Source organism: Perca fluviatilis, chromosome 2 (genome assembly GCF_010015445.1).
Source record: "Perca fluviatilis chromosome 2, GENO_Pfluv_1.0, whole genome shotgun sequence".
Taxonomy (NCBI): domain Eukaryota; kingdom Metazoa; phylum Chordata; class Actinopteri; order Perciformes; family Percidae; genus Perca; species Perca fluviatilis.
In genome coordinates this window covers 28,951,650-29,095,778 of record NC_053113.1, presented here as the reverse complement: position 1 = coordinate 29,095,778, position 144,129 = coordinate 28,951,650, and the positions used below count along the sequence as shown (strand labels likewise).

General features: G+C 38.8%; 5 protein-coding genes across 10 annotated transcripts in view; 2 read left to right on the top strand and 3 right to left on the bottom strand.

The window, feature by feature from the left end:
• The window catches only part of LOC120551002 (cGMP-inhibited 3',5'-cyclic phosphodiesterase A-like), a 54,297-nt gene extending 43,484 nt beyond the window's left edge, over window positions 1-10,813 (top strand). For all 3 annotated transcript variants that reach the window (XM_039788098.1, XM_039788089.1, XM_039788107.1), the window contains 9 exons: window positions 1-179; window positions 978-1,115; window positions 1,463-1,574; window positions 2,436-2,543; window positions 2,911-3,110; window positions 3,345-3,548; window positions 3,801-3,962; window positions 7,490-7,757; window positions 8,737-10,813. The exon at window positions 1-179 is cut by the window's left edge and continues 18 nt beyond it. In XM_039788098.1, the coding sequence (XP_039644032.1) occupies window positions 1-179; window positions 978-1,115; window positions 1,463-1,574; window positions 2,436-2,543; window positions 2,911-3,110; window positions 3,345-3,548; window positions 3,801-3,962; window positions 7,490-7,757; window positions 8,737-9,047 (1,682 nt within the window). In that variant the 3' untranslated portion in view covers window positions 9,048-10,813. The remainder of the gene's footprint in view (window positions 180-977; window positions 1,116-1,462; window positions 1,575-2,435; window positions 2,544-2,910; window positions 3,111-3,344; window positions 3,549-3,800; window positions 3,963-7,489; window positions 7,758-8,736) is intronic.
• An 11,846-nt stretch (window positions 10,814-22,659) lies between these two features.
• Window positions 22,660-69,966, top strand: LOC120550711 (solute carrier organic anion transporter family member 1C1-like). Of its 2 annotated transcripts, XM_039787423.1 has the most exons (15): window positions 22,660-23,118; window positions 31,170-31,342; window positions 40,386-40,527; window positions 44,277-44,409; window positions 44,961-45,082; window positions 45,155-45,301; window positions 46,416-46,514; window positions 50,505-50,738; window positions 51,596-51,760; window positions 52,522-52,717; window positions 53,078-53,243; window positions 53,842-54,014; window positions 57,332-57,396; window positions 67,489-67,606; window positions 68,290-69,966. In XM_039787423.1, the coding sequence occupies exons 2-15, from the start codon at window positions 31,247-31,249 to the stop codon at window positions 68,504-68,506; spliced, it is 2,073 nt and encodes a 690-aa protein (XP_039643357.1). In that variant the 5' UTR covers window positions 22,660-23,118; window positions 31,170-31,246; the 3' UTR covers window positions 68,507-69,966. The 2 variants fall into 2 exon arrangements, with proteins under 2 accessions (XP_039643357.1, XP_039643368.1); XM_039787434.1 differs by lacking the exons at window positions 22,660-23,118; window positions 40,386-40,527 and having other exon boundaries at window positions 31,212-31,342.
• Window positions 69,967-70,927: 961 nt separating this feature from the next.
• Window positions 70,928-80,812, bottom strand: LOC120549858 (tRNA-dihydrouridine(20a/20b) synthase [NAD(P)+]-like). 2 transcript variants are annotated; one of them, XM_039787046.1, is made up of 13 exons: window positions 80,460-80,810; window positions 80,171-80,292; window positions 79,871-79,988; window positions 79,065-79,187; window positions 78,503-78,733; window positions 76,665-76,674; window positions 75,450-75,541; window positions 75,136-75,236; window positions 74,332-74,479; window positions 74,107-74,242; window positions 73,565-73,667; window positions 72,287-72,387; window positions 70,928-71,944 (listed from the first exon to the last, which is right to left on the bottom strand). In XM_039787046.1, the coding sequence occupies exons 1-13, from the start codon at window positions 80,582-80,584 to the stop codon at window positions 71,909-71,911; spliced, it is 1,446 nt and encodes a 481-aa protein (XP_039642980.1). In that variant the 5' UTR covers window positions 80,585-80,810; the 3' UTR covers window positions 70,928-71,908. The 2 variants fall into 2 exon arrangements, with proteins under 2 accessions (XP_039642980.1, XP_039642972.1); XM_039787038.1 differs by lacking the exons at window positions 70,928-71,944; window positions 72,287-72,387; window positions 73,565-73,667; ... (3 more) ...; window positions 75,450-75,541; window positions 76,665-76,674 and adding an exon at window positions 78,030-78,375 and having other exon boundaries at window positions 78,507-78,733; window positions 80,460-80,812.
• A 1,970-nt stretch (window positions 80,813-82,782) lies between these two features.
• On the bottom strand, window positions 82,783-86,560 carry rflnb (refilin B). The gene is made up of 3 exons (XM_039791671.1): window positions 85,952-86,560; window positions 85,345-85,439; window positions 82,783-84,255 (listed from the first exon to the last, which is right to left on the bottom strand). Exons 1-3 carry the CDS (start codon window positions 86,147-86,149, stop codon window positions 83,937-83,939), a joined length of 612 nt encoding a protein of 203 aa, XP_039647605.1. The 5' UTR covers window positions 86,150-86,560; the 3' UTR covers window positions 82,783-83,936.
• Window positions 86,561-87,400: 840 nt separating this feature from the next.
• On the bottom strand, window positions 87,401-118,524 carry vps53 (VPS53 subunit of GARP complex). Of its 2 annotated transcripts, none has more exons than XM_039782722.1 (22): window positions 118,370-118,524; window positions 117,775-117,855; window positions 116,141-116,190; window positions 115,979-116,045; window positions 109,059-109,145; window positions 108,714-108,829; window positions 108,087-108,206; window positions 104,610-104,688; window positions 104,364-104,507; window positions 104,104-104,246; window positions 102,659-102,800; window positions 101,432-101,530; window positions 100,410-100,504; window positions 98,993-99,235; window positions 97,055-97,202; window positions 96,621-96,703; window positions 96,437-96,515; window positions 95,739-95,887; window positions 95,537-95,606; window positions 95,281-95,418; window positions 89,949-90,053; window positions 87,401-88,754 (listed from the first exon to the last, which is right to left on the bottom strand). In XM_039782722.1, exons 1-22 carry the CDS (start codon window positions 118,454-118,456, stop codon window positions 88,587-88,589), a joined length of 2,493 nt encoding a protein of 830 aa, XP_039638656.1. In that variant the 5' UTR covers window positions 118,457-118,524; the 3' UTR covers window positions 87,401-88,586. The 2 variants fall into 2 exon arrangements, with proteins under 2 accessions (XP_039638656.1, XP_039638665.1); XM_039782731.1 differs by having other exon boundaries at window positions 101,432-101,527.
• Window positions 118,525-144,129: the final 25,605 nt, after the last annotated feature.

Sequence of the window (144,129 nt, the reverse complement as noted above, 5' to 3'; positions counted from 1 at the left end):
CTTCAGACTATGACAGCACCTACGACAGCACCTATGAGACCAACCACAGTGACAGCAGCGACTTTGCACAGAATGAAGAAGAGGGAGAGGGAGGCAAGAAGCTGCCTGAAGCAAGGGAAGGTTGCAGGGAGTATCTGGCACAGGGCATTGTTCTTCACCCACTCCTGCCATCACCAGAGGTAGGCTATCAGAGAGGCTTAATTTGGTATTGGCGGAACAAAAGGTCATCTTTTATGTGCTTTAAGGTTCTTCAATTCACTCCAAAGACAATAAGAAGATGAGAAGAATAAAGATGGATAATTTCTTTCAATGAGGTTTAATTTTTTACAATGATTTTACCATTATTTGCTGTCATGAGTTAGACTATGTGCAGTGCCCATTCAAAACCTTCCTGTTCCTAATTGGAATCGGTATCGCTGTTTGTCGCTTTCTTGAGAACCGCTCATCCAAAAAACTTCACACTCGACACTGCACTTCCTTGGTTCCTGAGCAATGCACCTAGCAATGCTAAAGTATTCTCATCATTTGCTAACAGCTAGCTATTTGGGACCAGGCTACTGTAGTGAGCAATGCAGAGTGAGCTGTACCCAGCATGCCCTTTGGTGGTGTAACAGTTAATAGGGGCCCTCTCCCAATACACTACACAATGTGTAACACACTATTAATAAATATGTCCAGTAGATGCTGCTTGTACTCGACACTGCACTTTCTTGGGTCCTCGGCAATACACCCGCCAAATGTGAAGTCAGATGAATGGTTGTAGAGAAAATCGAAAGATAGAGAGACAGAGACAGACATTTTAGTTAGATATACTGCTCTATAAACAACGTAATTTATTTTATTGTATATATAGGGAGAACTGCGAAATTTGCCTGTCGATCAAAACTGTGGTGACTGAAAAGTTATTTTACTGTATTTGCAAGTACTTATCTGTATCTTTCTGACCTCTCCTCTGTTCCCCTACTTTTACCTGACAGGACAAGCCAATCTTGGCGGTGGAGCCTCTGGTGATGCCAGCACTGGAGCCTTTGATGAGTCAACTCAACAACTGGAACTTTCCCATTTTCAGTCTGGTGGAGAAGACCCATGGCAAGACAGGCTGCATCCTCAGTCAGGTAAACACTTATTAGTGAAGAAATGTTGAAAACTCATCTGACATTTATTTAATGAAAACACATCAATACTGATTCAATTAAAAGGAACTCGTATTGACGGAAATGTTCACATGTATGTAATCAGCAGCTTAATGTGGGAGTGATGTTAGCTATCAGTGCAGGCAGTTGGAAGAATTAGCATTTTAGGCTTACAACTACAACAACAACAACAACAACAACAACACTAGAATATGAAAGCAAAAATCTGTGATACATGCAGTGTGAGTGTATGACAAGTGACTTTACCCAACTATGCATCTGAACCTCTCCAAAGATTCGCAGTATGATTCTCTTGTGTTATATCCCAGGTTTCCTATAAGCTCTTTGAGGACACGGGTCTATTTGAGACCTTCAGAATTCCTGTGCAAGAGTTCATGAACTACTTCCATGCTTTGGAGAACGGATACAGGGTCATCCCTTGTAAGTAGAAGATCTCCATGTTTATTAAATTGTTCAAGTGAATTATTGATATCCATCATTACCTTTATCTGCCACAAGAGGGATGTATCACATCGTCCTAGTAATAAAACACTACTGACAGGCCTACTTTCTGCTTCAGTAATTTATGGCATGCTCTTATTGTTCACAGTTGGCAGGGCTATCAAGTTTCCTCTTGGTGATTGATATCAGAAGATAATCATATCTAATTAACTACAGTGTTTATGTCAATTCATATGGAAACTGAAGATGTCAGGAAACATCTGAATCTCTTAAAATGATTTTGCAGCATCTAAAATCCTTACGTTTCTTAAAGGAATTTGAATGACAGTATGTGACAGAAGTAAGAACACTTAGTAGTAGTGTTTTTGATACATGATCTGTACATTTTAAAATATATATGTCTAAAGTTTCATACTGTAGTTTTTGTCACCAGTTTTAGCACAATGTCAGGGGGACACACTACTCTAATGTCTGGACTGCTCTCCCGCAGACAGATGAGATAACAAGTGAACAGCCTCTTGTCTTGTACATTTACTGTAACTGAATACATTGCCTAGTCCTGTGCCAGATGTCAAAATAGGAGCATTGTCTCTTCTCCATGTTGTGTTGAATATATGACAACATGGAACTTTCCTATAAAATAGACCTATGTTAAAAGGCAGAAGACCATTATTCAGCAATGTACAAATTTCTTGTCTGAACGAGGCTTTAGTGATTGTTGTTTTTCTTCAGTTTAATGGTGTTACGCTTCAGAATGTTTAAAACTGCTCCAGCTGGGATTTCATCACATCTTACTCCCCTCTACTGGTGTGAATTAGCATTGTATTTTACTCTCCCCAGATCACAACCGGATCCATGCCACTGACGTGCTACATGCTGTTTGGTACCTCACCACTCAACCTGTACCAGGCCTGCCCACCCTGCTGACTGAGAATGGGATACACACCGGTAAGGACGTTTAAAGGTGCACTATGAGTTCCTGCATGGTTTCAGCGCGATTTCATTTTTGTCTCAAATCGTAGGCATCTCTCCTTGATCCGCTAGCTGCCTGCCCCCTGAATACACTGTGAAAAAGCCCGGACTCGGGTGATTGGCTGGAACGGGGTTTGTTGTATTTTGGTGCACAGCCTGTGCCTCTATTGTTTGTTTGACGTTTACGACCCCTTTGTTGTCTCCCGAGTCCGGGCTTTTTCACTGTGTATTCAGGGGGCAGGCAGCTAGCGGATCAAGGAGAGATGCCTACGATTTGAGACAAAAATGAAATTTTTCACTATCAGTGACTGGGACGTGAGCTGTGTTTTCTTTTCGCCTGTAGACTCAGAGAATGGCATCACGCCTGGCGCAACAGGCTTCCTGATGTCCAAGATGAACTCTGTGATGGAGGATAGCTATGGCTCCCTGGCTGGCCTTATTCCCGGCCTGGAGCTCATGGCGCTGTATGTAGCTGCTGCCATGCATGACTATGACCATCCTGGAAGAACCAACGCCTTTCTAGTAGCTACCAGTGCACCACAGGTAAAGGCCTAAGTGCGGCTGCGTGCAGCATATACAATGTGTGCTAATTGGAACACCAAAAAAACAATACAACAACCTAGGGGGAATATGCAACAAAAAACACTATTTATAATTCTCCACAGCTCAAAACAATTTGAAATTACCACAGTGTAAGTGAAAACCAACAACCCAAAGACCAATAAGCTCAACCAGGATCTTACAAATTTACTTTCTCCTGTTGGTCTTCCACTGTAGGCTCTTCTGTACAATGACCGCTCAGTCTTGGAAAATCACCATGCAGCTTCAGCGTGGAACCTCTTCATGTCTCGACCTGAGTATAACTTCCTGGCTAACCTTGAACATGTGGAGTTCAAACGCTTCCGCTTCCTCGTCATCGAAGCAATCCTAGCCACCGACCTCAAAAAGCACTTTGACTTCCTTGCAGAGTTTAATGCTAAGGTAAAAATCTGTGAAATGAACTGTAAAACAAAAAAGGTACCATCCATCATCCAGCTGCAATTATTGTTGTCATTGGTTATCTTTTCTCAGCCCCAGCTTAAATAATCTCTTCAATTCCTGTAATAAAAATGGTCTTTTCCTCCCTCTCCCAGATTGTCCTAAACAGAAGCTGACAACCAATCAGTGGGGAAAAATGTATAATCTATAACTGTGTTCTTTTTCACACAAACCTTCCTATGCACATTTCCCCAGGTGGGTGATGAAGGGGTGTCCGGTATTGATTGGACCAATGAAAACGACCGATTGCTGGTGTGCCAGATGTGCATCAAGCTGGCTGATGTCAATGGACCACTGAAGTGTAAAGAGCTGCACCTGCAGTGGACAGAAGGGATCGTCAACGAGTTCTACGAACAAGTAACGTTATGCTCATAAATCTCCTTCAAAATCTCACTTTCAAAATGATTAGCATTTATTAACATTAGCATCTCAACATAGATAAATGGAAACCAAGTACAGTAAGTGCTGAATAATATTATAAGAAAAATGTGCAAAAACTGTTGCTGACAAAAAATATTAAAGTGTAAAAAAACTGAACAGAAAATAGAAATATACAGACAGAAATACAGAAATATACAGAAATGTACACACAAGCATACAAAATAATGTTGTATTACTGTATATTACATTACATTACGTACATTACATCCACTTGACAGTTAAATAACAATATATTTCTTAAGTTTGCTAATATTAGCTAACATTAATAGCCACCATAAGCTATTGGTCATACCAGAACAAGTAATGCTGTAGCTGCAAAAACCCTAAGTGTACTGAATTAAAAAGGACATGTTTTATTTTCTATGAATTTAACTTTTCATTTGTAAGAGAAAAATGTGTCATATCATCTTTCAAAAAGTTACATAGTCTAAAGCCACTAAACACTTAAAAGTTGTTTAAAAAAAAACATCTTTAGGTATTATTTTAAAAGACTTAACAGTCATGAACTCAACTAATCTGCCTCATCAGGACTGTGTGTGTGTGGTTTGATCAGATTTGATTGACAGTGACCAAACAACCCACAAACTGTCATGATATTCTAAAAAATGTATTAAAATGCTAATAAGCATAAAGATGCAATTGTAATGTTCAACTGCATAACAGCACCTCTGCAGGTGATAGTGATATTTTTTCCTGCTCAAGCACCCTTCAACAACTGGATGTTCCCTCTGAACAGATATGGAAATGTAAAAAAAAAAATCTTGCCTACTAGCTCATGAATTTGTTAGAGACTACTGTAGATGGACGCCTGGCAACAAATCCTGCTCTTAACTAAAATGCCTCTGATTGGTCAGTTCAGCTAGTGCTGAGCAAGTCGATGAAGATAATTTCTGATTAGCCGGAGAGATAACCCTGCCTAGCAACGACATGTTGTTAGTAGAATAGCACTAATTTGAGACTTTTGAGCCCTAATTGAAGCTTTTTGAGGCGGTGCATCAATGAAAGCAAAGGTGGAAAGATTTCCCACTGGTATTCACTATCAGCATTTATTTTATTTATTTAGTCTTTTTTTTAATGAAGGGAACTTGTGTACCAAGGATATTTAAACATTGTGTAGCAGCTAAAAACCTAATCACAGCTGTGCTGATTACTGAGGAAAACCTCCCCCCTCTGATCTGTGTCTGTTTAGCATTCTCCTCTCAAACCTTGTGTTAGATTCTCAAAACAGCTTTGAGAAATATGTATGCCCTTTGAGCGGGAGCATTGGGAGAAGGGAAGGGAAGGGGGGCGGGGCAGGGGGGAGACGGATGACCTATATGAGTCATCAACAGCGTTCATTCACAGTCGCACAGAGGAAGATCGCAGGGATGGAACTGACACACACACACACACACACACACACACACACACACGCACACACACACACACACACACACACAAACACAATCCCTCATATTAATTTACATTATGTTCTGCAAGGCAGCACTTTAATATTCAACCATTGGCCATTTGTGGTTATGATAAACAATTCCCTTTCCTCTCCCCTCTTACTATACATATACACACACACACCTATCACATGAACCACTAATGCAGTGCATATACAGTAGGTTTCAGGTTGCCATAGCAATGGGAGCCCTTGCCCCTCTGTCCTCCTGCTGAATTGCCTTAAAAGCCCTGTCATTAGAAAACAAACACAAAAGCTCAACACATGACTGTCACAGTATATAAAAGTACAACATAAGCTATATCACATCAGATATGGCAGCATAAACCACAGCCACACCATGGCCATGTTTATTATCAAGAAATGTGAAAATAATGGAACATATCCCTAAATGAAAAGATTCCTCTGTCGGGACAAATACTGTTGAGAAAATCAATTCATACTTATCCATTTTTTATTTATTTTCTATGGGGAACAATGCATTTTGCTGGAACATGCAGTGAACTGGTGTGTTTTGAAGGTTACTGTAGATATATCTTCTTGTGTGAAGATGAACAGGGCCACCAAGAATGCAATCAGCAGAATAAATCCAAAAATAAGATTCCACTGCCAGATTGATAGTCTGTCTTTGTGGGCACAAAACAGGAAAATGGAAAAGGAATGAATGACGAATACCGCAAGGACGAGGAAGGAACAGCATGGCTTCACTTTGGCTCGTCTTTATCCGGCCTGCATTTACAGCAGAACCATTGATGTGAAATAGCTTGTTTGCCTATTTTGATGCATTTTAAATCTGATTAAAATTGAGTTTTGTGCATGTGAGCTACCGTTACTGAGATTTAAATTAGGATACCCTCAGCAACAAGGAACAAACTGGTTAAATGTCCAAAAAAGACAATCAAAGTTGTTTCATTTCTTTGCGGTTAATGTTGTGAAATGGGAAAATGAGCTAGTGAAAACTTGAAAAGTCCCATCGGTGTGGGCATGATATGTGCATGTAATATTTTGGATAATTACTTTAAGCCCCACAGCTGAGTATGGTCAATTATAATTCACATGGTTGTGGGAATATAGTGTAAAGTGTACTAGGCTCCATTGTCATGTCAGAAGATGAAACAATATTTTAATTTTTTTGTGCTCTGCACTTACCGTTGTTTATTATGTCATCCGTGTTTAGTTTCAGCACAGCAGCACCTAGGTGTTGTCTGTGTGCCAGGCACTGTGGATTTGATGCGTTCCGTGACTATTTTTCTCTCTGCGACCTGCAGAAACAGCAGCCTCTCTGTGCGCTCTGTGTTCCTCTGATTTACAAATTAAGCCCTGCTTGGTACCTTGTGGGACCTTGTGACAGTCTTATTTATATGGTCGATACCTACAGATGAACCATTGTTTGAATAGATGTTTTTCTATTTGTAGTCTTCTTGACCTACTTACCGAGAGGTAGTGTGTCTGGGACTTTCTGTGCTTGCCAGTGGATCTGTTTAGCTGTACAGAATATCTGAATTTATAAACAGCTTGAGTGGTGTAGGGTTTACCTAGATGTGAAAGCCTGAGAAAGGATCAAAATGTTAAATATCAGTATATTTGGTTTATAATTTACAGTCATTTATATTAATGTAGTGCTTTTATAAAGTTACAAATTAAACAATAACTGCAATCAGAAATACACACAAAAAAAGCAGAAAGAAACATTCATTTACCAAAAAAAGGGAAAAACCACAAAATGGCCATGGTGCAACAACAAAGCCAGAACACACACATGAAATATTCACAAAAAAGCCTGTCAATAATCTTTTTTTTAATTAATTCAGTTGCATATGATTTATGCTTTTTGAAGGTAATTATGCCATATGTTTTATTTTGTAAATGGTACTTTGAATATGCAGTCCAGTAACAAAGTAAACAGGAAGGACTATTTTTCAATGCACGTATCAGGTCTGCAGTGGGTAAAACTAATGTTTTCTCTGTTTTCTTTGCCTTGTCTGTTCCCTTCTAGGGTGATGAAGAAGCAAGCCTGGGCCTTCCCATCAGCCCGTTCATGGACCGCTCCGCTCCACAGCTGGCTAAACTCCAGGAGTCGTTCATCACTCACATTGTGGGACCTCTGTGCTCCTCCTACAACTCTGCTGCTCTTATGCCGGGACGCTGGGTTGACCTGGCTGAGGGAGAGACAGAGCCAGAGGAGGCGAAGGAGGGACAAGATACAGAAGCGGAAGAGGAGGATACGATGGATGAGGATGCATCAACAGGTTCTGGCACCTCCCGTATGTCAACCTCTTAATAATTAATGTTGCAGAAAATATCTCACAGTTACAGTCTGTCTTTGTCATTTTTTAAATAGAAATACATTAATTTGCTTTTTTCCTGAGGTATCGATGAAAAGATTTACACAACTCATATCTGTCTGTGATAATATGAAGCAGAAACCAGGAGACGCTTAGCTAAGCTTAGCATAGCGTAATGACTGGAAACAGGAAACGGCTAGCCTAGTTTGGCATTAAGGCCGTTTTACAGTTGTGCGGAGGCTCCATGCAGAACTCTCGCCGTAGCCTATGTAAGTGGCCTGATGTTTATACTTGTGCGCTGGTGTGTGCGTCGAGCCGGCGTGTGTGTGTGTGGGGAGTGGGTGATAGAGCGAGGGAGAAGTGAGAGAGTGATGGCGATTAGCTTCGGAGCGAGTACCGACTCTAGAGTCATAGTGAGAGAAACAAAGTGTCTCCCCTGTTCTTTCTGACCACGGTGGGAAATCTGGAGCAGGAAAAGTTAACCCTCTCCTTGATTTCACGTTGTTTATGGAGAAGGAGAACCAGGAAATGAGCCGGGGGAAATGCAACGCTTACCAAGCCACGGCCGAGAGACGTGCGTCGCTGCGACGTGTAGTTACATTTTTCAAGAGGTGCGCATCAGGCTACGGGTCTAGGGGTCTGCGGGGGTTTGTGGGGCTACGCCATCGATGTTACGCTATAAACTATAAAATGGCCTTTAGATTAATGAGATTTAAGGGCTTCAGAGGTGCTGCTGGTGGATTTTTTAAACTTTGGACAGAGTCAAATTTGCTGTTTCACCTTGTTTACACTCTTGATGCTAAGCTATAATAACCATCTCCTGGCTGTAGCTTCATATTTTAATGTACAGACATTATAGTGTATCAGTTCATCATCTTTTATCTAACTCTTGGCAAGAAAGCAAGGTCATTGCCAACCTTCCCAGGATTGTGTCTAACTGTTGACTTGTATCTGACAGAGCGACAAGAAACCAAAAGGGTGAGCAGGAGGAAAGTATTTTGCCAGATAACACAGCATATTCTGGAAAACCATGACATGTGGAAAAGAGTCATCGCTGCGGAAGCCCAGGAGGAAGCTCGGAAAGAGGACTGCATCAGCAGCCCCACTGATCCAATCACAGCCATTCATGAGGAAGAGGAGGAACAAGCAAGCAAAGAGGAAGAGTCGACTGAATGCCTTGATGAAAGGGAAGAGGTGCCGGCTTTAGAGGAAGAAGAAATGCTTCCACAATCAGAGACTTCAGGGGGAAAAGAGGAGGAACCAGAGTGATATTATGAACTTTGACCTCCTCTTAAAACCAGGAATCTGAAAGTTGTCTAAAATGTTTTGTTTCTTTCCTAACTAAACTCTTGATATGGTAGCCAGCACATCACTTCGACACAACACTGTAGAAGATGTTTTGGGTAATATGTGCCTAACAAAAACTGGATTTGAGGAGAGGAATGATGCATGCCCAGTTCATCTGACGAGGGGAGAGATGTGAGATGAGCAAAAGAGGAAGTGACTGAGGAGTAGAAGACGAAAGAGAAAATGATTGGAACTGTACTTGTTTTTGCTGTAGTGTTTGTTTTAGTTTGGATCTGCTGCCCTGCCCTCACCCAGGCTGCCCATCCTGCACTACGGGCCAACCACGCTGATTCACAGATTCACTCCACCAGTGAGTAATACACTGTCACGAGCCTCCTCCATCCCCCAACCTTCTTATTGCTCCCGTTCTATCCGCACACTGTGGAGCCACCCAGCTTGTTGAGGATGTGCAACAAGTCCCTTTTCCTTGAAGACAATGGGATGAAAGCCAGGGAAAAAGCTGTGTCCACTGAGGCTTAGCCGTGTGGATTTCAGAGGGAGACGGAAAAATAGGCCAGTTGTAGTACATTGTGTATACAGACGTACACACACACACACACACACACACACACACACACACACACACACACACAATCCTACTGTAGAAACACATTCCATACTCAGATAGGAAGTTTCACAAAGAACCCTGTTGCTCTAAAAGCTTTATTCTCGCTCAAGGAAAAACATACAAAACAAGGTTTTGTTCTTTTAAAACAATGTTTGTCCGCATGTTTTCTCCCATTCTTTTGTTACTCAAAGTCAGCCTAGCATACCCACACGTTTCCAGGCCACACAACTCAGGAAGGCAAAAACCCGTAGAGAAAAAGAAACAAAAAGGACTTGCAGTTTCCTTGTCGTTTAACTTGCGAATGCTTTAAGATTTTCTTTCTCTGCTGTTTGCGATGATTTACTGATGTCCACTGAGACATGTGGTTTCCTTTGCGAATCACAAAAGAACCACAAGGGAAACAAGGTTATTGATCACATTATACTGTATATCACAATTCTATTTAATTTGTCTGATCTCTCAGTGGCAGCCTCCCATTGGACCCTATGACCCAAATCACATTCAGACTAACTTACAAGACACAAAACTAGCTAATAAGGTAATGTGTTTTGTTAAGAAAATATAATTTCCACAGGTTATGCCACTTCCCAACTTGTTTTCTTTACAGAAATGTACTCAGTAATGGCTGAGCATGTTTGAATTAGTGAATTAATAATTAATTATTTATTTTTTGGAATATCTTGTATAGCTTGGTATGTAGGCCAAATGTTTCAGAAAGTAAAGTAATCCAGTAAGCCATAGTGGCCCAGGCCAGAGCTGACTCACAGCTCCTAATCACCCAACAGGATTTGCGTCAATAAAATAATTCACTCCCTGGGGAGCCTATTGCCATCCAGGGGGTGCTGTGTACCCACAAGACACTATCTGCAAGTCTCGATCAGACCCAAATTATTAATTAGTTACTTGTTGCACAAAAGACAAAGAAAGTAATGTGGGACAAATAACATTGCCCATTTCTCATCCATGGTTAACCACGTTTACTTTAAAAAAAAAAAAAACAGGGGGTTCATTTATTAAGTTCATCAAAATAAAAGTGCAGGCCTCATACTGTCAGGGTTTTCTTTACCTACACTGAGGAAATCCAAATATTTTGTATTATGTAAAAAAAAAAAAAAAAAAGGCAGAATGAGAGATGTAAGAATTTTAAACGATACAGACAAAAGCTGTCATTGTGGATGATGTCTGAGTTCTGCATGGTTTCCTTTTAAAGTGCTCATATTATGCTTTTGGGCATTTTCCCTTTCCTTTATTGGTTATATATCTTTTTTGTGCATGTAATAGGCTTCCAAAGTGAAAAAGCCCAAAGTCCACGGCTTACCATTTCCAACAGAAAACACTGTTCACAAACTGCTCCAAACAGCTCTATTGTAGTCCAGCCTTTACTTCCGTGACGAACGTGCGTCACTTTGTAACACGTTATAATGCTCACCTAGCTGCTAGCATGGCATGCCCTCATACTCTGCTTCTGATTAGCTAGCAGTGCTTACCTAGGTACTGCGCATGTGCGACTCCCGACGAAGATGGAACAGAATTGAGATGCCTCACTCTGTGCTAAAAAAGAGAGCTCAACACACAGGGTGAAAAGAGGAGCTGCAACAATGTGCAATACAACAAAAATATGGTGTTTTTTGAAAATTAAACCATGTAAACCTATTCTGATATAACCTCTAAATACAATTATGAACTTGAAAATGAGCATAATATGAGCACTTTAAAGTAGCATATGTTGGCCAAAAGTGCAATAGAGTAAGAGGAAGTTCTATTGAAATCTGATTATAGGTCAGCAGACCTCTGGATTTCTTTCTCCACTTAGCAGTCTATAATGATGACATAACGCATGGCTTCACAAGTTGTGTCTGTGCTCTCCTTTGATGTCCTCAGAGACTCCGACTGGTGGAGATGAAAATGAAGTTGATGTGAACAAGGAGAACAGCCTTAGTAATGAGACTTCATAATGAAAGAGGAAGGAGGAGAGGGAGAAGCATTTTAGCCTCTTGTAGCAGCTTATGAAGGGTCAGGGGGAGGGGGTGGGGGGGTCTCAGATCCTTTTCACATTTCAGTAGATTACTCTAGATGTAACTCTTTGAAGATGAGCCAATTTGGTCAGATGAGCTACATCTCCAAGTTTGCAAAATGTATTACAGGGATATGGGATGCTGTGTATTTGATTTGACATCGGAAAAGTAACAGGGGCACTCAGGGGATTCAGGTCCAGTGATTTAAGTTGTGTGTCTTTACCAACAGATCTGTAGCAAGTACTTAGTGTCAAAATTGCAATGTAAACAAAGGCAAATTTGAATACAATTGAAAGACATTCATGGATTTTGACAGCACTTTTTGGACAAGCTGCCTGACTTGAGGCTGGCTTAAAAGTCGAGGTGGACTAGGATAGGGAGTGTGTGGTTATATCTGCAGTGGCACTAGTTGTCAGAGGCATTTAAGCAGCATTGATCTGTAATTTTGATCTAGCACGTAGGTCATTTGCAACATTGCAGTTGTGAAATCCCTCAATGATTAGCTAGTTGCACACAAGACAACACAAATGCCCAGGAGTACTGGGATTTGGTAAGTCACCATAAACCTTCAGAAACAAAATAGCTGACAATTTGAAGCCATGCATGTTGCGAGTGGCTGGTGACTTCCTGTCTGATCACTACAGAGGGAAACTGTTTTAAAATTGAAACAACAATCAATATATCATAACATAGAAATGGAAATTAACTAAGGTTACAAAAGACTTAATGCAACCAGTTCAACAAGTTCGTTTGCACACATTGGCTAAGTTTTTACTGGTTGAAGTTGTCCTACTGTGACCCAATTTCCTAACTCAATTAGAGTTTTGCTAACGTTAATACTGTCTAAATCCTCAACTGTATCCATTGCACTGTTATCAAAATGCCGATTGTGCACAGGAGGGCTAAACATTATGCCCTTGACTGCTTATTCCCTGTACTTACAAAAGGGTGCATTGGTTGAACTTGTTTTTACTGCTATAAAAAAGAAAGCCTGTGCTAATTAAAGCCTGAGCTTATTGTTCATGTTTCAGATCCAGTTGAGAGGAAAGGCAAAGCAAGTTTATCTGCACAGGACCTTTCAAAAACAAGGCAATTCCAAGTGCTTTACGTAATACATAAAAGGCATTAATAAAAAGAAACACAAGGCAATATAAAAATATATTTAAATAGGATTTAAAAGAGTAAAATAAAGTGGAAGATAAAGCTAAAATAGAATTAAATGAAAGTGGCAAACAGAAAAGTATTAGGCCCTGCTTTAAAAGAACTGAAATTTAAAACAAATTACGTTTGTTCAGGATATGTGGTGTACATACAAACTGAATGCTGAAGTGTTGACTCTGGTGACAGTAAACAGACTTGTCCCAGACCTTCTGAGAGGTCTGGACGGTTCAACGTAGAATCAGAAGTGTATTTTAAGACAGTGCTTTATAAACCAACAGTGTAATTTTAAAAAGACAATTCTTTGAGCAACAGGCCAGTGCACAGTTTTGAGAAATAAACTGATATGCTCTCTCTTGGTCTTAGTGAGGACTCAGCGTTCTGAATCAGCTGCAGCTTTTGATCGACTTTTCGAGAGAGCTTACTGAAGATAAATGCATGGAGACGTTTTTCTAAATCTTGCTGAGACACAAGTCTTTTAATTCTTCATATATTCTTAAGGTGATAGGCTGATTTAGTAATTGTCTTATGTGGATGTTAAAATGTAGGTCTGAGTCAATGACTACACCAAGATTTCTGGCTTTGTTTGTGGTCTTTGATTGTACGGTAACTATTGCAGATAAGAAGGAACTTTCATTTTGAAAAACTCAATTGAGTTTCTCTTTACAAAATGTAATTTAATTAATTACAAGGGAAATTACCTCCAATGTTGATGTGAATCAGAAAGGAAGCCCCGGACACAAAAAAAAAAAGTCCACAGTGAAAGGAGCTAATGTTGCTTGGGAACAGAAAAAGGGCAAAGTGATATCTGACCCCTGAAACAATGTGTGTCTTACCTGCCAACACAAAGTGCAGCAGTGTATTTGTAGCGTATGCAGCAAGACGCTGATGGATTTATCCAAGTCCCATCCTGGACCAAATGTCTTCCAATAGCCTCTCCTTGCATTGGTTTGTCACGATAAGTCTACCTGTAGCAGGAAAAATTATCTGTAAACACCAGCTGATACACGACTGATCTACACATCGGTGGGTCATGTAAGGCATCGACTGGGGTCTTTTAGTTGAGCATTTTTGAAACTCTGTACAGCAACGTAGCTTTCAAACTTCAGTTGTTCTGAAATTAACCAAGACTGTAAAAAGCGCTGCAAGCCTCCTGTAAACAACAGGCATTTGAGCACACATGACTGAGCTTGAGCTCCGTGCACTGTAAATACACGACGCACCATACAGAATATCGAGGCCTCACTTGAAATCTAATGTGCATACTCTTGCAATTGTTTTTCTTTTCTCATATCTCACACTTGTACCATCCCATGCTCCACCTCTATGTTTGGGAATTTGTAGACTTCCTCACACTCCCTTCACTTTTGTTGCGTGATCAGAGAATTCAATGCTCACTAGGGAACCAGTTAGTCAAAAATGGACGCTTCCCTCCTCTGATCTCCCCTTCCAGCCCTGCCTCACTGTTCACACGACAGTGCCGCAATCAAAGAGACTAAATCAAAGCTGTGATAGAATTTGGGGGCGCTTTTTTGTCGTAAACAATCCAAAGCTGTGTGTAGCCATTTTGCAGGTTTTGAGTGAGACATAAGGGAGTGGTCAACTGGTTGTTTCCTTCAATCTTTTAATAACAGGTTTTAGTTGTTTTTTGCAATGAAATAAAAGGACCATAGCAGTGTTTTTGCAAATGTTTGCCTCTTAACAAACAAATCATGTATACTTGACATATTTTCTGGTCATTTTCAAATGCAAGCTTTACAGTTTTTGATGTATTTCTCTCAGGCCAAGCTATTGGTTTTGATTCATTTCTCTACAGTATAAAAAGCCATTAGCACATTCCATTAAAGTCAACATTTGTCTGCATTAATCTTCGTCGTTATGCATTTAGTGTAGAGTCATTTGAAAGACTTCAGAACAACAATGCAACTTGCAAAAATGAATGCAGACTTGATGTTCGTTGTGGGCTGGGGCTGGGGGGGAGATTAAATAACTACTTTCGAGAGTATGATAATATATTTTCATGTTGTGAGAAAGTTAATAGAAACCAATGGATGCCTGAAACAGTAGAATACATCAAAATTTGTGAAACACAGCAGCATTGTTTGCAAATTGGTCACTTGTAAAGTAAAGTATACGTGTTAAACATGTGGAACCACTGATATGGTCCCAGTTTATAGTAACATCACACCAGTCTGAAAAGCAGTGTTTCACTGCGTTTCACATCTGACCACACGTAGCATTAGTGGTATGGGAGTGGTCCGAAGTTTTTTTGGTTGCACCTGAAACCACACCCAACAGTGATGGCACAGTGTACTGACACACTCTTGAGTACACTTTTACAACACTGCAGCAAGGTGAAAAGTTAAATCACTGGATTGCAGAGGGTTTTAAGTTGCTCTTGAAATTCATTCAACTCCCCTCCTTTTAGTCAATTACCTGCTGGCTCTCAAAATTCTTTTATTTTCATCCCAAATTTATTAAGTAAAGATTCTTGGCCACCAAAACATACCATCTCAACTGTTTCGTCTTGGTCAGAATCGTCATGGCAACATGGTCCAGTGGTTTGTAGCAGGCAATCACACAATTAAATTACGTTTACATCTTTTTGTAAAAACTGGGCCAGAAAACAACAAAAGTACAGGGTCTACGACGAAATGATTTCAGTTAATAAGAGCCAGTATGTGTGGTTTCTCTTAAATGATGATGAGAAGGGGATTGCTACACAGTGGATTAACTTGTGCAAACCAAAGAAAGTTTTTGAACTCTGTGGTTTTCTTGTGATTTGCACAAAATGAGCCCTAAAAGGAGCATGTTTCTTGCATTTTCATATTTGTCAGTGTTATCCAGAACCTGGGGAGAATGTCTGGATATGCATATACTTTGTAACAGAAGACAGGACAGATTAAAGCAACATATGAACCATCTTAGCATTCATCTAACAGACTGGAACTCACGCCGTTGTCCACGTCTTTACTGTTAGTTGTTATTTCACTGCCTTGTCAATAGGCAGCAGTAGCACTACAGTGGAACTGACCGACTGTTCTGTGCTCAGACTGAAGCCCTCGTAGTTCCTTTTGATGGTTTGAACCAAAAACATTCCTTTTTGTATTGTTTGTTGTTTCAGCCATTTTAAAAGGGGGCTATGCTCCTATGCCATACCATTTTCACATGTACAGTATATGTGTATGTCTACATTGTTTGAACGCTACATTCATCAGCTTTCCTTGTTTGTCACAAAGGAAACCAAAACACACTTTTTTTTTCACCACCTTTAAAGCAAGACAAACAAGACTGGTATGTTTTTATTTCTATAGCAGGCGCTTCACAGACTCAATTAATTTCTTCTCTCCAGTATCTTGCACTTAACACATGTAGCAATACCTACAGGATGGGGAAATTGTGTGATTCACCAGTATTTGTTTAAGTGGAATATGACATTTTATTTCTAGATATTGTTTGACTTTATATAAAAAAAATTATACTGTACAGATTCAAAAGTATATTATAACAAAAAAAAACTTTTAGAAAAATATTTATTTTTACTGTTTTGTAATTTAGACACAATACTGTAGCTCCTCTATTGCCAGACTTACTGGAAGTGCCTCTCGATAATGTATTACAAAGTAACTATACAATATATTGGGATTATTAGAACCTGTCACTAGCAGAGCAGTTTTGATGTTGTAATGTGAATATTGTTGAATAATAAGATTTATAAATGCTGTATGCGTGTCTGTCTGGTTCTTTAGCCATTTCTCAAAGTTTCGTGTAGACATTACGACATTTTATGACAAATGTTTAGACTTACTAAGTTCAAGTTGTAATTAGATATCAGTGTAAAATATGAAATAGACTTCATATAAGTTGCAATTGTTGATCATATATTTTCAGCTGGTAATGACTAACATGTACTGCCTGCTATATTTAAGTATGTTTTCCAGTCATGTTGGACCATAATTAGTCAACTTGAAATATAGTATAGCCAACCCTAACTAACGTAAAGCACAGCTCTATGGCTTTTATTCATGTGTTTCCTGCTTGGCTGAATCTTTTGTTCATAATTCCATTTCTTACAATATGTGTAATGGAAGTGTAGCCAAGTGCAAGACAGTAACACTGTTCTACACACTATTAAGAGAGCAGCAGGTGTCAACAAAAATGCCTACTGGCGCTGCCAACACTTAGCCTTTGTGGCTGTGAGAACAAATTTGTTTTCACCGGTTGCGCTTATTGAGGGAAGGTGGACATGGAGCCACAAAGACTCATGCACTCTTGATTTCAAGTGACATCAAATTGGTAAGTAAGTAACTTTTCAGCATGGCTTAGACATGCAGTTATAAACTTATAATAAGCATAATGTATATTGGGATTTATTCGCTAATTACGTTTTTTTTTAAACATTAAACCTGGCATCTACATTATCCACAATGCAATGCAACTTGACCGACGACAGTTCGGTCAGGGATTCTCTATAAAACGCCACTGGTTATGCTAGTAGCTGCTAATGTAACCTCCAGTTGCTAGCCTCAAGTAGTGGGAATGGGAATTACGGCTCTTTGAAGGCAGCTGGATCTTGTGGCTCGTTCTTTTCCCAGCTCATCTTTTTTCAGGGCTGGTGGTTAGGTTTTTCTGCGAAATAATCACTAGGCTAATGATAGGGTAAGATTTGGATCCGATTTTAATTTAGACATCCCATCAAAATGATTTCATTTTGCATGCGTGGACTAGGTTTAGAAGCACTAAAATACTCGTAATGCCAGACCTAATGTCTATGATCTTCATTGTTAACATTACACAAGGTGACGCCATATCCCTCTGCTTTGTCAGTGAATTTACTACTTTGAATTTACCCTCTGTGTGAAATGTATAATGTAAATTAGGTTGCCTTGCCATGAATGCAATTCCTGCAACATGTATTATTAGACAACTTTTTATGGGCGCAATAAAGAAAAACAAGTAGCCTGTAATGTGTGAAAGTACAAAAAAACAAAACAACGATAACTAACAGCTCTCACAAAGTACAAACTCTGGTCCCCAGCTGACCAGATCCTGGTCAGGCCAATCACAACCATTCATCTCATATGGGGCGGGTTTCAGACGATTACTGACAACTTGTGGAGCCTTCGCACTTTATGCAAAATTCATGATGACATAATTTTTGCCTGGGGACAATATGGCTTGTATACACCTAGATAAAGTGAAGAGAAGTGCCATTGAGGCATTTTCAAGATGGCTGCAGCTGATGTGGAACTTTCTGTTGAAGTACTATTTTCAAATTCTGATGTCAAAAACAGCAAGACTCGCTCACAGACATGTTGATGCTACATCATAGCTCATCCCTGCATGCTGTTTTAATTTGTCATGTTTCTGATTGGTTGTAGGTCTATCCAATTGCATCCAGAGTCATTTTGGTCTACAGTGTTGATAACGCCCATTGGAAATCAAAAATTAACTAAGAATGGACTGTGTTGAAGTGCAGGATTCATACTTTGATATTGACATTTCCTCTTCATCATCTCCTTATCCTGCTCATTCTGTGCTCTCTGTTATGATTTATCCCTCCCTTCCACCATCTTTCTGTATACACAACTATCTCAGAGCTTCACTTTGTCCCCTTCATTCATTCATTAATTTCTTCCGATAATCCGCGCCCTTCTTAGATCTAACCTTGTGACGTCTGCGGATAATGAGCAATCATGTGAATCAAGCCTTGTGGAACAGGAGGAGGGATCACCACTCACCATTAGTCACATGATCTGCACTTAGATCATTAGACCGGTCCATTCACTTTCCCTCTGCTGTGTTTAACTTATCCCTCTAAGGCCATGTCTACTGGTTAAAACTCCATTTTGGCCTTCCATCCTCATTACTGTAACCAGGTATTTTTCACAACCAAACCAGAGTGGACTTACTTTGCTGTGTCTGGTGGATCATTTCCCTTGTATTGTAAATATGGAGCATATGTTTGTGTGGAAAGCAGCTTTTATTAAGAAATTATAGGAAGGCATTCGGAAATGTCAACAGATGAGCGCATCAGCGCACACGGGGCAACAAGCGCACGTCACAGCTACATAAATTCCGCATACAGGAAGACGGATGTTAGGGTAATATTTAAAATTTATTTTAATCACAAAAACGAACCTTTGCATCAAGTGAAACAGGCCCATTGGCTACCTACATAATAAGCTGTTTTAAATTTAAAATGTTCAATGCCTTATCGCACTGATGTAACCGAGCCCGACCCGAACCAGAACATCATTTCTAAACATCTGTCCGAACCCGTCGGGTACCTGTCGGGCTCGGGTCGGGTATCCATCCTCTAGTATGAACGTAGACTTACTCTCAGGACCTGCACTAGACTGCGTGGCAGTGGTGATACCCACGTGACACAGATACATGAAATTATTGCACCGCCTCGCTTCTAAACTGTCTCTGGATTCATTTTTTGTGGTGAACTGACTGACCAACACTGCCATCTCATGGGCCATGCCGCTAGCATGGCTAAAATCAAAACTAGAAATGTTGGTGTCAGTGTGGTTTGTGTCCCCTCACACCCTTTTGCAGGTACTTTGAAACGAAATTTAGAGTTAACAATATTCACATGACTTTAAATTATCAAGCATCTAGTATTAAATTGATGAACTTGATAAAGAACCCTTCCAGGTAGCTAACCTGGTGCATAAAGGAAAAAGTATATTTTAGGTCCACAAAAATGATAAGCACAAACACAGGACAATGATTGTTTTGTTGGACAACGTCATATCAGTTATTTTCCATGGAGTGCAATGACTATTTACAAGAATGTAAACTGGCAGTCTGTCATATACACAAATTAGCTGTAATCCATATCTAATCGCATGACATTGCTATTTATGTTAAGGCCAAAAGCCATGGCCACGCCACAGAATTCTACAGAGGAATTGCAACAGCATTTTGGTAAAATAACTAACAGCTCTCACAAAGTACAAACTGGTTCTGTTCGTTCTTACCAAAGGGCTGTTGAAAAGAATTGGATTGTTCAGGAACGTGACATCACTAGTCACAAGCAGTGATGAGGAGCGGGCTACAGAGGCCTGGTAAACTCACTTCTTTATAACTCTACACCCCCAGATCTTTCTAATTTTCAAACTTGTAGTCTTCAACCCCAATTAATGCTTATTCGATTATATGAATCGAGGAAATAATAGGCTACAAAAGGCTTTATACAATTTTTTCACATGTGCAGTAGTATTTAAGACCTTGACAGACTTTTCAGTAGCATTCCCCATTAATCTATCCTACTATTCATGGTGACCTTAAATTCTTCAAACTCATCTCCATAAGTTATCAAATATCCCTAATGCAAATGGTGGGACACACTCAAAGATAATGTTATTATACAAGTGGTTTCTATTAGACCTTATTAGTACCCCCCTTGTCAAAAGAATATGCAATTCCCTCAGCATATTGGCCTTCATCAAATTATGTATAAAATTCAAAGCCATTTCATTAGGTGGGAAGTGGTGGAAGTAAGGAAATCGAGTATTTTCAAGTTGAGCCAGTTATAGTTTAATTTTTATGTTCATTGATACCATTTCTAAATTTACAATGAAAATATCATCAAATTAATTCTTTGAGATTTTCTTTTAGTATTTTCAGTGCAGAGGATTTCATATTGACTGTATGTTCTGTCTAGTACACCCCTTTGGTAATCTTTCTCTTTGAAGTGCACCTTTTTCTGATAAATTTTGCTTCAGCCTTTGGAATTTACCAGTGGGTGTTTTTAAATACCAACATCAGACATCCTTTTCTTGCATCCACTGGGTGGACTTCTTTTTCCGCAAGCTCATGTTTTATTTGCCCTGGCAGATGCGTCTGGTCCCCTTCAAGTTCAGACAGATTTCCAGCTGATCAGATCCTCGTCAGGCCAATCACAACCGTTCATCTCATATGGGGCGGGTTTCAGACGATAAATTGCCTTGAGCCTTTTTCGTGCTTTTCAACAGGGAGAACAACTTCTGAGTGGAAATGCATACAGGAAGCTGTCAATCATCATCAGAGTTACACACACACACACACACACACACACACACACACACACACACACACACACACACACACACACACACACACACACACACACACACACACACACACAATTTGGCCCCAATTGGCCAATGTACTGTTCATTGTGAAATGTAGCTATATCAACTGTGTCATTTAAAGGCATCTGTAAATCTCATATAAGCAGAGGTGTATAGTCCAGGTGCCAGAAAGTAGAAATCCTGTCCAGCAGCTGTCCCAACCATCACTAAACCAGCTCCTCTACCAGGTAGATGAGCTCGTTAGTGAAAACACCTGTTCTAGATGTAGAGGCAGATCCAAAAACATGGCAGGATTTTTACTTTCTGGCACCTGGACTATACACGTCTGTTCAGCAGCCAACACATCTTAGACGGTATACAGTAGTTTCCAAACGAGACATGGATGCACTACACAGACTTTTCAAATTAAAATATCAGCAACTGTACTTTAGAATACAATTCTAATCTACTTTACAAAACTACCATCACAAATACTGAAATTCAGACGTGTATAGTCCAGGTGCCAGAAAGTAAAAATCCTGCCATGTTTTTGGATCTGCCTCTACATCTAGAACAGGTGTTTTCACTGGAGCTGGTTTAGTGATGGTTGGGACAGCTGCTGGACAGGATTTCTACTTTCTGGCACCTGGACTATACACCTCTGCATATAAGACTTAATAAGTAACATTAAGGTAATATGTTTTCAGTAAGGAAGAAAACTATAAAAACTATTACATAAGTGTGCAATTAGTTCATATACATTCAAGATTTGAATATTATGCTTTCATATAATTCTCATTTCAGCATCAAGTCAATTTTACATTTTATGTGCCGAAATCAGTGATAGTGATCATACAGTTTACTACATCTAGCCTGGTGTTATCCAAGCCATTCGTATTTCATGGACTACAAGTCACCATAGAAACACAGAAATATGCAAGACTTATTGGTCACAGGACCAGCTGTAAATAAATATGGGAAAATCCTATGTTTATTTGTATAATTACGTTTTTCTGAAAGGGGAATTCATTTTTGAAAATCATTGTTTTTATCATTTTTATCACTCAGATTAAGCAGAAATCTGTGATACCATCAATATCTGCTTTTGTCGAGCCTAAAACATCACGTTTTTATATCCATTACTATAAATATATAAAAACATTATTGTCTCATTATGTTTTATGTTTGAGTTTGAACTTGAAGATAACTTGGACCACTTCTAGCAAATTAAATTAGCAAACCAATTGTCCGACCCAGAACTTAAGGATATCATGTGCTCTATTACAGAAAGTTGTAAACAGGACTTTTGTGAGACTATGCTGGCATGGTAGGAGATAATATTGCTCTTTGTGGAGAGCAACATAAATACACGGAACTAAATCAGCACAATAAATAGTCACTTTTATAAGCATAGAAAACGCGAATTATCTCCAAATGAATGAATGCAATTCATTACGGAATACAGAGACAGAGAGCAATTAAGAGGGGGATACAGCAAAATTTCAGTGATCCATTCTAATAAAGCTCAGTTGATCTGTACAGAAATTAGAGAGAGATGGGTAGGAATAAAAGGAGGAGAAGGAAAAAAAGAGAGAAAAGCAGGGAGAGTCTCAGTAATCAATGCTTAACAAGCTCAGTTGAATTGGACAGAAATTAGAGAGAGATGGGGGAGGTATAAAGGGAGGAGAAGGGATAAAAAGAGAGAGGCAGGGAGATACAGAAAGAAAGAGAAGAAACGAGAGAGAGAGAGAAAGAGAGAGAGCGCTGCGGATTAAGACGTTTTTTTTCTGTGTGAGCGGGTTCCTTCTTGAAGCCATCTATCTGCAGCGTCATTTCAAGAAAAAAAGGTCGCGGCGGTTCACTTTTCGAGCGCATCCAACACTATCTCCCAGCTGCGTTTCACTGATGAACACCAACCGGTGAAGACATGTTGCAGATGTTGAGATAGGCTACATATCTCTATTTGATCTAGATTAGTCTGCCTGAGAGTTACCGTGAAGTCGGCTGGAAATGAACTCTACAGATGCACCTTTGTCTCAGAACATTTATGATAAGAATCAACGCTTCTCCTCCTTTCCCATCCACATGAGAAGTTTGACCGGAGCTGGCTGAAGGGAGGCTGTGTTTCCGATTGGCTGTTTAATCTGTGTAGCTCAAGCATCTGGACCACTGTTTCTCAGCACACTGAGGTAAGTGGTGCGCCTTTTTCATCCTCATCATGTTCTTTGTTGGATAGCCTATCCCAGCTGTAGCCTAGTGTTTAGGATGTCTCCGCTATGGCGGTTGAAATATATTCAAATAGCCTGCCACTTTTTCACTAACTGTGTTAGCTGTCTAATTAAAGGCCAATGATTCCTGTTAACACATGTTCATCTGACTGTGAGGAGTATTTTCTTGAGTGAACACGTAGGCTGACTGTGATACTGTCTTGAACTGTAAAACCTGTTGGAACAGTAGGCCAACTTAACAGTGAACATAAGATGTCCATGGGGAGTTAATCACAAGGCATGTGCTGTACCTGCAGGGCTTCCTGCTACTATATGTCATGTGGCTAAGTATTGTTTGACGTTGACTGTAGCTCTGTGTTGCACAATTGCCCAAGCAAAATTTCTCTTTAGGGGATAATACAGTATATTGTATCTTATATAATATTATTCTGCTTAGCAGCATCTTGGGTTTAATCTGAAAAATGTTCCCTTGATGAAGATTGCTTGAGAGGCTTCATAGAGATATCTGCCACAAGCATTATTAGGTAAATTCTGGTCCTGAGAAATTATGCTAATAAACAAATACATTTTTCTTTTATTCTCTCAATTGTAAGAACTTATTTGTCTTTATATGTACAGTCACCTTAAAAACGTTGATACCTCTATTCTCAGTGTCCCCAAATCATAAAAAGTGGTTATTGAGGTCCTTTAGTTCTCATTTTTACCATCTTATCTTAATTGTCTAAGCAAATGGGTAGGAACCATTAAAGCTAGCATCAGTAACACCTGCATGTCACCAGTGTTGAGAGAGGATTGAAATGATGTTCAAACCGCAGCGGACATGGTGGAGCTGATGTGGGATGGTTGTGTGGAAGCCATCTACTGGATCTGACCCATTTAACTAAACTTCAACCAAACCTTTTCCTAACCCCAACCACAAATCTTAATTTAAACCATCTTTAATCTTCAATTGGTAATACGGATTATGAAGTTATAACCACGGGGTACTGCCCTTTAACACCATGCGGATTCAGCAGGGCGCTCAAAACCCCAAGAGGTATGTATAGGCCATATATTTATATATATATATATGGCCTATATATATTTTATTTCTTGATGTTAAACATTTACTATATGTACATATTTGTTTCTGTATTTATTTTTTGTTCATTTCATATTAATGTTTAATATGTTTATGTATGCACCAATAACCAAGGCAAATTCCTTGTAAGTGTTACTTGGCAATAAATCTTTGGATAGAACAGTGACATATTCTGGAGATGTAATACAATTATAGAGCTGCAAATGAACAGGCACCCTGAGCAGTTGGGGGTTCATTGCCTTGCTCAAGGGCACCTAAGCAGTGCCCAGGAGGGGAAGTGGCACCTCTCCAGCTACCAGTCCACACTACATACTTTGTCTGTACGGGGACTTGAACCTGCGACCCTCTGGCCAAGTCCCCAGAGACTGAGCTACTGCCACCCCATTAGACAGAACAAGATGAAGTGTGCTCATTCTACAGAATAATTAGCTGTTTAGTCCAATCCAATCCAATTTAAATGTATTTATACAGCACATTTAACAACAATAACAACAGTTGACCAAAGTGCTGTACAATCAAAGATTTAAAAAAAACATAAAAAGAACATAGTAAAAACACAAAGAAGACCAGTTTAGAAGACAAAATGACAATAAAATAGAAAGGCAACTATAGTGTTAAAAGCCTGAGAATAAAAATGTGTTTTAAAGGTCCCACTAGGGATGTCACGCGAACCGGTAATTCGGTACCATGTCGGTACCAAAATTCTGAAAACGGTACTCATTTTTCTACAGTACCATATATTCTAGTCTGCCGCTAAATGCTGAAGAGGAAGAAGAAAAACGGAATAGCGCCTTCCATAATCACAGAAGGCTTGTGTCATGTGGATGCACCGACAGAATTGTTGTCAATAGGCCTACTTAGAATTCCTCATGGGGGAGACAGTAACTACGCACTTTAGCTTTAACTTTAACCAGCCCGGTTCTATGTGAAAAAACAACAACGGCAGAGAGAAACAGACTAACTAAATACGCTTGCTTGCTGTCTGGGAGCAAACGTTAACCGTATGCTGGCTGTGTGGTGATGCCAGGTTTCAAAGCTGTGGGTCCAGAAGACTGAAGTTTTCTCCAGATTACATACATGAAATTTCATTGGTATTGGTATGTAGGTAGAAAGTGTTGCTACAATGGCATTACAGTCATTCCTCGGCTGCAATGACAGTTCAGAGACGCAGAGAGCGCAGGTAGGGCTGCACAATAATCCAATTTTTATCACAATCACGATTATGGCTTCCCACGATCAAATTTGCGTGATCGAGCAATATTTAAAATGCGTCATTCCTTACTAATACTAATACTTAATCCAGTTACTACTGTAGCTAATGGTAGGCTAACGTTACCTGCTGCGTTACGTGTTATTAGTGTTTACTAGCGTGACATGCATAATCGTGCAGCCCTAAGCGCAAGTACGGAAGACCCTGAAACGCTGACCAATCAGAGCAGACTGGGCTTTTTCGGAAGGAGGGCCTTAAAGAGACAAGCGCTAAAATGAAGCGTTTTAGACAGAGAGTGAATACAGGTATATTCAGACAGACAGAAAAATAATGTGTTTTTTGAACATTAAAGCATGTATGTATGTATGGACCTGAAAATGAGCATATGGGAGCTTTAAGATTTTTTAAAGATTTTAAAACAGGCTGTGTTATTTTTAAGAACTTGCTTTTCTTAATTCTTAAAAACATAATTCTATAATAATGAATGATTATATTGCAGCAGCATTAAACGTGGGAGAAAAGCAAAACCTTTGATACTATGAATGACTCGAGCATGTTTATTTATTCCTAAATGTTGGGAACAATATACGGGTCCTATTGCTAGCTTCAGAGCTTGAGTGAAGATCATTGGGTGCACTTTAAAGCTCTGACGCTAGTAAGTAGGCTTCTGACATATTTAATTTGATTTCATCTATACTGAGGAAATGATGCTAGAACAAGTCACCCAATTAACCTGACAGTCTAGTGTCTGAAATTTCCCACTTCAATGCCCGCTGTTCCATCTTTATTCAGACAAATCTGAGCCTGAATAAAAAAATCTTTTTACCAGACATTACATAAAAGTGCCATATAAAATGTTGCTTGATAATGTGTTTCTGTGAATGAGAAAAATTAGTATAAACATTGGTGGAACACAAGAAAAAGCAGTGGACTACTGCTTCATAATAAGCTGCTGTTGGTTTAATTCCTTGTAAGTAGGTCAGACCTGTTGTGATTAGCCTGCTGGTCTTCAAGACAGAAAAATCATTCAGGAAGACTTGCAATTGTGTTGCAATTGGCACTAATGTCAGTATCATTGAAAGAAATGGTGATGATATTGTGTTTGTGTTCTTCGCTGCATGGCACTAACTGTGTCCCCTTGAGCAATCACATTTACTGATTTACATGAGTACTGGAAATAGACTGAAGGGGGAGGAGAGGGCAATATGTGAAATAAGCAATATGAATGTGAAAAGTTAGAAGAAAGTATTCAAAGGGAGATAAAGAGGTCAGTAACGAAGAAAATCAACATTTGATTCATTCCATTCTTCTCCATATACACCATGGATATTGTGGTATAAATTAATACCGTACTCAATTGTTTGCATAATGGGCTAGTTTGGACTTTAGTGTTGCCTTATCGTTATTAGTACCAGTTCATTTGAAGCCCCTCTAATTATTGATCCACTTTTCTGTGTCAAGCTTTGTTAGACTGTCACTGTGTTCAATTTTATCCATCACAAACAATTTAAAAATGTCCAAAGCTCAGTGACTAACTCAGCCCTTCCTGCAGTTGCTTCACAGTAAAAACCTATCCTGTGGTTAATGGGTTATAAGCAATCAAACGAAACAAAAAAATCTTGTAAATCTAACAAAACAAGACGTAAGGGGAAAAAAGTATAAACTACTGGAAGGCTTTTACAGTGAAGCAGCTGCTACCAGGAAGTTTTGATTTTGCATCCGTAATAATACTACTACTGCTACTACTACTACTACTACTACTACTACTAATAATAATAATAATAGCTTTGCAAGAGTGTATTTAACTTTGTCATTGAGGCAGATACTGTAGCAGTAGAGGGGACCAGAACAGAAAACACTGAGGCTTCTCTCCAGACATGACATGGATTGTAAAAATAGGAGCCTAAAAATTTAACACAATTCAAACAACAGCATCTCCCACTAGGGATGGTACGGTTCATGAAAAAACACCCGAACCGCTCGGTTCGCTAGTCTCGGTTCGGAGCATGTGTGTACCGCACGGTTCGTCAGTACACTGTTAAGCTGCACTAACCTCTTACTGCCGTAGTGCCCTCTTTATACACCTATGTTAAAACACTAACTGGAAATGACGAGCGGGATGGGCGTGACAAACACAACCCATGGCAGCTGATTGGACGATCGCGTCACATGGGTCTGGCTGGTCCCTAATTTCAAAACAGACTGTCATGGCGGCTCGTTCAGAGTACGATCTCATATTGTACTAAAATATTTCACCGAAACGTGTTTCTTAAAACATTTTAAGCGAGAAATAGGCCATGCAGTTGCTGAATCTGTCTTCATTTCAGATCGACAAAGGTCAGTTTAAAAGATTTTCGTCAGATTTTGAGAGACACCGAGCCGACCGCTCCTCAAGTGGAGTGGGGTGCCGCTGCAGGTCACGTATATATCATATGCTGAAGTATATTCTGGAGTGTTAAAGATTAAAAGAAAAAATAACAAGAACCGTACAGAACCGAAAACCGTGACCCTAAAACCGTGATACGAACCGAACCGTGGGTTTTGTGAACCGTACCACCCCTAATATATATATATTTATATATCAACACTGTTTTTTTTACATTCTTTGTAGAATGTATTAAAAATATGAGAGTACAAATTAAGATAAAAAGAGCAGAACAGCAGATTAGGTACAGTGGCATGTAGAGCCAGAGGTGGGGTGTGGAGAGAGTCAGGGTGGATTCCGGGCCTTGTTAATAAGGCTAGTGGCGGAGGGTGATGTGAGTTTTTGGTCCTGATGGACCTCAGCCTCCTGCCAGAGGTGAGTGGCTTAAAGAGTTTGTGCCCGGGGTGGGAGGGGTCAGCCACAGTCTTTCCAGCATGCTTCAGAGTCCTGGTGGCGTAAAGGTCCTGGAGCGGCGGCAGATTGCAGCCAATAACCTTCTCAGCTGACCGAATGACACGCTGCAGTCTGCCCTTGTTCTTGGCTGTGCTAGCAGCGTACCAGATGGTGATGGAGGATGTGAGGATGGACTCGATGATGGTTGCATAGAAGTGCACCATCGTTGTCATTGGCAGGTTTATTTTCTTCAGCTGCCGCAGGAAGTACATCCTTCTGTTGTGCTTTCTTGATGAGGGAGCTGATGTTCAGCTCCCATTTGAGGTCCTGAGGGAGATGGTAGTTCCCAGGAAGTGGAAATGTCAATTGTGGAGTAAGATAGGGTGACGGGGGCAAGTGGGGCTGAATTCTTCCTGAAGTCCACAACCATCTCCACTGTCTTTAAAGCGTTGAGGTCTAGGTTGTTTTGCTTGCACCACTTCACCAGGTGGTCAGCCTCCAACCTGTAGGCTCGTCACTATCAGAGATGAGTCCGATGAGGAAGGTGTCGTCCGTAAACTTCAGAAGCTTGACGGACTGGTGACTGGAGATGCAACTGTTGGTGTACAGGGAGAAGAGCAGAAGAGAAAGAACACCAGGAGGAGGGTCCAGGAGGGGGTCGGTGATGTCTTTGAGGTGTGAAAGCACAAGGCGCTCAAAGGACTTCATAACCACAGAGGTCAGGGCGACAGGTCTGAAGTTGTTAAGTCCTGTGGTCCTTGGCTTCTTGGGAACAGGGATGATGGTTGAGGGCTTGAAGCAGGTTGGCACGTGACATGTCTTCAGCGAGGAGTTGAAAATGTCTGTGAACACTGGAGACAGCTGGTCAGCGCAATGCTTCAAGCTGGATGGGGAGACAGCATCCGGTCCAGCAGCTTTCCTGGGGTTCTGTCTCCTGAACAGTCTGTTGACGTCTTTCTCATTGATTGAGAGAGTCGTCACTGAGGTGGGTGGGGAGGTGGAGGGGGGGACCTTTAAGGTGGGGGAGGTGGAGGTGATGCACTGTAGCTGGAGCTGTTGGGAGGTGTCGCGGGGGATGGTATATCAGGGAAGACCCTTTGTTGGGAGGTGTTGAGGGGGATGGTTACAGGACTGACCCATTGTCTAGCTTAATTAAATGGTACCATATTGGCTCTGCATCAGGACTACTTTTGGTGAACCTGAGCAGTGATCCCACTGTTTGTATTCCTCTAGCCTTTTCAGCATAAGCTGCAAAAAAATGAATAAGTCTTAATCATGCATATCATGCTCACTTTTAGGTTCATACTTTTTACATACATGTTTCTACGAGAACATGTTTACGTGCTTTAATGTTCAAAACCGATCTTGACCTACTTATAATGACAAAAGACAGAAATCTAACTTTTTACAATATGGGACCTTTAATAGGTAAATTAAGACAAACACCCACTTTCCCCCCACTAACTCACCTGGCATGGGCAATCAATGGATCACTGACGTGACATGAGAGCATATGTCAGAGCAGCGGTGGTGTCAGTATTGATGCCATGCTGACGCATATATTCACCCTGTTTACAAAACCTTTCCACACTGACGATACAGTAAATAGCCTCAAAAGCAATGGATGTTCACCATATCAATCTTATAGCAAATCAACTTTCTTCTAAAGCGGTTTTGATATGATTTTAAGCTTACATGTAAAAAGCAAAACAAAAAGGTGATTACTGTACTTCTACATCTTCATCAACTCTGTCTTGTGGATTTGGTCACAGGTTCTCATCTACATTGCACTTAGCCAAACATCTTGGAAAAAACCCTATATATATCTATATATATATATATATATAGATATATATAAAGTATATATGTCAATCATCAGTAACGAGTTGGCAGAATTGGACAAGCAATTCCTGGGGGGGTAGAGAGTAGAAAGGAAAAAATAAAAAAAAAAAAAAAAAAAAAAAAAAAAAAAAAAAAAGAAAAAAAAAAAAAAAAAAAAAAAAAAAAAAAAAAATAAAAAAAAAAAAAAAAAAAAAAAAAAAAAAAAATAAAAAAATAAAATAAATAAATAAATATAATTATTAATTAAAAAAGAAAAATAATAATAAATAATTATTAATTTTTAAAAATTAATATAAAATATTATATTATTTTTTTTTTTTTTTTTATTAAAAAAAAAAAAAAAAAAAATTAAAAATAATTATTATTTTTTTTAATTTTTTAAATTTTTTATAATTTAAATATAAAAAAAAAAAAAAAAAAAAAAATAAATATTTTTTATTTTTTTTTTTTTTTAATATTATTATTTTTTTATTTTATTTTTATATAAAAAAAAAAATTTATTTTTAAAAAAAAAAAAAAATATATTTTTTTTTTTTTTTTTGGAAAAAAAAAAAAAAAAAAATAAAAAAAAAAAAAAAAAAAAAAAAAAAAAAATTTTTTTTTTTTTTTTTTTTTTTTTTTTTTTTTGGTTTTTTTTTAAAAAAGGGCGTCAAGTTTCTGAAATTAGTGCCAAAGTGATTATAAAAAACTGTAAGATTATGGTTTTACCAAACTTTACAACCCGGGTTTATGCTTCATAGCATTTGGTCACATGCTGTCAGTTACCGACCGAACAATACAACAAAGGATGTAGCTGTGATACGTAGGAATGTGTAGCTCAGAGTTTTTGATACTGTGGCTTAAAATAGTTAACTGGAAATGAAAACCTTTTGTTCTAAAAGTGCACACATCACCTGTTTCCTTACAATGTTTAGTTGTGATTTAAGTCTTAAGATCACATACAGGCACTATTGTTTGTGTGTTTGTGTGTCAGTCTCTCCTCTGTTGGCTGCTGCAGACATGTTTCTGTTTTTGTGCTGAGGATGAGAAGTGGGTCACATGCTTGAATTATCCATTTGCAGGGTTGCATGCATCAGTGCCAAGAAATTGCATTACATGGGAGACTTCTACTAAGGAGACACAGAAACATTACTGAAAGATGGAGGTGGGAGCTGAGCAAGGATGCACACAGGGGAACGGACGCAGTGACGCCGTGGCCAGAGAACCGCGCACCTCTCCCTGCAACAGCTTGAAGGTACACAAACTAACATGTCTAGGAGGAAGGAGCTACAGTTTACATTCTTTATCATGTGTGTTTGTGTGTGTGAGAGAGATTGTACTAACTTAATAATCAAAATAAATAATATGCTCTACACTGTACACTTGTGACTACAATGGCAGTTGATTCTGAATATCTACATAGATGGTGCACGTGGGCCCTTATAGCATCTTTAACTTTTCAGAATAAAGTTGAACAAAATTTAGGTTAACATTTTCCAAAATAGCCTATATAAATTGGCTTTTTTTTTTTAAAAGAAGCTCATGATATGTCCATAGCATTTAGGGAAGCAAATATCCTATATGCCATGGCCTCTATATTATGTACAACTGTCCTCATTTAAGCTAAACTTTTTTTATTATAAAAGAAAGCTATCTTAGATCTGTCGTAACCTTATATATTCTCATAATCTCATATGTTATAAATAGTCCACCTCAGGCTTTTCTTCTTTCTCTTTTCTTTCTCCCACCTCAAACAACCTTCTCAAAAAAGAGATCAAACTGTCTTGTTGCTTTTTCTCCACATAAAAGTGATATGAGACAATGGTGTTCAAACAGCTTATCTGATACAGACTGCAGTAGCAGGACAGACTTCTATTTCTTCTCAGAATTGTTTGGTTCCCTGACCAGCTGGGTGGGACATGGCACAGCCCGTTTCTACTAATCCTGTTCTCCATGTTATTCTCTGCTTTTTTGTTAATTCCACCAATAAGACTAGAACTTTGGTGCTACAATGTCCCAGCCAGTTTCCCCCCCTGGTGTTAGTCTAAGCTAATTAGGTGGGTGACATCAATGAGCTACCCAAAAGTGGGTCACAGGTCAGGAGGCTTTGTTTAAAATATCAAACAGTCTTCATGTCAATCCCCTTTCAGTGATCTTTAATCACGAGGAGGCCACTGCTTATTTGGCAAATAACAGAATGAAAATGTCACAATGCATACCATTGTTGCAAATAGTTGCAAAAAATAATAGCAAAGTTCCTCTACAAATAATTTACAAAAAACAAAAACATATGAATGTGAGGGGAATGTGTGTGAGGGGCTGACATGCATCAGCCATCTGAATGTGATGCCAATGTTGACCTAATTCCCACTGATCAAAATATAGGGGGTTTGGAGGAAAACAACCCCTGTATTTTATGACAATGCCTTACTTAGATTATTTATTATTTTCCCATTGCTCGGAAAACAGGTTTTCACCAGCAAAACAAGTGAAAAGGAGATTGGAAATAATAAATAAGGAAAGCCTTTTCTTCTCCTTGGAGGGAATGTATCCTGGCTTGCAAGTTAATCCCCCCAGGAAATAAACATGTGATGAGCTACTTTCATTAATGCCCCACAGCCGGTTAGTCAGCATGATCTCAGCAGAGGTCTGTTTGACCCCATCATATAAATGAAGACTTTGTACTATGAGGTGAGGTGCAAGTATAAGACAAGTTGTTACATTAAAACTCATGATTATCTCACAACTGTTGTCATTCATGCTGAATAGACTTCTACTTAGAGCTTCTCTTTCCCTCTCTAACTTTTTTTAATTTGGTTTTACCAGCACTGGTAGTATAGTCAGCTGCCTCCAATTCAACTCCCACTAAATGGTCAAAAGATCAAACTGCATCCTCAATGCTGATTATTTGCACTTTTTGAGCAATTTTGTTGGGATATGCTATAGGTGGATAATACTTCCAGCCATTGTTCTGTCTACTGTACGACAATGGTGTATATCTTTGTCTGGTGATTTGTGTAATGTGACTCTCATGTGTGATGCTTTTATCAGGCCTTTTCTCATGTCAGTACTTGATACCCAATAAGGGGACGGAATGCAGTACAAGAACCCTGAAGGGCACAAACCATTACTTTTTTTTTTACAAGCACTCATGTCAGGCATTAAAGAGATTACATTTAGTCTATAGACAACACAAAGGTTTGTATTCTCTTTCTGTCTAAACTCTGCATGACACCACTCCCTATTTTGAAAGGACCAAGCAGTTACATGAAGTGAATATAAAGAGTCAATGAGCCAGATGGATTGCTTTGCATTTGCTCGGCATATCCATCTGGGAACTTTCCGTTGGAGAACTTTTAGGAAGGGGCGAAAATACTAGTTAGCTGATTGGATAAACCATCTGTCTATCACTACCTATGTTGGTGATAGGCGGGCCAAATCAACCAATCAGATCAAACTCTTGCCGAAACCAGTCGGGAGAAGAGCAAAAACATCTTTTCCTCCGACAAAAGCCTCCAGTGCCGTTTTTTGCTCTTCTTTCAATGAGGGAATACTTTCTAATTCGGATAAAACTTGCGCGATAGCTACGCTCATCTCATCCGTGGAAGCTGCCATGTTGTTTAGACTAACAGTCGCTTCTCGTTGCGTCCATCACACCTAAACCCGCCTCAAAACCAACGCTGATTGGTCGGTCGTTTGGCGAAAGGGCTCCAAATTTTCTCTATCTCAAGCTTAGGCCTAATATATATGTCAATGATCTCAAGATGCCAGACTGATCTGCGAGTAGAAAACTGGAGATCAGGACGGTCTCACGAGGCTATCAATGAGGAGCAGTAAGACAAATATAAACAAGCATAAGGAAAAGAAAAAGAGTTGTGTGCATACACACATATGTATAAACCCGTACAGACTGAAGTAACAAACTAACAATACTATTGTCGTTTAACATGAGAAGCCTGTAATATACTTTTTAAAGTAAATATTGAAATAGGGATTACTTTTACAAAGTCACATTTTGTAGATTCCCCATATCATTGCTTTAGAAACTGGACACTACAGACCAGAGGTCTTTGCAAGTCTCAAACTAAGTCTTTGCACTGAAGTCCCAAGTCAAGTCACATGTCAAGACAGGCAAGTCCCGAGTCAAGTCTCAAGTCAAGACTAACAAGTCCCATGTCAAGTCCAAAGTCCTAAACAAGTCATAATGTAATATTCACCAAATCTAAACAACGGAGTGATAAATTAAATTTACACAAATCACGAATGCCTTTTCAAATGTGTATTTATTTTTTAAAACAAGTTTCATCAAGTGCTACTGAATGTAATAAATTAAAAAGATAAATGTAAAAGAAAACTTGGCTGAGGGTTAGGGGGAACACTGCTCCCCCTGGTGGCTGAAACGGGTAATTGCATTGTTAAAAAAATTACGTCTGGCATGACCAGATATTTTATAAATATCTTAAATAACACAAAACAACTAAATGGTGGTAGGTAATACATCTGATTTCATATGCTTTATTAAAAAAAAGATTTCCTGGCTGACGATGCCACCTGCAGGACGCAAAAAACAAAACGCATAGTCTGGACATCTTACCATGCCAAGGTTGCAATAAAGGTTTCCTAAATGCCATGCATATACATTTGATGTCAGCTTACTAATTGATTGCGGGTTTTGTGTAAATTTGGACTTTTATACGTTTATTCCACTTTGTTTAAACGGCGAAGTGGAGAGGCCTCGTTCACCTGTTTGGAGCTGGCTGGTGAATGTGACGCTCGTATAGGCCTGGCTGGATACACCGTGACCCTTTTTGTGGATCTACTGATCACTGTGCATTAGTTTTTTTTTTTCTTGTCATTGGATTACTGCAAAATACGGATCTTTTTTCTTAACGTGTTTTTAATGTTTTATGGTGTGATTGCGCTTGGTTTCTGCGTTTGGAGAGGCATCTCAACAGACTGTAGGTCGAACACCAAGTGTTCACTGTTACATTTTAGTTGAATTTAAGTGTCGGGGCATTCCACCACCGTCAGTCTATTGCGTTCCAAGACAGCCGTGACGCGATTGGATTTCATAAGGGCTGCTTTAAAAATAAACATATACAGTACTGTGCAAAAGTCTTAGGCGGGTGTGGAAAAAATGCTGTAAACTATATGCTTTCAAAAATATAAATAATGATTGTTTATTTTTATCAATTTACAAATGCAAAGTGAGTGACCAAAAAACATCAAAATCACGTCAATATTTGGTGTTACTATCCTTTGTACACGCAGTGGTCGGCCAAGGAAACTTAGTGCAGCAGATGAAAAACACATCAAGCTTATTTCCCTTCGAAATCGGAAGATGTCCAGCAGTGCCATCAGCTCAGAACTGGCAGAAACCAGTGGGACCCAGATACACCCATCTACTGTCCGGAGAAGTCTGGCCAGAAGTGGTCTTCATGGAAGAGTTGCAGCCAAAAAGCCATACCTCCGACATAGAAACAAGGCCAGGCGACTCAACTATGCACAAAAACATAGGAACTGGGGTGCAGAAAAATGGCAGCCGCTGCTCTGGACTGATGAGTCAAAATAGAGTTGAAATATTTGGCTGTAGCATAAAGCAGGTTGTTCACTGAAGGGCTGTAGAGCGGTACAATAATGAGTGTCTGCAGGCAACAGTGAAGCATGGTGGAGGTTCTTTGCAAGTTTGGGGCTGCATTTCTGCAAATGGAGTTGGAGATTTGGTCAGGATTAATGGTGTCCTCAATGCTGAGAAATACAGGCAGATACTTATCCATCATGCAATACCATCAGGGAGGCGTATGATTGGCCCCAAATTTATTCTGCAGCAGGACAACGACCCCAAACATACAGCCAAGGTCATTAAGAACTATCTTCAGTGTAAAGAAGAACAAGAAGTCCTGGAAGTGATGGCATGGCCCCCACAGAGCCCTGATCTCAGCATCATGGAGTCTGTCTGGGATAACATGAAGAGAAGGAAGGATTTGAAGAAGCCTACATCCACAGAAGATCTGTGGTTAGTTCTCCAAGATGTTTGGAACAACCTACCAGCCGAGTTCCTTCAAAAACTTTGTGCAAGTGTACCTAGAAGAATTGATGCTGTCTTGAAGGCAAAGGGTGGTCACACCAAATATTGATTTGATTTAGATTTCTCTTCTGTTTGCTCACTGCATTTTGTTAATTGATGAAAATAAATTATTAACACTTCCATTTTTGAAAGCATTCTTAGTGTACAGCATTTTTTCATACCTGCCTAAAACTTTTGCACAGTACTGTATGTTTTGGATATGTTTTGGAATATAATGTTCCACTTCAGCAGCTTTACCTATATGCTAAAATATACAATGACTGAGGAAGCCTAGTGACGAGTCCATAGCAACCAGTTTGTGTGTTGAATGTTACCCAGTGTGCCTTGCTGAATGGTCTCAGTGTTTTATTGTTTTATTTCATGTGAATACTAGATTACTAGAGGAGGAGTAACTTAGTATTTGAAGTAATGCAGTAATGCAGTACATGTGCATTTAGTTTCCATGCTTATTGTGTTTCCACAACTATGTTAGTAAATAGTAGTAGGGTAAATCTACTGAAATGGCCAACACACCATAACAGACAAGTGTGATGTGTGAGATGAGAAAGCAGAGGTTAACTCATGTATATCCTGGCTGTAAAAAATCAAAGGGCATATGCACATCTAAGCCAAGTGTAAACCAGTACAGTAGGCATCAATACATTGTTGGGGAGGGTCATGCCACTTTTTGAAATCATTTTGGAGGGTCATAGAAAAATTATCACTGGCAAGGGGAGGGTCAAGTTTATTTTGAGTAAAGATCCCAAAACCTTAAATAAATAACAAACAGTCCCTAAATGATAAAAACAAGTTGTGTATTTAATAATAGCCTACATTTATTGTCCAATTGGTCTCTGTATGTCTTATTGGTGTGTAGCTACAGTTTGTTAACCATGCCAGCTAAAAATAAACATACGCTGATTAGCATAATTGATCATGATGTTATCCCGGGGTTGTTATGGGGGCTCCTGTGTGTGTGTCTGTGTGTGTGTGTGTGTGTGTGTGTTGTTGGAGTTGCATTTGTGCACTTGTTACATAAATAAGCATGTTAACAAACATGTTCTTAAGAGTTGAATTTGAACTTTTATACATCTATAATCTAAAGTTACTACATTTTGCTTTGTGCTTTTTCTGACATATTTTGAAAATAAATACTTAAAGGTACATTGTGTAGGAATTTCTCCCATCTAGCGGTGAAATTGTATTTTGCATTCAAACGAATAGTGCTCTCTAGCGCCTCGCTTTGTCAAATGTGTGTTGCAACTACGGTAGCCGTTATCATTCATCGAGTTTTCTTTCGGGTGATGAGGTTCATTATTTCGAACAAACTGCAAACTGCATTGAATCATTACTGTGAGCATGTATAAGTAATTACCCTTGTAATTTAGACCGTAACATTGACTTACCTGTCGAGAAGAAAGCCGGCAACTTCAGCGTCCCCTTGAAAGTCTTTCTCCTTCATTAGCTCTTTCCTCCCGGGAAAGGCTACCCCGATGTTTACCCTTGTGTTCTGAATTCGCCGGTCACGTTGCCTTTTTAATTCCCATTTTCGCTTTTTTGCCAACGAGGATTTCTTCTCCTGTGTCTCGGCATGTTATGATCCTCCATTATGAACTAAAGTGCAGTGCAGACTTTCAAATTTGCCGGGGCAGTGACAAGCGCCTCTCACTAATCTCCTTTTAGCTGGCTTCAGTCACGTGACGCTGGCTTTGAACGAAAATGCGTTGTGGATTAGCTAGACAGGTAGGCTGGTGCTTTATGTCCCTCTCAGCAATTATAGTTTTTCAAAATGGCGGAACGACATGGAAGCCTCCTTGGACTTACCCATCCAATGTAAATACACATGAGAAATTCTTCGCTTACGAGGATAAGTCAGATCTTTGGCAGAGGTAATTTTTACACCAATGAGGGCATATTTATGAATGAAGACATTGATTTTAGCTAATAAAATAATTAAAACACTACACAGTGTACCTTTAAACAAGAAAATTAGTGAGATCATTCAACATTATCTCTAGTACTTGCTCCTATAGGCAAGCAGGGGCAAACATTTGGCTCTAGATCATGTTAAACTATTTTGGATTTAATTCACAGGAAGCTGGGTTAAATATTTATTATTTTGAGTTGACTTTAAGAACAGTTATTTTCATGATAGACTGGGCTTTAATTATCTAATTGCATTGTGTTTGTTCAAGTAGGTTACATCACAACAAGCAAATGTTGATCATAACAAGCTAATAACCCTAGGTTTGAGGGAATTAAAAAAAAGTTGTGGGAGAAAAAACAACTGTCACTCAGAATATGTCTCAAGATGTTGACAATTTAGTCTGTTTCTCTTGCACGGGAAGTGTGTGAGTTATTGAGATTGTTGAGTTAATGCATTTTGTAACTTAATTCTTTTTATCGCATTTAATTTCCTTTTTAGTGAAAAAAAGACAAAAGTACAAACATAGTTCTGAGTAGGTTTTGGGACTACTTTGATGTTAATAAGGAAACTGAATTTGTTTGGTGTTTTGAACCTCTGCCATCAATGAATGCATGAGTTTATTAGATTGCCTTTGGTCATTAGGATGCGTTGACATACTCAGGCAGTCACAGACGGTCCGACAAAAACGCAGCTCTTCCCATTCATTTTGAATGAGGGTAGTGCGTTTAGGCTATGGTGGTGCGGGCCGAAGGGGGGAGCCGGGAAAAAAGAATACTGTGGCCTGCGGCTAATAGTTGAGACTGATTTAACATTTGGAGAAATGCAACCCGACGTCACCCTGTGGTGGCCAATCATGTGACCGGCAATCAGACTTGTAAGTCTCTTCTGAGGTGATGTGAGAGTCCCGTACAGTCAAGAGGAATCATCACTGCCTCTATCGCTGCCACAAGGACATTTTAAAACACTATTGGGTTAAAACACGAAACACAAGCACTTCACAGCCCAGGAGTTTGTGTAACAGCTGACTGTTGCCTGCAACAACAAAGCACAATCCCTCCATCTCTTTTCGTTCTCTCTTTTCTGTGAAATGAAGCTGCCTTCAAGTGCGGACAGAAATGTCGATACTTATAAACAAAAAATGTCGAGATCTATAAACGATCTGACGTAAAACAACCGTGAAATACTACCACTACTACTATGAAAGTCTACTTATGCTACATTCGGGCATTAAAGAACACAGCAGGACTTCACACAAATGGGCCATTTAAAGGGGCTGAACTCGATATTCAGAATAAAAAGTGATCTGGGATAACCTCCACACAGCTCTCACTGACCAATACCCAACTTGTCAAATATCGCCGTATGGCACGGCCCCGGGGGCGTCAGATACCTCTCATGCACTAGCATGCACCTGTGGCCCGACTGGCTTTTAAAACCAAGAACAGGGAAGCTCAGATTACAACACACACAGATGGTGTGTGACTTAATTCTCTGCTCAAGACACCATTACTCTACTTTATCTTTAAACAGCAAATAGTTCTTTACTGCTATATTAATGTTCTGAATTTTGAGTACAGCCCTTTTAAGGGACACTCCCACCGCCACACAACACTGCGGTGAATCTGCAAGTCTGATCGCGCCCTTACTCTGTGAGAGTTGCTGATCTGGGCCCAGTCACTGTTGGAGGGGGGGGGTTCAACGTGACTCAGTCTCATTATAGCACAAATTAAAAAAATCTATGGGGATTCCTTCTCTGTCTCAGCTCAAGTTCGATGGCAGAGTGTGAACTGACTTTCACTTTTCCTTTTGCTTGGCATGCATGGTTTGACTTATTTTATTATGAGGAACTTCCATCTAGCTCTGTGCTAGTCCATCCTACATGGATTACCTTCCCTCATTTATTAACAAATCCATCCATTTGTTTATCTGGCTGTCCTTGCTTAAATGGAGGCCAGTTATTCTCTCGTTGTTGTTGGCAGTTGCTATCTGACCTACACTTTTTGTTCATCTCCATCACTCTCCTCCCACTCTACAAGCTTTAACTGATCTGAATCCCATTATTGCTCTGATGCTCACACTTGTTAATTAGTGAACGTTGGACCAATGACAATAGGTTTATGAGCACAGTTCGTGCAGCATAGCAACTGTGGATACAACACAAGTGTGAACATGACACAACCAAGTAGATAACTTTTAGTGATAATTAGGTTAAAACACTGCATTTACTTGTGCAAATTAATGTAGAATACCATTCTTTCTTTGTTTCTTTCTCTCTCCTTTTCTCATCTCACTCTCTTCTCCCAGATGTTTCTGGTAGCTTTGTCCTTTGCCTATTTTTCAAAGTCTCTGTCGGGGAGCTACATGAAGAGCACAATAACTCAGCTGGAGAGGCGCTTTGACATCCCCAGTTACCTAATAGGTGTCATTGACGGGAGCTTCGAGATAGGTGAGTAGGCCTGCCAGTCACTGCTGTTATTTTGTTGTTCTGTTGACAGCCTCTGTTTCATGGGCTTCTCTCTTTCTGCCTTTGGGATGGTAATATGAATGGGTCATAGAGGTATTCAAGCTACAGATAAAGGCTTCTAGGCTTCTAAGAAGAGCACAGAGGTGTGTGTGTGTGTGTCTGTGTGTGTGTGTGTGCGTAGTGAGTAATGGTGTTGAACAGGGACACAGTCTCCACGCTTTTTGCTGTGGACAGCCGGACTTTTTTTGTGATTGTCGCAGGCAAAAATCCTAGATTATGCGGCACGTTTTTTTTTATAAATGCGATGGAATATGCGGGATATTTATGCAATTTTATGCGAATAAATTGCGTGAACTTGCAAAAATTGCGTGAACTTGCAAAAACTGCAGTTCGATGAAAAAGACAAAAAAAGTGATTCCCCCAACACCCTGCTTTTCGATGATGTTCACATCGCGTAATTACGTCACTTCATAATGTTCCCATGGCAACAGGGGAAAATGGCTGCTCTTGTGTGAAGTAAATGCAACATTTTTCAACTTTCTGCTAAGATATATGTGACTTTTTTCAACAAAAATGTGGGGATTATGAAATAATGCAAGCCCTGCATGTTTTGCGCGGAAATCGGCAATTTATGCGGCGAAAGTGCGGCGTATTTGAAAAAATGCGGCTCCCGCATAAATATGCGGACGTTGGTTTATGCATTGAATTATGCAATCGCATAATCGCGTTTTTCTGGAGGGACTGTTAAACAATAATTTCACTGTACTACTTTATTCTCAGCATACCCCCAGTAATATAATCAGATATATGCTTTAATCACACATACAAATCAGCTACAAGCAGAAAGCTTCGGGCAATACCAAAATATTTTTTTCCACACTGTGATGTAAGTTATCTTAGGGACACTTCTTTTCAATGGCCTACAAAATGAGGTAGATGGGGGAAAAAATGAAAACAACAAAAAAGGGATACAATTTTTTTTTTCCTGATTAGAGCTTATTGCCTGATATGTTGGCATGACCAATACATTTTTTTTAAACCTTTATTTAACCAGATAAAAACCAATTGAGATTAATTTAATCTCTTTCAATGGCGACCTGACCAAGAAGGCAGCAAAGTTAAACGTCGACTACACATTGATTGCATACATACAACAAATACAAAACAATACATGACAAATAGTAGAGTAAAAACTAACGTCCACTCATCAATCGATTCACAATACCGTGTACAGTGTGATATTACAAAAGTTGGATATAAATGATTTGACAGGTATTCATGTACAGCTAGTGAGTATATTTGACTTGCACTACGGTACCACAACTACTACATACTGTATGTAACCTGTCGTTACTCTTATCACTTAATGATTCTTTGTGACATTCAGCAGTGTTCCCAGATTGTCCTCTGACCAATTTCTAGGCTAGTTATGTAAGGCTAGTTCATTCAACTAAAGTGTTTCTTGTAGGTTATAAATTATACATAGCCTGCAGAGCAATGCGACCCAAAGAGACATGATTCAGACAAGATACAAGTCGTCATCCACTATCAGCCATTCTACTTCTGTTCTTTTGCTGTCAGGGAGGCGGCGTGGGGTAACACGATAGTGGTAGTGAAGAATAATTAACATTTCTATCTTCAATAACATGGCGGAGTGTGCAACCTGCTGTTACTCTGATGGAGGTGGTGTGTATCTGGTGGACGAAAAAGGTGAGGACGACACCTCCAGCGCAGTTGGAGCTGAATACCCTGGATCTGTCTCCCTCAATATCTCTCCATCTTTCCATCCTTTTTGAAAGCTGCTGCTCTTGCGTGGCCTTGGCAACAAGCTTATTCTATAGGAGCGTTGCCAGGGTAACATAGAGGCAGAACAGGGCAACGTGAAAAGGACAGAAAAAGGGAGAGGAAAGTACAAGAAACAAGAGAGAAGAGCAGAGCAGATGAAAGACAAAGGGTGAGAGAAAAGAGAGAAAAGGGGGGTTGAGAGTCCTACTAAGGAATGGTGAGCACAGCTGATTGGCCCCAGCTGATATACATGGGTATACAGTACAGGCCAAAAGTTTGGACACACCTTCTCATTCAATGTGTTTCTTTATTTTCATGACTATTTACATTGTAGATTCTCACTGAAGGCATCACAACTATGAATGAACACATATGGAATTATGTACTTAACAAAAAAGTGTGAAATAACTGAAAACATGTCTTATATTTTAGATTCTTCAAAGTAGCCACCCTTTGCTTTTTTTGATAGCGCTGCAAACCCTTGGTGTTCTCTCAATGAGCTTCACGAGGTAGTCACCTGAAATGGTTTTCACTTCACAGGTGTGCCTTGTCAGGGTTAATTAGTGGAATGTTTTCCCTTATTAATAAAAAAGCTATCTAATAAAATCTAAAATATAAGATATATATGTTTTCAGTTATTTCACACTTTTTTGTTAAGTACATAATTCCATATGTGTTCATTCATAGTTTTGATGCCTTCAGTGAGAATCTACAATGTAAATAGTCATGAAAATAAAACATCCATGCTCTTGGGCATCTGCTGCATTAATCATTCTTAGCATGTATTACTTACACATGCACATACTGTACATAAAATAAAGTAAGAATAAGTAACGAAACATACAGAATTATCATAAATAAGACACAATGAAATAAGTTATACAGGAACCAAAGATCTCCTGTGTCACTCTGGGAAAGTACACACAGCCACCGCACTTTCTAACTAACACTTTGATTACCATGTAGAGTAAGATGTAAGATACAAGCACTTCACAAGCATATTATAACCACACAACAAGGTTACTCAAGCACATTTACTCATAATTACTTGACATTTCTTAATTCTGCTCTCTCTCTCAGACACACACACACACACACACACACACACACACACACACACACACACACACACACACACACACACACACACACACACACAAAGAGACGTCAACAGCTGAAGGATTGTTGGAGGGTTTGACGTCATCCCTTTAAATTACCTTTCACTGTACAATAGAAAAAGGTCAAGCAGCATGGCTTAAATGCCAGTTTTCCCCATCGTCTTTACAATGTAGTTTCCGTGTCACTGATAAGAAAACAAAATTCACTAAAAAGGTGATAATAGAGAAATAGCCATGTTACCACTCAACGTTATTTAATTTTTATGCCATTGAACACATTCCCTGCTACATGGCATAGATAATAATAATCTCCTAGAGCATGACGATAATGCATCACATGTGAGAACACAACCTTATCTGCCTTTTACTGTAAACTACAGATGTACACAACATTCTAGCTGTCAGTTTTTATCTGATACTTTTCAAATGAAAATTAAATGCAGAAGTCATCCTATAGTAATGACATGTATCTGCAATATGTAATGGATATTATAATGGCTAAGGCATAGGAAAATAACTGTTTTGGTTGATTGTTTTCCAGATGATTTTTTAAAGCTTTTCCGTTGCATTTCTCTATCTTATTTTCCTACAGAGAACTAGTAAAAGAAGACACATTCTTTTTTTTAGTCTTTTTTTTATGCAAGAGCATAGTGAGCTACATCTGTATTGCCCACAGTGTCACAAAAAGCTGTAAAAATCAAATATAAATAAGCAATGATTCTGTACCTTCTCAAACTGACTATTTGCTCAAACTTCAGCCCTGTCTTCATCCTGTGGAGATGTACAGTAGCACTCTAAAGATAATTCTGGCTGCCTTCGTCCTCCCAGGTAACCTGTTGGTGATAGCTTTCGTCAGTTACTTTGGGGCCAAGCTCCATCGGCCAAAGATCATCGCAGTGGGTTGTGTACTGATGTCCATCGGCACCTTCGTCATCGCTCTGCCTCACTTCATCATCGGACGGTGAGTTAAAAAGAGCCACTGTTGTTCGACTTCAACCATAAAATTAATCTCAGGTAGTAATTAAATGCATTTAAAGAAAACATTGGAATGTGTTATACAAGTAATGCTTGAGATTCCAACACATAACAGCTGCACAGGAGCTACTTGGCACATGTCAATCTTTGGCAATTTATTTGTTGTTAATTTGATATGCAGCCTTGTAAAAATGGCTACATACAAAATTGCAACATGCTTTACAAGCTGTGCCAAACATTAATGTACCAAATCATATCCATAAAAAGACTCATTATATACTGTATCACTAACCAATTAGATAAAGTATCATTGACACCAACATCCAATATGATGCACAACAATAAATGTTTAAGCACACTATTGTTCCAAAGGATTTGTTTCAAAACAACATGCTATTTTCCATTTTACTGCGTATGTATGTCCTTACTGACATTGTTACTTACTTACATAGATTGTATCCTATAATCAAGAAAATGATGATTTAATCTCTGTACCCTGTATTGTAATGTATTGTTCCATTTGTGTTTTGTGTAAAGCTATGAATTTGAAACATCAGTGCGGTGGGTAGTGAACTCAACACTTAACCCCTCCCCTTGTCCGTTGGGCTCCCCAGCAGACCTGACCCAACATGATAAACTGCCTCAAGTGCCAGCAACAGGTGAACACTTGCTCACATGCACATTAGTGAAGACAAGTGAAGATGTCTGATTACACTCATCTTTTCCTCCAGGTTGTGAAGGCGACTCCAACCTGTCAATGTGGATTTATGTGCTCCTGGGAAATGTCTTGCGGGGGATAGGAGAGACGCCTGTTCAGCCACTCGGGATCTCTTATATAGATGATTATGCTAGTGAGGAAAATGCTGCGCTTTATGTTGGTAAGAAAAACCTCACCCAGTGGTAGAGCTATATGTAAAAAACTAAACACACTTTGTCATTGATGATATTCCATGCACATGATCGGCAAAATGTAATTTCTAAAATTCCCCCAAAAATAAGCAGTACACAGTGGGTCTGTATAGACACACCTTGACATGAATTAATTATTATTAGAAAACTCTATTTTATTTCCATGCAACTTTAATTATCCTAGACTGTACAATACTGTCCATATATGTCTGTCATTCATTAAGTTATTTTGTAAATGACTAAGATATATATGCTCTGTATTTACATTTAAAAAATGTCTCACTTGATGACTATAGTTTTGTAGGCAAAGCATATTTCCAATGTCCATCTGCACACTGCTGAAACACAGCAGTCAAAATGAATGCCCAGACTAAAAAGGAGCCCAAAACGTGGTTATATTAGTGTCACATTAACTGTATTAATAGTCTGGGAAAATTGTCACAATACTTGATCATATACTACAAACTTATTAACAGTAAGTTTGCAAAAGTTATTGCTGCTACTCAAGGACTAAAAAGCTTAAAAAAATGCAGAATAATGTTTGGAGTTCACAAAACTGTCAGCAAAGATGCTTTTCGGTAGTAAACATCCAAGTCTCAAATAAGTGCTGCAATCAAAACAAAAAAGATAATGTGCATTTTTAATGCTTATCGCATGAAACAATAATTCAAATTTAAAGCCCTCACATGAAGCAGCAAACGTCTTATTTACAGCACATTAAGGTATCTCACAATAATACCATGCTTGCTGAAAGCTTTTGCATGTGCAGTCGTGTTTTGATCAAATATGAGGAGGCACTAAATCCTTTTATTGTTCTACAATAGCAGATGAGAATTACTGAAGAAGAACATGCTTACTAAGCAAGTCTTTTCCAAACAAATGAGGCCTTAAAGCAGATTTTAAAACATGTATATTGTGTATATACAGTATGTGTATACATGTGTATTCTGTAAATCAGTATGTATGTAAAATGTGTGGTAAAATGTTTGTGTAGCTACTATGTACAGTTGTAAATACAGACAGCTGGAGTCCTAACCAGTTTGTGTGCTTTGTGTCTCTTTGGGTGTGTTTATCATATCCTAGGCTGTGTCCAGACCATTTCAGTGGTTGGACCTGTGTTTGGCTACCTGTTAGGCTCCCTTTGTGCCAGAATATATGTGGACATTGGATTTGTAAAAATGGGTGAGTTTAAACATGAGTACATGTCTAAGTATTTAAAGGCCAGACCATTATGTGAATTTGCAGACTGTCTAGACACAGTTAATGTCATTAACCCCTCATCCTAGACTAACGAAGAGCTCATGTGATCAGATCAGGAAGCTGACCTCCTTGGCAACTCTAAAACCTATACGTGGGTCATGACTCAGACATTGAAAGAACATAAATTAGATATGATTAAAGTCCAAAAATGTAAATTAAGACAGAAGTTAACACAGAATTGTGACAGAAGGAAACATACAGGTGTAATAAAAATAAATGAAGGCTGAATATGGTTTCAGGGTTCTGGTACTGTGCTGCCTCCCTGCCATGACTTTCTGGGACACTTTAATAGAACAAAGTAATGTTATTCATGAAACCTGTACTTTTCCTACCATTACAAATCAAAATGTCTGACCTGAAAAAATACCTATTCATTCATAAAACTGAAGCATGATATTTTCAGATATAACCGCTGGTGGATACCGGGAAGTAAATTTATGGCTCATGGACTCAGAACAGGAGTACAGGATTAGCATCAATTAGCTAATGAACAAGGCATGGTGAGGGATAAGAAGGACAAAGCCCTGTGATAGGCTACAATCAGATAGAGTGCAGCAGAGGCAGAAGGTGAACCAACAGAAAAATAGAAAAGTGACAGAAGAAAAGAACTGAGGAGAGTGAAGAGAAACAGAGGTAGAAGAAAAAGAGGTAAAAAAGTACAAAAACAAAGCATGTTTAGTGTAAAGAATGATAAAGTAAGTCAGGTGAGAAGACCAGTAAGTTAGTAAACCAATGAAAAAACATTCCCTGAATGATTAAAAAAAATAGGTTTATTACAGTGTTCGAATTATCTTTTTGTTTTTAAGGGGGTCTCTCTAGCTCATAAAAAAAGTTGGCACACCCCGCACATAGCCTAACAAGGCTATAGGCCCTACAATTAAATAACCTAGGCACTTTTGCGCAGTATATGCGCACAGCAGAGATGTTCACAAGTCATTTTTTGGAAGTCCAAGTCGAGTCTCAAGTCTTTGAGCTTGAGTCCAAGTCAAGTCTCAAGTCTTTGAGCTTGAGTCCAAGTCAAGTCTCAAGTCTTTGAGGGGCAAGTTCAAGTCAAGTCTCAAGTCTCTGGCCATCTGATCTGTCCCATAAATCGTATGAATTAAAAGCATGTCCAGACAGTACAGCATTAACATCAGTTGTAGGATAACTTTATGGGGTCTATTTAACACATCCCTCTAGCCCATACCTGTTAAGTATCCCGTTTCGGCCGGGAGAGTCCCGTATTTTACCCTTCTTTCCCGCCGTCCTCCCATATTTGTATTTTGCCGTAAATCTCCCGTATTTTAACCTGCGTTATTAAAAAATAATAATACCCCGGGCCCAAGCGGAGTAAAAAAAAGAAAAAAAACATTCCCAATCTGAGCTCTGTCACTAGCCTCGCGATAACTGCCACCTGCAGTAGCCTACTACAGGTACTGTAGATGGCAGTTGTCGCGAGGTTAGTGTGTGAGGTCAGATGACTAGTGACAATGCAGGGAAAAAAGAAGAAAAAAAACAGAGATGGATGATGGACGCTACGACAGAGACGGTGCGCTGCCAAAACCTATGAAGGCTTTACTATGCATTCCCCATAGCAATGCACGTTCAGAAAGGGTGTTTAGCATGGTACGAAAGATTGTTCCAGAGAATAGGATGACGTTAGACAACAGAACTGCTCGTGCGCTTTACGTACATTAATGTGAACCACTCTGGCCCAGCCCACAAATACACTCCTTCCAAAACAGTCTTAAATAATGCAAAGTCTGCAACAAATTTGTACAATAACTCACTAAAGAAAAGTTATGTGAAATTAAAAGAAAAACTGTAAAAGAAAAGCAATATGAAATGAAAAGAATGTGTGGAATGAAAATAAAATGTAAATGTAAAGACAAGCAATGTTATAAATTGTAAAGGTTTTCAGCATTCTGCATAAAGTGGTGATTTTAGCTTTCTTGTACACCTGTCTTAAAATGTAAGGGATACTGGAGCTTGGTTGGGGTGGTGGGACTGCTAGAGGTGGGCACCGGAAAATGTCCCTTATTTTCAAATCCAAAACTTGACAAGTATGCTCTAGCCCTCGGACCTGGTGAAATAATAACCTAAGTCTTTCACATCATATGGATATACAACTATAAAGATACAATGTGCCTGTTCCCAGCATTAGCGCAACACTTTGCGATGGTTAGCTTGTTTCCTGTGATGATATATGCTAAATGTAACGTCTCTTTCATTCAAAAAAATGTCTAATGTCGAAGTGGAAATCAAGAGAATAGTGGCAGCGCCACACCAGTTAGGCTACAGAACAACATAGATCTCAGCGTCAGTCCAAATTACGCACGATAAATAGTTTGAAGTCACTGATGTAATGCCATTTATTTATTTTGTAAGTGTTAGTAGGCTCAGTGAAACGGAGTCCAGCGCGAGGGAGACCCGACTCAGAGGAGGAGAGGTTAGAGGTTAGCGTCTACACGGCAGGGGACAGTGCGCACGGATCCGCTGCGCCACGCATGGATGAAATAGTAAATAGGACTAGGTACAGTAACAGAAATATGTGCCGAATTAAGACTCAGTGTTTGGTGGACCGGGGTACACCTTGTACACTTAATAGCCTCAAATCATCCACGGGATCAATTACGCATCACATGAGTTTGCCCACCCGACACAGCGTTTGTTCCTGGGGAGATGGATCCGTGCGTCCCGCCTCCTGTGCGCCATGGATGTCTGAGGCTCAGCAACTAGGTTACTGCTACAGGCAGATTATATCTTTATAGTTATAACTATAAAGATATAATCTGCCTCTTCCCAGCATTAGCACAGCACTTTGCGACGATGGTTAGCTTGTTACCTATGACGATATATGCTAAATGTAACGTCTCTTTTACATTAGCGTGTGACTGACCTATTTAGGTGCGTTTTGAGATGCCTGATGAAGTCCGACGTTGTTGATCCGGCATCATTTATCTTGGTGCCATATACCTTGCATGTAGCTGTTGGCTTACTTCCACTGTTTACGAAGTTATTGAAAACAAAACTAATGGCAAAAGGCACAACTCTGGGAGGACTTGATATTTTCTGATTCTAAATCTGCAATTATTTTTTGTTTTTTGGTGGTAAAACCGAAACTTGTCAGTGCCGAAAATGAATTCGGCGCAGTTGACCTTTTTTTCGGTGGCATAACTGACAGTGATATTTATATGTATTGGTATTTACCTCAAAAGCACATTAAGCTAAAAGCAAGGTCACTTCTTCGGACTTGCGAGTGCTGTGAAATCGATCGTATGCGGTTTGCTCACGTAGCCTGGTGGTGTGGTGGTGAAGTGCAGTCATGCTGCGTTCATGAACGTAGGGTAGGCTCAGGTCTACGTCCGTAGTAGCGTCTATTTTAATTTAACGTCTTTAATGGTAAGAGAAAGCACAGGGATGGATAATGAGCGTTGATTAAGATTACATTACAATGCCACATATGGCAGACACCTTCAGATATGAGAGACCCCCTCAGATTTTTGACTTTGGTGCTTTCATGGGAGCCAGTCCTCACTCTATGGGAGCTCGGCTCCCTCTGGCTCCCACGTAATTCGAACACTGGTTTATTAAAAAATTGCTTAAAAGACATCAATTCTTGCATAAAGGATGACTATTTTCACATACTGACTGTTCTAATGTCCATGTCGGGATTTTCTAATCAGAAATGATAGCAATCAAAAGGCTGGCTACAGGTTGTTAGGGCTGTTCTGATGATCTCTGTTGTGCCTGATATGCTGCTCCATCTTTGCATTCTTTTATTTGGTTATCCTGTCAATAGAGGGTCTTTGATAGGCTTTAGAAAGCCTTAAAAGGAAAGAAAATGGACCCACTAAACCATACAGTGTGTGTTTAACCATAGGTGTATCACTGAGCATTTATAACATCTGATCATCTGTACCCCCGACACAGAAACTATCACCATCACCCCAGCAGATGCCCGCTGGGTGGGAGCCTGGTGGTTGGGCTACCTCATAGCTGGGGTCATCACCCTACTCTCTGCCATCCCATTTTGGTTCCTGCCCCGCTCTCTGCCAATACCCGAGCCCCAGGGCCCAGAAAAGACACGCTTTATTAAAGACCCTCTTCTTTTGAAGCACAAGTATCCTGCAGATGAAAATACTACTTTCATAGAGATGGCCAAAGGTAAGGATGGATTTAGAGGTTTGTAGTAATTTATAAATAAAGTGTGAAATGTTCATACTTGTCAGGGGAAAACTATGTTAACTGGATGGCTATCTGGAAAAAAATAATTATATGATAGAATAAATGTTCTGCACTTCAGATTCCATCAATGGTCACTGTGTTCATAAATATTGATGGGTTGAATATTTCATAAATGTAAAGCCCCTAAATGTAGAGATGAATGAGCTATAGAATGAAATTGCTGAAAACACACAGACTGCACCATTATTCACACTGATTGGCAAGTTTTTCTATAACAAAAATTTACGCCATCACAATAATTAACAATATTGCTATAATTGTAACAAAAATCTACACATAGGGGCTTTAAAATTAAGAAACACATGCAAAGCCGATAAAAAAAGAAGGTAATATCTGGCATTGTTTATATCCACGTTTACCTACAAGAAGTTTTCTCCGCTGCCTTTGTTAGCACATTGTCAGATTTGTTTGTGCATTATCAAATTGTGTGTCGCCCACGTGCTTGTGTGCACAATACAAACAAAATGAGACCCACACATACAAACACTACTCTATAGCACTCCTAGTGCCCAACAACTCCACAGACTACCTTTAAATTTAAAGTCACTGTAACTGGGATTGTGTTTTTATTGACACTGACATATTCTACACTTTAATGCTGTCCTACTGTCACAAGGCAATACTTCATCACTTCCTACTGCTAGCCAGCCTTCATTTCATAGCAGTCATCAGAGATTGTTACAGTTAATAGTCACTATTACATAGAGATATTGCATATTAAACATTGTCAGACAGGTGTCTTTCAACTCAATCTCTTTTTTTTTAACCCTCTACAGACTTTATTCCAACCCTGCGATCTCTGCTAGGAAACCCTGTGTATTTGATATACCTGTGTGTGACAATCATCCAGCTGAACTCTCTCATCGGCATGGTCACCTACAAGCCTAAGTACATTGAGCAGCACTTCAGGCAGTCTGCCTCAAAGGCCAACTTCCTCATGGGTATGGTACATGTTCAAAGGAAAAGCTCTTGGATGGGCCTAGTTAGCTCACATTAATTATAGTGTCAGGAATGTACACAACATACATTGTAAATCTTACACATTTAGCATGTTTACATTTCCAAATTCATGGGGTGTCTTCTTTCCATAAATCATCAAGTGTATCTAAGTTTATCTATGCTATAGTTAATTTATGGTATTTTGCATTTGCTGAATGAAGCAGATGAAGACCCTTGGAGAGGGGATATTATTAAAGAAAGGAGAACTGGGCCAGGGTTCTAATTCAGCCTACTAACCGCCAAAGCTGCAGAGACAAGAGCTTTGTGGATATGAAAAGTGCTTTGCATATGAAATAAAATATATAATGAAGTTGATAACATAAGATGAAAGTCTCTGCTTACATATGGTCTTCTCAAAGGAGATGCCTGCACTGACTAGATTGGCTGCATATGAAAGAGAATGCAATATTAGTGACCAGAGAAAATGACGTGTAGATAAAAGACCATGTCTTCACATTGATGTTATATGAAAGTATAAGAGAAGCGACAGAAAAAATAAAACGCAGGACTCTTTTTTGATCAAGGCGACTTGTTTCTTTTTTTCCCCCTCTCGATATTAGCAAGTGTGAAACATGATAGCCGAGCTTTAACACAATATTAAATCATATTGTCTGTCTTTGTTCAAATCCAGATTTATCCTTCATGGCAACATTTAATTTCACTCAATATTGATGTTGTGTTTTGCTGTCTCTCTTAATCTTAGGTGTGATCAATATCCCAGCTGTGGCACTGGGTATGTTTTCTGGAGGTCTACTGATGAAGAGGCTGAAGCTGAACATCATGGGAGCCGCCAGGTTTGCCTTCGGAACATCTCTGATCGGTTACATCCTGTCACTGTTCTTCTTCGCAATTAGCTGCGAGAATGCGAAGGTAGCGGGGGTGACACTTTCATACAACAGGTGAGGTGAATTGCTTGATTTTCTGATGTACAACAGTGACACAATCTAGGTCCAAGTCAGGTGTGTAAAAGTTAAACTAAGAGTGAGAATGTGGACTAATATCTAGGCAGGATTGGCAACAAATGGGCATTGGTTTCCATTGGGGTCAATTGTCTTGTGTTGTTCGCCAATGCATAAAAAATGTGTAACAGTCTCTGCAAGTAATGTTACTTCGGCCTACTGCATTTATCTTATTAGATTGCAAAGCATTTTACCTTTTTTTGTGAAGAACATTATTACACATTCTTATATACTGGCATGTAATTTCACAATAAATAATTTCCTCTCATGTGTACTTTTCTCTCACTCCCTTCCTTCCAGCATGGATAGGATATCTTATGATACACACTCATTGTTCACAGCATGCAACTCAGACTGTTTTTGTTCAGCAAGTGACTGGGACCCAGTCTGTGGAGAGAATGGCATCACATATGTTTCTCCCTGTCTTGCTGGCTGCACCGGCTCTTCTGGCTCAGGGAAAAACACAGTAAGTTGACAAGGTACTCAAGCTATAAGAAATACAACACAAGGCAAATTAATTTCTGGTATTAAATATCATAGTATTGTATAGGCTACATAGCCGGTTCACAGCATGCCTATAACTCAATGTTATGTGTAGTCAAATACACTGTTGTTGCCATGAAGTTTTATTGAACGGATGTTAATGTTGCTGAATGATCCAGGGGCCATCACCAATTATTACTCTATATTGTGCAGTATTTTAAAAAATGAAACAGTGCCCATTAAAAAAAAGTACGTAACTGAGAAGGTTATACACATACCACCCCTAAATTGCACCTTTATTTATTCTCCACTTAATAGAGTTTTAAAGTTGTCATTATATTTTCTTTCTGAATTATTTAATTTATAATTTTTATATATTTATTTATATATAAGTGCTATCAAAATAAATCACTTGATTTTACTATACCTGGTTGGCTTTTATTGATTATACGCTATTGCAGTGATTTTGGTGATCTATAGCCACACATATGAGTGCTTGTGTTTATACAGTATATATTGCTGTGTTTGTATGCGTCTATGCCCTACTGGTTACATGTGTGTGAATATGCATGTCTCTCCAGGTCTTCTCTAACTGTAGCTGTGTCGGTGTGGCTGGTAACTTTACGGCCAGTACCGGCCAGTGCCCTCATAAGGACGACTGTGACAGGATGTTCCCGTACTTTTTGGCTCTCTCTGTCATCACTTCCTTTATCATCTCCCTTGGGGGCACACCAGGCTACATGTTTCTCATCAGGTCAGATTTTAATTTAAGAAGTACCATGGCTCATGCTGCTACAAAGGGTCATATGAGCTTTATTGCCATCATGTCTATTATTTTACTTTTATCAGATTTTCTTGTTATGTACTGTGTAATGTTATTTAATGTTTTATACTGTATATATATATATATATATATATATATATATATATATATATATATATATATATTATACCATATACTATGTATATATATATATATATATATACATAGTATATGGCATAGTATATATAATATATATATATTTAACATGTTGAGGGGATATATATATATATATATATATATATATATATATATATATATATATATATATATATATATATATATATATATATATATATATATATATATATATCCCCTCAACATGTTAAATAGTTTTACATTTGGTGTACTGATGCAACTTTAATATATGACTTGGACCCTTTGGAGATCTTTTAATCTGTGCTGATTTTAGAAGCTATTTTAAAGCCAACAAATATTGCTGCTAACTGGCATTCTACTTAATATGACCCATATTTGTATATGCAGTCCTTCAGTGACATGTTCAGAGTCAATTGCATTTTTTCACATAATTTGTTACTTTGATTTAGATACATTTAAAGCAAACCATCTTACATTTATATACTGTGCAGACCTTACATCTGCCTGATCAGCTTATTTCCAAGAATCATGGGAAGGAAATATTTATAAAAAATAATTGTATAGTATGTCATGGAAATGTCATGAAAAGTCATAGGATAGTATGCCATTAAAAGTCTAAAGGGTCATAGTACAGTGTGTCATAAAAAGGTCATAGTGTATGCCATAAAAAGTAATAAAAAAAAAAAAACATGGTATAGTATGCCATAAAAGTCATAAAAAGTCATAGTACAGTATTCCATAAAAAAGTCATAGTATAGTATGTCATAAAACGTTCATAGTATATATGCCAACAAGAAAGTAAAATATAAAATCATAAAATGTCATAGTATAGTATGTCATAAAAAGTCATAGTATGTGTCATAGTATAGTATGTCATGACAAATTCATAAAAAAAAGTCAGAGTATAGTATGCCATAAAAAGTAATAAAAAGTCATAGGATAGTATGCGATTAAAATTTATTAAAAAAGTCATAATATAGTATGCCATTAAAGTCATAAAATTTGCCATAAAAGTAAAAGTGTCATAAAAGTGTTATAAAAAAGTAATTGTATAGTATGCCATAAAAACGTCATAGTATTCTGTGCCATAAAAAAGTAAAAAATTCATAAAATGGTATAGTATGACGTAAAAAGTAGTAATGTATAAAGTCATGACAAATATATAGAATTGTATAACATAGTGTGCCATAAAAAAGTTATGGTAAAATAATGTCATAAAAAAGTCCTAGTATAGTATGTCATGAAAAGTTCATAGTATACTATGCCATAAAAAAAGTCATAATATGGCGTAGTATAGAATGTCATGAAAAACTCATAGTATAGTATGCCATAAAAACTCATAGTATAGTCATGTCATGTCATGAAAACCAGTAAGCAATAAGAAAGGCTGTGGTCATTGTGTGCGCTTTTCCTGTATGCTGGCTCCGTCTTCAAAGCTTTGAGAACCCCTGGACTAGAGCAGTGGTTCTCAACCTGGGGGTCACAAGATCATTTCTGTGGGTCGCCAGATGGTTGGGAAAAACAATGAAATAACATATTCTAGACTGGGAAATGTTTTTTACAAACTTCATAGTATTCTGTGCCATAAAAAAGTAAAATAAAAGTCATAAAATGTCATAGTATATATAGTATTTCGTAAAAAGTCATAGTAATGTATAAAGTCATTAAAATATATAGAATTGTATGTCATAAAAAGTCCTAGTATAGTGTGCCATAAAAAAGTTATGGTAAAATAATGTCATAAAAAGTCCTAGTATAGTATGTCATGAAAAGTTCATAATATACTATGCCATAAAAATGTCATAATATGGCATAGTATAGTATGTCATGAAAAACTCATAGTATAGTATGCCATAAAAAATAAAATAACATATTCTAGACTGGGAAATGTTTTTTACATTACTGTGTGAGTTTGGTACATTCCATGTGTTATATTCAGAGCTTCAAGTGTAAATCAGGAGGTCCTGGAACACAGAAAGGGGTCTGAAGAAAAGTCACAAACGCATCACAAATCCACAGAGCCTGGAGCACAGTGGACAAGGCTAGGTGCTAGCTGCTAAATCTAAAACTAAACTGTCATTAAATCACTATTTGTTTACATGTATTAATCAGAGTATTCACAAAAATCACTCAAAATCAGCAGAAGGGGAGGCGTGTAGAAACAGCTGTTTACGGTTTGCAGCTCTCTTTCTTGTTGTCGAGGGGTTGGGTGGGTTGTGAACACCAACCTCATTATTCTGGGGGGTCACGGGACAACGACGAAACCAACTACCGAGCTTGGGTAGATCAGTTTATAGAATGGTGCAGCTCCAGTTTTCTTCTGCTAAACACAAAGAAAACTAAAGAAATAATATTTAACTTTAGAAGTGGGGGCTCGACCCACCAGCAGATGACTAGAGGTGCAAGGGACAAGCAATTTGCGGTGATGGGCTACATCCCCTATTTCAGGCGTATTTGGTGCTGCCATCAGGCAGAAGATATAGTGTGCCGTCCTTACAAACCAACCGGGCTCACAAATCATTCATTCCTACCAGCATAAATAAATTAGGGGAAATAACTTCATTCTTTCTGTGTGATAATACTGCACTTTGGTATAATATTAAAACGCCACTTACGATGTTGCACCTTACTATTGATAGCCCACTGGTGCTAACAACACTGCACTTTGCTATTTTTGTTTATGATATGGAGATATTCGGGATTGTGTATTGTTGTTATGTGGGGCGAAGGGAGGGTTTAGTGGTCTTGTTGTTGTCCGTTATCTGTTGTCTGTCTATTTGATGAGCTGTATGGTGCAAGATGAATTTCCGAAAGGATCAATAAATGTCTATCTATCTACGACTCAAAAAGGTTGAGAAACATTGGACTAGAGGATAGATTCTTCTGCACCACAGCACACTGTGCTGGCTTACACTCCACTTAACACAGAGAAACCTATACCTATACCTACACACACACACACACACACACACACACACACACACACACACACACACACACTGATTTGACTGAATTTGAGATTACTACGTGTTTCTACCTATTTTTTAGGAGTAAGAATGGAACTTCATTTAACCTTGAACCTTGTAGACGGACATTTTCAAACCAGTTTCTGACATGTACTGAAAAAAATTCTAAAATTTCTCTTCATGAAGGTGCATCAAACCACAGCTGAAATCTTTGGCGTTGGGTTTCCATGCTCTGTCAACACGTACCCTTGGTAAGTCTCTTTCAAAACATATTCTCTGTCGAACATGTTTGAGCACTCAGGGCTAAGATGCAAACACTGTAAATGTGTTATCCTGGGTTTTAATCCTTTTGCCGTCTTTCTTCCAATCTTTTCTGTCATTTGAACTACCAGATATCGAGAATGTTTAACAAGGGCGGTCAATGAAGAAATGCTTGTGGCTTTTGTCGTTTAGAGGCTCAAAGAGCCAAATGTATGAGTCCAATTATTATTGCTTGGCTGACAGTTGACAAGTATATTATAGGTTTTGACATATAAATGGTGTATGAGAAGTAAAAATTGTGGCCGTGAAAGGAAATTAAAGAGGAAGTTTTAAAAAGGATGTTCTCTCTCAACTGCAATGTAGCTGTGACATCACCCACACTGACCAGCCCCTAAAAATGGAGAAAAAATTCAAACAGTGATAACACGAAAACTGTATGTAAGTATAAATGGTAGAAACAAGTTGAATATAAACACAAATATCCCTAAAAAGCTGAACATTTTGATATTTGTCATAAAAAGTCATAGTATAGTATGTCAAAAATAGTCATAGTATAATATGTCGAAAAAATGAATAAAAAAGTCATAGTATAGTATGTTGTAAAAAGTCATAGTATAACATGTCAAAAAAGTCATAAAAAAGTCAAAGTATGGTATGTCGAAAAAAGTGATAAAAGTCATAGTATAGTATGTCGAAAATAGTGATAAAAAGTCATAGTATTGTACCATAAAAACTTCATAGTATTCTGTGCCATAAAAAAAGAAAAAAGTCATAAAAAGTCATAGTAATGTATAAAGTCATGACAATATATAGAATTGTATGTTTTTATTTTTTTTTTTTTTTAATGTATTATTAACCAGTAAGCAATAAGAAAGGCTGTGGTCATTGTGTGCACTTTTCCTGTATGCTGGCTCCGTCTTCAAAGCTTTGAGAACCCCTGGACTAGAGCAGTGGTTCTCAACCTGGGGGTCGCAAGATCATTTCTGTGGGTCGCCAGATGGTTGGGAGAAAAAAATGAAATAACATATTCTAGACTGGGAAATGATTTTTTCATTACTGTGTGAGTTTGGTACATTTCATGAATACTATTCATTGCTTCAAAAGGGTCTGAAGAAAAGTCACAAACGAATCAAAAATCCACAGAGCCTGGAGCACATTGGACAAGGCTAGGTGCTAGCTGCTAAATCTAAAATTAAAAGTCATATTATAGTATGTCGAAAAAAGTGATAAAAAAGTAATGGTATAGTATGTCGAAAAAAAGTCATACCATAGCATGTTGAAAAAAGGGATAAAAAAGTCATAGTATAGTATGTCGAAAAAAGACAATATAGTATGTCGAAAGAAGTCATAGTATAGTATGCCGAAAAAAGTGATTAAAAAGTCATAGTATATTATGACGAATACAGTCATACTATAGCATGTCGAAAAAAGTGATAAAAAAGTCATAGTATATTATGTAAAAAAATGTCATAGTATATTATGTCAAAAAAAGTCATACTATAGCATATCGAAAAAAGTGATAAAAAAGTCATAGTATAGTATGCCGAAAAAAGTGATAAAAAAGTCATAGTATAGTATGTCAAAAAAAGTGATAAAAAAGTCATAGTATATTATGTAAAAAATTTCATAGTATATTATGTCAAAAAAAGTCATACTATAGCATATCGAAAAAAGGGATAAAAAAGTCATAGTACAGTATGTCCGAAAAGTCATAGTATACTAAGCTGAAAAAATAAATAGTATAGTGTGTTGAAAAAAATCATAGTATAGTATGTGGAAAAAAGACAGTATAATATGTCAAAAAAAGTCATAGTATGATATGCCGAATAAAGTGATGAAAAATCATAGTATAGTATATAAGAAATGGTACTATGTGGTGAAGTAGTAACTAACTGTATAGTTCAGTTGTTAGAGTGAATACTCACTTGTGGAGCTTTATTCCTCGATCCAGAAGCTCATGGTTCAAATCTGACCTCAGGCAATTTCCTGTATTTCTTTCCCCTCAAATCTAAGCTGTCCTAATAATTAAAGTCGCAAATGTACACAAAAATATTTAATAAAAAGTTATGTATGTCGAAAAAGTCACAATAAAGTCATAGTATATTATGTTGAAAAAAGTCACAATAAAGTCATAGTATATTATGTCGAAAAAAGTCATAGTATAGTATGTCAAAAATGGTGCTACGTAGTGTAGCTGGTACTAACTGTATAGCTCAGTTGGTAGTGGTAAAAAAAAGTCATATGTCGAAAAAAGTGATAAAAAGTCATGGTACAGTATGTCGAAAAAAAATGATAAAAAAATCATTTCATGTCAAAAAAAGTCATAGTATAGTATGTCAAAAAAAGTGATTAAAATGTTATAGTATATTATGTGAAAAAAGTCATTATAGCATGTCGAAAAAAGGGATAAAAAAAGTCATAGTACAGTATGTCAGAAAAGTCAAAGGGCCCTATTTTAACGATCTGAAACGCAAGTGGAAACGCAAAATGCAAGTAGCTTTGTGGGCGGATATTGCTATTATACCGGCGGGATAAATGAGTCTTGCGCCCGACGCAAATCTTAAATGGGTTGGTCTGAAGTAGCTAGGTGTGGTTTGGGCGTAACGTGAAAATAACCAATCAGAGCGTCATCTCACATTCCCTTTAAGAGCAGGCGCGTTTGTTCCATGGCGGATTGCTATTATGACGGCGGATTTGCCTGGTGCACGCCAGCGGGAGCTGTCCGGGATGCAGCAAAGTAATAAATGCCCGTCTTGACCAGGTGGCGATGTTGCTGCGGCCTCTCGGGCGCATCTCCTCAAGTCTGGAGAGGATTGCTGCAGCCATGCAGCGTGGGCCTCCAAATGCACCACCTGCACCTGTTGTGCCCCTTCCTCCTCTCCCCACTCCATCTCCAGCAACCCGCTCAATCAGGAGCGCATCGCGCATTGTCACTCCCGGACCAGATTCTACCGGAGTGTCCAATCCCACCGTAGTTCAACATCACGTCTCCTTAAAACACAACAAGCCACAAAGAATGCTGCGACTTTTTGAGGACTGTACTGTAAAGTGCCTCCTAATTTATCCAAACACCTGAAGCGCATTTTCAGTAATATTTTTCTTTGTAATTATATATGGTTTTCAAAAATGTGAACTGCTGTAGATGAGAGAAATGTATGCGCGTTATACATTATGGCCAAGCATTAGTCCCTAAAATAGCATCTGTATAACGCGCTACTGACTTTAGACTAGCGCCACTGACTTTAGACCAGGTTTTTCCTGGTCAGTGGCGGAATTGTTTTCTGAAACTGCAAAATAGCACCAGGGAACGTTTGCGCCGGAACACGCTTCCTCTTTTCGCTGAACCGCCCCCGGAAGCGCAAATACATTCCCTAATTTACCGACATGATTCTGTGGAGGGAAAGGTCCGCTGTGCGTGGGGTGCAAAATAGGAATGATACATGCGTTGGTGTACAAAGGCGATTGCGCTAAGTGCAAGATAGGCCCATAGTATACTAAGCTGAAAAAAGTCATAGTATTTAATGTCAAACAAGTATTGTATGTCAAAAATGGTACTACGTAGTGTAGCTGGTACTAACTGTATACCTCAGTTGGTAGAGTGCACACCCACATGTAGAGCTTTATTCCTCAACCCAGAAGCCCATGGTTTGACTCCAACCTAAGGCAGTTTCCTGTATTTCTTTCCCCCTCAAATCTAAGCTGTCCTAAAAACTAAAGTCACAAATGTACACAAAAATATTTAAGAAAAAGGCGTGCTATTGTATGTCGAAAAAAGTCATAATAAAGTCATAGTATTTTATGTCGAAAAAAGTCATAGTATTGTATGTCGAAAAAAGTGATTAAAAAGTCATAGTATAGTATGTCGAAAAAAGTGATTAAAAAGTCATAGTATAGTATGTCGAAAAAAGTGATAAAAAAGTAATAGTACAGTATGTCCAAAAAGTGATAAAAAAAAGTCATAGTATAGCATGTCGAAAAAAGTGATAAAAAGTCATAGTATATTATGTTGAAAAAAGTAATAGTATAGCATGTCGAAAAAAGTGATTAAAAAGTCATATAGACAATAGACAATAATATACATACTATAGTATGTCTATTTAATCATAGTATGCCGAATAAACTGTATAGTTCAGTTGGTAGAGTGCACATCCACATGTAGAGCTTTATTCCTCGACCCAGAATAGCATTTCAGATATACAATAGCAGAATAGCAACCCATATTATAGCATGTCGAAAAAAGTCATAAAAAATATCATAGTATAGTATGTCAAAAAAGTCATAGTATAGTATGCCGAATAAAGTGATAAAAAGTCATAGTATAGTATGTCGAAAAAAGTCAAAGTTGGAAAAAGTATGTTGGAAAAAGTCATTGTAAAGAAATCTTTATAAAAACAAATTCATAGTATGGTATGTCAAAAATGGTATTACGTATCATCAGTTGAACTAACTGTATAGCTCCGTTGGTAGAGTGCACACCCACATGTAGAGCTTTATTCCTCAACCCAGAAGCCCATGGTTCAAATCCAACCTAAGACAGTTTCCTGTATTTCTTTCCCCTAAAATCTAAGCTATCCTAAAAACTAAAGTCGCAAATGTACACAGCATTATTTAAGAAAAAGGCATACTATTGTATGTCGAAAAAAGTGATAAAAAAGTCATAGTATAGCATGTCGAAAAAAGTGATTTAAAAGTCATAGTATATTATGTCGAAAATAGTCATAGTATAGTATGTCAAAAAAGTCATATTATAGCATGTCGAAAAAGTCATAAAAAATATCATAAATAGTATTACGTATCATCAATTGTACTAACTGTATATCTCAGTTGGTAGAGTGCACACCCACATGTAGAGCATTATTCCTCGACCCAGAAGTCCAGGGTTTGACTCCAACCTAAGGCGGTTTCCTTTGTTTCTTTCCCCCTCAAATCTAAGCTGTCCTAAAAACTAAAGTCATGTATACAAAAATATTTAAGAAAAAGGCATACTATTGTATGTCGAAAAAAGTGATAGTAAAGTCATAGTATATTATGTCGAAAAAAGTAATAGTATAGCATGTCGAAAAAAGTGATTAAAAAGTCATATAGACAATAGACAATAATAGACATACTATAGTATGTCTATTTAATCATAGTATGCCGAATAAACTGTATAGTTCAGTTGGTAGAGTGCACATCCACATGTAGAGCTTTATTCCTCGACCCAGAATAGCATTTCAGATATAGCAGATAATAGCAGAATAGCAACCCATATTATAGCATGTCTATTTAATCAAAGTATGCCGAATAAACTGTATAGTTCAGTTGGTAGAGTGCACACCCACATGTAGAGCTTTATTCCTCAACCCAGAAGCCCATGGTTTGACTCCAACCTAAGACAATTTCCTTTGCTTCTTTCCCCTAAAATCTAAGCTGTCCTAATAATTAAAGTTGCAAATGCAGAGCTTTATTCCTCGACCCAGAATAGCATGTCAGATATAGCAGATAATAGCAGAATAGCAACCCATATTATAGCATGTCGAAAAAAGTCATAAAAAATATCATAGTATAGTATGTCAAAAAAGTCATAGTATAGTATGCCGAATAAAGTGATAAAAAGTCATAGTATAGTATGTCGAAAAAAGTCAAAGTTGGAAAAATTATGTTGGAAAAAGTCATTGTAAAGAAATCTTGATAAAAAAAAATTCATAGTATGGTATGTCAAAAATGGTATTACGTATCATAAGTTGTACTAACTGTATAGCTCAGTTGGTAGAGTGCACACCCACATGTAGAGCTTTATTCCTCAACCCAGAAGCCCAGGGTTTGACTCCTACCTAAGGAAGTTTCCTTTGTTTCTTTGCCCTAAAATCTAAGCAGTCCTAATAATTAAAGTTGCAAATGCACACAAAATTATTTAATAAAAAGTATAGTATGTCGAAAAAAGTGATAATAAAGTCAAAGTATTGTATGTCGAAAAAAGTCATAGTATAATTTGTCGAAAAAGGTTATAAAAAAAGTCATAATACAGTATGTTGAAAAAAGTGATAAAAAAGTCATAGTATAGTATGTTGAAAAAAGTCATAGAATAGTTTCTTGAAAAAGTCATGGTATAGTATGTCCAAAAAAGTGATAAAAAAGTCATAGTCTATTATGTCAAAAAATGTCATAGTATAGTATGTCAAAATAAGTGATTAAAAAATCATAGTATATTATGTCAAAAAAAGTCATACTATAGCATATTGAAAAAAGGGATAAAAAAGTCATAGTACAGTATGTCAGAAAAGTCATAGTATACTAAGGGGGAAAAATCATAGTACTTTATGTCCAAAAAAGTGATAAAAAATAAATAGTATAGTGTGTTGAAAAAAATTATAGTATAGTATGTGGAAAAAATGATTAAAAAGTCCTAGTCCAAAAAAGACAGTGTAATATGTCGAAAAAAAGTCATAGTATAATATGCCGAATAAAGTGATGAAAAATCATAGTATAGTATATAAAAAAATGGTACTATGGTGAAGTAGTAAAAGTCATAGTATTGTATGTTGAAAAAAGTGATAAAAAAAGTCATATTATAGCATGTCAAAAAAAGTGATAAAAAAGTCCTATTATAGCATGTCGAAAAAAGTGATAAAAAAGTAATATTATAGCATGTTGAAAAAAGTGATAAAAAAGTCATAGTATAACATGTCGAAAAAAGTGATAAAAAAAGTAATATTATAGTATGTCGAAAAAAGTGATAAAAAAGTAATATTATAGCATGTTGAAAAAAGTGATGAAAAAGTCATAGTATAACATGTCGAAAAAAGTGATAAAAATGTAATATTATAGCATGTCGAAAAAAGTGATAAAAAAGTAATATTATAGCATGTTGAAAAAAGTTATAAAAATGACATAGTATAGGATGTCCAAAAAAGTCATAGTATAGCATGTCGAAAAAAGTGATAAAAAAGTGATAGTATAGTATGTCGAAAAAAGTGATAAAAAGTCATAGTATAGTATGTCGAAAAAAGACAGTATAGTATTTGAAAAAAACATAGTATAGTATGTCAAAGAAGTCATAGTATGGCATGTTGAAAAAATTTAATAAAAAGTGATAGTATAGTATGTCAAAAGAATTGATAAAAAAGTCATAGTATAATATGTCGAAAAAAGTTATATTAAAGTCATTGTATAGTATGTCGAAAAAAGTGATAATAAAGTCAAAGTTTTGTATGTTGAAAAAAGTCATAGTATAATTTGTCGAAAAAAGTTATAAAAAAGTCATAGTATAGTATGCTGAATAAAGTGATTAAAAACTCAGTATGTCGAAAAAAGACAGTATAATATTCGAAAAAAATCATAGTATAGTATGTCGAAAAAGGTTATAAAAATGACATAGTATGCAAGTCAGTATGCCGAAAAAAGTCAGTATAGTATGTCGAAAAAAGTCATAGTATAATTTGTCGAAAAAGGTTATAAAAAAGTCATAGTATAGTATGCCGAATAAACTGTATAGGTCAGTTGGTAGAGTGCACACCCACATGTAGAGCTTTATTCCTCAACCCAGAAGCCCATGGTTTGACTCCAACCTAAGACAATTTCCTTTGCTTCTTTCCCCTAAAATCTAAGCTGTCCTAATAATTAAAGTTGCAAATGCACACAAAAATATTTAATAAAAAGTATAGTATGTCGAAAAAAGTGATAAAAAGTCATAGTATAGTATGTTGAAAAAAGTCATAGTATAGTTTCTCGAAAAAGTCATGGTATAGTATGTCCAAAAAAGTGATAAAAAAGTCATAGTCTATTATGTCAAAAAATGTCATAGTATAGTATGTCGAAAAAAGTCATACTTTAGCATATTGAAAAAAGGGATAAAAAAGTCATAGTACAGTATGTCAGAAAAGTCATAGTATACTAAGGGGAAAAAAAATCATAGTATTTTATGTCCAAAAAAGTGATAAAAAATAAATAGTATAGTGTGTTGAAAAAAATCATAGTACAGTATGTGGAAAAAATTATTAAAAAGTCCTAGTCCAAAAAAGACAGTGTAAAATGTCGAAAAAAAGTCATAGTATAATATGCCGAATAAAGTGATGAAAAATCATAGTATAGTATATACAAAATGGTACTATGGTGAAGTAGTAAAAGTCATAGTATTGTATGTTGAAAAAAGTGATAAAAAGTCATATTATAGCATGTCAAAAAAGGGATAAAAAAGTCATAGTATAGCATGTTGAAAAAAGTGATAAAAAAGTAATATTATAGTATGTCAAAAAAGTGAATAAAAAAGTCATAGTATAGCATGTTGAAAAAAGTGATAAAAAAGTAATATTATAGTATGTCGAAAAAAGTGATAAAAAAGTCCTATTATAGCATGTCGAAAAAAGTGATAAAAAAGTAATATTATAGCATGTCGAAAAAAGTGATAAAAAAGTCATAGTATAGCATGTTGAAAAAAGTTATAAAAATGACATAGTATAGGATGTCCAAAAAAGTCATATAGCATGTCGAAAAAAGTGATAAAAAAGTGATAGTATAGTATTTCGAAAAAAGTGATAAAAAGTCATAGTATAGTATGTCGAAAAAAGACAGTATAGTATTCGAAAAAAACATTGTATAGTATGTCAAAAAAGTCATAGTATAGCATGTTGAAAAAAGTAATAAAAAGTCATAGTATAGTATGTCAAAACAATTGTTAAAAAAGTCATAGTATAATATGTCGAATAAAAGTTATATTAAGTCATTGTATAGTATGTCGAAAAAAGTGACAAAAAAGTCAAAGTATAGTATGTCGACAGAAGTCATAGTATAGTATTTTGAATAAAGTGATTAAAAATCATAGTATAGTATTTTGAATAAAGTGATAAAAAGTCGTAGTATAGTATGTATGTCGAAAAAATGCAGTATAGTATTATTAAAAAAAAAACAGTATAGTATTAAAAAAGTCATAGTATAGCATGTTGAAAAAAGTTATAAAAATTACATGTCGAAAAACGTCATCATATAGTATGTCGAAAAAAGTGATAAAAAAGTCAAAGTATAGTATGTCGACAGAAGTCATAGTATAGTATGCCGAATAAAGTGATTAAAAATCATAGTATAGTATTTTGAATAAAGTGATAAAAAGTCATAGTATAGTATGTATGTCGAAAAAAGACAGTATAGTATTAAAAAAAACAGTATAGTATTAAAAAAAGTCATAGTATAGCATGTTGAAAAAAGTTATAAAAATGACATGTCGAAAAACGTCATCATATAGTATGTTGAAAAAAGTCATAGTCTAGTAAGTTGAAAAAAGTGATAAAAAAGTCATAGTATCGTATGTTAAAAAAGTGATAAAAAGTCATAGTATAGTATGTCGAAAAAAGTCATATTAAAGTCATTGTATAGTATCTAAAAAAGTGATATTAAAGTTATAGTATAGTATGTCGAAAAATTGATAAAAAAGTCATATTATATTATGTCGAAAAAAGTCATATTATAGTATGTCGAAAAAAGTAATAAAAAGTCAGTATAGTTTGTCGAAAAAAGTCATAGTATAGTATGTAAAAAAAAGTGATATTAAAGTTATAGTATAGTATGTTGAAAAACTTATTAAAAAAAAGTCATAGTATAGGATGTTGAAAAAAGTCATAATACAGTGTGTCGAAGAAAATGATAAAAAGTCATATTTTAGTATATCGAAAAAAAGTCATAGTATATGTCAAAAAAGTGATAAAAGTCTGCTTTTTTCCTCTCAAATCTAAGCTGTCCTAGTATTAAAGGCGCAAATGCACAAAAAGAAAAGTCATACTATAGCATGTCGACAAAAGTGATACAAAAGTTATAGTATATCATGTTGAAAGAAGTGATGAAAAAAAGTCATACTATAGCATGTCGACAAAAGTGATAAAAAAGTTATAGTATATCATGTTGAAAGAAGTGATGAAAAAAAGTCATAGTATAGCATGTTGAAAGATGTGACGACGATGCTGCTGAATCAGCATTTGCACAAAAATGTGTTTGCCAAAATGTAATTGTTTTAGCCTCATTTTAATGTTTATTCTGACTGCTCTGAACAGTCAAATCTGTTGTGCTTCAGTTCTTGGGGATGTGTTTATGAACATGTGTTTTTGGTCTTACAGCAGGGATACCAGCACCCATCTACTTTGGAGCAATCATTGACACCACATGTCTAAAATGGGGTCAGAAGAGGTGTGGAGGCATAGGAGCCTGTAGAATCTACAACACCACTGCATACAGGTAGTACTGCATTCCAGCACTTGGCATCCAGATTTCTGTGGATCTTTCATTTTCTGTATTCGTAAGATTCAGTTAACACCGCACGCAGTCTCAGAGCGGTCTACTTCAGGCTCAGAATTTTTATATTTTATATGGCAATGACAATTTGAAACAGATTTGAACAAAAATAACACCTGGGCACCTGGAGATTGCCACATTTGACATTTCCGTTTTGTTCTAACTAATACATTTGATTACAATACAAAGGATAAAAAATATAACAGCCAACAGAAAAAAAGCTGTCTCATATTCTGTTACAACTGTGTAGATCTATCATTTACAGTACACCACTGTCCCTATTTGCTTAATATTCATACTTCTACATAACTCAATTATTTGGAACACAAAGACACAATATACATAATTTTAAATTCAGTGTTACTTACACTTCAGAATAGCACTCACCTCGATATCCATACACTAATAAATGTCTATTAATCTGCTTTGAAATCAAAGAAAAAAAGACGCTCCTTATAACTCCAGAACTTGCCTAAGAATCATCACATTTTTTAAGTTTTCTTCAGTATAAAAGTAATTTAGTGTCCTTTCCCTCCCCCAATTCCATTCCTCCTCCTGTCTTGTCAAAATAAACCTAATCTTTACCAAATCAGTTATATTGTTTTTTTTACATTTTAACTTCTCAGGATAGCATACCTGGGTCTGACTCTGAGCCTGCGGACTATCTCATTCATTATTTGCATCCCGGGCTTCATTTTGCTCAGTCGACAGCTGAAGAAGGAAGAAAGAAATGCCATCCACGGAGCGCTGGCCAACGGCGGAACAGAGCTGGAGGCACTGAGGAAGGAAGAGTTTGTGATTTCTAATTCTGACAACAGCACAGCCAGGGAGACACGGCTGTGACCCCCCCCCCCCACACACACACACACACACACACACACAAATACAACCATAGACGGTCATATACACCCACAGTATGTACAGAGTGATACTGTACACATGCGCACACACTCAAATGAGATTTGCAGGGAATCACATGTTGTATCCGATCATCTCGTATAAAGCATAAATTCTATATTTGTACACTGGTTGTGAAGGCTTTGTGAATTTAACAGGAAGTTTGATATAACTGAAATATTTCTTGAATGTACATGCTGTTATTGTTTTTCTTATTAATACAAGTATAACAATATGTTTATGGTTTTAATGGTGGCACAATCAGATGGGAAATGTGACTTGTGCAGACTAATACAAACATAGTATAATTCTGAAAACCAGCACATAGACTGCCTCTTTGAAGGCAGTCTATAAGTTTTTCTTGCTGACATCACAAGAGCAGAAGTGGCCTTATAAACCAGAGGCACAATACTAAATTTAAACAATGAACTATAATTAAGACGAGGAAAATTAAGCATCCAAAGAGAAAGGAGGTGAGGATTCTTTTCCCCGGAATTTAAATAGAAAAGATAAACAGGTTGTTGTGGAAATATGTCTGTGAACGTGTATTTCAGTGACTTTTAGAAGGCTTGACAGTTGTTGATTTGACGTATGTGCCTCATTTACTCAACAGTTACCTCTAAATCATGTCTCACATTTTAAACAGATATCTGAACAGACTTCTTTTGCTTTTAAATTTCAGACTAAATGAAGTCTTTACACTCACTTAGAAAAACAAGGTTAATTTCTGACTGACGCTTAAACTTTTGTCTTTTACTTTAAGCCCAAAGTCAAGTCTGATTGTATTGCAGTTTGTGTTGTGTGCTTTCTGGATGTGAACTTGTTCCTTTGGTAATCATACTCACTAAAAATGGAAATTGTGTTTAAGTGAGATTTGCTTACCTGTTTAGTTTAATCTGTCTAGTGGAGGTTGCTCCATATTTTAATGCTTTTAATCAGCACCAGCCCCAATTAACTCCTAGCTAAATGTGATATTATTAAGGAGAAAAATATTATATCAAGATACACAGCACAATAAACTTTGTCATGACACCGATAGTAAGGATTAGACTGAATTTGCTCAGAATATCTCAATGCACCTCAGCAGGCTCTGGTAATAAAAAAAGCCATTTTTGTAGAAACAGATGGCTTAGGTGAACGCTTGCTAATGTATCTGCCATGTGTTGTGCCTTGAAAAGTCAGAATTTGTACTGTTGATAAAAGATATACTGTCCGTTGTTCCAGTCTTTAGACAAACGTTACCACCGTGTAAGTATCACCACAGGAAATGTGCATTTGTGTAATTGATGTGTATGTCTGCAGCCATGTTTCACTGGTGAGTCTTTTTTTTTTTTTTTGCGTGTATAAGCTCCTGTGCCAAAACCCATAATATCAGTTTTATTTTCATAAACAGCTTCATCTCATAACCAGAACCCATTTTCTTGAAATCTGTCAAAATAATTTTTAAAGGTCCCATGACATGGTGCTCTTTGGATGCATTTCTATAGACCTTAGTGGTCCCCTAATACTATATCTGAAGTCTTTTTCCCGAATTACAGCCACTAGAGCCAGTCCCACAATGAGCTATCCTTAGGATGTGCCATTTCTGTGTCTGTAGCTACTGAGGAGGGGGGGGGGCAAGGTGGAGGGTGGGGTTGTGGCCTTGACCAACTGCCACTTTGCTCGTTTGAAAGCCATGATGCCTCTCTCTTATGGGTTGGCCAAATTCTCTGGGCGGGCAAAGCAGAGAAAGGGGAGGTAACCTTGCTCCTTATGACCTCATAAGGAGCAAGATTCCAGATCAGCCCATCTGAGATTTCATTTTCTCAAAGGCAGAGCAGGATACCCAGGGCTCGGTTTACACCTATCACCATTTCTAGCCACTGGGGGACCTTAGGCAGGCTGGGGGAATGCATATTCATGTTAAAAAAACTCATAAAGTGAAATTTTCATGCCATTGGACCTTTAAAACAAAAATGACATTAATTGACTAGCTACTGTATCTCAAGACAATTGTTTTGAGGTATTACTTTGGTCTTTGAAAATGTATAGTATATTATCATTTTTGTAAGACTTTATTTCCAAAATGGATGTACCATTTTGTTAATTTACACTATGTGCTGAATGAATCATCTTCAGGTTTAGTTGCCGGCACAGGTGGCCACAAGTACAGACTCAGAGAGGAGCAGCAAGAGGTGTACATGAATTAAGTCATTATCTTAATAATGTAAGGCATTTCCTTGCATTAAAGAAATCAAAATGTAAATAATTTTCTTGGATTATTTTTTTAAAATCTCAAAGAATATCTTAAATGTAAAACTAAAATAAAAATTTTAATATCCAATGCAATAATGCTTTGGTGTTATTTATTCAAAACAAGACACGGCATGAAGAATTGTAGCTTTATTAAACAAAGTGTATTACATACATCCACCTACAAGGCACTTTCATCTGTCTTCGACAGAAATGTCAAAACACAATTTGATGAGGCATTTTTGCAATTTTGACTTGAAAAATTACTTTGGTAAACCCAATAACCTATTTATTTATCATAAAAAAATGGGGAACATTGAAGCCTCTTGTGATTACAATTTGAGGTCCTCTTTCACAATGGCAAGGCTTTGTTTGGATAATGGAAATTAAACTAAACTTCAACCATAATGACTCACCACCAATACTAGATTAAAAACAAATCTATCAGCTGGAATACAACAAAAATGTGTGATGTGCAACTGTACATGCAAACTATATTTGCACTGCCATGCAAAGTACAGACTGAATTTACATAACTGTTTTTCAGACCAATGTGGGTGCAGCAGGTGTCCCTTATACAAACAGAAATAAAGAAGCAAACACTCAGTATCAAAAATACATTCATAGCTGTCACTGAACTAGCTTTCGACAAATCTTGCACTCTACAGTGTGCACCTGGCTAACACCAATGACACAATCCATAAAACAGCATCCACCCTTGTTGCATATTTCTTTAACATTTTAAGTGCTCTGTGATCAGACCTGGGTCGATTACTGACTGAACTCTCTCCAATTCCCTCGCACAACTAATCTGCCTGGTAGAGTGTGCACTTGAAAAAGCATTCCTCTAAGTCACACTGCGCCAGGCTCAAACAGGAAACCATCCAATATTACTCGTTCCATTTAAGCTAGTCTGATGCCATGATTAAAATTCAACTCTATGCTTTAAAACCATTACTGATGATAGCAAACGTCTGTATCTCAGAGGAGCCAATCCTGGTTTTTATGATATGCACTATGACACAAGGTGTTATATGAAGGTAAAGCATGTGTGGCAGTGGCTCTCTCGGGATTGAGCTAATTTGCTGTAAACACTTAAGAAGGATTTTACAATAATTAGTCGTCCTTTTTGTTTCCACTGTCGTGAAGATTCTGAAAAGACAAAAAGAAAATGAAAAGAGAAATGTCAGTTAATGTGTTTAGACATTGGAGTTTTTACTTATCTTTTCAAAAAAATGGTAATAATTAACCAATCTATTCAATGTATCTACTGTAAATCTAACTATTGTGGGTTTCTTTAGTTAAAATCCTGGAAATAAATAGGATTTGTTGTTGATGATGAAATGGACAGTATTCTTAAAATGTGAATTATGGCGATATGCCTCCAACCTGATGTTGATTAGTTTCAGTCGCTCTCTGAAACGGTTATATCTAGGTAGTGAATGACCCAACAAGTCAAGTCATTAGCCTGCTGTGTTTAGGACTTAGCATCACCTGGAGCTCCTGATGTTCTTTCAGCAGTCTTTCGTACTCCCTGGCGAGGCCATCCATCTGCATCTTCATCGCATCTGCCTCTATGTTGGAGTTCTTCAGGGCTGGAGAGGAAACAAGCACACATCAGCACAGGGCATCCTCACTGTCTTTAGAAGTGAGACACTTTTAAATAGAGATGCACCGATTGACCGGCCGGTGACCGGAATTGGCCGATTTTCACGTGCTCGGCCATGACCGGCGACCGGCAGGTCAGTCTGACATACGCCGATTTTATGCCGGTCAAATGCACTCGGGCGCCGCATGATTAACATCGCGCAAGATCAGCGCACCGCTGCTCAATCAGCTGTTTATGAAATGTTATAAAGTCGTAATTATACACGGCTCTGCAGAGCCGTCTGTTCTACTGATCTCAGCCGCGCTCTCTCTGCCCTCTGAGGTTGAATAAGTGGAACATGAAAACCGCGGGTCCCGTGAAATATGACAGCTAGAGTTTATTGGAAAAGAGCGTTGGGCACACTGACTTTGATGAATTTACTGTTGATCAGACCCCAGATGAGACAAGAAGCTAACGTTAGCGAACGCTGCGGTGACGGTCCCTCTGCCTCTGACGTCCGGCTGCAAGAGACACTGTATATATATAAAAAAAAGAGACGCTGTATTCCTCCGACACGCTGTATTAACGTTACTGTTTAAAACGCTTTCCAGGTTAGTGGGGGTGCATACCGCTCGTAGTAATCTTCCCCCAGCATTTAGTTTGTTGCTAAACTGTGTGTAAAATGAGTGGTGACGTTTGTTTTCAGGTAACGTTACTGTTGGCGTTCAAACAGGCCTAAATATCTTTATACTACAAGGCTATATTTATTATATCAAGTTGGATATTGGATGTGAAAAGAAGGAAATGGTTCTAACATTGTTCTTTAGATGTGTGTGAATTTCCCACACCAGGAGTAATTTATATAGTTCTATTTTATAGCGATCGATTATCTATTCAAAAAATGTTCTATGTAAAATGTTCTATTACAGAAAAGATAGAAAATAAATATTTCCGTGTGCTGTAAAGTGGTTAGAAAAAATGAAATCGGAATCGGCTAAAATCGGTATCGGCTGGCCTAACTCAAAGACAATCGGAATCGGCCTAGAGAGTGTAATCGGTGCATCTCTAGTTTTAAAGTCTACATTTATTTCCTGGGATTTGAATATAAAAGAAAACCGCTAACACATTTGTAAAAGCAACACAAACATTATAGTGGGCTTGTGCACATGTGCATGGATACTAACCATCTCTTGAGGTCTTCAGTTCTTCTTCAAGTTTCTCCACTTCTTTTCTTAACAGCTGCATTCCCTCTGCGATAGCCTTATCACCCTTGCCTTTCATCAGAGTCTGAAATACATCAAATGACATGAACCTCAAGCACTGCTCTTAGTCAGCTACGTGTAACTTCCAACTCAGAGTGTGTGTGTTCACACTATCTAGGAGGTGGTTCATGAGGGGAATCAAACCAAGTTTGAGGGTTTGGTAGACAAATTTCTGAAACATAAGTGGTATAGATGGCGTCTGCCTCTAAATGTGCACTTCGACATAAGGATTTGATGTAAAAATCAGAAAATGGGTTCAACTGCCACACTATGTCTAAATGGTATCTTGACAAACCAGTGGAGCTTAAATTAAAAGCGCAACACCTTAAAAAAAAAAAAAGTCAGGTACATGCAAATGCATTTCATTATTCAATTATTAATTGTCTGACGTAGATTTTGCAGTTGTGGTTGTATCTAACAAAAGTGATACGTTTGAATTTTGGCCCAACCAATGTGGAGCCTACCTGTTCCAGCAGCTCTTTGTCCTCTTTGCATTTCTTGGCGACCTGATTAGCATTCTCAGCCTGCGCCTGAAGAGCAGCCGTAGCGCCTGACATTGATGCCAGTTGGTTAATCAACGTGACCAATCGCTTCATAACCCTGCAAAATGACAATAAAAAAAAAAGATGGGTTTGAGAAACACCTTTGATAAGTTATTCAGGTATCAGTGTAAGAGATCAAAGACTCACAGCCAGAGGAAGACAGCGAAGCCAGAGATGTAGAGGTTCCTCTGGGCTCTGAAAAGCTTCATGTGCAGGTGATCAAACATGTTCGGTTGCAACCTGGCATCTGTGCCAAGTTCTTTAGCTGAATATTTCCTCACCTCTCGCACTGCATCTAAAGAAAGAGATGGAAGCAATGTCCAAAAAGTTACTCATTTTCTACTGGGGCATTTTGATTTATCCCCCCCCCCCCACAACATAATCTATATGAGAGAGTGTTATAATGTGGTTCGATTAACCTGAATGACCAACCATTCAGTAGACAAAGGCTCTCAAAGTTCACCCATATTGGATGCCCACCCCACCCATCTGAAACAGATATATTCTCCAAAAATAAACATAACAGTATGGTTATCTATTATTGGAAAGCTTTTTTTGGTCCGAGACAAATAAATATGTTGTCCTTAAATCTTACTTCGCAAAAAACACTTTTAATTTTTTTTAATAAGTTATAGGGTAGACACTTCTTTACATCTCCTGAAGTTTTCATGTTGTGCCCGCTATCAGTTGAGCAACAGCAGACTTCTGAGTATAAGGTGGGTTGGTCAGTCTTTTTTTGCAATTGTTTGCAATTTATTTCTGAAAGAATGCCCCAACTTTGTGCCATCTTCATGTAGTTTTCAATTGTTGTTATAGTATTTAATAGTACGCCGAATTCCCCCCAGCACGTTGTTGATGTTTTGAGTCTCAAGTGGTCCAACTTGGAGTTATTACCTACAGTTTCTACAATGCTGTAAGAAACAAAACCTGATACACTTTTGTTTCACTTACCAATGAAGAGAACAATGAGTACTATGATCATTGTGTAAAACACTCTGTTCCAGAACCTCGCAACACAGCTCCAGATCCTCAGCTGGAAAATAATCTGCCACCTGCAACCACAAACATTGAGACACATGATTACAACAATTACATTTACAGGCAGCATGTTGCAGTATGTCACTGACTCGCTCACTATGTAACATACAATCACAATCTTCTTCAAGATCACCAACATTGACAACAGCAATTGTCCTATGTTTTTGTTGTGTTTATTGCAAGATCACGTTGTGGTAAAAACTTGAACTACACATATTCTGGCTTACCTCCTGGCTGAGATGAAGGGTAAACAGAGGAGGGCAAGAATGCCCATCTCCACGTAGAGAAAGAGGGCCACAGCAGTCCATTGCAGCGTCATCTCTAGTGAGGGCCTGTGAAGACAACCTAACAAAGATAAGACACGAAACCTTACAGAAAAAAAAGGCAGAACTTGGTTCTGACTAGCCTCTCTGACCAAAAACAAACTAACCATAAAGCTTAGTTAGTAAAGTTGGGAGGTTTAGCTAACGTGTATGGCTTTTATTCCTATTGGGCAAGTCAACAGTGCAGCCTCAGTTCAGAAAAATGCTAACTTAAGCTTCTTATCCGCTCTGTTCACAGTTCACATACCTTAACGTAAACTCACAAATGATATCGTTAACTTTGTCAAACTCACGTTATTGAAATCTACTTACGTTACAGCGTCACGACAAGCAGCAATAATAATAATACATTGTATTTAAAGGCGTCTTTCTCGGCACTCAAGGACAACATATAGCTAGTGTGCAACGTTATATGCTTATTAGAAGCAAATGTACGAATATACGCTTGGCTTTTAATAATGATTTAATTTCTGTCCATGTTCAAAATCAGAAATCCAATGCTCCGTTATAAGCTAACGTTAAACTATCCTTGGCGATTTAAAGATAGTGTTAACGTTGGCTAACTAGTTAGCCAACGTTAAACATTATAAAATGCCGTTAAGTATCAGCATTCATGCATAAAAGGCACAAAGATAAACAACTTACCAGCAAATTACCAAGAATACTGACTAAAACAGAGTAATTATTGTTATCTTTCGAAATCAACCAGAGGAAAGTTTATTGCTTCTACCTTCCTGTTCGCGATATTTCGGCAACGAGTACTAGCCAATCAGAGGCAGAGTAGGTCCAGTTGCATGGTTGCAGCCTAGCTTCCGGTCCTGTTTTTCAAAATAAAAGTAATTTCAAGTCAAGTTAAAATAAAGCTTAATTTAAAGGTCCTATGACATGCTGCTCTTTGGATGCTTTTCAGTCCCTCCAGAAAAACGCGATTATGCGATTGCATAATTCAATGCATAATCAGCCAATGTCCGCATTTTTGTTGCAAAAAAGTCACATATATCTTAGCAGAAAGTTGAAAAATGTTGTTTACTTCTTTCCCCTGTTGCCATGGGAACGTTATGAAGTCACGTAATTACGCGATGTGAACATCATCGAAAAGCAGGGTGTTGGGGGAATCACTTTTTTTTGTCTTTTTCATCAAACCGCAATTTTTGCAAGGTCCCGCGATTTTTGCAAGTTCCCGCAATTTTTGCAAGTTCCCGCAATTTACTTGCATAAAATTGCATAAATATCCCGCAGTCAGTCCTTGTCGCGGGCACGTTTTCTTAAAAAATGCGATGGAATATGTGGGATATTTATGCAATTTTATGCAAGGAAATTGTGGGAACTTGCAAAAAATGCGGGAACTTGCAAAAAATGCGACAAAAAAAAGTGATTCCCCCAACACCCTTCATAACGTTCCCATGGCAACAGTGGAAAATGGCTGCTCTTGTGTGAAGTAAACGCAACATTTTTCAACTTTCTGCTAAGATATATGTGACTTTTTTGCAACAAAAATGCGTGGATTATGAAATCATGCAAGCCCCGCATATTCTGCAATTTATGCAGCGAAAGTGCAGTGTATTTGAAAATATGCAGACATTGTCTGATTATGCATTGAATTATGCAATCGCATTTTTCTGGAGGGACTGATAAGGGGGAGATTCCAGATTGGCCCATCTGAGCTTACTTTTTCTCAAAGGTGGAGCAGGATACCCAGAGCTCGGTTTACACCTATCGCCATTTCTAGCCACTTGGGGACCATAGGCAGGCTGGGGGAACACATATCAATGTTGAAAAACCTCATCAAGTGAATTTTTCATGCCATGGGACGTTTTTCATTGCCATATTATCAAACATCAATATGGCAGGAAAATGCTTTGTTGTTAATTAATTGGCTCAGTATGAACTTTATACATTTTATGGTGTTCTGACTTATGTCACTCAGTAGTACACCCTCCTTTTATTTAGGGTAGGCCTACACATTTTGTCTTTATTTTGAAGGCAAATGCATTATTTCCAGTCTATTCCTTTGGATAACTCTTTTAGCAAATCCTGATTTACATTCACATTGTTTCCTTTGATTCAGTATTGATATTAATTCTACTGCTACAAACACAAAGATGTGATCATTGTCCATGACAGGAACAAATAAGAGCCATTGTAACAATATAACATTGTAGTTTATTTTTATATTCTTTTCTCACTGCATAGACTCAATAAAAATACGTATGTAACATTTATAGAGAATACTGCACTTCATAAAATTTTCTTTTGGATTATACTGATCAAAATTCTCGTCATAATTTTGGGTGTGCAGCTAAATTAGTATTGTGCTCATTGAGAAGCAAAATCACTCAAGCCTAATTATGTACTTACATGTACTCCTTAATGCTTAGGACAAACATAAAAAATAACTAGATATTCTGTTTAAATAACTACATGATTACTGTTTAACGAAGGCTTGACGGGAGAACAAATAGCAATAAAGACAGACATCAGTGATACACTTATAGCATGGCAGTTTTATTTGGCATTGAAATAAAATCATAATACAAAATCAACAATATCACATTTCAATACTTTCATGATCCCAGACCGTCCACTGACCCGTATGTGTTCTGGAGGTAATCTATTACAGCTGATGTACTGGATAGAGAATTGAATACTTTTCTCTCAGGCTGGGAGCTAACCCTCTCCAGCATGTAGATAAGATGGTGGTGGAAGCAGGTGAATGGAGTGCCCTGCTCTATAGAGATGTCCACCCAGTCCCATATACACTCCAAAGGAGTATCCTCATAGCCAGCGAACATAGCAGGGTTAGCAAGCAAACCCCGCGCAGCCATCACACCTAATAAGAAAATCCAAACAAACAAGACATTAACAAATAAAAAAAATAAAAATTGGCATTTATGCATCTATCGTAAGTTGATGAATTTACAGTACTTGTTCAAGAGTGCGACTTGTTAAACACAAACCTACCATCAACACCAGTAAGCTGGTGAGTCGACTCCACATCACGGAGGTACTTTATGTCCCCATTAGCAATGACAGGGATGGATACGCTGTCTTTGATAGTCTTAATGGCATCATAATGAACTGGCTGGTGGCGTTCTTCTGCTGTGCGGCCGTGGACTGTTATCCATGACGCACCTGCTGATTCAGCCTTCTGGCACAGATCCACTGTCCGCCTCAGGTCCTTGTGAATTCTGTGGGTGAAATGAAAACCTTTAAATCTCTCTTTTTTTTTTACCAGGTATGGTATGATGTACAGCCCAACCGATATTGGATTATTGAGGAAGACACTGATAGAAATTTAAAAAATCCCAAAACAATATTGTCTGATAGTAATTTTTCTAACATAAACCTAAACAAATATTCTTGTTCCAGATCGCTTCGATTTTTCTTATTGTGACGAAGAATATTGAGCGGGACATTTTACAGTTGAAAAATAAACCTGTCAGTGCTCTCTGGTGAACGAACATTTCAAGAACAATCAAGTTTAATGTCAAACTGGTTCAGGTTTTTGGTTTTTTTTACCTTATTTTGATGGACGCTGTATAGTTTGGATTGTCCACTTGGTTTCTGATATGTCTGACCATGTCTTTGACAAGTTCAGGCTTGTTAATGAGGCATGCACCAAACCCTGCTGACATAGCCCATCTGAAAACACAACAATAATGTTAATCAAACAACTTAGATAAAACATTTTTTAAAGATTTGCAGACATGTTCAGGGGGCACGGGATTTAATAGATTTCTGTACAATTATCCATCATTGTAACACCTAATTAGCATGTGAAATAATAAGGATGAAAACACAAACATACTATTTTTATTATTCTATTAGAAATTAGAGCTGGGCTATATATCGATATTATATCGATATCATGATATGAGACTGGATATCGTCTTAGAGTTTGGATATCATTATATCGTGATATAACATAAGTTGTTGTCTTTTCCTGGTTTTAAAGGCTGCATTACAGTGATGTCATTTTCTGAACTTACCAGACTGTTGTAACTGTTCTATTATTTGCCTTTACCCACTTAGTCATTATATCCACATTACTGATGATTATTTATCAAAAATCTCATTGTGTAAATATTTTGTGAAAGCACCAATAGTCAACACTACAATATCATTGCAGTATCGATATCGAGGTATTTCCTCAAAAATATCGTGATATTTGATTTTCTCCATATCGCCCAGCCCTATTAGAAATGAATGTCAAACTGTGAGCATTTGTTGCTATATCAAATCAAAATGCTTAAATAAGAGAGTGATAACAATGTTTTTTTAAAATGACCGTAAGCCAAAACGTATTGGGTGGTCAGTAACTGTACCTCTGGGGACAGCCACAGTTGAGGTCAACTCCATCTGAGAAAGGTGCTACCACACAGGCTGCATCAGCCAGAGTCTGGGCATCATGGGAGGCAAACTGCACTATTAGGGGCCGGTCACCTGAGGAGGAAAAGGAATAACAAACAACTGTAATAAAATCATTTCTCAAGATTATGACAATATGACAATATGTGCAAAGCTCACAATTAGTGACGCATTTGTGTAAATATGCTGTGCATTAGAAGTGGTGGTGCAGCAAGACATTATGGTATTACACTATTACAGCTCATATTGCCACTCACTCTCATTGGTAGTGAATTCACTGTCTCTGGCTTTGACAGATCGCATGAAGTCAGCAGCAACTATCATTGGGGTGAAGCAGATATCACAGTTGTATTTCCTCACCAATGACCTGAATGCGAGCCTATGGATAAAACAAATACTTGATTGGGCATAGTGTGCAACAGACACACAATACAGGATAGTTGTATACTGTACAGTATGTCTCATGTCTTGTATACTTTTAACAAGTGTTTGCAAATTAAAATGGCTGAGTAATGAAATTAATACGTTACCACCGACTATACTTACTTTGAATATCGAACCATTGGAGCACATATTTTCAGGACCTTTCCCTTTTCAAACATGTCCATGACACTGGTGTTACCATTAGAGGTCTTCATTTCTCTCCAGCAGCGTTGTAAACTAGCTAGCATAACAAGCTAACAAGCTCAAATACAAGAGTAGCTAGTTTCGTTCATGGACAGGTTGTGACGTCTGACATCTATTTCATTGTTTCAAAGACGAGAACAATTACGCCGTAAAATCCCACATAGTCACATACATACAGCTACACATATATAACTAGCTTTGCATCGGAACAATAATAAACAACGACAGTCCACCATGCGGGAAAAATAATGTAGGCGTGTATTTACGACCTCTGAACCCATAGCTACGTCATAATACGCTCTGTGTTTTTTTTTTTTTTTTTTTTCAAATCCTAAACATCTATCCACCAATGTTAATAGTAGGTTGTACAAAGCTCATTTTACGTAATATATATATATTCTATATATTAAAATTAAATTAATATTAAAAAAGGTAAAAATGGTGTTCGATGGGATAGATGAACTGTCTATGGGATAGATACACCCACCATGATGGACACATAGATCCATGGATACGCCCACGTCAATGCTGCCTTCAGGTTCTGTTGGGAAAAGGTAGTTCTCGAGCTTTCAAATCAATGAAGCAAACCAATTGTGGAATTAGAATAACTTGCTGAAAGGGCTCAATGTCCTTGAAAAGGCCATTGCTTAGGTTTAATAGACATAGTTAATACCTTAAACTATTACATTTTACATTTGGAGCACCAAATTACATTAACTATACATAAAAATAAAATATGTAGACAACATATAGAGGACACAATGGATAAAATAAAAGTTAGTCGATCTTCAATATTATTATTATTATTATCGTCAACTGATAAATTCAAAACTTAGCAGGTTGTGAAAAGCAACTCCATCAGTTCAACAGTGGGTGAGATGTGTAGTAAAAAGACAAAAGGTGAAATACACTGAGAAGATGGTGCAATAAGTTACCCAATACCTACCGTTTCTCAGCTTTCACCAGGTCAGGACTGCTAATGGTGGAGACACCTTCTGAAGAATCCTCTCTTGCACAGAACTGCGCAAGAAATTGAATTCATGGAATAAGCACTAATCATTAGGGCTGCGACTAACGATTATTTTCATTGTCGATTAATCTCTTGATTATTTTCTCGATTAGTTGTTTGGTCTAAAAGATGTCAGAAAATGGTGAAATATGTCAATCAGTGTTTCCCGAAGCCCAAGATGATGTTCTTATGTCTTGATTTCACAACTCAAAGATATTAAGTTTACTGGCCTTGAGGAAAAACAGAACATATTCACATTTAAGAAGCTGGAATCATAGAATTTTAATTGTCTTTCTAACAAAATTACTCAAACCGATTAATCAATTATCAAAATAGTTGGAGATTAATTTAATAGTTGACAACTAATCTTCAATTAATCTTTGCAGCTGTACTAATTATGCAGTACTTTTTATTTTTTTATACACCCTAAGCCAGATTAGAACAGACATGGTCATAAGAGAGAGAGAGAGAGACTATGTGTTGGATGTAATGTTTAACTTATTTTTAGATAACATTATTTGTACCTACAAAAGCAAAACGTCACAAACTTCTGGCTGATATCAGAAGAGTTTTTTTTTTATTTTGTCACTGTAATCATTTACAGTGACTACTAGAGCAATTTTCCCAAATGGCACTTTTTCTAAAGACTGGGGCTGCATTTATATGACCTACTCTAACTTTACAATAGTATACTGATTTTGTATGGTGTAATTTTTGTCACTGGTTCAATTGCATGTTATCTCAATTATCCCCATTTTTCAGTGTCTCCACTGTGTAGTGCCAAGTCAACAGCAAATCGTTATAAATCTTTAATGTTGAAAATGTGATTTGAAGCACAGAATCAACCTCCCTCTGGAATGGCAGTACTTTCCCTCTCTGGCCACAGTAGGGCATTAAAGCATCACAATTCTAAAAACCATCTCTCCTTGTGAGGAGTCTTAAGCGACAATTCACCCAAAATCAGGTATATTGTTTTCCTACCTGAACAGATCAATAGCAAATCCATCTACCGAGATGTTTGAATGATTTTGCTGAGGTTTGATTATCTCAGCTGCACAGTAGATCATCCGCTCAATGGCATTCATAAAAACCTTCAAATGTATCTCTTCTGAAGAACGTAAGCATTACTTTATCATCCACAAACCAACAGCTTCTTTATACATGACATTCCTGTGGTCAAAGTGTGTTAGTGTATTTGTGATTTTGTAGGCCACCTCCTCATAAAATATAAAATTGTTGAACTGATGAACACTTTATTTCAAACTCACACTGAATTAGTGACTAATATCAAAAAGAAGCATCAACACACATTAATATGGCACAAAGGGCATCACAAAAATATCCCTTTCCGTCTGTGGAGAGACCCGTTAAACAGCTGATAAAATCTCAGAACCTAAAATTCAAACATTATAAATACAATTTCAATCCAAGTAAAGCCAAAGGAAGTGGTGGCAGTGGAATGCACCTTGTTATTTTCACTAGTAAGCCAGTGAGTGATATCAAAAATAATATCCACTTTTTAGTAAACTCCACACTCATTATCCATCTATACTACCTATACTTAAATCAGTTTTACACATCACAACAAACAGAAAAGTTCCCTTAATCTACCAACATTTTGATAATACATTATGAATCGCAGCTATACACAGTGGACAGAGAGGAGGCTTGAGAAGAGCTTAGCTTGTGTCTATGTTGTGCAGAAACACACAATACCCTGTGAAGAAACATGCGTTAAGTATTTTTACCACATCTGTTGTACAGTGTGGATACATTAGTGATTTCTTAGCATACACCCAAACCCCAGCACCACATTTCATTTTCCTTTGCATAAGAGTCACTTTGAACCATATTCTAAGTTAGTAGTTTTAAAAGAAATTTTCTCTATGGTTACAAACAAATTCCTTGAACTGAGGCGGGCCTCATCGTTCAAATTTTACACCAATCACTCTGTTTACTTGACCAGCTTGATGCGACATGAGGAGAGTTCCTCTGCTGAGGGCAAATGCGTATTCTCCTCATCTCCATATGCGCCAATTCTAGCCAGTAAAAACTAAAATATGAGCATATGCTTCTGAAAACCAACAAGCTGCAAAGTGAAGCATTTAATAAAATATCCATTCCAACTGATTGATCATCTTTTGGCAGGAATATAAGCATGAAGACATCGACTGAATGGACATTTTACCCACTTTGTCCATGTCTTGTCACCTCTGATATCTGTAACATCACAGCAGAGGTACTTCCTGTCCACAGCTTAGGAAGAATACTTAAAAAGATAACAGGCTACACACGTGTAAAAATACAACACAGCAGGTCAAATGGCAGCCAGCCTTTGGGGAGCTACAGTATAGGGGATGTGTGTCCCCAGCCACCTGTCCCCTCCCTCACTGAGGTAGCTCTCTGCGACCAGCAGCCTCCAGCTCCACGCTGGAGAGGAAACGTTTGGACAGTCGGTGGCAATTGTAGCTCAGCTCTGTGGTGTAGAGGGCGCTGGTTTTCTTAGTGTAGACGATGGTGGTACTCTTGAAGTGCTGCGGCCGATAGCGAGGCTGGAAATCCAGTTGTGTCTTGTAGTGGCGCCAGGTACTGTGGGGCACAGCCATGATGGTCTGCCTGCAGTGTTCAAGGCCCAGGCCTGTAGGCAACAGGGCCACACCCTGGATGAAATGGCGGTCCGAGTCGTAGTGCACGGATGAGGTGTATCTGTGGAGGAGGGGAAATTTAATGGTTTAATCTGGTGCAAAACAATGGAGTGAAACTAGTCTGCATCCCACCTGCACCAACTATCCATTACACTACAATGAATGGTCTGTCCAAGTCCACTCTTGTTTGCCTATATACACACACTTTATTAGTTATCTTGGTACATATTTAAGTCAAACTACTACAGCCTGCATGTCTTCATGGTATGCCATTTTTCTGCATATCCTCCAGCAGGTCTATTGCTGCACAGAACAGGTCATACCAAAACTATTCTCGCTTTGCCAAACCTTCCTCCACCGCGGGTCTGGCTGGTCCACACAGCATTCCGGGATGTGAGAAAAACACGGTCTGGTTTTTTGGCATTTCTTTGAACCAATCACAATCGTCTTGGGTGGTGCTAAGCATGGGGAAAAGATGCGGTGGCGCTGCAAAATAGCCTTGGGAAGGAACTTGTTTTGGTGGAACCTGTGTACGTTCAAAAGTTGTTTTAGTGGTGCAACATAAAACTCAGATTGGACAGATAGTCTAGCTAGCTGTCTGGATTTACCCCGCAGAGATCTTAGAAAAGGTATAGCCCTTATAAACTGACCGGAGTTTAAAATGCCAACACAAAAAGAAAGCCCAAGGCAACGGATATCCGGCCTAAATAAGTGAAATCCATCGGAATTTCCGTTGGCAACAGAGCAATCCCGGAAGTGGAACGTCGAGGATATAGACCAGGGGTCACCAACGCGGTGCCCGCGGGCACCAGGTAGCCCCCAAGGACCACATGAGTAGCCCTCAGGCCTGTTCTAAAACTGAAAACTGAAAATTGAATATTGATATTATCTGTTTCCCACCTTGTTAAGTCATTGTTGATAATTATTGGGAGAAATCATTAACGTGATCAGTGTCTTCACATAGATGAGCGTCATTAATCATTAATAATCATATATAACTAAAGGTAAACTGAGCACATTTGTTATTTCAGAAGAGTGTATCAAACTGGTAGCCCTTCGTATGACTCAATACCCATGAAGTAGCTCTCAGTTTAGAAAATGTTGGTGACCCCTGATATAGACTATACCAAAACTAACCAAGTGAACCCACCTTATTTCCTTCGACGGTAATGGATCAAGTGCTATGCCCTCCCCAAAGGACAATGGGTGTAGCTGCTGGAAAGATCCAGTAGGTAAAACTGGAACCTGCAATGCAAAAATCAGCCGGACAGTCAACACATAAGGAGCCAATACTGTACATTCTCATAGGTCTAGGTCAGTGCCAAGTGACCCACTTTCTCCAGTCGGCCAGAACATGCAGCACGTTCTCGCAGGGATATCTAAAGTGTTATTGTCAAAGAACTTCCACAAACATGTAGTTTATTTAACTAAAAATGGGAGGGTCAAAACAATGGGCATGTTTGACAGTTTCAGAGTTAACTTCCTGTGTGCAGTGGCAACATCCAACGTTATTCCAATGCACGACAACCTGCAATTTGTGGGATGAACTACCCTATAACATTTACTTAAGCACTGTGGAAACTAGCAGGTTTGCAATACTAAATTCCTAGTAGTAGGCCTATGCCAATTCTTCCATGTCAAATATACTGGCATTTAAAGTTGTGTTCACATGAAATTTGTGGTCGTTTTCCATAACTCCAAAGGGAGTTCATTGCTTTAACAGCACTTAACGTTAATCAAGGAGTAGTTTTACCTACCAGGGAGCCCCTGCCCTCGTCTTCAGACACCGGGCTCACGCCCCCGGCTTTATCCGCACACACAGGCAGCAGCCACGCGCTGGGGCTCGGACTCGGGGGTAACCCGGAATCCGGGCTGTCAAGTCCTCTATCAGCCCTGCAGCTCATATCCAGTGGATCTCCTTCACATACATTTGACAAGTTCAATCTGCCAACCATTTCTGGTTAAACGTTGCAAAAGACCAGCGACTGAAACGCTTATTACGAAAGAGAAATACTTCCAGATTGCAGTTCCTTATGAGGTGTTGTTTTTTTTCGTCAACGGGTTTGTTGCAAAGTCCCACGGTGTTGTGAAAAACCTTTTCCCGGGGCAGGATGCACAGCTGCCCGCTGGAAATATCATAAACCGGGCGTTAATTCAGTCCTCTGACCGCCAGACCTTCCAAACACGATAATTAAAAACTGTCCTTTACTTTAACATTCAAAAATATCGAAGCATAACCCAACTCCGCGGTGAAGGTGTTTAAAGGGATGGGGAAGTGTGGCCGCTTTTGAACTGAGCAGAGGATGTGAGGGAGTCCTGCTGCCCGCGGCTCGTCTTCAAACTTCTTTTTCCCTCAAAGGGGCCTTCAGAGCCATAAACGCACGAGAGGAAACGCCTTTTTGAAGAATTTGGCTTTCTGATTGGATGGAGGATACGTGGAAACCAGAGACGGGGCTTGTCATGGGAACCTTTCCAGCCCCTCATTCAAAATTGGATCCTGGTAAAATCCATGGATGTAGGAAAATGAAACAAAATGTAAAAATCAGTCGCCACTGATATATACCAGCAGCGACAGCGATGCTGATATTGTTTTCACCTTATGAGTCAAACAGGATCGTTATGGAGTAAACAGAGGGGCTATTTACCTCATACTGATCTGACGGTCCGCGACATAGGCTAATGTCTTCCAGAGGTTGTAGCAGTTTTAATGCCAGAGTGAAGCTATTGGTATCCTATTAACTAGAAGAGGTGAGGAATCCATTGATACCCACCTTGGCATTCCAGCTTGTTGGGAAGGTGGGTAGACAACACTCAAAGACAAGTAGAATTTTATTTTATTAAAAGAAATTGCACCTTCACAGTCACTTCATCCTGGCGCCTGGCCTGCATATGATCCAACAGCCCTGGCCCCCCCCACTTTACGCCCCTGGCACGGCACCAAAAACTTTACAGGTGTGTTGTGGACATCAAAATTAAAGCAGTTTGAAAATGGGTTTGGTCCGAGCAAGGTCGCTGGAAGTAAGGGGGGATGTGGGGGGGTATAAGAAGGTAGGGAAGGGGCTCCACCACTTTAGACCCCTGGCCTGATTGGCGTCACGGCTGGTGTGAGCCCATCACAAGATGGTCTCTAGTTTTTCCTGGTATTGTACATAATGTTCAAATTGAAGCAGATTCAAATGTTCAAATAAATTTGATGAAGCACAAGGTGAAATGGTGGCAATGTTTTAATAGTGTTCAACAATTGCTTGTGTAGCATACAATTCAGACAATACAAACAAGCAACATTTTGTACCTGAAGGCAGAAATGTGCAAACTAATACAGTTACATGTACTTGTTTTACTACAGCTGAGAGGCATTGGCATTAAAACCAGTGATCAGGGCATTGACTTCAAATAAATAGCCATTTTCTTTCTCTCCAAGAGTGCAGTGATGTACTGTATTTGACATTGCTGAGGATACATGAGGGAGTAGCTTCAGAGACCCAGAGATCACTTAGCAAAGTATTGAGACAAACCCATTCTGTTATCTGAGTGCAATTTGCCCTATGGATATGGAGGGATTGATAAATACACTATAACAAAACCTTGTTATCATGTCAATGCAAAGGAGACAGAGGATTAAATTATCAAAGAATATGTTGGACTGTTAAATAAGACTGACTGCACACACATGTATGTACACATATCGTAAACACCACAGGCAACGGCCCAAGTTAAAAGACTTTAGCTTGCTGGTTCTAATTTCCAAGTCAACCTAGAGGGATTTTAAATGCAAAGACAAAGCCTCATGTCGGTCTGAAGATGCAGTAAATCCAAAGATTCTCTTTGTCCCAGACTTGGGGACTCTAAACCCGGAGTCAGCGATTCATTTTAGGTCACCGTTCGCACAAACCGTCCCGACACTGCGGACAGCAGAGAGGCACACAAATTTCAACCCGGTAACCCCCAATTGAAATTCAAATAGTTGAGGAAAACCCAATGTCGATCTTTAAAAAGCGTTATGTTCAGAAAACCATTTCAGTTAAGATCAGGCTGCCTGTAATCATTGTGGATTAGACACCCAGAGAGGCAGCCAGAGGCTCTCTAGATTTAGTGAAAAGCACTACAGTCGTTTTTCTGAGTGCACACACTGAAAGAAAGGTGGGGAATTGCAGAACTAAATGACATATGTAACAACAGGAGGAGAGTTTGAGGAAGTTTCTTGATAATCCAACGTCAGTTTGGGTTCATTGTACTGTCAGTCAGAAAATTCAGTCAACTTTTTGCTCTTTCTCCACAATAACTGAATGGAGCATAATGAAGTCTTTGAGATGAATTACTGCAAGAGACGTGATGACCATCCCAGCCTTCAGCCGTTTTCATTTTCAAGATACAATTTCAGCGTGTGTCTGTTCACAGTCTCTTCTTGATGAGTTTCTCTAGTTTGCGGATGCGGGAGGACTCCTGCTCAGGGGTAGGTGTACTGAAGAGAGAGGAGCCGCTGTCGGCCCCGGACGGTGGAGTGGGTAGCCTCTGCCTGAAGAGCTCCAACATGCTGCTCTGTTCACTGCGCTTCAGACCCTTCACATACATCCACACACAAGTACACACAAACACAGGGCATATCACAAAGTATTAACAAAAACTCTCTTAATACACCAAACAAGAGGAAAATGCAAAACTGGGAGTGTGTTGGTTCACAGTAACAGGTTATACATAGGATATGCAAAACAGAATTATAGGAAAAAAATAAAAACAGATTACAGAGTCAAAGTGAGAGCCAATTCAAAATTACAATGTTAAAGCAAAAGTTTAACATTTTGGGAAATACACAAATAGCTTTTTTTTGTTGCCATTTTTGCTAAAAGTTATGCCGCGTTCTATTTACCTCGGAACTCGGAAGCCGGAACTGGGAATGACGTCATACCGGAGTTGAATGCGTTCTATTTAAAAGTTGGATTAGCCCGGTTAGCTATTGTTATTGGTTTTTTGTTATTGTTTTTTTTGTGCATGCAAACAGCGTAACAACATGTCCACAGATAGAAGTTGAACATGCCTGTGTGAACGACTGATTTAGTGACACAAATAAGACAGAAGTGCTTTCACAACTGTTGATACAGGGGGCAGCCATGTTGGATTTTGAACTCGGGCTACTGCGAGGTTGTCCGAGTTCCGAGCTCGTAAATCCGCGGTCAGGGGGCGTGTTTCCGACTTTGACCTCGTTAAAACCGAGTTCCGAGGTAAATAGAACGCGGCATTAGATGAGAAAATAAATACCGGCCTCAAACTTGTACTGTATGTTCAAGTTGAAGCTACAGCCAGCAACCGGTGTTCTTAGCTTAGCATAAAGACTGGAAGCAGAGGTAAATCGCTAGCCTGGCTCTGTCCAAAAGGTAACAAAATCCACCTACCAGCACCTCTAAAGCTCACTAAATGACACGTTATATCTTGTTTGTTTATTCCATAAAAACAGCAAAGTGAAAAAACTACAGTACTATCACTTTTATTGGAGGGGGGTGTTTCTAGAGGTTAATAAGTTAGCTTTAGAGGTGCTGGTAGGCAGATTCTGTGACCTTCGAACAGAACCAGGCTAGCCGTTTCTCCCTGATAAGCTAAGCTAAACTAAGCTAAGCTAAGCTAACCAGGTCCAGCTCCATATTGAAGATACAGATATGAGAGTGGTATCAATCTTCTCATCTAACCCTTAACAGGAAAGCTACTTGTTTTTCCAAAAAATTCTACATATTCCTTTGAATTACTGAATTACCAACTGACCTTCATGTCCAGAATCTTCTGGAAGGTCTCAGGATTTCCATCAGCCAGGAGCTTGATGTAGTTATCAACAAACACCACTGGTGGCTCATGTGGGGCCATCACCACCTGCAGAGAAGTAGAGTTTAATGTTGGTTTCACCCCTCCCTCCTTTCCTGTGAACCATCACAGGACAACTCAAGAGATCTTTAAATGATCCCACATGGGGCAGCTATGACCCAAATGAGGGAAAGGGGGGGTGGGGGGCTACAAACTGACAAAACCAAGTAGTTCTAGCTGCAAATAAAGTTGCAACTATGGTTCTATATTTAGGAGCTCCTCACTGTTTTTTTCTTCTTCCTGTTTACATGCCAATTACTCCATGCATCGGTGGGCAAGAATTGGTTTTACCGGTAATTATTTTAGGGGGTATAATGAGTCTGAGCAAAAATAATAATCAAGAGCAGGCTGAAATAGTTTAATGGGGCACATGTCTTTCTGGATTGGATTCTATTGTTTTTTTTTTTTTTTCCAACAATAAAGGCTGGAAAACGGGGTTCGGGTAACATTTCTTGCAGCCGCTCCAAAGCGGTCAGACCAACACATGGCTGACAGACCCCCACCTCCCATCTCACGCATACGCATGCACGCAGGGATCATCTCACAAAATGTTTCTCCTTTACTTCACTTCTAAAAAAGACTCAATCGGTCCTTTCAGTGTTTAATCTTTTTACTCAAGGTAAATGTATAAAAATACATAAGGCGGCGAGCTGCACAGGGAGGGAGAGAGTTTAGCAATCAGAAGCAGGGAGAAAGAGAGGGAAGTGCAGGCATGAAAGGTTCAGGATCGTGTGGAATTCTTAGCGTTCATACTAGCCCTGCTGACTGAGTGATTTACTTAGCAACTGTCTTGGAGTCAGGCCAAGAGAAAGGCCTGTAGGGACCTTGTAAAAATAAGAAAGAAAGGAGGAGAGGGAGTTTAAGAATGAAAACGGGCATAAAAAGGGAAAGCGAGGGTAACATGGGGGGGGGGGAGCATTCAGGCTGAACAAGGGTGGGGAAGGGGGGTTGCCTTTTAAGAACTCCCCAGAAGAGAACTTCAGAGGTGGGAGAGAGAGCTGGAGCAATGGTTGGCTGGGCTGGAAGAGCGTGGAAAACAGCCACGTCTCACAGGCATCGTACCGGCCAGGAGAGGCTGTCTCAGACAGACAGAAAGAATCCTATACACTTTAAGACACAACTAAGCACTGGCTCACAAAACAGACAACCCACATATATTCATCTTAACCCTCAAAGAAGATACTTTGATAGCTACACAAAGAATTGGAAACTTAACTTAAAAATACAGTGATAACTCTTCTGTGAACTGAAGTGCGAGTCAATACTGAATCAGTTTAAAGCTGCTTTAATCAATTTTCTTATATTACCAATGGATAAGAATAGTAGTAATGTGTGCTAGTTTTTTGCTAACACATAACAACTTTATAAGGTGATAATATGTCAATGTTGTGTTTACAGCTTGTTTCACTGCTCTCAAGTGGCAAAAAAAATAAATGAATGCTACTTACATTCTACTTCTAATTACATGCATAGTTACTTACATAGTTTAGTTACTTAAATATACTAACATATATTTGGAACATCAAGAGGATAGTTGTGATTAGTGTGAGATCATTAAAAGGTCCCATGACATGGTGCTCTTTGGATGCTTTTATATAGACCTTAGTGGTCCCCTAATACTGTATCTGAAGTCTCTTTCCGAAATTCAGCCTTGGTGCAGAATTATAGCCACTAGAGCCAGTCCCACAATGAGCTTTCCTTAGTATGTGCCATTTCTGTGTCTGTAGCTATTGAGGAGGAGAGAGGGGGGGGCAAGGTGGAGGTGTGGTCTTGATCAACTGCCATTTTGCCCCTTTCGAAAGCCATGATGTCTCTCTCTTTCTCAAGGGTGGGCCAAATTCTGTGGGCGGGCAAAGCAGAGAAAGGGGAGGTAACCTTGCTCCTTATGACCTCATAAGGAACAAGATTCCAGATCGGTCCATCTGAGCTTTAATTTTCTCAAAGGCAGAGCAGGATACCCAGGGCTCGGTTTACACCTATCCCCATTTCTAGCCACTGGGGGACCACAGGCAGGCTGGGGCTATATTAATGTTATAAAACCTCATAAAGTGAAATCTTCATGCCATGGGACCTTTAAATCAACTCTAGAACCATATCACAGGATTAAAAATGTGCAGCTGTGTACATGGCAAACACCCTAACCTACATTGGTCAATAATTATTTTTGTATTGCTCAATCTCACACCACTCAAGTAAAAACAGCCAATAGAGGAATTATGGAGTACCTGCTCATATATTAGATAATTCTATGCTTCTAAACTAAGCTAATTCTAAGCTAATTTTAAGACAACACTATATATATATATATTTTTTTTACACTCCTGTTTATCTCTCTGGACTATGTATACAAGTTCACCAAGGTATAAATAATTTGCAAAAATAATACTGTTCCAGTTAATTTGTAAGCTTAAACGAAGCTTGAAATGTACAGGGAGTCCTGCAGTAGGCTTAACTGTTAAAGTGAGCATTGAAAACCTTAAAGTGCTCCTTCGATTGTGTTTTTTTTGGTGGGGGTAAGCCAGATTTAATTTCAAGTCACAGCATCACAGAGCGTAATTTAAAACTATTGTTACGGTTAGACAGAGGAATTCTTATTGACCCTCTTTCGATGGGTTTGTCTTTCAGAGGCTTCAGTCTCAGCCCAAGGTGGAAGCAATTACCTGTGAGGAACCTTGATGTTGCACAAAGTTGATGGGTTTAATGTTGGCCACAGTACAAAAGCTTCTCTTTACTTATGAGATTTCTCGTTCGAAGGCCAAAACAGAAGAAATCTATGTATAGCTCTTTCAAAATTGTTGTTGTTGGTTTTAGAAGGATGCAACCCAGAGACATCATCCTTGCATGCCTTCTTGCTACCAGGGACAAAATGCAATGCTTGATTGGATCTTAATTATTAGGACTCTATCATTTTTCTATCAGTCTAATTATAACTAACAATTGTCTTCTATAGGATGTTTGCGTTTTTCTTTTAATATTATTGTAGGAACAGATTTCTAGCCTCCACAATTATTATTTTGTCTTCTGCTGTCACAGTAATTGAAGTGAATCACTCGGAGGCCTTCAAAGCAGCGTCAGTTACGTCTGCTAAGAGTTCTTCAGAAGCCATATAGATCACATTTCAGCTGTAGGGGATCGCTGGCAGTCAAATTCAGAAAAAGCAGACAGTGAATGCTGATGTGAATGCGTTCTATAATTCTATAATGTGAAAGCCCTTTTAATGTGTGGCAGATGAGTGGAAATTCATGTATATACAGTACATTCAGAGCATTTTCCCAGGGAACAAAGAAGAGTCTGAAACAGGCCATATGGAATAATGTGCATCCCAGTAGAAAACAGTAAAAAGAGGCTATCAAATCTCAAATGGTGAGAGGATTTGCTGGACAGTCAATGTCTGAGACAAAACAAAGTTAGTGTGCCTAGAGGCCCAAGTCTAAGACAGGGTGTATGAGTTACAATATTATACCATATTATAGCACAGTATAGCACGATTAGAGCAGGTCACACTAACTGCTACAGACATCAAGACAGTCCAACGACGATAACTTCAGGAAGGAAAGAAGGCCTCCCGGGAGTCCAAGGGAAATTAAGCGACATGCGTGTACGTGTGTACATTTCTGTACACTCCAGAGACAGTTAATTAGGGTGTGGTTAATCTACAGCAGCCACATACCAGTGTCCTCTAGGGTCTCATAAGGTAATTCTGAGGCAAGGCTAAACGGCTGAATCCTGTGTTTGCTCTCCTAACTGAAAACAACATCCTATATACTGCACATGTATTTGTGAGTAGACACATGGTTGCATGATCACTCACACCTTTCCACTGGCTTAAGGTCAACCACATACTGTGTTAAAGAATGTGTGTGCCTTGTGTTGGCCCATCTCATTAGCCAGTAGAGCATGAGCTCCATTCCTATTCCCTCCTAACTCGATGTGAGGTGGGTTATTTTATGGAAACATGTCTATAAAGTGCTATTGTGAGTGGGGTTAAAGACACAATTGAGGGATTATTCTGCCAAAAATAAACTCTAAGTAGATAATCTGCGTGAATGACTCAAAACAAACACTTTAATACTGGCTCACCAGTCAAACCACAAGCACTAAAAATGTTGTCTTTTATTGCTTCTAACGATGGAACCTCAATCAGCGGAAAAAGCAGTTAGCTGCAGATTGTGTAAGACTATTCTTGGTCAAGCGTTAGCGTCAACACCAAAGCTCGTGTTTAATTGAATATGCCACAGTTTCAGCATTAAATCTGTACAATGGCAAACAATAGATAAAGAAAAGTCATTCAGACCGCACTCACACAAAAGGGTCTATCTAAAATTTCAAGCCTTTAAAAGGTCAGAAACTGAAGCGTTGGTTGTAAAATTGGCCAGCATGAATTTAGCCACCTAAATTAAATGTCATAAAATCTCAAGTGTCCCATAAAGATAAAGCGGATCCGATAATGTCTTTAAGTGGAACTTTTTGTATTTAGAGAAGAACTCAGGTTCTCATTCAAATCCATCAGTTAAAGATACAAGCTCATTCTGAGTGTATACGTGAAAGGTAAACTGTTTAAACGAATCTCTACTGGCCTTAAGAGCAAGGTTGAGTGTTTTTCCACCAGAGGCACCAAAGGCACGTGTCATATCCACTGCGCCATCACCACCCCAAGACAAGTCGATACATGCCCTTCTCATCTCCGTGCGTGCTGTAACGCTGTCTGACGGCTCCAGCATTAGCTTAGCCAAGCACAGATCCTGCAGGTAACTGGTTCCAACTAGCCTACTGCTCCGAATTGTGACAAAAGTGACAAAATAACGCCAACATGTTCCTATTTACATGTTGTGATTTGTAGAGTCACAGCGTATATATATAGTTAGAAGTTATAGCGAGAATATAGTTCCCGGTTTGTTTACGGTTAGAAGATGGCTATGTCTCTTGTTACGTTGTTTTTTTGTACACGCTGTGACTCTACAAATCACAACATGTAAATAGGAACATGTTGGCGTTATTTTGTCACTTATTCGGAGCAGTAGGATTACTGGAACCATTCACCTGCCTGTTCTGTGATGGGCTGATGCCGCTGGAGACGTCAGACAGCTTTACAGCACGCACGGAGATGAGAAGGGTATGTATCGACTTGTCTTACTCTGGGGGTTAAGGTGAATAAGCTAAATTCCCAATAAGTCGGCGTGTTCCTTTAAAACAAATTTCTACCTGAAAGCTGCACAGCCCCCCCCCACCCCCTCACCTTAAGGATCATCTCTGCACGGGTCATGCCTTTCACCACTATCTTGGTGTAGCTGGCTGGTGCCTTACGGAGCACCTGGGAGCCTATTGAGGGCAGATCCAGCAAGACGGTCTTCAGGGAGTGAGTGTCAAGGAGGAGCTGGTGGGGTAGGAGGCACAAGAGAGAAGCTCAGGCATATAAGAACAGTTATTCACAATTAAACATATATACCAGTGTAATTAAATAAATAAATTAAATTAGAGTAAATTAAACTTACTTGTTCAGCTCCCACCATGCTAATAGGCTTACATCTGAACAGGTGGTTGATAAATTTGGGAATGAAAGAACTAAGGAAAGAAAGAAGTGACAAATATATAAACTTTGGGAACCTTTAATTATGGCTTATGGATAGAACAACAATGACGTGAGTATTACTGTTTGTGTGTATGTGTGTGTGTGTATGTATGTATGTATTGTACTTTGTGAACTTGATGCAGAATTGTGTAAAGTATTTGCGCGTGGAGGCCAGATTGTCTCTGATGATCGGCACATTTTGCTTAATGTGCATGATGATTGACGTCACATAAGGACTCTGGTCACCCACGTGCTCCACACTCTGCCACGGCATCTGAGAGAGAGAGAGAGAGAGAGAGAGAGAAAAAAAAAAAAAAAAAAAAAAAAAAAAAAAAAAAAAAAAAAAAAAAAAAAAAAAAAAAAAAAAAAAAAAAAAAAAAAAATATTGTTCATCGTCAGGGTTATATGGTAATCCCTGTAAATGCATTACACATTAAAAGAATAAAATATTTTTATTACGGTGCAAATCTGCCATCATAATAGCAATGCGCCAAAGTACAAACGCGCCTGGCTTTTAAAGGGAATGGAAGAAGACACGGATTGGTTTAATGCATGTTACGCCCGAAACACACCTATGAATTAATGAAGACACTACAACCCTTCTGAACCATATGCCTGGCGCACGGACACTTTTTTTCCGCCGTTAAGCTAGCAAAAGTAGATTTGTACACGCCCTAAATGCACCTGTGCCAGGCGCTTCACGCCGTGCGCTTCAAACTTTAAAATAGGGCCCAATGTGTTATGGCATCTTCTTACATCCTCTTTTAAAAAGGGAAAAAATAAGTGTTTTTTAAGTGTGTGTGTATGTGTGTGTGTGTCCAACCTTGCTCATGGCAGTGAGAGCAGGGTCACAGGCAGCATCAAGATCTTGAACGAGTAGCTGGATACTGTTCGAGATCACACTGATAAAACATCAAAGTAAATAATTGACACCATTAAAACATACATAATAGAAGGTAGGCTCTTTTGTGTAAGAAAAACACTGCTGGTCTGTAGTTGTCACTTACGTGCTGAATGTATCCATCTCCCCAGTCAAATTTATTCTCTCCATGAGGAGTTTATCCACCTTTTCCTTTAGTTTCTCTTCCAACTGGAACATAAATCAAACCATGAATATAAACATAAAAGCTGCATTATTTTGACAGCATCCTTTTAAATGTTTGTTGGTCTATTTTGAAAAATACTGATTTAAAATTGCAGTATCTGTGTTGCAAAAAGACAGCATGGATGAAACCTCACACCTCAGGGTGTATTGCAATCACAACTGCCACTTTGAGTTCCTTAAAATACTAATGAAACACAGGTCAAAGATTCTGTAACTGCTACATGATAGGCATCTCTTGTCCATAGCATATATAATGCCTCTGCAGTTCAAATGAAGGCATGAATTCATAGATACTTCAGGTCTGTGCATCAGTGTGCTTAGTTTGTGTGTGCGTGCCTGTTGTGTGGTGGCCAGGCAGTACTCTGCAGTACTGAGGATGCTACAGATCAGGCAGAGCTCATCCATGGTGAATTTAGCAGCTTCCGAGCCTTCTTTCTCCTTCAGCAGACTGCTGATGGTAAGACCCCCACTGTTACTGCTGGATCTGGATAGAGAGATAGATGTAACAGGAGGGAACAGCAGCAAAACAGAGAAAAGAGAAAGAGGGGTTTCTCAACTAATCATAACTGAAAAAATGAGTCTACTAATAACTAAGATGTAGCTGTTGTATAGTTTTAGTACTCGTATTAAGACATCTATACATTTTTTTTAGTGATTGCTGGTTTCCATTCTGTGTGTTTTAAATGTTTGTGGTGACTTCACTTTGTTTACATTTGGATCAGAGATTACTGTATGCCGTAAAGTTATAGGGTGAATTGGATCAGGAGATGATACGTACCAATAGATGATGTGTATTGCTTTTTTCAAGACCGGCCGATGTGAACCCCCTTTACTACTGAGCTTTAAGAAAAACTCGTTGTGGAACCACAAGTAAAGAAGTAGTAACCAAGACACAACAGGCATAACTACAAGCATAACTACAAGCATACGCAAGTGTCGGGATGCTGCGCCAATGAGACTTCAACGGCGACCCAGTCATTAATAAACGTCATAACAGAGACATGGGTAAAACCACAACATAGTTCAAGCTCCTTTTCGAGGGCCCCTCTCCAAACCTCACAAAACCATTTTACAGCACACCACATTGAACAACCGTGTCTGCATGCATCTTAAAGTGTACACACTTGCAAAGCATTTGAGTGGCTCTTTGTATCATGTTTGTATACGTCTCAGAATATGGTATACATTAGTCAACAAGCGCAAGTGTGTAATTAGCATGCATGCATATTGGAGACGAAACAGAGCATGACTGTGTGTGTGTGTGTGTGTGTGTGCCACAGAGATGAGTTCTAATGTCGCCAATGAGCCAGATAGGTTTTTGCCGGTAGCATATTATGCTTTGCCACAAAATAACCAACTCCAGATCCCTCATAGCGTGCCATCCCAATCCATCAAACACAGCGAGGACTGAAGACATTAACTTTCAAACTAAAACTCCTAAACAGCCCCCTTACCATACCAAGAGAATGAAGAAATATGGGCGTGACAGGCTTGTTTGTGAAAAATGAATTCAAAATAAATCTGTTTGTTACTGCCCAGAAATGTAATGATTCTCAAAGATGGAAACGGTTGAAATACTAGTGTGTGAATAATAGTGAATGTTTTTGTCAGCAGGAAGATGTATATGGGATTAACTCAAAATAAATTACAGTGCCTGTGGTCATTTGTAATAAAAGGAATATGTCACCCAGTGCAATGATGTGGCTGAATGATGTGTTTTTAATAGTTATGGAAAGCAATGGAGGTCTGTGGCGCAGTGGAATACACAGACAATATGTGTTAATACGATCAATTCATTGTTGGCTTTGGCCTTTTCATTGTAATTGTTGAAAACAATAATAATATGAATATTGCCAGACTTACTATACAGTAATATTAATATAAAATGACTTTGTATTTTGAGAGAAAAAACGTTTTTTTTCACGTCACTTCAAATCACTCGGGCTTTCTTAGAGCCAGCATGTACTGGCCATTACAGGACATATTAAGCTACTTCCATATTGGCTTCAGCAACTGCCATTGCATAGAGTGTTGAAGCCAATATGGACGTGTCTTCATATTGAAGCACTTTGATTTGAGAATGTCAGTACAGTTATTGCTTACCTATTATCCCAAAATTGAATCTCTCTTTGTTTTAATTCTACTATGGGACAAAGTTTACTCACAGAAAACCACAGGTACCCCTAGCTTTATGTGAAGACTATGAATTCACCTACATGAGAATGGACAATTCTAATACATGACTTTAAATGACCAAACCTGAACCAGTCTTACTTAGGTAGGTTGCCAGAGAGGATCTTCCAAGCGTACTCTCTCAGGAATTTCTGGAAGATGGTTGTGAGGGCGATCATTGGTTCCCCGGTGCTCAGTTGGGAGCACTGCACCATGCACTTCTTGTAATAGACAAAGAGATCAGCACAGCTGGGCAGCACTGCTCCACCCTCCTCCGTGCCTGCCTTGGGTGGGCCTTGTGCTCGGAAGTCAGCCACAAACCGGTCAATCAGTTCGCCCAGGTTCCTGCAGCATGCCCGAAAATGTTCCGTCAAACCCACACAGGTTCATACACACACACACACACACACACACACACACACACACACACACACACACACACACACACACACACACACACACACACACACACACACACACACACACACACACACACACACACACACACACACAGTTGGATTAGGTGCACGTGAAATTAATTCAATGAATCAAATAAAAACATTGAAAGATTAAAAACATATGATTAGTTCTTAAACCCCAAAAATAAATAAAAGGATACAATAACCGGCAGATAGACAGAGAGCCACATGATAAATAGGAGAAAATATTCCAAGCATATCACAATCCTCAGTACTACAGTTAACAGGTCCACAGTTAGTTGGTGTGGCCCAATCCAACTGAATCTTGGAACTTAAGCCAAGGACAAAACAAGCAGGCCACTGTTCTCTCCTGCTCTGTCCCGCTGGGGACAGGCTGATCTGGCTGTTGCCTGTTAAAGGCCTTTGGATTGAACTGAAATGAGGTTGTAGCTGCAGAATAGGTCAATCTTGTTCCCTTGGACAGACAAATGGCATTTAACAGTCTAGGGAGCCAAGAGCCAGGGGCTGCATGCAAGCACAGCAGTCTCAGAACTGTGTTCGGTTTCAGGAGTGATCACCACGACTGGGGGAGGGGAGGGGACTGATAGAGGAGAAGTGAAGGATGATGCTAGAAGAAAGAGGCAGGAAGAAAACAGAAAGAGACTGTAAAGAACAGGGAGAGAAATAAAAATAAAAATAAAGAATGAAAGTTTGAGATGAGGAAAGGAGGAATGAAACAAAACTTAGGCAAAAAGAAAGAGGGGTACCAAAAAAGGAAAGAAAAAGAGGTGGGAATGAAAATAGGCAGATCTGCTGTTGCAGCACTTATTCAACCTCCCTCTCTTTCTCCCAGCGTCTGTGGTCGTGTAGCTAATGGGAAACATTTCTGCCACAGTGGAGACAGAGGCATGTACAGGAACAAGAGATGGAAAGACAGAAGACGCAATGAAGTAGAATGGGAGATGGGGGATCTGATTGATGAGTGGGAAATGGAAATAGGATGCATGTGCCAGCTTTAAACACAACCTGCTCCTGAGTCTGGGTCTGTTCACCAAGACCCAATTTGGCCTTGTCAGCTTGTATGAATGTGTGTTGCTCACTTGTCTTGGGATTCTATGTAGACGTATAGATGAGGTTCAAAGCACTTGGAGACAATGCCATGGAAAGGGTTGTCTGGAGCTTTTGGCTTCCTGGGCTAAAAGAATGGAGGTAAAATTAGGAATTAGTGAAGTAACAGGTTTTAGTTGTAGCTCCTCTGAGTACCAATCAGTTTATGTTTTGCCTCCAGCTCAGCAGGCACACAATAAATGTCAAAACACTCAACACCGTTTTCACATAAGATGGTGTAACATGAAAACGAAGCAATTTCCTTTCCATGCATAAAATACACTCAGCTACCACTTTATAGCTCCACCTAACTATTACTAATGCAGTTCAATATAACAGTCCTGCAATAAATCATACTTTCATGAAGATTATTAGGTTAATTTTTTTTGTTGAAACCGTTTTAAAGGAGGCATGGCTTCAACTTTATGATCATTTTAGAGGCTGCAGTTTGTGGTGTAGTGTTATACTGAGAAGTATTTCTAACCTCATTGTAGGACTGTTACAGTATAGTAGTATATCAGATAAGTTTCTTGTGTTTAAACTACTGCCACATACTGTAGGCACATGGTTGTAAGCTTAGGTAAGTACGGTGGTGGACTGGTAGCTGGAGAGGTGCCGGTTCACCTCCTGGGCACTGCCAAGGTGCTCAGCAAGGCACCGAACCCCCAACTGCTCGGGGCACCTGTCCGTCGACGGCTGCAGCACCCTCACTCTCACATGTCTTTGTTTGTGCATGTACAGGTACTGAGCATGTGTGTGTATTTCAGGCCTGTGTGTAATGTGTGTTCTAACAACAGAGTGAAAACATTGTAATTTCCCTTGCGGGATTAATAAAGTATAAACTATTATTATTATTATTATTATTAATTATTAATATTTATTTATTTATTACCCTTTTAAATTTATTTTTTTAATCTATTTGGCCTAAAGAAAGCTCCACATCAGAGGAAGCAACATTTGACTGTACCTTTATGTTGCAGAACAGGTCAGATGGGGTCATTCCAGGTTAACTCACCTTAGCCAGATCCTGGTCCTTATCTGTTCCCACATCCTCACCTGCCTCATCCTCCAGGAAGGGGTTAGTGGTCTCGAGAGGGCTCTCTGGCCTCTTCTGCTATAAAAGCACAGATCAAACTTTAGTATTTTTTTCAATTGCTTAATTATTAGAGCATCATTAGGGGTTTGACTGCCACTAAGGTTGCTTTCACGCCTGAGCTGTTTGGTCCGTTTTAACCGAACCCTGGAGCGTTTCGGGGCATAGTCCGGGTTGTTTGGGTTGGTGTGAAAGCTCATTTGAGCTCTGGTGCCGACCAAACAACTGAACTCTGGTCCCCTTGAAAACAGGGGGTCTCGGTTCGCTTCCAAGTGCAATAGAGTTTGGTTCACTTTAGGTGAGAACACGATCTGACCCAAATACAGGAAGTGGACCAAAAACGGTGCATTTACTAGCCTGCAATTTCAACCTTGCAAACAATTGACGGACTTATAAAAGGGATGCCAACCATCAAATCTATAACCTTGTATGACAGTACATCACTCATGGTCTGTGTGATAAAACATAATAATAGTTCTCTCTCATCAGTTTATGTTGACCATTTTGTGGGAGGCTTTGGTGAAAATGCACCTCCAACTATAAAATGTCACTAAATCAAATCCCTGATTGAACTACAGAACCCAACAGGCATGGGTTGTAAACTGAACAGAAGACAAAAGAGCCTCTGACTAGCCCAAACATTATCAGTTCTGAACAAGGTTGGCCTAGTTGTGACCCAACAAACTAATAATCATAATCGGTCCATTCTCTGTGTATCACTTCCACCTCCACACAGCAAAATGTCCTGGCTGAAAAGGTTTCTTCAGGCTGGGACACAGAGAGTACTCGTTGTGTGTGTGAGTGTAGAACATAACAAGCCACGAATCAGCAGTTTCATGCAAGTATGATTATGGTACAATGAAAGGCCAACAACATCAAAGAAATATTATGCCTTAATGGGACCAATCTGCACGCTGCCATTTTGCTAAAACAATACTGAAAGTATTTCAGCAAGATGAGTTTGAAAAATGCTGTGATTGGATGACATTTTATAATTCAAGAAAGGTGTTAGTGAAGGGCAGGAGTGTAATTACAATCTCTGATCAAATTTTCTCTGTTTGGACATTTTCAGCTTGAATAACTTGAAGCAGCTGGAGTTAATAGTCATTAGACTCGGATGTATTGTTTGTCTGTGTGTGCTTTTCTCACTCCGGGTGTGTCAGTCAAGGTGCATCCTGTGAAGCGTTTGGCCAGAAGACCCTCGAAGTTTGTGGTCCTCTGAATAGCAAACAGAAGCAGCTTCACCTCAATCTCCTTAGCCCGTGTTCGCATCACTTTGGCTAGCTCCACCCTTACAAACACACATGAAGAAATGGACATAGTTTAAATATATTATCTCTAATTTCTATGCTTTGACATCCCAACAATGATCGTTGTTAGTACATTATCGTTTCATCTGTCCTTTTAGCAAAAACTTGTCTTTTCAGGCTTTTTTCTAACAACACTAGTATGATTTTTGCCAGAGGTTTCTTTTATTGTCAGCTAGGGATGGGCGATATAGACAATATGCAATATAAACGATACAAAATTGGCCTACGATAGAGATTTTAATTATATTGCACTATCGCGATAATTCATGTTGATGACGCAATCTACCCGCGAAGTTTAGAGCCACGAGCTGCAACTGGCTGCAACGCGTCATCGTCATCTTGAGTAAACATGACTAAAAGCGAAACAAGGAGCTGGTGAAAAAGACCGGTGCAACATCCATTATTTGGACTTGGTTTGGATTTAAGCCGCTACAACGGACCTGTGGTCGAGCTGTACCATGGAGCCTTTCACCAGCCTGACCATTCACTATATAACGGACGATTGGAATCTTGGCAGCCGGTGTTTGCAGACGTTGTACTTCCCCGCTGAACATACAGCCATGTGTGCGTGTGTCAGCGCGAGTTGGGACCAAAAATGTACCGAGGCGTTACGGCCCCTGCGCGCTGGGGTTGAGCAGAGGCTGCACAGTTTGACCATCAGGCAGCGGCGCCAGGCCGCCGGATGTTGTTGCTAACAACTTGCAATGTATAACTATTATCAGACCGGCCCACCGGGAAAAGTCCCGACTCTTGTGTGTGTGTGTGTGTGTGTGTGTGTTCAAATGCGTTACATTAGGCTGCAGGTAAGAAACTTAAAAAAAAAAAAAATACATTTAGCAGTTTGGTTTTCCTTAGTGTCTATGTAACCTGGTCTGAAATGGTTCTATTATAATTGATATATCGCGATATATATCGCAATATGGATTTTAGGCCATATCGCCCATCCCTATTGTCAGCTGTAGCAGGGAGTAACACACAAACAGTCTCTCTTTCGCAGCAACCTAGTGTGTGGACACTAGGTCACCACTCATGTCGTCAACTGCTCTTAAAGCCAAATCACAGACTCACGTCAGGCAACCCATACCAGTGTGGTTCATTTTGTAATGCAGAAAAGTCCCACGACCAATTTCTGCTTTTTTTAAAATTTAAATCAATTACATTTCTTTCTTCTTTTCTTGGGGCCAGAGACACAGCATACAAAATTCGCTAAATAGGCTAAAGCCACAAACCATAAAATGTGTTCCTAGATGGGGTTTTATACCATATGTTGTGGTGTGTGTTTACCTGGTGATGTGGCAGAACTCCACAGCAATACGCTCTGTCATGCACCACTCCTCAGGAAACATGCGTAAATACTTCTCCTCATAGTCGACCAGCTGCCGTTTGATCCAGGCATAGCGGCGATCGATCTTGTCTAGCCATGCCACCTGAGTAACACGGTACAATATTTTTTTCATTCGTACCTAAATACCACCTTTATCTATTAGGTACTTACTATAATTAGATATGGTCTTGTACATTATGGAATTCAAATTCTTACTCACATCTTGGTTTTCCTGGAATAATACAAGGTACTCTGAGAGGTGCTGCCTGATGAACTTTTTTATGATCTCCTGTTTGATGCGCGGATCCAGCACATTGGCCACCAGGCAGGCATCTCTAAGCACGTTACTGGGACCACCTGGTCTCTGGATGGATGACAATAAAAGTTTGACATGAAGTTTTGTACGGGGATGACGACGACAAGAGAAGAACATCTGAAAATCCAGTTTCCCATACAACATATTTACCTTGGAGCCTTGAGCGGGGAAGGATTCTTCAAAATCTGCCAGGATCTGAGTCCCCAACTCACTCTGCGCTGCCTTGACTCTAGAAAGGACAAAAACCAATGGCACTAAATTATTCATTGTTTTCATAATCAGTTGGAATGGTGGCAATTTCATGTGACTGCCCCCAACATACAACAGACTTTAACCTCCTTTAAGGCTCGACTATTTTGGCTCCTTAGCCAGTTAAAAACGCCTAGTTTAATTATTGTCCAAGAACTGCAGAGAAAGACGCTATTTACTCTAAGTACTTTAAAGGTCCAATATGTGATACTGATAGCTAGCGTTTAAAATAGTTACTGCAGTCCAAATTCATACTGGAGAGAGCCGTCTCCCCCAGCCCCTCCTCCCCAGACTTAAAGTTCATAGAGCTTGCCAGGTTGAGAGCGCTTCCAACAATGTTGCTGGACGCTAGTCTGACATAGCCAGACATTACTCCACAGCACAGCGGAGTAACTAACGTTAGATGATGGCTATGTTGACAGTCATAAAAGCCAGTGTTCATGCGGTGCTCTCTACCCGACTGACAGACACACTTTCTAGTGGTGTTTTTAGCGGCCGTTGCCATAATTTTAAGCCGTTTAAGCCAAATGTTGAAATGACTGAAAATGCCCGTTCCTTGTACCCGTGATAAATTAGCCTGAAGCTTAATGTTTACCTGTTCCGGGGGAAATTAGCCAACTTGGCATCCTTTTAGCCTCTAAGCTGTCTCCATCTTTCAAATACAGTTCCAATATTTACCCAGGGTTTGTTACTTCTCTGGTCATGCAACTAAAAAAATGGCAAGATTTTTTTTTTAGGTCGGGGAGAATATCTCTGTTGATCCTGTGCGTTTGTTTGCTGCTTCCATGGCCATACAACAGCTGTAGCGCGCTGGGTTTGCGTTTTTACAGGTCTATCTGGCAACCAGGCCTGGCTGTCAAAATGGGCAGTTGGACTGTCACTTAACGGAGGAGGAAATACTGGCATTAGCATTGTTTTCAGAAAAGATTGTATTTTCAAGATTCAAGATTGTATTTTAGCATGTTTCCTTAATATATGGATTAAATCCAGTAAAAATATGACATATTGCACCTCAAAGTTATGTGCTTGCAAACCTCAAGACCAGTGATGTTTTTAAAGTGTCACAGCACCCACTACAAAATCACTAAAAATAATAAATAAAATACAATAAAATATTTTGAAAAATCCAAAAATGGTAGAGAAGGGCTTTATATATATATATATATATATATATATATATATATATATAAAAAAAATGAGGTCTACTTAGACAATCTGAGCCTGTCCAGTCCTTGAACAGCCTGAAGGCATCCAGGCAGGGTTAACAACATCACCCTACACCATGAAAACCATCCAAAATAAACAGGAGAGGGTGCATATATAGTATCACAGAATGATGGCAACTTGACTGGTTGCCTTTTATTTCAAGTGCTCGCTGTCGGCTAAATATCCAACTACCCATCTGTTTTGTCAGCTACAAAGAGTATGAGACTCTATTCTCACACACACTGCTCTACAGCTGACCAACCTGTCAGCAGCAGGTCTGACTGTGTCCAGTCTGTTGCTGCATTATGTCCAATCATGATATACAATAGTACAACATAGCTGGTGAAAAGAAAAATGCGTATTAAACAATAATCAGTTGATCCTGTTCAAAAGGTGACAGCTACACTGACTCCATTTAGTCAAGGTTCAAAGTACTGTTTGGACAAAAGGCCAATTTTTTTTCACCCAATAAAAAACGTTAAGGCATGAATAGAGAAATGTCAGTTGGAGGCTTAATATGCATTTAGACTGTAACCCGGTCAAATTTTCACATTTGCTTAAAACTGAACTGTGATATTTTTAAGAGCTGGAAAGGTAGAAATTGGACTTTTTTTTTCAGAATGAAAGATTACTTGCTTTAAAACTTTCTGTTTTAGCCTTTAATTACTGAATACTGTTATACACTACATTGTCTCAATAAACATCCTTTCACATTACACTTCATGTTTTAACAATCATGCTATCACATGCATATATATTAACACAATTATTAAATATGTATTCCTGTTCCTTTTAATATTTTTATTTAATTTCATAATTGACAGAAGGTAAGTGGTCTTTTGTTTTATGTTTGAATTCAGAATTCAATAGAAATTTGTCCTTTGTTCTCTTGCAATTATTTAAAAACAATTTATTGTTTGGGAAACAATGGTGAGTTAAATTTTGCCTCCCTGCTCTAAACATCCCTTAGCTACTGTTCCCCCTGGTTTTAATTCTGGAAACTCCCCATCTGATCCTTCATCCTGCCTCTATATCCATGTTTGTCTTCTTTAATCTGTAGTATTTTTGTGGCTGATGTGTTTGTCTGCCCACGTTTGTCACAGAGAATTATTTCTGTTAATTACTTTCTATACACTTTCTATTAACTGTTTGTGTCCAGCTGTCTGCTTTGTCTTCATATCTCCCCCTGCCCTGTGTCTCTTCTATCATCTGTTTCTCCAGCAGAGTTACTTCTTCCACGCAACTGTTATTTGGTAGAAACACGGTCTGCCACACCTCAGTCAAAACAGAACAGAAGGTCATCCTTTTAGGACTTCTTAGGGATCAGCACTACTTTAAACTTGATTAACTTGGCCAATGTGTCCCAAATTGATTCTAATGTTCTTGGAAAATAATAGTAAAAATGGAAATTTAATCAGTCAGGGCTGTGGGAAACAACAGCATAACAATGCACTTTGTTCTCTGTGTGTGTGTGTGTGTGTGTGTGTGTGTGTGTGTGTGTGTGTGTGTGTGTGTGTGTGTGTGTTTAAACAAAATACCACATGCAGATATTGGCATGACTCTCACCAGAGCAAACAAACATTCCTAAATGTACCATTGATTAAAAATGACACTGTTAGATTGATAGAGATGTTGCAAGCATGAACAACAATCTCAAGTGCATAATTTAATAAATGCATCTTACACACACATATATGGAAGCACACACTTGGAGACACAAACACGTCTAAGAAAAGTGTGTCCCTAATCTCTCACAATGAAAGAAATTCTGGCATAATAGGACCCTATTCAGTGTTTCCTTCCTGTGGGTTCCTGTATGAGTGGGGTTGTGCGTGCATGTGTGTGAATAACTGCATAAACAGGATGTAATACGCAAAATCCCTCTAGCCAAATACTGTAAACAATTTTCAAAAGTTCAGCTGATGAGCTGTGGAATATTGCAGCTGTAAGCAGGGACCAGGCTTTGAACTGGCTACTGGAAATGAGCTGTTATTACAGCTATGCTGCCTATCCAACAACTGCCCGAGTGAGTTTGAGCAAGGCACTAAACTCCTCAGCGTTCAAGAGTTACTGCAATGCAGCTGATACACTCATAGAAAATGCACTTGTGGAAATTGGTATGCACATACATCACTGGTGAGTGTGTGTATTCATGTGTGCATATTAAGTTACCTCTCAGAAAGCTGTCTGATCTGGGGTATGCCCATGTACTTGTGGAAATGTTCAAGCACGTTGACCACTCCCTGAAGCAGGTTGGCCACCTCACCATACTGCCTCTTTCTGGTCATGGCTCTGGAAGACAACACATATATGTGAATTATTTCTATTAATATATAAAGAAAATATATATCTTCATATTCTCTATGGTACAATTGTCAAGTGATTATGCCACGCACCTCATAAATTTCTCACTAGTGTAAATTAATTCCTAATACGCTATAGGTAAGCAAGCCACCCACTGTCCTTAAAAAAGCCTACAGAATACAGAAGGATGTGGAAACAAGATATTAAAACGCTTAAGCCCCCTTGTGGGGAGAGCACAGTATGTTTTCCTTTCCACCCATCTGAAAAAGGGTGAAATTCTATGGGATTTCCTTCTTGTTTTGCAGGTGATTCTAATGTTTTCATCAGTATACAATTAGCAGCTTTAACCCCCAGTATAAATAAATATAAATCTAATCCTTTATCCTAAATTAAGTCCATATTACAACTACAGAGGCTCTGAACAAGCCAAATAAGTTTTAAACTGTTAATTGTGTAAGCCTTTTGGTCTGATCTGTTAAATGTGATTGTACGCACTCTAAAGAGTCAACACCCCCTGCCAACATGTGCAGGTGGTTGAGGGTGGTGATGGATGTAGTTAGGTGGCGCTTCCCATGGTCCAGCTGCTTTATGTCCCTCGTAATCTCCTTCACCTGTGCAGGAAGAGGAACAAGTCAGGCAGGCTGGTCATATAGAATGGAAAAAAAGAAAAAGTAAAAAAGTACAGAGACACACAAACACACCTCTGTCCTCTATTGTAACAGAAGGATACAGGCTGTATCTCCATTGTTTTAAGTTTCAACAAGACCCCTATGTGTATATGTGTGTGTGTGTGTGTGTGTGTGTGTGTGTGTGTGTGTGTGTGTGTGTGTGTGTACATACCATTTGTTCAGACTTCTCTGCCTTGTCCTTGATGTCTTTGATTTTGCCAAAGAGCTGCTGGATGGCTATCTGGGCCTCTTCCAAAGCCTGCCAAAAACAAAGAGAACAATATGAAACATACAGAGAAGACACATTTTCAACCGCTGTGTAGAAACCACCACCATATGTCTGTATTCTTGGGAGTGGGCAACTACAATTAAGTGGTCTGAATGGGCTTGATATTTTGGGCATAGAATTCCAATGTCAAAGCCCAGCCCAGCCCATCACTAATCATGTCAGAATTACACATGAAGCAGAAACAGCAGCAAGAAGTGGGGAAAATATGGAAAACCAAACAGAACTGTTCAAAAATAACCTTGAGAAAGAAAAGGGCTGAGAAACTTTTCACCCAGTTTACTCTTACATGGAAAGCTACGGAGTTTTCTACCTGTTGGCTGGTAAATCAGATCAGCAATGGCGTATCGTGCATTAATTGTGAATTAGCTAACCTAACAAATGTGCATTAAACTGCCTTCTAGTGTCTGCTGGAAATTAAAATCAAAAATGAAACAAAAGGGTCAGTCTGAATTTTCTTTCATCCACAAATTCATGGGCAGAGAACATGGAAACCTTGTCAGCAGCTGGTGGTTAAATCAATGTACATCTTATTCTGCTTTTAATCAAAATGTATCATCCCGTACATAAAATATCAACTTCCCTTTAAATGTCCTTAGAAGAAATACTCACAATATATTGTTGTGAGAAACAGGGTAGTTTGCGGAATACCTGTCACTTGTGGTGTGCCAGTCTGGGTCAAATTTCCTATCCGCACTCACCACTGGCTTTGGTCCATGTAAAAAAAAAAACATCCCACGTATGCATGTTCTCAGTTCTGGAATACAGACTAATTGGCCATCTAATTGGCGTGCTATCTGGATATCTGACATGGATAGGTCTTAGTTTGACACATGAGCCATAAGGCTAATCTCTGTATAAAGGCTGTTCAAAAGGCTAAAGAGATTATTAGCACTTTTAACAGTCTATAAAGCCAGACCGGATGAGATAACATTAGACAGTTACAACTGTAAGATAGTTAACGTGCTATTCTAATATTTCCCCATCATCTAACATGGCAGCTGTTCTTTGATGGCCCTAAACAGAGATTGCGCTCCGACATCTGATGCCAAGGTAATTGGCTTCACTTGGCCCGATGCTGTGACACAACTCTCCATAGATTCACACACAGAATGCTAACAGCCGGTACCAGCTGTGCAAGGAATTTACCACTTTTACAAGTACCTCTAAGAAACAACAAATGAGCAAACACACAACTGCGCGCACACACACACACACACACACACACACAGATTATTTCTTACTTCCTGAGTGTAGCACTTGGTGAAAGTGTTGTGGAGACACGTTCAAAGTAAGGACGACGCCCTATGACCAGGTCACAAAAATCCCAACAAAACCAAGGGGAGTTTCAACCTTAATATTCTTAAACTAAGCTAAAACGTCATCCAATCTGTGCAATATGATTCCATTAACACAGTCTGCCATGGCCAGACAGAAAGAAACTCTTCTTTAATAAATATGAGCAACAGCTGACTCTAGCTTGCACGCATCCTTCTTTCTTTTTGCTTCAAACTACCCTTTTATTTTTGGGTGATTGGATAAATGAATTGGAAAAATGCATGCAGGTTATGGATTTACTCTTTGATCTGAGAGTGAGGAAGGGAGTGCCACTGAATTTTTAAAGAGGTTCCCTGGAGGAGTTCTTGAGCAAACAAAGTGCATGCAGAAGAGGCCAGAACCTCCAAGGCTGCAATTGTCGCTCATGCAGACTTAGCTGAGTCTATCTGGCTCGCATCCTAGTGCTCATTTCCTGTATTTAGCCTTGAGGAAAGCAGAGAGAGACCACTGCCCAGCAGGCGCCTCCATGCCTAAGATGTTATCTGCTCTTACACAAACGCGCACATGCACACCAATGTATCCCTAACATGCAAGCAGCACAGGTTCCAAGGCACATAGGCGGTAATATAGAGTTCAAAAAAGGAGCTTGAACAGGCTTGGGATGCCCTTCACTCCTCCTTCTGACAGACATCAGTGAAGCTTTCTTAAGTAGACTGTGTATTAAATAGTTCTTTTGAGTTTAGGGCCAAATAAAACAAACCTGATCAACCAAACAGGGAATATTTTAACAGTAACTTTGCCATCATGTAAACATTTGTAGCGAGACAGTTTAGAGAGTTAGAGTGTTTCACTTAACAGAGAAAAGAAGTGCTTTGTCATAGCGAAGGCTGACAGTAAATAATATCCAAAGCACCACTTTTTAATGCATTCTGTTATAAACAGCAGCATGCTACTATACTGCTGCTACGCATTTCCTTGATGGTTTAATTTTCCCTTCATGAAGCAATACAAAATGTTGGCACGGTTGGTGTTTGCAGATGGTGTTGATGACTGAAAAAGCATAACTGAGGCATAAGCTGATAGAAGCTGTAAAGTGTGACAGATTGTTTTAAAGGTCGCATTTTATGCTTTTCCGTGTTTTCCGTCATATGACAATGTTATAATGTTGGATTTTCATGTTAAACATGGCCAGAATAATGAAATAAATAATATAGGCAATCATATTTTAGACAAATCCCTGTGAGGTAAAACTTTCAGATTTCTGACTATTCTGAACACTCCGGTTTCAACAGTTTGTTCTACTCTCGGCTAAATCTTACGCAACTCTAAGCTGGCCTTCTATGATTGGTCATCTGCTCCAAGTAGGCAGGACTGGAGTGTTTTTTTTAAAGCCACTGCAGTGTTAACATTGTCCTATGTAACTACATGCTAACAGCAGTAAACAATGTCACCTTGGCTGCCAGTGTCGTTAAATTAACCCCAATTCGGGTCACATTACTCCTGAAACATTTTCTGTTAGTAGTATTTAGTTTAAAAACCTTTATTTGACTATAGAAATTGCTGCTATATTCCATTCGTGTTAAGCACATGTAAACATGTTCTAGTACGAACACAAAATGTAAGCATAATCCTGAAAAGGCTATATAATAGTTTAAGCAGAAAGTTAAAAATTAGAAGACAGAAGAAAGAAAGTGCAGTTTAGAGTGTCTACAGAACTCTGGGAAGATGAAAGCATGGAAGCTAAAACAACCTTTTCTGAGTTAACATTAAATATTTACATTAAGGCTTTTTCTATAGGAAGACCACCCAACATTGTATTTTCTAATGCAGCCCTCTCTATATGCAAATGCCAGGTTTACTATTTGTGTGTGTGTGTGTGTGTGTGTGTGTGTGTGTGTGTGTGTGTGTGTGTGTGTGTGTGTGTGTGTGTGTGTGTGTGCGTTTATACCCCTGTGCACACACAGTAGCTTAACGTGAATAGCAGTAACTAGTAACAAATGTTTGGCTAATGAGATTCTTTAACACAGACATCCATATAGACTCCAGCCAAAATGCATTCACATCCTTTGTTTTTTTTTTTTTTAAGGCAGGTGGGAACATCATACAACATTGTGTGCCAGCATATATATATATATATATATATATATATATATATATATATATAATATATATATATATATATATATATATATATATATATATATATATATATAAATAAAAGCTGGCAGACGACTAACAGATATGTTGTGTGTAAAGTTGTGTACATTTGCCAAGACAGCCAGACTGGTCAGGAGACTCCAACAATCTGCTGTCATGTTCAGCACTTTAGGAAATAACATCTGTAATATTTGAACCACATGAAATGATGGAGGTTAAAGTGATTAAGTCTGGATTGTTCAGAAATGAGCTGCATATGAGCACTGCCATACTTTCTGGTTAATGACAGAGTTCATGTCATTATAATTAAGTCTGTCTCTCTGCCACTGGACACCATGAATTACAGTCAATCATACTGTCACCAATGTTGCTTGTGGGGTCATGTGTGTAATCTGTCTTAATGTGTTGCAATATACATTTCACTGTTGTCACAGCTTTACAAATGAAACAAATGTAAAGATTTTTCGTTGCCAAGTAACACAGTCGTCAACACAGTAAGTATTAGCTCTATTAGCTGCCAGGGTCTGACCACTAAGAGAATTACATTTCCACGCTCTCAGCCCTGCAGCATATAAATATCTGACTCCCTATAGAAAAAAACACAAGAGAAATCATTCCCTAGACCGCCTCCACTTTCTCTCTCCTCCTGTCTTGCTCTCTCCATCCTTCTCCATAAATGTTACCATCTTGGGTTTCAACCTGGGGATTGCATTTAGCTCAGTGAGTGAGTTCAGTCAACAGCAGCAATGAATGAATGGCTGATCTTGTTGGTTTTATTCTATTGCTGTCTTTATGTTTCAATCGCCATCTTGAAATATACACCTCTCCATCTTTCCGTCTGCAGAAAGGATTTTCCCTCTGGAAATGTTGGAATGGCACTGTGGGGTTGGAAAAACAAACTCAAATTATTGTGTGTGACTGTATAATGTTATTGGTCTGGAGGGGATTTAGAGCGTTTCCGCTACCAAACGGTAGCTAACTGGGAAAGACAGGGCCACCAGGCTAGACACGCTGACGACAACGCACACCTAATCATGTCAACTGGTCAGAACATACACGGCTCACCCGTCAGGTGTCACGTTCCAGGACCTGGATTATATCAGCAGGGGCTGTTCTTTTCCGTCATGCTCCCACAACAAAAGGCAAAAAGACTCAAAAGACTGGGTTTTAAAGAAATCTAAGTATTTACATACAGGAATCTATTCCCCAGACGTGTTTTCCGTAAAGAGGGGCAGTTTGAGCAGTGGGAATGGTTCTGAGTCATCTTGCCCTTTTCCATGGAAGCAATGTGCAGAGAGGAAAGAGCAGGCGAGCGGGAAGAACATGTTTTTCTGGGTTAGGAGCAACCATTGGCACTATTCTAACTTCAGGAGAGGATTCTGTTTCGAACACCAAAAGTGATAAATAGACCTGGTGGTTTGTATATGAAAACGTGTTTCTCAATCTTCCCCATTAGGGCATTCAAGGTCTACATGCTGTGATTCTATGATTTGCGGAGGAACAATGCTGTATACTTGATTTGCTTTCAACCTTAGACCAACACACATATCAATCAGCCTTTGCGAACAACTCAGGCTCCACCACCATCACCATGACAAAATAATACAATTCAAGCACTTCTTTAAATCTTAAATCTGACACCTAATGAAAAATAAAAAGTAAAAAAGTAAATAATTAAAAGAAATGTGATTTTTTTTTCTTGCCATATTGCCAGAAATGTGATCAAATCCATTGCAGAAAAACAAATTCAAAGTCGATGGAGTGTGTCTAACCACTGCAGTGTTAGATTTGATCTGATTAGATTCAACTTTATTGTCATTGCACATGTAACAAGTACATAGGAACAAAATGTAGTTAGGGTCTAACCAGAAGTGCTTAAAGGGGTGATAGAATGCAAAACCGATTTTACCCTGTCATAGTTGACTAACGACAGTTCGGTGGGTAAATAGGACATACATAGAAGCTCAAAGTCCCACTGACACCCCTTTACTATGAAAATCTCATATTTTGAAACTGCCGCTGAAAACGGGCGAATCCCAACAAAGCTGAGTTGCTTACGCAAGCATCTCAAAATCCGGAACCTTAAGAGAACGGTCACGCCCCAACATTTACATACACAACTGACCTGAGATCAGGTAGTCTTCTGAATCTAGCTAGGTCACGCAGATCTCTGCTATTCCATTACAAAATTCACTTCTGAAACTTTTTTATGTGAGAAATCAACCATATAAAGCTCAAATATGGGCCGCTTTACGAAAATGGATGGCTAATTGCAAATTGTCTCCGACTGTGTGTCGGAGTTTAGTGCCGGTGTTGGTGCTGCCTGGGTTGCTACATCGCCGCCCTGACCGCAGTGTCAGCGAGGCTTTTACGCCCGCAATCTTTTACCGCAGCCGGCAGGTTCCAGTAAATCTTATAATGGGTATGTGTGTTGAGTTATTTAAACAAACAATCGGGGAAATAAAGCCTCTTTGGCTGCGAGTCTCATTGTTAGAGCCGCGGTGAGATGGAGTCCATCAATGAGAGCTAGCTAGCCTCCTCCTAACTCTGACATTCACAAAAATACATTCAATTGAAATCCGAAATCGGACAAGTGTTAGCTAAGCTTTGTAAGACCTTGAGGAACCTATAATATTCATGTTAGTTATGCCGGCAGCTGGCCGCGGAGCCCCGTAGTGCAGTATCCACAAAGGGTGACTTTGCGCTGGGTATGGAGCCCAGCAGGCTGCCGCTTTCTCGTCAGACTGTGTGGAGCTCCTAAAGTCCGACACGTCTTACCAAATTTGCAATTAGCCATCAAATGTTGTAAAACGGCCCATATTTCAGCTTTATATAGTTGAGTTCTCGCTTAAAAAAGTCTCAGAAGTGAATTTGTTAATGAAACATTGCAGTGTCTGGATATGAGATTCTGTCGCTTCTCTAATGTATGTGTATTGGGGATTCGCTCAACCAATCAGCGCTCTCTAATATGTGCGTATGGCAAGTTGCTCCAACCAATCAGCGCGCAGCTCATCTAAATATTCATGACCATACCATATTTGGAAGAAAAGCTCTTGTTACAAATAGGGCCAAAACACAGGGATGCATAAGGGCCAATAAAATATCAACCAGGCCATTTTCAGCCCAACCAATGTTACATACCCCATTAGGAGACCATAAGGAACAGTGTGAAATACCCTACATAATCATTCTATCACCCCTTTAAGCAGTGATTAAATAGCATATTAAATAACATGGGCTACAGTATGATTAAATAATATATGCTACAGTATATACAGAGTGCAAGGTATGAATGATATATAAGTATATAGATATGTGTCTATATGAGTGTTTTTTATGTATGTCCCTATTTGACCTGCAGCTCAACTCACCTGTCTGCCATCCTGGCCCACATTGGTCTGGCCTCTCACCACTGTCCTGATGTTGTCATCCAGGCGCCTATCATATGTGACACAAGAGAGACTTCGTCAGATTGAGAGTAAAATACAAATAAAAACAAGAAATGTGTTATTAAGTCAATGACATGAACTCACCGGATCTTCAGACGAATCTTGTTAACCACATCATCAATATTAGCCAAAGACTGAGAGGAAATACAAAGACAGGAAATCAGGAAAAACATGAAACAACTGTACATACAGAGGAGAATGGTTTTATTACCCAATCACACACACAAGTACTCTTTTCTATCAGTTATACCCTTTATTTAATCATTCTGGTACCTTATCCTGCTGTTTACTGTGTTGTGTTGACCCTATATTTTACATAAAACAAGACCCCTCTATACAAAAATACATGCTTTTTAGCATTTAATGTAGCCTATTTGTGCTTAAACAAACTGATTACTTTGCTACAAATATGTTCTATTATTACACAGGGCAGATGAAACCCCTCACCTGTTAAATTGTTACACACAAAACCCAATGAGGTGAAAATGCATGCATACCAGTAGGAACCCTTCTACGTGTATGAGCACACACTACAGAGTAACAGTGACCCCTAATGGAGATGGAGTATACAAATAGACATGTATACTGTATAACACAATCTTTCAAGATAAAGTGTAACACAGACATTCAGGATTTAAAATACACACACACTCACAGACATGCTACTTAATATAACAAATAAACATCACGTGTTAAATTAATTTTCCTTGGTTATAATGGTTATCTGTATTGCTCCTGTTAAAGAAATGCAAAGATAAAGGGTTCCAATCTTTGTTACTTCTTTGGTTTATGAAGTACACTACTGTTTCAAAGTTTGGAATCACCTACTGTTTTGAAAAAAAATTTCCAGTCCATAAAAGCTAAAACTGACAAATCACAGCTTAAAATATGATTTGTCAGTCCATAGTATTCTTAGCTGATATTCCCTGATCCAATTCCAATAGTGCTAACCCTAGACTTCACCCTTTGGCTTTGCTAAAGCAATTAATTCCAGCTTGTTAGGCATTATTGTGCGCTTGACACTGAAACAGGGAACCTGTTCTCATTTATATCTGCAACGATTTTGATGCTAAGTTTCCAATGAATTTGACAAACTTTTCAATTATCAGGCTGGTTGAACCAGCGTTTTGTTCTCCATGTACAAAACATGACTTTTTTTGCAAACCTTTCATACAAAATAATATATATATTTGTAAAAAGGACTTTCTATAACCTAAAAGCATGAAAGACCATTTAAAAATATAGAGTTGTCCTCTCAGCCATCTGACTGTACTTTATCAAGCTTTTATTGCAGACAATTCCAAACTTTTGAACGGTGGTGTACATTAAGTATTTATTTATCATAAACCAAAGAACAACAGGCCTTTTTTTACATGTTACAATGGCAAAAATACAGGTGTTAATAATAAAATTAGCGATGGCTGAATTCCATTTAGTTGTTCCACTTTTAGGGTCCTGGTATGGTGCATGCAGGCTCACTGTCACACTTAATGGGACACCTGAATCGAACACGGCCATCGTTAATGTTACGGATCAAGTAACACCTGTACTTTTCCTTCTGTCACTGTCCTAATAGTTTTTTATGTGAACCACAAATTATTCTCAACTAAACAAAGACTATATCACTGTCACAGCCACTATCGGCTGGGTCACACTAAAATGGAGAGCAGTATGCACATCAGTCTGGCTGCAGATGTTTCTCGGTCACTTCACTGTACCTGCTCGGTGGGAAACAGTGTGTTGATGTATTCCACAGCATTGAAGTCTGCTCTGTCCAGGGGATCTTGGCTGGGGAACACCTTGTACACAAAAAAACAAACGGTCAAAGTCATGGCTGACGACGTTACACTGCATTTTTGATGGTGTGTTGGGGTGACTTTTACATGCAAACTGGTGATGCCTTGTAACGTTATTTAACGGTTTCCTGAAATAACTTTAGCCAGTCATAACTGACAACTTGCACATACAAGTTGTTAAGTGAGTCGCGTGTAAACAATTGTAACGTTTACCCCTAACAATCAAGACGGAAACCACCGAAGAGTATTGTTAACGTTAAAAGGCAAAGACTGCTTCCTAAACTAATGTCACGCATTACTTCCAGCTGACGATGACGTTACCCCAATATATAAACAACCTGACACAGTTTTCCTAACAAAGCTAAGTGGGGAAATCATTGTTATATAGACGTTAGCGTTCGTAATACACAGGTAATACCGCAGTGTCACATCTAGCTAGCCTGCTAACAGCTGGGTTGTTAGCAAGACCAGCAACAATGTTTAAAAAGCCGCAATAGTAACAAGGTCAATCGGCTACCTGTTCGATGGCTAGTTGCACCTCTGGGGTTAAATGCAAAATAGCCTCCAAATCCTCAGCAAATTCAAATTCTTCCTCCTCCATCATTGTCAAAACAAAACCAAAGACCTATCCGGCATTCCACTTCCTGGTGAGGAGGCTTCTGGGATACCTGATGACGTTGTAGAAACGGTGCTTTCAGGGCTATCTGAAATCAGGGATTACATCTGAGCGATGGATTGTCTATGTTGCCCACAAACATCTCTTGCTTCCTCTTCCTAATTCTAATATATTTGTAGCATATAGTTGCCTGACATTCAAAGTATATAACATATGTTTCCTATGTTTCTATGTTTTGCACGTTTACTAAATTAATACATAATTTTTACTTCTGCCACAACAGCAGAAATTACAAAACTGCTCATTTTGTTTTGGATCAAAGGAACTTGTATAGGAACCATTTATGTCCACATGGAGCAAGAGCTGTTCAAGTTGGGCATCAGACTCCCAGGGTGCAGCATAGTCACATAGTGGTTCAGTGTTATAACAGTAGTTTTTTAAGTTTTATTGAAAACAATCATAAACAAAAATACATGCATTCAACATTTTGGGTCTTCTCAGCTTTCTAATTTGCAACTTAACTGAAAGACTAACATATGGCTCGTATTTCTTCTGTTGCTGTTTGCAGAAGATGCATTCCCTCTGACCTCACATGATCTTGCTCTCCAATGTGCACAAGAGCAGTTAACAGTAGGAAGTCATTAGGAGCATGTGGAGGCATCAAAATGCCACATCACGTCTCCTGACTGCATTAATGAATGTGTGTATTCAAATAAAATTTCTTCTAAAATTCCACAAAATAGAGATAGATAAAGTGCACTTAGAAAACATCTGTTAAAGCCCTGTGTGAGCTGAGGTGATGAAAATCAATTCTTAGAATACTTTAATTAAATTTTACACAACCTAAAACCTCTTCCCACATTATCTGCCTACAAATCTCCTCATCGCTCTGCTCTGATCCTAATACATGGGGTATTCTGACCTGTAACATGATTCCATTGGCAATGTGCCCTGCAGTGACAATATTCCATACTAAAATTGTCTCTAACACACCTACTGTATCAATAATCTGGCCTCCTACTACAGTAACATTGCTGTCATCTGTGCACACATCATCAAATACAGTAATAATAATAATAATAATAATAATAATAAAATAATAATAATAATAATAATAATAATAATAATAATAATACATTTTATTTATATAGCACCTTTCAAGAAACCCAAGGACACTTTACAGAATTAGACGTTGTATGCTGTGGTAAACAGTTTTTTAAATATGTCCAGGGATATAACATTTCGGATATCTGCAGGGAGGGTGTTCCAAAGGGATGGGCCTGCAACACTAAGTAAGAAGCAGCAGTGCCCCCTGCTGTTAAAAGAAACAACACACAAACACACACATGCTCCTATAAGCCCCATCTTCCAAGCATTACACTGTTGTGTTTTAATCCAAAGAGAGACATATAAACCCTAAAGAGAGCTTTTAGAATAGCTATTTAAAGGACTATACAGAGGACGAGAACAAGACGTGGCAAGACAGATGATAGAGAGGAGTGGAGAAAAGCAACAGAGTGGTGAAAAGGAGAAGATGATAGAAGAGTGAGGAGAGTAGAGGACAAAGTAACAAGGAAAAAGGGGGGTTTGAGGAGAGAGAAAAAAGACAGAAAAAAGAAGAAGAAGACGGTATCAGGTTTAACTGCATATTATTTACAGGGATGAAAATCAATAGGGTAAAGAGAAGGAGAAAAAGGAGACCAAGACACGAGGTGATAAGGTGTAACATAACTGGTCCTCATCCACATAGAATTGAGGAAGCACGGAAAGGCTTTTGATAAAAATTAAATATAAAATAAGTGTTTCTCTGACATTTATAAAGGATACACTAAATTGTGATGGAGGATGAGAGTGTAACACAGAAGAGGTTAAAGAAAAGCAGCGAGAGAACGAGGGCAGGAAGAGTGAAGAGACAGAGCAGCTGTCAGATGGCCGATATAAATGTGTGTGTGTGTGTGTGTGTGTGCGCGCTTGTATGTTTGTGTATGTGTGTGTTTGTGTAGTGTAGTGTAGTGTGGTAGGGATGTTGTAATACATTTTATGACAACTGTGAGATGAAAATGGGATTTATTTTATGAGTTCATCATGGGTTTTTATATAAAATCTTAATCTGCATAGTAACTAGTAACTTAAACAGTAGTGGAGTAAAAAGTGCAATGTCTTTCACTGAATTGTAGTGCGGTAGAAGTATAAAAGAAGCAGAACATGGAAAAGTTGTCCACCACATTCAGAGCCAGATTGAGAAAAGCTGGGTAGACAGAATGAGAAGATAACCACAGTCATGATAGCACTTAATTAGCCAGACGGTGTCTGATAGCTTGTGGAAAGCCATTTATTGCTAATGGTCGAGCTGACTATGCTGAACTGTTGTCACTTACAGCCCTTTTTTTAATTTTATTTTTTTTATAGAGAATTCAGGTCAAGCAAAAGCAAGTGGTTAAGCAAGGCGAGGCATACTTGAGTCTCTGGAGAGGAAAAGAAAGGCAGATGAGATTAGTGCATGTCAGGATGAAGTCATCACAAAGTCTTGGGCTTCTCTGTGGCGATGATGTCTTTCAGGGTTGGGACAAGGTCAAGATTTAGAGCATTTATGAGAACAGCTGTTTCAAACTCCTGAGAAGAAGACCCTACACCCTACATGTTAAGTTTGACCTACAATGATGTTTTGAACTCCTCTACAAGCATCACTACCTCCACACAGTTCATTTCAACATACCAATATGTAAAACTCCACTTACTGTACCCCCACCTCCAAAGCTGTGTTGAAAGCCTTTCTCCCAAAAAATGTGCTTTCGGCATCATTTTCAATTGGAAAAATAATTTAGATTTGCAGTGGATGCAGCACTCATGGAGTGTGGTCCAAGAGTTTAACTACTCCTGGAAGAAAAGGAGGGAACGTTGTAAGCAGAACCAAATTTCCCTCAACATCCAGTCCAAGATGTTCTGCTTGACGTGATTTTGAAAGTTTTCAAAAGTGGTTTGTGCATTGAATGTTTTGTTTCATTTAAAAAAAACAAAAAAACACACACACAGTAAAAGCATGCTGACTGCATGTGCAATGTTGGGACTAATGCATGTGTAACATAGTACTCAAGGCAACAAAGGGGATCGCACATCTCACCCCTGGAGAACACAAAATGTGCTAGCGTCGCACAGAGCTTTCCATGACTGTCTGGCAGCTGTAAGCAGCTACACAATCTGTGCCATTGGGCGAGCCACTCAGTGTGTTACTGAGTCATCCTAACTGAAGAGGACCAAAACCTGTTCATGTCATTAAGTTACTGTGTATTAGCAAGTACAAAATAGTTTTTAGCTACATTAATGTAGCTACTATAATCCTACCCTGACCAAAGTTGTGTGTTAACAAATCCAGCAAAGCAACATCTTGCTGAAGTGAACCTCGGCCATGTTCTGGGTTTTTTTGTGATCCGTCTTTGTCAGACCTACAGAATATTTTCATTGGTTTGAATCCCACAAGCTTATAATATTGTTATTAATATATTACCATTGCACTGAACTGCCTGGCACTACATTTATATTTAAATCTTAAATCTCAGACTATACTGCTATTGCACTATTTCTTCCCTCTCTTCAATTGTTATTGTATATTTTTTGTACATTTCTAAATTCTATTATACTTAACAGTATTTTTTTTATATTTATTTCTTACTTTCTGTTTTTATTATTATATGTTAAGGGAGTGTTGTACTTTGAGAGCAAAGACTAACCAGAGTCAAATTCCTTAATCACCTTTATTTGCCAATAAAGGTGATTCTGATTATGATTCTGAAGCTCTCCAGGCTTTGCCTCGCTATGCCAAAGTGTGTGTGAGGAATGTGGTATCACAGACATGTCTTGAAGAAGCTAACTGAATCAGTGGCAAATGCCAAAGTTTGGGGATTTTCAGTAAATTAGACAACTTCTCCAAAAAGATTGAGAACAAATTGGCTAAGATCTCTGACTGGCTCGGGGTTAGTACCCCTGTGATGTTGAGGTAACATAACATGGATAAAAAAACGAGCATCTTCTCATGTTCTGTGCATTCACGTGCCTCAAGGAACAACCAAGTTAGGGACATGAAACATGCCATTTGCACAGACCTGCAATATGCAACCCTAGAGTAATAAACATGCATGTTGGACATTCATGTTTACAATCTACATAGGTGTTCATAGAGTTTAACGGAATGGATACTTTGGATCAGGACTGATGAAAGTCAGAAGAGATGATCTAAACAGCTTGTCTGGCCTCTTCAAGATGATCACAATGCATGAAAGACTGGAAAACAGCACAAAACAAAGGATCCGTGACCAATCCACAATATCACTGAAGAGCTAACTGCTGCGGAGAAAAACTCACAAGGCGGAGATTCAAGGCTGGCAGAACTAGATGCTTTGCACTCCAGTCAGCCTGCAGGCAACATCCATACAGCTTTCTGATCAAGCTTGAAAACTGATCAACTGAACATGCAGATCTTGCCATATGAGCTCTTTCTTTTCCCACATGGTCTCCACTACTCATCTAGAATGCTATCCCTGCTATCATTAATAAATGATTAATAAAGGCTAAGATGAGGTAAAGTTTGGGGAAAATACAAATGCATTAGAAAACATGATATTTGGTCTTGTATATTCATTGCCATGAGGCACAAATGATATAAAAGAAAATGAAAGATTAATTTATGTAGTTATTTTATAACTTCTTATGATAATCAAGAAGCGAAGATTTGCAATATCACAACAGCCCTGGTATGCATCCTGCTTAAGTAAGATTAAGCTAAGCTCAATGTCATCTTGAAATAGAACATCCCACTGTAAGTCCTTTGTGGTGCAGACAGTACCTACATGCTCTTTGTGACAGTAAGCATAATAGGAGCATGGTCTTTTGACTCTCCCTTAATCAGTGAAAATTAACATGCAGATTTACATGTCAAAGTTAAATTTAATATAAAGATTTATTTTGCCAAGATTATTTGTCATGGTGGATTTAGAGCTGCATTTGTCTTAAAGCTGATGAGGAACAGAATTACGGTTAATTTTAACTCTTAAATGAATCCAGCCCTAGGGATATTTCAGTGTTGTAATTGTCACTAAAAAATCTAAATGATTGCATTCATTTATTTACAGATATGGGGTGGATGACTCCCTGTGTGAAACAAAGGATTCAATCACTCGTGTAAATTGTGGGTTTAACAGGAACATGGGGATGTCATTGTTTTGGCTCACAACTACAGATGGATTTAGCACTTTTATTTTATTAACGTTCACTGACAGAGTCGAAATAAACAGTTTCAACTGTAGCTGCTTTATCACAAAGTGATTTCTGCAGGAGATTTAGCACCCTCCTAGCACCATGCTAACAACATCATGGAAATGAATAGAAGCAGCGAGCCATCTGCCTTGCTAGGGGCAAGATTAGCATGCTAGTTTTGGATGCTATAGCACATTGGTTGACAGCAGGATCCCTTAATCCTGCATTTGTGCAGCCTGTCCTCACCCAGAAAATGACTGTATATTTAGATTATGCAAGCAGCTCATAACGACCCACAATCACGTTTCTTGTTAGTTGGCGACCTCTCATGGCTGTAGTAATTATCGTGGGAGCAAACGAGGAAATGAGGTGACAAAGTATAAGAGCACCAAATTCTGCATAAGGAGATTGGGGTTAAACAAACACAGGACCTTCACTCAGGAGACCAGGGTTTGTGTCCCATGTCAAACGCAAAAGAGAGTTTTATGGACCTTAGTACATGACGTCACGTCAGATTATGTCCTAAATTTGCGTGACTCATTTTAAGTCAATCCCTGATTATTATAATTATTATAACCTTTATCTATTCAGGGAGGGCCATTGAGAGCAAGCTCTCTTTTCCAGTGATGCCCTGATTACAGCACAAATAAAAGGAAATCAGGAAAACAATCTAAAAAAAATTACAGTAAAAATAAATATGATCATAAAACAATACCCAAATTATAATATGTAAATAAAACAAAAACAGGTGAGAATCACTGGCGTAGAATAAGAGGGCTATTAAAAACAAGAGCAGTCCCTACTTAACACATTTTCAAGCATCATCTTGAACGTCCCAATGGAAACAAGTTGTTCTAATTTGAGAGAATCCTGAAGCCAGTTCCATCTGTCAGGAGCGTAAAAGTTAAAAGCACTCTTCCCTAATTTACAATTGATGCGTGGCGTGATATGTCTATTGTGTGTCTTTGAGCGTGTCTGATGTGCTATGTTAGTGAAATTTAGCAGCGAAAACAGATACAGGGGAATCCTGCCACATAAAACTTGTAAATAAACATTAAACAGTGATGCTCTCTCTGATGGTGAGAGAGGGCCAGCCCATTTTTTTAATATAAAATACAATGATGGGTGAGAAACCCATCACCAGTAATAAAACGCAGAGCGCTGTGACATACAAGCGGCTTCAATATGGCAGATGTAACATGCATGTAAAGAATGGCCCCAGTATAAAAAAAACAGTTTTAATATTTTTGTTGCCTAAACATAACTAGTTCCTTTTAACAACGTTTACTACGTGTTTAAAACTGCGGCGGTTATGTAAAATAAAATGGTAACAGGATGACGGGAACATGATTAAACCATCACCGTGCGGCAGTAAAAAAAAATGGTCGTATATGTTGTTTTGGGAGTCTTTGGAAATCAACCTATGATGTTGTCTAGGTATGAAGATGTGTTGATTTGTGCTAAAGTGTTCAAGTCCCACACCCTCATGCATCATTCACACATTATTATTAAAGAACTCTGTCCTTTATGTTCATTTTCAAATGTTGCAGACTAAAACTGAGTTGACAAATCTTGGCCTACTATAGCACATCTCTCCGACATCCAACAGGGCAATATCATACTTGGCCTAAAACTTTGCATCTGTATGCACTAATAGCATGTGTGCCTCAAGAGTGTCCACGTGTATTTCTGCAATGCAGGAGGAAAAAAAGAGATCAAATCGAAAATCCACTGAACCCTAAAGACCCAAATGAACATCTTCCTCTTGTGGGTCTGTGTGCACTGATTTGTGTGTGTACATTTGTTCTTATTCACATGTCTTTAAACACATGGTTGTGTATGTATATGGCACATGCAAGTGTGCTGGGGTGTGTGTGAGTGCGTGTGTAGTGACAGATGGTCCATTTAATAACCTTGCTTGCATGGTCGCCTGTGGAGTTGGCATGCCCAAGATGTTGGCAGTGACCTTGATTTTTTTTTAATGACCAAACAGATAGCAACCTGTTACAACTGGGAGGCTTTATTGTGTCTGGATGTGTGTTTGTGGCATAACCATGAATTGAAGGTCACACAGTTCAATATCTCTTCTCACTTTGTTAAAGCTTTTATCAAGCAGATAGCCAAAAAAAACATAACAGAAACACTTGTGGGAGCAAATGTGTCAGGCTAAATGTCCTTGAAACAGGGGTAAACATAATAGGGCAGGGCAATTTTGGAAATGTTGCATATTTTGGGAAATATGCTTATTCGCTTTCTTGCAAAGATCGATACCATTTTCATATATGTCCATTTAAGCTACAGCCAGCAGCTGCTTAGCTTAGCTTTGGATAAAGAAGACTGGAAAAAGGTGGTAACTAGCTAGCTATCTGGTGCATTATCCAAAAGTAACAAAGTCCACCTGTCAGCACTTCTACAGCGCACAAACTAAAATGTTATATCCCGTTGGTTTAATCCTTACAAATACCAAAGTGTACGAAATATGTACTCCAGGAATTTACAGTGCCAGGCCCGGAATTGTTGGTTGTTTTAAGTATCAAACAAATGAGGTATAATGTGTTAGTTAGTGAGCTGAGGTGCTTCTAGTCCTTATGCCAAAATCTAACTATCTCTTGCTGTAACTTCATATTCAGGCCTACCGTACAGATATGAGTGGTTTCAATCTTCTCATTTAACTCTTGGAAAGAAACCAAATAAACACATTTCACAAAAGATGTTCCTATACAATTTATCATTTGTATTATTACACAAACAAAACAACTAATCTGAATTTCTCTCTTTGTCACTTGAAAATATTACCTGACAAATTTGTAAAACTAGAAGAGAAATTAAATGGAAAAAAATATATATAAAAAACTATAAATATAAAATAAATCTATGAAACCCACAGAACAGATGTAGGAATTTAATAACACTGCATCAAATTTTACATGAGGGACAATAAGGGCAAGCTAGAGAACAAACTGTTCAGGGATCTGAATTGGCACTTGGAGGACATGTCATTCAGAAAGTGCTGTTTTAACAGTGAAGAAAAGGCCTCTGCACAACCTAGTGTGACAATACAGTTAAAGAGGAATAAAATCCAATTCTTGTCAAAGCGTGGTGCAAAATGAGTATCAGAATTCAAGTGAAAATGATTAATTATGAGCATACTATCACATTCAGGATAGATGCAAATCCTTCTTCTAACATAAGAAAAACAATTTCTGTGTCATTAAAATAAATCCTTTCAGGATTTGCTTTTCCCCCTTTCTCACTCCTCCATCTGTCAGTATTTGTTTGGCAAATTTACATTTCTCCCTTATTTGTTTCATTTACGCTCTTTTTGTTCTGTTTGACATGATTGAGCTGAGAAGTGCTATGACCAACCAGAGAATGACCGTGTGTGGGAGTGTTTGCGTGCATGCATGCAGGTGTGGGTGCAAATGACCGTGAAAGGGTGTGCGTATGATCAAGTGTGGGTTGCACACTTCCGTGTTAGGAGCATGTGTGCATGAGAGTGTCCGTGTGGGTATCTGTGTACCTTTTGTGGCAGGATGTGTAGGACTAATCAGAGCATGAAGACCCTGTAGTGGCAATAATAGTAACTCATGATGTTAGAGTACAGTAATGCCTTTATCCATCTCAATCTCTCTCTCTCTCTCTCTCTCTCTCTCTCTCTCTCTCTCTCTCTCTCTCTCTCTCTCTCTCTTCCTATCTCAATCTTGATTTCAATGTATGTCAGTGAAATATACAGGGTAATTACATGCATGACTCTGTGCCTCTCTTTCACTCTCTTTTCACTCCCTGGGTGTTTCTTTCTGTTCTTTTTCTCTTTTTTTTGTTCCAACTGTTTCCTGCTCCATGCCTCTCTCAGGGTATTTTTGAGTGAGAGTGATGGCTTTGTGCCGGTGTTCCTTTCGTGGCATCGAGGCGGAGAACTTAGAAAAATAAGGAGATGATGCAGAGGAGAGAAAATGAATCACATGTGGAGGAAGAGAGGCCAGAAAAGGAGTGAAAGAAGAAAGAAATTGAAGAGAGAGATTAAAAGAAAACAGGATGTCACAGATTTTTCATATGAACATCTGAATAAAAAAAAAAAAAAAAAAAAAAAGAACTGACTTCATCTAATTTTTAGCTCATGGCTGATGTCATTGGCACATTGCACTTGAATGCTGCTCAGGGCTCATTCTTTCTTAATTTAACCTATGTGTACAGTGTACTCTTAGAGAAGATTCCAAATTTAGCACCCAGATTTCTTGCTTTAACAGGCATTTGTCCATGTTCAAACATTAGTTGGATTGTTCTTGACCCTGAAGAAAAATACTTTTCTTTATGTTTCTAGAGTCCTAGAGGAACCAATTTATAGCTCACTGTGCTTCCCCTTGACCATATTGCTATACTGTTCATGCCAACATTGTACATAAGCTTTGTTAAAATACTTTAGATGATGAGGGTAATGCTTTTTCTCTCTTCTCTTCTTTTCTCTTTTCATTTCTTTTCTTCTCTCTCTCTTCTCTTCTCTTCTCTTCTCTTCTCTTCTCTTCTCTTCTCTTTTCTTCTCTTCACTTCTCTTTTCTTTTCATTTGTTTTCTTCTCTCTCTCCTTTTCTCTTTTCTTTTCTTTTCTTTTCTTCTCTTCTCTTCTCTTCTCTTCTCGGTTCTTCTCTTCTCTTCTCTTCTCGTCTCGGGTGTAATCAGTACCTGCTAACACTGTGATTACCCCTAAATATTGATGAGTACATTACAGCTGTGTAATTAGTTCACTGGACTCATCCATTTCTATTGCCAGATAAATGTGCCCTCAAGCTGTTGCACTGACACACAGGCACACAGACACACAGGCAAACACACAATTCATTAGACCGGATTTCTGGGATCTTGAAGAAAATCCACTGCTGGAATTAATGACAAATGAGCTGAATGGGAATTCTGGCAAGCTTAAACCACTTATACGTGTTTCAAATATCACTACCATTAAACTATTGAACAGTGCCCGACACTGTACCTTGTCCTGGTCAATCCATTGCTACTTATTCTGTACCATAATCATGTAATAAAGAATGTCACTGTATTCTGCTGCTTTACTCTGTCCAAACATCCATTTCTGAAAGCCATTATATGGTGCAATTAATTGTGTATAAACTCATCAACTCAGACTAAAATTAAGTACATGCACAAAGGAAATGTGTGGTATGCCTTACATTCAGTTAGCACTATTTGCACATACTGAGCTCCTGATTTACTTAGTCAACATATTATTATATAATCAGTTTCTGACTGTCTTCCGATATGTTAAATAGAGAAGAAGTGAAAGTTTTAGCCAATGACTATCAATTTGCAATAAGACAGACCAGACATGAGCCAGACTGCTGAGTCTTTCCAGAGTCCTGCTTCAGGTCTGGTACCCGCAGTTACCTGATGGGCAATCGGCAAAAAGTGCTTGTAACGGGTAATGAATGTTTAAATTATTTATGGGTATGGGTAGATGCATGCAGGCTGCAGATGAAATAAACAGGAGAAAGGAAAACAAAAAGTTAAATCATGTCCAGCATTGCAGTCGTTTTTTGCCAGTCTTCGCCAGCATAATGTTAGCAATCCTGGCAACCAGCAAAGGTCGGCTGCTATACTCACTTTTCTGGGAGCTTATTTGGTTGCATGTGTAAAGATATAAATAATTAGTGTGCATAATCACTACTGTGTGTGTTAAACACAGTGTACCTTAAAATTAGAGACTGCAAATGCAACATACATACCTGTTACTGTATGAGGACTAAAGATTCCAACGACTGAAAAGGAAAGGAATTTACATATTCTACAAACAGTTGAAATTAATGTCACCCACTATTGACTGCCTGAAAGGCATTACAAGTCTTTAAATATAGACATTGGGACATGAATAAGAGGAGAGAAGACATTGGATTGAGATGCAACAAAGGTCCCCGGACTGAGAACTTCACCAGGGTGCCTCACGAATGTGTTCTTGATTTTTTTCTATTCTGTTCTAATCCACCTGGGCATTTTCTTTTTGTCCTACTTATACTCCATCTACACTCTCTCTGTACTCTATTCTGCATTTAATATCAAGATTCAAGATTAACTTTATTGTCCAACATCGTGGGAAATTTGTCTTGGGCACTCAACCCATGCTGCAGCCATAGTAAAACCAAACAAACACAGACAGCATGTACAAACAACAGATACTGTACAATACCATACAACAGACCATAATATGGTCCTGAGCATAAGAGCATTCTATGCAACAGTAATGTGCCTTTTTAATCCTCATGACTAGACTACCCTTTATGATTTTAGAGCCTAAACTTTATAAACAGTGACCTATTGTACAGTTCTGTCATACTCCTATATGAATTTCCTTGTGTGAATTCCTCGTGACCCATCTGTAGTTCTTACCGTACCCTCAGCATGCTGACATGATTTAATCTCTTAAAATCCAACTCCTGATTTGTGTGCCATTTCATCATCAGTACTTTCTTTGCCTCTTCCTCTTCTGACCTCTTTTCCCTTTTTCAACTCTGTCTTTGTCTCTATTGCACAACGTAAAAATAACCGCTAAATAATGTAAAGCAAACAAAGAAAGATGTTATTGTTTTGTTGTGTAGTGCCCTGTGTTGCTGCAGCTCTCGAGGGCATGTATCCTCTGCTAGTTGGTGTTAATCTTGCCTTCATAAAATGTGTTAATGCCCAGTGTTAATCAGGGCTTCTGCTCAATGTGTTTCTTTTGCGAACAACAGGCTGCTAAATTGTCAACTGTTACAGGATTATCTGCTGCCTGAAACCCTGTGATAATGACATATGGAGTATGCGTTTATGTGTGGGTGCTTCTGAAACCGCACATGCGTGTTTGCATGTGGTGATTAAGAAAGGATATTTCTATTTTCCTGGCTCCCTGAATGATTTCTTTTTGAGTGTAAATCCTTTATTCTGCCACTTTTATTAAATCAGAGGGAGACAGAGAGAAATCGCAAAAATGCAGAAAGAGAGCGTGAAAGGAAGAAGGATACCAAGCCATAGAAAAAGAAAGACTGAAAAGGAAAGACAGAAGGAGAGTCGGACAGAGAGACATGAAGGCAGAGTTTTAAAGGGGTGTATAATCCCTCTAGTGTTAGTTGTGGTTCCTGTGTGCAGGTTGGTAGAATGTGAACGCTCCATAAAAGCCAGGCTTTTGCTCAGCTATCCCAACTCACACTGCAGTCTGTGCCATAAGTGCTTCATTCATTGTTCTGTCAACCAGGCAACAAAACCAACAAAGAAATCCTGAACTGAGAAGCAACAACACAAAATGATTAAACGCTGAACAATTGGATACCCATAACATAATGGCCTGTATCAAAACTCATGCTTGTGTATCACATCCATCCATATACATTACATAACAATCAGTCCCTCCAGAAAAATCCCCTGTTGCCATGGGAATGTTATGAAGTGATGTAATTACGCGACGTGAACATCATCGAAAAGCAGGGTGTTGATCTTTTTTATCAAACCGCAGTTTTTGCAAGTTCCCGCATAAAATTGCATAAATATCCCGCATAGGCCTATTCCATCGCATTTTTTAAGAAAAGGATTTTTGCCCGCAACAATCACAAAAAAACTCCGCATTTTTCTGGAAGGACTGAACAATACTTACGTAGCTACACACAGAAACCAAAACTCAGGGTGTCTTGTTAAATCAGGTTATTAGACCTCAGAGTTATTCAGTCATTCTGCTACAATGAGGTCGCCTTCATTTCCTCTCCCTTCTGTCTTTACTTTAAGGTCCCCTTTATCTTTTTTCTCTGTCTTCTAAACCCAAATTTAGTTTTTATTCCGTTTTTCCACCTCCTCTTATGATGCCTCTCCATCCCTCCCCTCTGTCTGTCTTCTCTCTTCCAATCTCATCATCTTCCTCTGTTTTTCTCTCAACCCAGCCACAATCGTTCTATCTGCACCCTCTCCCCTTTCCTTTACAGTACACCCTTCACACCTTTCCCCCCACCATTTATTCGATATTTGTGTTGGACTATGTACCCCTTCTCCCATAGTTTGTTGCGTCACGTCACACGCCACCTGTAGCCAGAGATGTATAGTAACGAAGTAGAACTACTTCACTACTGTACTTAAGTTCTAAAAGGCTGTATCTGTACTCTACTGGAGTATTATTTTTTTCTCCTACTTCCACTTTTACTTCAGTACATATTTTCGATAAGTTTAATACTTTTACTCCGATACATTTTTAATGTGCTGCATCGTTACTCGTTACTAGGGCTGCACAATATTTTGTTACATTGTCATGTGCGCATGCACATCGCAGAACATTGTGATGTTGACACTTAAAGTGCTCATATTATGCTTTTTCCCTTTCCTTTATTGTGTTATATATCTTTTTTGCGCACGTTATAGGTTTACAAAGTGAAAAAGCCCAAAGTCCACCCCAAAGGGACTTACCTTCTCCAACAGAAAACACTCTTCACAAACTGCTCCAAACAGCTCTATTGTAGTCGAGCCTTTACTTCCGTGACGAACGTGCGTCACTTTGTAACCCACGTTATAATGCTCGCCTAGCTGCTAGCATGGCACTCCCTCATGCTCTGCAACTGACAAGCTAGCAGTACTTACTGCGCATGTGCGACTCCCAACAAAGATGGAACAGAAGTGAGATGCCTCACTCTGTAGCTAAAACAGAGAGCTCAACACACAGGGGGAAAAGAGGAGCTGCAGCAATGTGCAGTACAACAAAAATATGGTGTTTTCTGAAAATGAAACCACATAAACCTATTCTGGTACAACCTCTAAATACAATTATGAACCTGAAAATGAGCATAATATGAGCACTCTAAACTTTTTTTTCCTGCTTGATAGAAAAGTAAACTTTCCCCGTTCTCCTTTTAAAAGATTGTTACTGGCCGAGCCTTCCCCCTTAAGACAGGTGGTCATGGGCAGCGAGTGTATGTGACTGAATGTTAGTCCGATGGGTTTTGTTATGGGAAGTGAGGCTCTCTGTGTGTAGAAAAGTACCATAAGCTGCATGATGCACAATTCAATGGGTATTGAACCTACAGTAGTCAGTGTTTCATGTTCGCTGCAACGACGAACTAAATCACCTGATTAATGCAACGTTATCACGACATCTCCCAGCCATTTTTCACCACAGAAAGCTGTTACCAGCCAGGCTAAAGCTAATATAGGTAGCCTAAAGAAAAAGTCCCAACTAACGTTACGGTTCGGAGCCGCGACGCTGAAAACGTAACACCAATCTACAACAGCAGTCTGTGTCTGATATAAAGTAATTTACACTGACTGAAGTGTTCTTGGATACACAGTTTGTTGCTAGTGCATGACATGCAGGCTCTGCATGCACAGCAAACCACCAATCACAATCAATGTTGATCAATTTATCAAACAACCAAACAGGCCCCGTGACCACAACCTGAAATTTAGAGGAAGCAACATGCATGCATTATTACTATCATTCACTTTAGCCTGGATTGATATTATTACATGAATAGGCTACAATGGTGTCACGCCAGTCAACCAGTGCATTTAACTACCCAATGTCCCTCTCCAAAGTCACTTCAGAAGAATAGTCGCAGCGCTTACTTGCATTGGTGTTTGTAAAGCATTAAAGTTCATCAAAGAATGGTTCACATTAGAAAAGTTCCTTTTTCATCTACATTTCATGTAGATGCACTCCCCTACAAAATCACCCCAGTAGTCAAGAATGATTTTTTATTTTTTATTAGTCATCTTTTTTCATATCGCAGGAAAAAAAAAATCTTTTTTTCCAATATCGTGCAGGCCTACTTTAGGCTAAACATTTGAAATAATATAAACAACATGATATTCAAACTTTTGACTGCTTTCTTTAATAACTACATAACACAATACTTTTACTTTCAGTACTTGAGTAGTACATTTTAAAATAAACTACTTAAGTACAAAAAATTTTGAATACTTTAGTACTTCCACCTAAGTGTGGTGCTTAAAGAGCACTTCAACTTCAAGTCTGGGTCTCTAGTACTTTATACACATCTGCCTGTAGCACACGCTGGATGTACCATACTGTACAGACAGAAGAAGAAGGCACAGTATTTGGGATGTACAAATCCCTGGAGCAAATGTGACAACTCTTAATAAAACTCTGGGTTACCCTTTAGCTTCATGAGCCCCCCCCCATCTCTCTACAAGACCTCTGAAACATTATCTTCTTGTGTCCACCTGATTAATTCATCAGTGATATATTATTTACTGAGAAACATGGGAAAACACTTCATCGAGAACCGCAGAGAAGATGCAAATCAAGTTCACTGTAATTTATTCATCTATTAAAAAGAAAATTGCTGTCATATTGCTGTCATATCATCCAGAATACACTTTAATTGTGACATTTCTTCAAGCGGGGGGGAGGAGGAAAATAGGGTAAAGAGGACAGAACGAACAGAACAGGAAGGAAGGGAAGGAGTGGTAGCCACTCACTCATTCACTGTGCAATAATTTAATAATCTACTCACATACATACCTGGACACTCTAACTGCTCTTAACTGCCAATTTATGCTAAATGTCATTTATTTATTAACTGTATAATAACACAATACCATACACAGTCCTATATATATCTTTATTTATCTGTAGTTTATTGTTGTTTACTCTTTGTTTATTTCTTTGTAAAAATATTTAGCTAAAAGTTTATTGTTATTCTTATACTGTATTTATTTCTATACTGTGTTTTTTTATACCTCTTTATTTAAAGAGTGTTTTGTAAGCTGCTAAAATCTGCTGCTGGAAATCCAATTTCCTTGCGGGAGTCATCCCAAAAGGATCAATAAAGAGAAGTCTAAGTCTAAGCAGTGAAGGGTTCATACTTGTCTTCAAAAACATTGGGGATCACCAGATGTTTTATGTTTTCAAAGCTCTTTTGTTTTACTGAAGAGACATTTCCATGAACCCAGGAACTATTTTAAAAACATAGGAACTGTACTTGCTTTTTGACTAGAAGAACCAGGCCTTAGATGTTGAACTGTCCAATGGCCCAGAACCACAAGTCCTCCCAATGAAACAACAAAATGCATTGTTGCCCGTGCCTTCTAGAATGACACTTAGAGGTGTTTTCTGTCACTTGAACATAAACAGATCAGTCTTTAAAGGCACATGCTGTCGTTCTTTTTGGGAGAAGACCTATCAGGGCTGAACATGCTGCACTGTGTGTTGCTTATTTGACAAACTCAAGCCTTAAGTGAACACTTTTAGTTCTTGATTTAGAAACTGAATTCAGTTCCTGCGGCTGGGAACAGCAATGACATCACAGAGAGAGGATGGCCACACACTAGGCAGTGTTTCTTGCACACCTTTACTCCTCAGAAGGAGGCATAGCCACTTCCTGCCACTGTCTGATCAGCAGGTGATAGATTTGACGTCATACTTGCCACTTCATCTGGCGCCTACAGTCTATGTAAAAGGGTTTCCCCACCCTTGAAACATGCAGCACACCATTTCACACAATTCTGTGAGATCAGGTTGGCAAGATGAAGTGCAGCCACTGTAAAACGGCTTCTATTTACGTACAGAGTAGTGGACTAGTTGATTTCACAGTTCGGAATGCATGTGAACCGCAGATCAATTGCAAAGTTTAAGATTTTTACTGTTGCTGTTACTTAACGTAGGCTGATAAATCTCTCTCTTTCACCGGTGCCTAAACGACCGGTACCGGAATAGCAACACGAATTTCGGTGCCTCATTTTGGTGATACTTTAATGCCTGAGGTGCTCTCTGATGCTCCGAAACCGACGTTAGAGGCAACAGAAGCCTCGCTGCATGTCACGCTAGTTAACACTAACTGTACACTTGGCAGTAGGTAACGTTGATGTTAACCTAACATTACCGTTAGCTAGTAGCTGGATTAAACACGGTTAAAATGCTGACAGCTAAACGGTGTAAAAGTGTGTCTGTGTTTCACTGTAGAGGATTCCAATAGTGGGACGTACAACAGTCTGCGCTAAAGCTATGAGCTTAAAGACAAAAACTAGCACTATGGTCACTGCTGTTGTCGGAAAAACAACACAGACGTGACTAAATGTTGCGTTTACTTGAAACTGGTAAACCTTGTTTAAAGTTATTGTAAAATACCCTTTTCTCATCTGTTTTTGTCATTTACCAGCAATTTACTGGTGAAAGAAGTTATTATTAGTAAAAGTTATTGTTATAAAATTTTTTATAAATCATTTGAATTGCCCCCTTTTTTGTGCGGATCCAAAAATGTATCCGATCCGTGACTCAAAACCGTGATCCGATCCGAACTGTGAGTTTTGTGAGCCGTTGCACCCCTAATACAGAGTGACCAATGAGTAAATGATGAACAGCTGTGCAGGCAGATGGCTAATCTCAGGAACAACAGGAAATCAAACTCACTTTGGGCATCTAGTGCTCAGGTATGACATTATGAAAGGTGATAATCTCATACATGACTTGCAAATTTAAACAATCATATTAATCAGGTTTGTTAGATTCAGCCATGTAGTTTGTGTCTAATATGCCTTTGGAAGAAAGTAGTGAATGCTGTGCTCATTCCCATACTGGTTTTTTTTTTTTTTTTTTTTTTTTAACTTTTTCCAAACCACTAAGACTGGACCAAGTCAGGGTCTCCACATTTGTTTGAGTAAAATGCTAAGGAGCCCAGGTGTAGTTATCGGAAACAGTAGCCCTGCAGCCATTGGGTTAGGGTTAGGGTTATCTACTCTTTTTGAGCTATGGATGGCATTGAAACCTTCCTGCATTAAAGGGAAATTTCACCGCTGGAAAGCTGAATATATCTTTAAATTGGGTCACTAATGTAGTAGAAATGTGAAAAGAAAATTGAAATTGGGGCCTTCTAGGCCGAGATAAGCCAGAAAATGTGTTTTTGGCTCATATGGATGAAAGACACCAAATCCCAGAATGCACTTGCTTTGCTGCTGTATGAGGCCACTCCCAAGCCACGCCTACCCTTTACAGACAGACAGTGAGACGATCAACTCAACAAGTGTGTTTTATTGTCATTTCAACCATATACACGAAAAAACGTATCATCGTGACTCAAGTGGTGTTACACATTTAAAACATACTTTTTTTTGTTGCCACAGCTGATACATTATCCGGACTTCTTTCAGCGGATTGATTGATTGATAGCTGTCCTCCAGAGTGAACAAAACTGCATCCATGGCAACGCTCTGCTTTTGCATGGCAACGGTGTGTTATCCTTAGCAGCGGTCTGTTATCAAGAAATAACAGACCGCATTCTACATTAGAATTCAACCAAGCCATAAAAGAAGGCTAACACATAGCTACTAGCATTAGCTCTTGGTGGGCTGTGGTATAAAAATCGAGTATAAACACAGCGTACATTTGCGTGGGATGTAGCTAGAATTGTCGGCATTTTACAGTCACAAACTCCACCAGCAGTTAGCAGTTAGTTGGATACAAATCACCCCATTTCTGCAACAGGCAGTCCGGGGTAACACAGCCCACCTCCACTAGTAGTCTTACCCGGTGACCGAGCAGCAGGCTGGATTGTCCACAGCAATATTTCCACTACAACAAAAACACAGCACAGCAGTCTCTGAACTCACGTTGGGAGTTTCGTTGAAGTTGGATGTAGTCCAGTTTGTTTAATGAGCGGACACTTGCAAGCAGGATTGGTGAACAGGTGGCTGGCTAGCGTTAGCTTTCCACCGGCACACTCGTTCAACGCTCCCCGCTGATGAGGTCTGTTTACCGGCCAGAGGTATCGAGCACCACCGCTGGTCTCCGTGCAGGCAAAGCTTGCGTAGTGTGTCGAGTATTGCGTCTGTAATAAAGTGGTCTGCATATTCTCCGATGTGTTCCAATGTATCCCGGTGGTACACGTGTGCGGTAGTTTGAATGCACATAATTGTTGTTCTAAAATTTCCGTCGAGATGAACAGTTTCTGCTCCTGCTGAGAAGCTAAGCGAGGATTCAAGATGGCTGACACTCGTTTTTTCCTCGGCAATCTCCGGAAAAAGCCGTCAGTCCAACCCCCTTTGGGCTATGCGGAAGTGGTTCCTAATACAGGCTGTAGTCTTTTGCTTCTGGGCAAAAAAGCCTCAGATGACGCAAAAATCGCCATTTTGCGTCATCTGAGGCTTTTTTCCAGACCCACAATACAGAGATCTCCCCTCTCAGGGGGACATGAGGGAGGGAAGCACGGTCATTCAAAAATACTAACAGGTTTCTACTGATACAAAGCTTAATGCTAATCGGTGAAGTTTCCTTTTAAAAGTGAAAGTGGATATATATGTGGATAGTAGTAACCAGTACCAGTGCTTTCTAAACAGTATGTTTGATTCAAGTCTTGAAAAGCTTTGAACCTCTCCATGATTTGAATCATTTGAATCATATTTGAATATAGTTGTTTTTGTCAATAAAAAAAAAAATCATCTCACATTTCTACGATTTATGGAGCTGTGTCTCTAGTATATAATGATCTAAGACTCCCATTTCCTTGTCATCAAACTTCATTTACACTGTCACCTGCTTCCCCATGCCATCAAAGCACAAAGCTTCACATTCACAAATTCCAGGTGTCTCCATATCTGACACAAATCATCTTTCTTCTTACATTCAACAAATCAATCGGCCTGTAAATGTTGAACTTTAAATGTCATTGCTGAATCTGTCATTCTGTCTTTCAGGCCGAGTGCTGCACAAACCACCTTGTCAACGATAAGTTCTTTGTATTACCCTGTGAGACTCACCCAAGAAGGAGTTTCCATGACTGTCTGCAGTCTCTTCAGCACCACTAGTATCTCAAGTCTAGCGCACAATCTAGTATTTTTTTTCCCTACAATTTTCATGGGCATGGATTTCAGTAATATGTTTTAAAGGAGTTTAATCACCATCATAAATGAAGTGTAAATATTGTTAGTCTTAAATTGAGCTCTCCCAAGTGAAATTATGAAGTAAGCCTATTTGAGTGTCGCTAATTGTACCTTTTCTTAAAAACTCCTGAAATGTCATAGATTATAAATAAATTACTTTGCTCACAGCTGCTGTGTTTAACAATGCCACACAATGATTGCTGGTGTTTCCCAGAGCAGAACAGTTAAGAAAGAAAATTACAATAGAGGCCATGAAATGCCTTGTTTTATGACATTTAATGAAAACTAATGATTCCACTACTGGTACAAACTGGTGTTATACATTTAAATGAGTGGCATTTAGAAGGCTGCAGATTGCAACTGAATACCTATTCCCTCACCCCTCCCTTTCCAGGCATGTAGTAGAACCTACGGTGGCCTTCAGGTAACATAAAAATGTGAGGGCTCTCTCTAAGAGCCACTTTCTGGTTTGTGGATGTTTGTAGAAACATGGCCGTGGGCTTCGTGGAAGAGGACCCACTCCCTAATGAAGGGCTCATTCTGAGCTTACAAAAACAAAACAATTGTTAGTTTCAGGTTATTACACATAATTAAAACATAATTATGAATATTATATTCCATTTCTGCCAATATAAGCCCCCTGCATCCTATAACCTACTCCTTTAAGATGTCAGTGCAGACAGAAACAGTTCAGTGTTCTTATTAGCTGTATGGTACTGATGTTAAATTTGAACAACAATGTTGTTTATCTAATCCATAAAGATGACAAAAAAGACTAACGTTGGCACTTTTACAACCAAGCTGTGTGTGTGTGTGTGTGTGTGTGTGTGTGTGTGTGTTGTGTGTGTGTAGCGTTAGCCTCATATTTCCTGTGCTGAGTGTGCTGAGAAAGTAGTTCTCTGGCACTTTCTAGGCCAGAGATGCACCAAGTGATCTCAGTAAGTGCAGCATATTTAGAGTTCATAGTCTCTCTCTCTCTCTCTCTCTCTCTCACACACACACACACACACACACACAAAAGCTGAAACGATCTAAAAGCACAAATACGTAAGTGTTTTTCTATACCAAGTATGATTTAATACGGTACAAAGGCCACATGTACAGTAAAGATTTTGAATACGCACGCACACACACACACACACACACACACACACACGCACGCACACACACACACACACACACACACACACACACACACACTTAGAGCTGTTATTGACAAGAGTTCCCTGGTGTGACTTACCCTCCAGCTCTTCACCAGATAAAACGCATTGCCCTTCCCTCCTCTGTTCTGTCCTTGCCTGTTTTATTCTGGTCTGGTGTGGCAGTTCCTCTGTCTGGTCTGCACTCTGTTTTGGTTCGTTTTTCATTTTGTGTCTTTTGGTATTTCGTTGTGGAATGCTCTGCTCTGACTTTTCTTCTATATTGTCTATTCTGTTCTTCAACAAGAGAGAGAATGATTTTAAAGCTGTCATAGCAACAGTGTACAATTTTTCATAGTGACTATGAACAACATTGCATTGCATTGTTTTGTACATCCTTGGAGATATATATATATATATATAGTACAAATATTCATTAATACAATTTCTGTAATAGACAGGGAACATATGTTCTATCAATCAAATGTAGTAATTTTGAGAAAAATTGTCAATATGTAATTACACCAATCAAACAAGTATTATTTATGTTTTTTTTGCAGAATCCTTTATGACGAAGCTGTTTGTTTTGTCTAGTGAATGTAAGAATGAGTAACAGGTTTGTAAAGAATGTTTTCTTCATGTATGGTCAAACCAAACAATCTTATGTTTGCATTTGATACTACTGCCAATGAGTCTTCAAACAGATAACTCATTGGTGTACAGTATAATCACCTGAAACTAATAATCATGTTTTCATTAGCTTAGAATGAGCCCTTCAAATCTACATAGTGCCTGAGCTAACGAAAACATGATCCTTAGTTTCAGAAATCTCTCACCTCTTCCTTTATCTTCTGTCTTTCTTCCCCTTCCCTTCTTCTCTTTCTATCACTACTTTTCACTGTTCTCCTTCTCACTCCATCTCCTTTCTCCACATCCTCCTTTCTGTCAGTGATGGTTTCTCCATCTTCCTCGGCTGTCAGTCATCCCCTTCATCTCTCCCTCCCTGGCTGTCAGTTGGTCCTTTCCCTTGTGGCACACTTGGTTTCTAAAGAAACAATTTCAGACAACAGACAACAAAGCCATGAAAGCAAGCTAAAAGCAGAGAGAGTGAGAGAGAGAGAGAGAGAGAGCGACAGCGAGAGCGAGAGAGAGTGTGAGTGAGTCAGAGAGAGAGAGAAAGAGAGAGAAAGAGAGAAAGAAATAAAGATCACGGGATGCTGATAAAGAGGATCAGAAGATGGAGGAAAGATTACATAAATGAGGTGAATGGGATAAGTTGATAAGTGAGATAATAAACCAGCAGTCAAATCACTCTATTTAAACTGGCAACCAACAGCAATCCATCTCCTAAACAAAGTGTTGAAGAGATAACATTGAAATGCTGTGATAGCGTCCAGATCCATAATAATTCCCATTGAAGCACAATATATACTGTATATGTGCGTGATGTTTCTGGAGTCAATATATGATCTTCATAAATGTGTAATAGCTGTTTCTTCCCAAATTGTTTAGTTCAAAAGTTTACAGCAGATGTTTCATCATCATAATTAATAATTCATAAAATATGTGTTTTGAATTTAAAGCCTTGCTTATCTAAACAACACTGGCTTATTGGCTTACATATAACTTCAAATGGTTGGCAAGTCACTGCTATCAATTTAGCATAAATACATTTTTGCATAAGCCTATTACTGTGATACATTTTCCACACTTTTTAACCTCTCCACTCATTTACTAAAAACAAACTGTTTTTAGTTTGAACTAAATAAGCTGTGTTTATGGTAAAAACAACACCAATTCAAATCTGCTGATCAGTAAAGGCAGCCATAACTAAATTAAACATTTCCTCAGTAATACTTATAAAAACAATGAAGTTCTTCTGTTTATTCTTATTTCAACACTCATTTGTGTATAGATATGATAATATCCAACACTCTGGCAAACAATCTATATTCAGGATACATATTCTGTATACCTAAATAAACTACTTGCATGTCTCATTTGGTGCATAGTGTTTCCAGGTTGTTCCCCAGCTTTGGACTGTGCTGTGAAATTGCCCGGTTTATGCAAATACAAAAAAACTCAACAAACATTTATCCACTAGATAGCTGTGTCTGGAAATAAATTCACCTGTATCTCAACAACACCGGATTTACAGTGCAGGTACACTCAATTAAAGCCAACAGCACATTAACAAAAAAAAAAAACACCCAAAAGACCTCTTAGACAGAGCTTCTAATGCTGTTGTTTTGCAGTTGCTTTTTGGATTTCTCCCCAAAGACTTGAAGGGCCCATATTGCATAACGGGCCCTTGATTGTTGCGCCGTCTGAGTAGCAGCAGGTCCGAGTAGCTCTGTAGTATGTCTCGTTTTTTGTGTGAGTTTTCCCGTGTTGTATGATCGGCACATGATGAATACTACGTTGGGAAGAGTAGTGTATACAAGAGAGGAACTTCTGGTACTACAGAAGACCAGATACGGGGCCAGACATCCCATACCGGCTGAGCTGCGTAAGCCGTACCGAGGATATAGAGCCGGTGCTAAGCTAAGAGCTAGGAGGTGGAGGTACAAGACCTTTCTGCCATCGGTCCTCACGGGTAACGTAAACTCGCTTACTAATAAGTGCAGTGTTTCCCACAGATTAGAAAGCAAATGGTGGCGGGGGTGTCGTCGTTTCAAGTAACAAAAACTGAGTGATGTGGTCCTCCTCTCCTACTTCGTCTTTCACTGGTTGAAGCCTGAAAATATTGTAAACAAATTAATAACATAACTAATTACACTGGTCAGACTGTTCAGCTCTGTTCAGGCTGGTCCTTATCCTCAACATATGCCTTTTTCCGTCGCGAAAAATACTTTTCAATACTCATCTGGATTTAAGTAGCAAATATTCAGTGTAAGAGTAAAAAAATGACATAACATTATTTATAATAACTTCATCAGATTCACAGCTGCTACATATAGTGTTTTCACCTCGACAACCCAACTCCATTTTACCGCAAACTTGCAACTAGTTAACTTTCTCAAGCAGGCACAATTGCTTGTTTGCTAAGAGTCGGGTTGGGACTCCAACGTTAACACACTGACAACATTGTATTCAGAATATAAAATATATTTATAGCACTTTTTAGTGTGTGATTGTGTAAAGGTGTTCACGAGATAGATACCAACCTTTCGTTAACTTGTGAATTTCACCAGCGGTTCTCTCCTTGATAGAGACAGACGCTGTGTGCAGGGTGGGCTCGATGGTGTTTTAAGCCTCCAACGTTGCCTTCCAGGCAGCTAACCCTCAACTTAACCCATGCCTTAACCCTAAACATAACCATTGCTGCGCTGCTTGGAAGGTGACGTTGGGGGCTAAAAACACCAAACACACCAAACACTGCACGTCGGGAGGAGCGTGTGTGTGTGTGTGTGTGTGTGTGTGTGTATGTGAGCGAGACACAAGTGACAGAGAGACGGAGGAGAGCAGTTAAATGAAATGCAGCTGAACGGGTTTTAAATAGCGTTTTAAAAAAAACTGTGTTGATAGTGCGGCGCACCGCCACTCATTAGTCTATGTGTGGGAAACACTGAATTGCGACAAGTCAGCCCGGTCTCATGGCAGTTCGTGATATGGTCACGTTATTGAATCTATTGACTCGTGGACAGGACACGATAACTACGATTACAAATTTTAAAGCAGTGTATTTCAATGGGAAGCATATTTCGTGATCACAGAACGATGACAGTAGCAAGTAGTATTGATAAGGCGAACGTCCACGCAGGGAGGTTGGTCGGGTTGGTGGATGGGCCAAAAAACACAGGACTTTTCCCGCGTGTTGCATTTCCTTTCCTCGTTATTCTCTTCCTAACCACAACCGTCCCGTTGTTGTGGCATTTCGTTTCCCTGTTGTTGTGTGCCCCTGCGCCTGGGGATCGCGTCCCACAAATGGCGGCCTCTCCTGTTGTTGTGGCCGGCGTGTGGCGCCTCATTTTCCCGTTGTTGCGTCCCCCAGAGCAGGTTCGAAAATCGTGACCTGTACATGTTCAAAATATGTGGCGTGTACACGAAATAAACGTCAAAATCGTGACCTGTACACAAATGAATAAATCAAAATAACGTGACTATTTCACGAACTGGCATGAGACCGGGTTGGACAAGTTGGAGGCACTCGTGAGGAACCATCGACTGAATCGTGAGTGCAGTATGATGTGTTTTACCGAGACCTGGCTTAACAACAACAACATGCCGGACTCATGTCTGGACTTACCCGGCTTCTCTGCTGTGCAAGCTGACAGAGATGCGGAGGCAAGTGGCAAGAATAAAGGTGGGGGACTGGTTCTGTTTGTGAACAGCAGATGGTGTGACTCCCGACATTTTACAGTGTGTGAGAGGATCTGCAGTCAGGACATTGAACTGTTGGCTGTTGGTCTTAGAACATACTATG

Bases quoted from the DNA above. Each gene is read 5' to 3' on its own strand.
- LOC120549858 (XM_039787046.1), bottom strand. From the start codon at position 80,584: ATGCTAGCTAGTTTACAACGCTGCTGGAGAGAAATGAAGACCTCTAAT. The intron at 79,989-80,170 runs GTGAGTGGCAAT...TTTCCTCCTCAG, and splicing joins TGAATTCACTACCAATGAGA to GTGACCGGCCCCTAATAGTG. The intron at 73,668-74,106 runs GTAGGCTCCACA...GATGTATTTCAG, and splicing joins ACAAAGAGCTGCTGGAACAG to ACTCTGATGAAAGGCAAGGG.
- rflnb (XM_039791671.1), bottom strand. From the start codon at position 86,149: ATGGTTGGCAGATTGAACTTGTCAAATGTATGTGAAGGAGATCCACTG. The intron at 85,440-85,951 runs GTAGGTAAAACT...TTTGCATTGCAG, and splicing joins ACGAGGGCAGGGGCTCCCTG to GTTCCAGTTTTACCTACTGG. The intron at 84,256-85,344 runs GTGGGTTCACTT...CCTCCTCCACAG, and splicing joins TTACCGTCGAAGGAAATAAG to ATACACCTCATCCGTGCACT.
- vps53 (XM_039782722.1), bottom strand. From the start codon at position 118,456: ATGATGGAGGAGGAAGAATTTGAATTTGCTGAGGATTTGGAGGCTATT. The intron at 116,191-117,774 runs GTACAGTGAAGT...ATTTCCTCTCAG, and splicing joins CACTGTTTCCCACCGAGCAG to TCTTTGGCTAATATTGATGA. The intron at 96,704-97,054 runs GCACGCACACAC...TTTATGTTCCAG, and splicing joins GCCTGGCCACCACACAACAG to TTGGAAGAGAAACTAAAGGA.
- LOC120550711 (XM_039787423.1), top strand. From the start codon at position 31,247: ATGGAGGTGGGAGCTGAGCAAGGATGCACACAGGGGAACGGACGCAGT. The intron at 44,410-44,960 runs GTGAGTTAAAAA...TTTTGTGTAAAG, and splicing joins CCTCACTTCATCATCGGACG to CTATGAATTTGAAACATCAG. The intron at 54,015-57,331 runs GTCAGATTTTAA...CTCTTCATGAAG, and splicing joins GGCTACATGTTTCTCATCAG to GTGCATCAAACCACAGCTGA.